Source organism: Leuciscus leuciscus (genome assembly GCF_965113295.1).
Source record: "Leuciscus leuciscus genome assembly, chromosome: 11".
Lineage (NCBI taxonomy): Eukaryota > Metazoa > Chordata > Actinopteri > Cypriniformes > Leuciscidae > Leuciscus > Leuciscus leuciscus.
The window spans coordinates 5,376,225-5,520,403 of NC_138735.1; the positions used below are offsets into that span (position 1 = coordinate 5,376,225).

At 37.4% G+C, this 144,179-nt stretch overlaps 4 protein-coding genes, 2 long non-coding RNA genes and 1 pseudogene across 7 annotated transcripts; 2 read left to right on the forward strand and 5 right to left on the reverse strand.

Moving 5' to 3' along the window:
* Positions 1-17,189: 17,189 nt before the first annotated feature.
* Positions 17,190-100,050, forward strand: LOC309508803 (uncharacterized protein). The gene is given in 16 exon segments (XM_082183274.1): positions 17,190-17,272; positions 17,678-17,768; positions 19,499-19,612; positions 20,929-21,036; positions 21,122-22,078; positions 22,080-22,916; positions 24,081-24,254; positions 50,229-50,345; positions 50,532-50,645; positions 51,652-51,759; positions 51,937-53,727; positions 55,542-55,715; positions 65,438-65,609; positions 66,146-66,205; positions 91,635-91,803; positions 99,088-100,050. Coding segments are annotated over 16 exon segments (4,992 nt in total). The 5' UTR covers positions 17,190-17,271; the 3' UTR covers positions 99,093-100,050.
* Positions 39,085-42,497, reverse strand: LOC309509608. Its single transcript, XR_014209927.1, has 5 exons — positions 42,164-42,497; positions 41,354-41,448; positions 41,222-41,270; positions 40,983-41,101; positions 39,085-40,343 (listed from the first exon to the last, which is right to left on the reverse strand). It is a non-coding gene; the product is annotated as an uncharacterized lncRNA (long non-coding RNA).
* LOC309509593 (protein adenylyltransferase SelO-like) lies at positions 99,222-106,147 on the reverse strand. Its single transcript, XM_082184408.1, has 4 exons — positions 105,680-106,147; positions 105,337-105,393; positions 105,087-105,185; positions 99,222-102,203 (listed from the first exon to the last, which is right to left on the reverse strand). The coding sequence occupies exons 1-4, from the start codon at positions 105,700-105,702 to the stop codon at positions 102,011-102,013; spliced, it is 372 nt and encodes a 123-aa protein (XP_082040534.1). The 5' UTR covers positions 105,703-106,147; the 3' UTR covers positions 99,222-102,010.
* A 2,475-nt stretch (positions 106,148-108,622) lies between these two features.
* Positions 108,623-109,572, forward strand: LOC309509587 (annotated as a pseudogene). The gene has a single exon. The product of its transcript is annotated as an uncharacterized misc_RNA (transcript).
* Positions 109,417-111,846, reverse strand: LOC309509595 (protein adenylyltransferase SelO-like). The gene is made up of 8 exons (XM_082184410.1): positions 111,751-111,846; positions 111,629-111,673; positions 111,466-111,547; positions 111,170-111,262; positions 110,999-111,078; positions 110,874-110,917; positions 110,145-110,224; positions 109,417-109,965 (listed from the first exon to the last, which is right to left on the reverse strand). Exons 4-8 carry the CDS (start codon positions 111,257-111,259, stop codon positions 109,843-109,845), a joined length of 417 nt encoding a protein of 138 aa, XP_082040536.1. The 5' UTR covers positions 111,260-111,262; positions 111,466-111,547; positions 111,629-111,673; positions 111,751-111,846; the 3' UTR covers positions 109,417-109,842.
* LOC309509586 (protein adenylyltransferase SelO-like) lies at positions 111,554-115,648 on the reverse strand. The gene is made up of 7 exons (XM_082184396.1): positions 114,405-115,648; positions 114,209-114,327; positions 113,049-113,177; positions 112,897-112,961; positions 112,553-112,609; positions 112,288-112,386; positions 111,554-111,880 (listed from the first exon to the last, which is right to left on the reverse strand). Exons 1-7 carry the CDS (start codon positions 114,586-114,588, stop codon positions 111,859-111,861), a joined length of 675 nt encoding a protein of 224 aa, XP_082040522.1. The 5' UTR covers positions 114,589-115,648; the 3' UTR covers positions 111,554-111,858.
* A 21,213-nt stretch (positions 115,649-136,861) lies between these two features.
* On the reverse strand, positions 136,862-139,305 carry LOC309509612. The gene is made up of 2 exons (XR_014209933.1): positions 137,288-139,305; positions 136,862-136,989 (listed from the first exon to the last, which is right to left on the reverse strand). It is a non-coding gene; the product is annotated as an uncharacterized lncRNA (long non-coding RNA).
* Between the last annotated feature and the right edge of the window lie 4,874 nt (positions 139,306-144,179).

The following is a 144,179-nucleotide window of genomic DNA, read 5'->3' on the forward strand; positions in this document are numbered from 1 at the left end:
CTGCTTCGCCCTCGTCCCGTGAGCCTGACCTGTGGACACAGAAACAGAAAACTCAGAAGACAGAGATGGTAAATATCCAGGACGATCCTGGCTCTGTGTCTGGGTCGGGTCTGGCAGCGGCAGAGGTGGACAGTAACAAAGTACATTTATTTGAGTACTGTACTTAAGTACACTTTTTGAGTATCTGTACTTTACTTGAGTAAGTTACTGTTTTTTCTGGAAACATTTTACTTTAACTTCACTACATTTGAAAGACAAGTATCATACTTTTTACTCCACTAACGTTACATTTCTGTAGAAAGTAGTTGGATTCTGACATCAATCTGACTTTCATTTTCAATGTTGGGTTTGGTCTTTTAAATGCTCATTTTGTCATTGTTTTGGAGCACACTAGCTTATAACAGTGGCTGACATATTCATCCTAAAAGCCAAAAATCTTTAAATAGGGCACTATTTGAGGGAACAGCCCGAAACTATTGTGGACGTTATTGAGAGCACTTATTCAATCTCACATTCAATCCCACTACAGGAACTGTGTTCTAGAAATAAATGATATATTGATATGAGGGTGGGTAGGTAGGCAGGCATAGATTCAGAGGCATAAGGTACTGTAAGTATTACAAACAATAATAAAACAATGCATTGACATTTACTTTTTACTTTTGATACTTAAGTACTTTTAAAAACAAGTAACGTTACTTCTGTACTTTTACTCAAGTAAAAATCAGTCTTTTCAACTTTTACTTGTAACTGAGTAATATTTGACCAGAAGTATCTGTAACTTACTTTGTCCATCTCTGGGCAGCGGATCCTGATCACGGTCATCAGAATCGGGCCTCCAAACCTCCCGACCAGCCGTCTGCCAGAAAGCAGCTCTCCTGGATCTGGAGTGCTCTAAGGATGGAATATTTCACATATCACATAACGTTAGTTTAATCATAATCAATAATCAATGTCTGTGGTCAATTACAGATTTGTACTTCAGTTAAGTTGCTCAAATTCAATTCAAGTTTATTTCACATGCAATGAATCAAATAAATGGGATCAAATGGGATCAGTCAGTCATTGTACAACACACCATAAAAAATTAATAAAAAATTAAAGCACTCACTTCCTCTTCCACCCATCATTCGATTACGAGCCATCGACAACCTGCAAGAAAATCAGAACAAAATACAAGACAAGACAATACAATAGAAATATCCTCTTAAACTAAATAGAGTTACTCCCCTGAAAAAAATATCAAACAAGCTAACGTTACTTCTAAAATAGGAAAATAACTATCAAATAAAAGTATTATCAGATGACGCTTTCAAAAAGTATATATCCTCCGATGTCCTTCAAGAATATAGGTCTCCTCTCAGCAATCCAGAAAAGCTTCAAAGTATCGAGTTTCGGCCAGAAAATTCTCCGCAAAAGTCAGTCTGTTAATTCGCCTCGTCTCTCAACCAACAGACAGCGGTCGATCGTTGAGCAGAGAGATACATGCAGATCGCAGAATTCATAAAACGCGTCGCCATAGCAACTAACATTCAAATCATAACATGCACGCACCACAGCGACCGGTTCGAGTGTAAATATATATGCAGTCAGAATTCATAACCTACATAGCAACTAAAATTCGAACCACGCATGCACGCGCACATTACTCAATTTATTAAATAATTGCAACCTTAATGTTGACGTTTTCTTTAATATGATTTTCATTCTTTCAGACCAGTTTTATTATTAAAACCCGTGGAAAATGCGCGCAAAAAGGCACAAGAGAGAATAAATCGGACATCATATAAATTAATAATTAAATTGGCCCTTTTCCGCATATATATCAAGGCCAATCAGCTTTCAATATCACTAATACACCATCCAACCGGTTAGTAGTAGTGGTGAAGAAATCCAAATTATTTTTGAATTCTCTATTAAAATTGTTCACAATTGCTACCCAGTTGAGTTAACTATAAACGTGCTAAATTTGCTCTGCAAGTGAACGTCGTCTTGTGGTGCCATCTTATATATTTTTTTAATAATATTTATTATCAATGTCAGTGGTCTGGTCACTTCAAATTGTTACGTTGGTTTCACTTTGTTTTGGTCCATTTAAAAAACAGCCTAAGCGAATGTTATATTTGTTTATTTTTCTGATTCATCACATTACAATAAAATCAACTGTATTTAGATGGGAAAATGATTCTCCTCTGTTTCATTTCATTAGCCTCCAGACTTGCTTAAAAAAAACAAAAAAAACAGAACCATTAAAGCTATTTTTGTGACAGTAACGTCATATAATATATAATATTATAATATTGAAAGTATTGATTTTAGAAATATATCTTATTACGTATGGTATACAATATACATAACATATTGTGCTTTTTATTTATTTAGTTAAATTACAAACATTTCAAGTAGCCTACAATGCAACAAAAAACTAAATGAATACAAGGCACTGTAAATACAATTCAAAATGTATAAACCAAAGAATAACAACAACAACTAAAGTATAAATGTACATAATAATAATAAAATAAAAAATAAATAATAAATACAGAAATTAAAGTTTATAATATCAGGGCAGTTATATGTATTTGAAAAGCTTTAAAATTTGTATTGTTTTTATAAGCTTTTTGTTTTGTGATCTCATGTTTAAAAGATGAGATCAGTGTTATAAAAGGTAATATAGGAGGGTTTCTTTTGAGTTATTTTTGTCTTATGGATATAAAACTTCGCCAAAATAATTAAAAGATTAATGATATAATTTTGTTTTTCAGAAAAAGAATTCACAAATCTAATGACTACTAGTCATTGACTAGGCAATTTTAAATATTAATATTGCACATATTAATTCCATTGGCTGGTCCAGCAACCAATCGCATTGCATCTCGCGTGGGCCGAGGTTCCGTATCTGCTTTACTTTTCGAAATGGATGATCCCCATGGAGGGAGAACCTGGATTTGTAAAGTTGGGACGGTTGTTTTATTCTCAACGATATGAAAAGTGTTGCCACTCCCATTTATTGCACATGTTCCCCCGAAATTATATTGCACGACGCGTAAATATGCAGGCAAACGCGGTTGCCTACTATATCAGTCGAGCCAATAGTGCGGCAAGATACTGAAATAGGATTATTATTAACCAATCAGATGTAGCTTATTTAGAACAGCTGTTACACATATGATTCAGCTGTCGGACACGAGCAGCAGTTGCGGCGGCAGCAAATTGACCATCGCCAAGGACATTATTTCTGTGATTGTAAGTATTCATTTAATTAGAATGTGATATCTATTTAAAATGTTTGTTTTGTACGCTGTGTTGTTAAGCGTCTCGTTAGTGTCGTTTTAACCCTTGTATGGTGTTCGGGTCTGTAGGACCCGGTTTCATTTTTTATCAAGAGAAAAATTATACGATTAATTATTTTTTCAAACTCAGACTCATTGGCCTTGGCGCATTTTCTGTGTAGAATATATATCTGAACACATTTTCAATGACCACACACCCACACACACACACACACACACACACACACACACACACACACACACACACACACACACACACACACAGACACCCACACCCACACCCACACACACACACACACACAGGCTGTCCGGCTAGACCCGGGGCTAATAAAAGTGTGGAAATTGTAGGTCCTGTGTACCTTTACTCTGTCCTCCTCCTGTCAGAGCATATTGTTATTGTGTGTGTGTGTGTGTGTGTGTGTGTGACGTGTGTGTGAGACGTGTGACGTGTGTGTTCTTGTATATGGTTTATGAGGACACAAATGTGTATAATGACATGGGTATTACAACGTAAACATGGTTTATGAGGACATATGTGTCCTTCTAAACCAAACGGCTTAAAAAACATACTAAATCTGTGATTGGTAGGTTTAGGGGTAGGGTTAGTGTAGGGGGATAGATTATACAGTTTGTACATTAGAAAAACCATTACGCCTATGGAGAGTCCTCATAAACCACATATCTGTGTGTGTGTGTGTGTGTGTGTGTGTGTGTGTGTGTGTGTGTGTGTGTGAGATTGTAAGTGTGAGTGCAAGAGTGAGTTCTGTGTTTCTTAAAGGGATACTCCACCGAAAAATGAAAATTCTGTCATCATATACTCACCCTCATGTTGTTTCAAACCTGTATGAATTTCTTTCTTCTGCTGAACAGAAAGGAAGATATCTAGAAGAATGTGAGTAACCAGACAGTTTTAGATACCATTGACTTCCATAGTAGGAAAAAAATTACCGGAGAGCTAAGAGCTCAAGTTAGAACTGCATGTAATAGAAACAAAATTATAAGTATAACTATCAAACATAATATTTTGGTTATTTAACTTTAAAATATATATTTTATTGGATATATTTTATTGTATTTTGGTTAACTGGCCGGTATTTTGAGATCGCAATAGACGTGTGAAGGACTATAATGCGTTAAGAGCTCGCTCAAGTACTGGGGAGCTAAACCATTTAGTGCTTAACATAACCCATAACATTACTATAGTAGAAGTTTGGGGACTAAACACATAAATAGAAACCTCAGTGGAGATAGGGAAAAAACGGCATTGCCCGACGAGGAGGCTGAGATATAGAGTTTTACTTATATTTTCACTCTCATAATAACCGGCTGGCCAGTAATATTTAACTTAGGAACAGCACTAGATAAAACCTCCTTTTAAAAGCTCCTCTTTATTCAACAGAGTTATGAGCTGACTTGTTTATTTATTTATTGAAAATTCATAAACATCTGCTTTATTCTTTATATTTTTAATTGTTTTGTTCTCTTAACAAAAACACTAACGATACCAATTCCTCGGAACTGGAAATCGCAGCATGAGTGCCTCATCCCGGGGAGGAGAAACCGCAGAGCGTTTAAAGGCAGAGATAGGGCGGGGCCCGTCTCAAACCCCGCTGTTCGATCCATTTGCGATCCCCAAGATGCGCGTCGACGCCGTGCCTCGGCAGCAGCGGGACCCGCGCCTCGGGGAGCGCGCACCGAACCGTCCTCCTCGAAGAATGGCCGGCGGGAGCGGAGCGTCCTCACGGACAGCTCCTCGCAATGCTCACAGTCAGCCCCCTCGAGAACTGACTGTTGGCATGCTCCACTCTCAAACAAGCAACACAAAGCTGAAAGGGTTCTCCCCACCCGTGATATAACGTGGGCAGGGAAAAACACAAGGCTTGCTTGCTCTCTTTTGCCATAATATATATAAATATATATATATATATATATATATTGGTACTCGATGCAGAGCCAAATGGGAGGAGCTAGAGCTCCAGCTCCTCCCCTCGCTGGAGCTCCAGCTTCACCCCGCTGGATTTAGTGGGCGGGGCCGCGCATGCGCAGGTTAACTTTCTCGCTATCAAAGAGTTACGTCACGATCTGATTTTTTTTCCTGGAATGGGATCAAATATGGACTTTTAATGTAAAATAAAAAAGTTGAATATTTGATAGATAATATTATACTGTTTGTTAAATTCTATATCCACAAATGTCGTTTCACAAAATCTCTTCCAAATGTGAATGCATTAAAAAATGACTTTTCTTTATTTTGTAAATCCTTAAAGAAAATTTATACAGTCCCTGCTATTAAATTCTTCTTACTTGTATTAGAATATCAGTTTATATAAACCCCTATGTTAGGGAATTTGAATTGTTCTTAAGTTTGCTTATTTATTTTTTAGAATATTGCAATCAGTATTTACTCATCAAATGTTCTCTCCTGAATCGTATGGTAAATTAACTTATTTATAACTGTCTTAATTTATGTTTCAAGAACAATAGTTATTGCACATAGAGTAAGTCGAGACTTTCTTGTTTTACAGCAGAGAAGGAAGACCAGTCCTATATCAACGCAAGCTAATCGAATAAGTCCTTTGTTTCGGGTGAGGAAGGAACATCTGGTGCCCAAAGAAGACAGAAAGGTGCGCGAGTCCATTGGTATGTCTTGTATTGAAACAATGCTGTAATATGTAGTACATAATTTGATCACAGTAAATTTGAAATCCGGAAATCAACACCAATAGAGTTAATTTCAACACTTTGAAAGTGTATATATGGGAACCACCCACAAAGTGTTAGTTCAACACTTTCAAAAGTGTTGCCTCTCGCAACACCGACACAGTGTAACAATATGAACACTAAGAGAGTAAAATTTTAACACCAATGCAGAGAACAACAACACTGTTACAGAGCTGGGTGCAGCTTTGTAGCAAACACTGGCAGAGTTAAAATTCTACACTGTTCTGGTGTTGACCTAACACTTTAAAAAAATGGAAATGACAATCTTCTCAACCTTATAGGAGTCAAATTTTACACCATCCTGGTGTTGATGGAACACCTATTTACAAATAAAAAACAACACTAAAGGAGTTACCAGTTTTTCTTATTAGGGTTTTGCATTACCTACTTTAAAGAACTGTAAAATAAACTAACAATTATTTAATCTGAAAAGAATAAATTCACTTTGAAATAAACACATCACTCTGTATTACTCTTTCAAAACTTTATTCCAGCACAGAGCACCAATAAATCTAGCCAGTACTTTAAATTACATGAATAATTTTTTTAATTTTTAAAAAATTTTTTTTTTTTACAAAACGATGTAAAATAGACTGTCATTTCCATAGGACATTTGTAAATCAAACGGCTTGTGGTAAAACAATTCGTCAGGTTTTTTGAGCACAAGACTGTTCTCTTGTGCAAAAACACTGAAAGCATGAAGATGTTCAACAAACTCTGATTCCATACATGATGCCAAAAAAAAAATTCCATCCATAATAAAAATGTTAACAATTTTTCCAAAGACAGGTGCATCATCAACCAAGTCTAAGCACACAACAAGACCACTACGATACTCCGTACCATGACACTTAACCCACGGTGTGACCGTTAATTCACTTGAGAGATCAATGTGGAGCTGCTCAGAAATAAAATCACCGTTTTCAAGGTCGGACAACAATTCTTTTGAAACAGGGCCAGACTCAATACCTTTGATAGTACAGTGCTCCCAGTGATAGGCAATGGCTAGCTGGTGTTTTTTGGCAAGTGGTTTGGTCAGGTTTTTGAATTTTTTTTTGTGATTTTTCTTAAAAAACCTGTGTTTTGCTTCATACCTCATAGTCCATACATGAATTAATGGGCCAATTTGCCTGATGTATTCAGGGTAGTGAATCATAAGGTGGTGCTTTGGAATCAGATTCCTAGAAGGGTACAACTCCTTGAACAATCGATGATGCTCCACTATCAGATGCTTCAAAAATATTGTCATTCCTTCAGAGATGCAAGGAGAAAATATAATGTTAAAGGACAAGTTCGGTATTTTACACTTAAAGCCCTGTTTACAGATCGTATCTGATGAAATAGAACGGTTAAGATTAAAATTTGGACACATGCTCCTGTCCCGAGAATTTTAGGTTTATTTCGCTTTTGTGGACCTATTTTGCCAAACGCGTCACACCCGTGATTCTTCCGTTGAGAGCTTGAATAATAGACACTCCAGCCCAGTTGGTGGCGATAATGCACCTTTGCCAATTGCAAGCAAACCACGGGCATTTCATTGAATACACAGAAGAAGCAGAAGAAGAAGCGGCGGAGTAATACCGTAAAGGTGCTGCGGTCTCACAGCACGTCCTATTAAGTCAATGGAGTTGGACAAAAACTACGATAAAACCTGTTGGAATGCATCTTTTTTTGAGGGAATATATCAGTGAACACCCCTGACCACTCGGTGAGTTTCACGTCTTTGTAAACGAAAGTTTAATGTGTTTTTAGGACGGAATCTTCCAGTGCACATAGACAACCATTGTGGGGGTGGGGGGTGAAGCGAAATAAACCTAAAATTTTCGGGACAGCAGCATGTGTCCAAATTTTAATCTTAACCGTTCTATTTCATCAGATACGATCTGTAAACAGGGCTTTAAGTGTAAAATACCGAACTTGTCCTTTAACAATATGTTGGTAAGATTGATGATACTATTATTAAATTGTTTGTCTTGTAACAAGGTATTATTAAGTTTCCAATAGCCCCTCATTCTCGGGTTATCATTGATGTCACTCAATTTTATTGCAACTAATTTATGATCTGATAAGGGGGCAGTGACATGAGAAACATCTTTTACATATTTAAGGATAGAAGATGAAATTAGAAAAAAGTCAATCCTAGATCTAAGAGTTAAACTTCTATTGGACCAGGTAAAATCTTTTGTAGAAGGATTAAAGAACCGCCATGCATCAGTAAGAGAGAGATCGGAGCACAGGGAAAAAATTAGATCATTATTCATCCTGCTATCAAGTCTAGGGGGGGTATCTATCCAGGTGATCGTCCATACATTCATTAAAATCTCCCCCCAAAATAAAATAAACATTATTATATTTTTTGTGTAACTTTTTAAGCTTGTCCACTAGATGAGAGAACATTACTCTATTGGATGCACGAGAGTTGTCCATATACACAACAAGCTATAAAGGTGGCGTTATCTTGTTTAATTACAGCACAAACCCATCTGCCTTCATCAGAACATAGTTTCTAATACAGTCCCTTTAAATCTATGTAACATTATAGCAGTCCCAGCCGAGTGGCTGCTGCCATGGCTAAAGAAAATTGAGCTTGCCTTCTTGCCCTCCTCCCTTGCCTTCTTCACAAGAGGCCACAGCTTATCCCGCGCTGCTCTATCTTCAGGAGACAGCGGCTCCGAGAGACGCAGTTTATTGTCAGTTAGAAACTTGCTACCTTTAGCAGCACTCCAAATGATGTCACGAATGCGGCGCTGTGAGAAGAGAATTATGATCGATCTGGTCTTTCCATCCGTCCGCTTCGGACCAAGACGATGAACGACATCGACACTGTCCTGTAGCCCGTCTCCGACTCCAGGAACAATCTTCCCTAAGATGTTGAGGACCACACTTCGGACATCCTCATTGTCTTTTTCCGCAACGCCGTGCAACTTTAGAAACCATCGCCAACTGTAACGTCTACACTCCTGTACACTTGCTTTCAGTGATTTGTTTTCCTTTCTCAGAGCGTGGACCTCAGATTCCATATGATCGAGAGCCTCTTTATGCACGCCAACATCCAAAATAAGCTGTTGTACCGTCGCTGTTAGACTTTTGACTTGTTTGGAAGTTGCCTCGGTGGTAGTTTCAATCGCCGAAATCTTCTGGAACGTTTTGTCTAATTTAGAATCAAGCTCACGAATAGCCGCCAAGACATTCTCATTCCCGTTTCCACTAACGTTAGATTCTGCGCGTTTAGTTTTTTTAGCAGCTGGCCTCTGAGGAGTATCCGAGAGGGATGTGACAACAACCTCATTGTTGAAATTTGGACATGTGTCAAACCACTGTGATTCGGTATCTTTCTTAAGTTTAAATCCAGCACTACTCGAGGCTGATGCTGAATTCTCAAATTGATCAGTTGAGCCAGATGCGTCGGAAGACATGGTGTCAAGCCAAACTTGTTTAACTTTCTTCTTGCCTCTTTTTCCCCATGCATAAAGATGTCAAATCAGAATCATATAACGTTTTCACGTATTTTTTCACGTTATCACCAGTCCGATTAATAGGTTATATCACCACTTCACCTTTATTTCCCTGAAGAGCAAAGAAACACTACCACCTACACCGCCGCCATCTTGGCCTCACAAATCTATATTAAATAAAGCAGCACCATTAAAAGCTTCAACCGCCATCTTCTATTGCATCAGCTGCAATACAGCCTTGCACTACAGCGTCCCAATGGTTAAACCGCGTTATTGCAGGCGTTATTAGTTGAAAATATCTGTCGACAATATCTGTTTTGACGTTTATCGATAATGTCGACTACATTTTTCAGCCCTAGGGAGATGAGTGAAGAGCTGTGCCTTATTTCTAACGTTACCTATATTTCACGACGAGTGTTCCACACAGTGTTAGAGCGAACACTAACAAATATTACTGGATTTCGTTCCTTAAAAGGCAACTGAGAGCTTTAATTCACTACAAAATTTTAAATTAATTGCGTTTGACACCCATATTTGGCAGAAAATAATACCACGCAGATCAATCATTTCACAACATGATAAACTTAACGTTACCACAGTTCAGAACCACGACTATCACAGAACCACGGTCAACGAAAGAATATTCAAATTAAAATCATAACAATTAGTTTTAGTCCAGTGATCTTCCTGATAGGCCAATTTAACGTTACTGGTAGAACACTCTAGAAATTCAACTGTTCACCTTGTAAAATGGCCTGTGCTTCGCGCGCGCAAAACTTTAGGCTTTGTCGAGTGTGCTCAGAAAGAAAATGCCTGTGAACGTGCATAAAAACAATTACAGTGCGCGAGACGTGATGATAGACAAAACTAAGCTTAATCGAGGCTTTACTACCTTTACATCATTTATAAAGTGGCATGACATTGGCAAAAATCAAAATACAGAAATCAGACGTCAGAGCTCGTTGGCTGTCTAATGTTAATTATTCATTATTACAGTGATTTGTGATCGAATAATAGATTAAACTAATAAACTGTATACATTAAAATCAATTTACAGTCTGATTTATCTGTATTACTATCAAGTTAAAGTATTAGACTTACCCCACGCTTGACTCTTCCACAAGTAAAATGGCGTTCGCATGTGGTCTGGACTCTGGTTCAGTCAAAACGACGGTTGCACGTAAACGGAGGTGTGGCTTGGTTAACTCTAAAAGAGAGTTATGTTTGCAACAACGCAAAATGACACCAACTCTTATTTAAAACGGACACTTCTGGTGTTAAACCCAATCTGTTTAGTGTTGATTCAACACTTTATTTTAACACTTTATTGTAACACTGGAAAATCAACACCGGTCAATTTACTGTGATGTTGACAATTTTACATTGTACAGGTTATCACTTGGTTTTTGACCAAGTGAAGCTCTTGAAACAATTCACAGAAGAGTATGTTGTCTGGAAAGAAATCAAGCATCACTGGCAAAGGCTCAAAAGAGACCATGCCTTTCTTAAAAATCTTTTAAAATAGGTTGCTGTTGATATAACTGTTTTTGTTCAGTACTTCGCTTATTATGTGCTGCAATATTATATATATATAATACTTCAATGTGTATATTATATAATGTACTGACTGCTGCTTTGTAAATTTATGTAAGGAACAGGCAACTCTGGCCCTTTGCATTCTACTTTTTGAGGTTAATTAAGAGTTAACCTCCAACCCTAATCGAGCACATCTGAAAATTTGAACCAAAGTCTTCAGGTTTACTTCTAGACAATAGGCAGGAGGGTTTGAGGTTGGAGCTAAATCTGCAGGACAGTGGACGCTGAGGGCCAGAGTAAACCATCACTGCTTTAAATAACGCAGAACATAAGCTGAACCGACTGTCCATTAAACAACTTCATTTGAATGGTTCAGAAGAACTCGAACATGATAGAGACGTACAGGGAAGAGCAAGAAACCAGTTTAGCTGTGATAATGAATCATTATTTTCCAACACAATATCAAATCTGTTTTCTGTAGGTGACTGAATATGATTCTCTGGCACTCGTTTGGTGGCTTCAGCAGCTGTGAATGGATTCATATGATGTTAACGTATTTTTGAAGACACATTTTTATTTATCTTGAATCTCATTTTTCTTTATGCTACTTTATCAACTTTATGCTTTGTCCTCCAATAAAGTGTTGTTTAATAAAGTATGGTGACTATTGTGTATTGAAAGTGGTGTTTGGTACAGTAAATATACATTTTTATTTGAGAAATTTTAATTTCTTATTTCTTTAGTTTAATTAATTTAAAAATAACTACATATAATTAATAACTTATAAATAACTACATATAATTAAAAATAATAATAATTACAACTGGCCTGTTGGAGTATGCTTTTACTTCTACAAAAAGGGCAGATTAGGTACCTAGTCTTATTATTTTTTATTTCATAAATTAATCAGATGATTTAGATTAATTCACAAATAACACACACGTAAATGCGGTGGACAGAAAAGTTGTGTCGGACTACTGGTTGGTAAACCATAAGAGAGATGGCATTTAAATGTTTGTGTTAGTCCTTTAGGTATAGCCTTAATCAGTAAATTGAATTCTTTGAAGGGCACTGGGAAGCAATAGCGGGACAGAAATTGGTCATAAGTCAAAATTGAACCAGAACAGTCAAATAAGGAAATAATATCATGAATACCTTTTTCAAACCATCTAGGGTAAAATATAGATTTCTTATTAATTGTGATCAATTCATTATTCCAAATAATCATTTTATGAGGTGAAAAATTGTGGATGAAACAGAGTTTCCAGGCAAGCAAACATTGCTGATGAAAATTAGATAATACAACAGGCATATTTGGAGCAATTTGACACTTAAGCACAAAGGAAAGGCCTCCTAATTGGTTGAAAATGTGATTAGGAATGAAGAACCATAGGGAGTTGCACATACTAATACATCTTTTAATCCAACTAACCCTAAATGTGTTAATGGTATCAGTGAAATCCAGAAAATCTAAACCACCATTCGCCCTACATCCTGTAAGCACTTCCTTTTTGAGCTTATGAGGTTTGTTTTTCCAAATAAAGTCTAGAAATATTTTGTTGATCTGTTTTATTGTTTTATCATTAATAAATAATGAAAGTGATGGGTAAACAAAATGAGAAATTCCATCAGCTTTAGATAACAAAATTCTGCCAAACATACTGAGGTCACGTTGTAACCATGAATTCAGAATACTTTTAGTTTTAATTATTTTCTCTGTAAAATTTAATTGTTGTCTATTTTTATAATCTTTAGTAATTTGAATACCCAAATATTTAACCGTATGTTTTACTGGTATATTGTTTATGCTGGTGTCACTACACTTTTTTTAAGGGTAATAATTCACATTTGGCTACATTTAATCTCAAACCCGAGGCATTAGAAAATTGCTCAATAATATTTAGGCCACGAGCTAGTTGGTTTTTATCGTGCAAAAACAAGATAGTGTCGTCTGCCAATTGTGAGATTTTAATTTCCTTGTCAAAAATTGTTAATCCTTTTAAGTCAAGATCATGTTTTATACCCAAAGCTAGTAATTCTGTTACCAATAAAAACAGGAAGGGTGAAATAGGACATCCTTGCCTTATGCCTCGTTCAATACTAAATCGTTGAGTTGTGTTATGATTAACTATAATAGAGCTATTAATATCTTTATAGAGCATCTCGACTATATTAATAAAGAGTAGGCCAAATCCAAATAGTTTAAGAGATTGAAATAAAAATGTATGTTCGATAGTATCGAAGGCCTTATAGAAGTCCAGAAATAATATGAGGGCCTCAGATTGTACAGCATCTCCATAATCTAACAAATCAAGAACCAGTCTTATATTATTTGTTATATGTCGGTTTTTAATAAATCCTGATTGCGTTTCTGATACAATTTTGTCAAGGCCAATTTTTAACCTTCTGGCATAAACTAAAGCTAAAATTTTGTAATCAATTGGTAATAATGAAATTGGACGCCAATTGTCAATAAGTAAAGTATCTTTTCCTGGTTTAGGGATCAGTGATATCACTCCTTGTTTCATAGTAGATGTCATTTCTTTTTGTCTAATGCATTCATTAAACATACAAAATAGTGGACCCTCTAAGTATTCCCAAAAATGTGAATAAAATTCTACAGATAGCCCATCGATGCCGGGACTCTTTCCTTTCTTCATTGAATGAAGAGCATCTTTTAAGTCACTAGTACTTATTTTAGAGTCGCAGGCCTCCTTATAAAATGTATCAATGATTGGTATGTGTTCCTTTATTTTTTCGATGTAATGGATACTTGCATTCTGATCAAATTTAGAGCTATATAATTTTTCATAAAACTTAGTAATGTGTTCTGAGATTAGGCTAGAGTCTGTACAGATTGTACCATTTATATTTAAAGATGAAAACGTTTTCCTTTGTCCATTTCTTTTCTCTAATGAAAAGAAATAATTTGAGTTTTTCTCTCCTCTAACCATTTGGCTCTTGAACGCACAAAAGCTCCTTTCGCTAAATCTGTATAAAGTTCGTCAAGTTTTAGACTAATTTTTTTAATATCTAATTTTTCTTCCTCTGTATTATTCTCTTTGGTTAGCAAGTCAAGTTTTTGTAGGAGATCAGTCTCTGACTGATTTCTGTTAGCTTTAATCATTTTGCATCTCTTAATAGCAATATGTCTGGTTTTATACTTGAAAAATTCCCATTTTTCTTTGTACCCTTCAGTGCAGCCAGAAAATATATTCTTTATAAGTTCCTTGATTGAGTCATTAAACTCTACGTCATTTAATAAGGCATTGTTTATTTTCCAATACCCCCTTAATGTTGGTGTATTTTGCTGGTTTCCCAGCTTGATAGATATTAATTTGTGATCCGATAACGGTGCTACTGAATGTAAAACATCTTGAACAAAATGCAAAGCAGATTGTGAAATTAAAAACATGTCTATTCTTGATTTAAGAGTTAAATTATTATTGGACCATGTAAAATCTATAGACTCTGGGTTGAAAAAACGCCAAGTATCTATTAATGACAAATCTGATCCCAAAGACAAAATTAGGTTATTCGTAATGGATCTTGGATCCAACTTAGAAGGAAATCTATCAACACACGTGTCAATACACTCATTGAAATCACCTCCCAAAATGACATATGAATCTTTATATTTGCCATTAAGATGTTTAACATTACTAGATATTTGGCCAAAAAGAATTTTGTTGGATTGACTTGAATTATAACCATAAATATTGCCTAAGACAAAAGTTGCATTTCCCTGTTTGATAACCATTAATATCCATCTTCCTTCAGATGATCTGATCAGCTCCAATACTTCTCCTTTAAATTTATGCAAAAGTATTGCAACACCTGCTGAGTGACTGTTCCCATGAGAATAATGTATAGTATTCCCCCACTGTGATTTCCAAAATTTAGCTTCTGTTTCAGTTGAGTGTGTTTCTTGGAGCATTACAATATCTGCCTCACTTCTTTTATAAAATAAAAATAAGGCTTTTCTTTTCACATTTTCACGTATTCCTCTCACATTAAAAGATACAATAGACAAAGAATTAAACATAAAACTCAAATGATTACAGGAAATATATAACCGCTCAAGGAACTCTCAAAACTCACCTACAAAAGAGAGGTGGATAACAACAAATATGTCACAACACAATGTGTGATTCAAAACTGACAATCATTGTCCAGTATTTTAATTAACTCAAAAAGAGATTTTCTGCAATTGTTTTGTCATAACTAAATAAGAAGCAAATATCAGGTTTAGGCCAAACTGTTGCCTGTGCCTGATTTAACACCTGCTAATTACCTAAAAACATAAAGATTGTTGTTGGTCATTAGCCTGTGGTCTAAGTAGACTCTATATTTATTAATTTTTAATCAACAAAATATCCCAAATTGGCCTAATTTGTGATCAATATATGCAAAATTACATGTGCACAAAGCACAATACTGTTATGTCTGACAGTATATCTGTTCAGTGAAGAAAAAAAAAGACCATGCATTTAAAGAGTTTAAAAATTATAACTGTAAAGCCAGTAGCAAGGTAGTTTACCTTCTAATAAATCTGTCACACCACACAATGTGTGATGGAAAGTAGTCCATTAACTATGCTCCATTAGTTCTGACTCAAAGAAAAAAAAAAAGGTTTTTTTTCTTTTTTTTCTCTCTTTTCCTTCTCTAAATTTCAACAAAAAAAAAAAAAAAAAAAATTCTAAAATGGACCAACCTTTGTAGTCAATATTTAAGACAGCTAATAGAGGTACAGAACATGTTAGGTAGCCTTTTTCTTGTTAATTACTGTACAAATAATTCACCAATAAATAAATAAATAAAATAAATATTAATGTTTATAGAGAGCTAGCAAGGTTGTTTCACTTCACAACAGACCTATCATAACAACAAAAGTGTGGTGCAAAAACGACCATTATCCTATTGACTCAATGAAAAAGTTTTTTTTTTTTTCTTCCTTTTTTCCCTTTTCCTTTTTTTAATCCAACAAAATTAAGGCACAAGGGAAGACAAATTAACTGGTTCACCTCAGACATCTGCGTAGTTGAATTTCTTCCCATCTATGAGGGCATATGAATCTTTGAAAGAAGCTCTCTTGCCTTCCTCTCTAGCCTTTTTAACGAGCGGCCACAGTTTTTCACGCGCTGCTCTGTCCTCCGGTGGTACGGGCTCCGTGATGGTCAAGTTATTGTCTTTAAGAAATTTGCATCTCCTGACCGCCTGCCAAACAGCATCTCGCACTCGTCGTAAGGAGAACATGATGATGATGGATCGGGTTTTCCCTGTTTTTGGCCCAAGTCGATGTACGATGTCCACTCCAGCATCTAAATTAACAGGTGCGTCAGGCGCAACTTTTTTCAGAACTCCAATGACCTTCGATCTCACATTTTCTCCGTCTTCCTCTTTAAGGCCACGGATCTTCAGGAAAGACTTCCAACCGTAGCGTCGTGATTCATCCAAGGCTGCTTTAAGTTCGATATTGCCCTGCCGCAACTCTTTAACTTCGTTTTGCAAGCGACACAACTCTCTCTTGTTTTCGCCAACATCAGACACTAGTTGCTTAACTGTTATAGAAAGGCTTTCGATTTCCCTTGAAGTAGCTTGGGTGGTCTTTTCAATTAAAGATACCTTTTGAAATGTAGCATCATGCTTGAGGGAAAGTTTACGAATTGCAACCAAAATGTCTGTACTTTTATTTAAATCTGTGTCAGTCTCAGATTCACGCTTGGACTTTTTAGCCAGCGGTTTCTCAGGAGTATCTGGGATGGGAACTAAAGTAGCATCTTTTTCCAGCGTAGGAGAGGAGTCAAACCAAACTTTATCTTCACCCTCAGAAGAGGCCATAGCAACTGAGCTATCAATCTCAGTAGCACTTTGCATCTTCGTTCTTTTCACAGCTTTACCTTTAGTTTTCTTGCCCATATATCCGTTGTAGATCAATCCTGCTTCTATATGGTTGGTCACACATGCGAACGAACAAAAGTTATGCGCTATTAGTGTTGTTTTTTCCACTTCACTTGACGAGCTGTATCTCACACGTCTAACTCCTCCGACGCCATCTTGGCCCCCATTTGGCTCTGCATCGAGCACCATCTCACCCGCCTATTACGTCTCGTCTTTCCATTGGACTGGTTATACACGTGCTTCACGACGCAAACACGCAGGGCGTTCCCACCGTGTCTCGACGCAGCTCGAGTTTCCTTGAAAGGGAAGTTGATGTTTCGCCATGTAATCAGACAGTCGATTCCTAAGTTCCGATACAAAATATTAGTAAGTATTTCACAGAAACTTTTATAAAACCGTAGACAGGAATGTGTGTACTAGCTACTTGATGGAAAAGATGGAGGAGTTTGTGAATCGGTTGGATATCTAGACTAAATTTGGATCAAGGGGACTTTTTATGTCTTGAGGCCCTTTACAGGTGACGTCCACATTAATACTTTTTTTCTGAAAGGACGTGTTTGACATTTTTCATCCTGTAGTAAAGGAACGGGGTTTCTTTTGTGTATCGTGCTGTAAGTTAGGCTATGTGATGATTTTTCAAATTACCTTTTTGAGTGAACGCATCGATGTCATTATCTATTTACCTCCAACTCTCATGATCAGATCAATGATAAAGGTGTTTAATTAAGTTTAATTACTTTAGTTTTGTGTTTGTTCGTCATTTACATCCAGTGTCAGTGGAGATCAGACTGTTTCAACTGTTCAGTTTCATCATGGATGACAGACAAACATCCAGAGTTGAAGATTTTTCTCCAGTTTGCAGGTACTTTAAATTAATACATTAAATAACCCTTTATAGACCCATAATAAAAGAGATGTCTGTTTTAAATGAATTTCTTGAAAACAATGTCTAAACCCTCCTCAAGTGCTTTTCATCCAAACAGTATGAAGATCTTGCATATGATGATTATCATCAAAAACGAATTAAATCTGTTCTGTTATAGTTCAGTTCTGCAGGAGAGATCAGAACCAGCGCCCAGCTGTGTGTCTTTGAGGAGTGACTGGTCTATGGGTCATCCAATAAATTTTAAGAATGACGATACACAGACTGATCTCAGGTAGGCTATAACATTTCTTAAAGACATGATTAACATTTTAATATTATGGTGTTTTATATTTTGTATTTATGATATTCATAATAGACATTGTCTTCACCTGATGCAAGAGAGACATATCTATGAGTGTTCCAATTTCATGGCTTGGAATCAGATAAATAGCATTTTATTGAAAGAGATGCTTATATTATTTGAAACACCCAGCTTTTGTGGTCATTTTAAATGGACTGCAGTCCTTTTTGTTGGTGCCTGGGCGATGTGGAATTGCAGATAATGTGCAGCAGTGCTGCTGTGGCCTTACATGTATATTCAGAGCTCAAAAAAATACCCTATTCTATATTCTGACCTCAAACCCATTATAACCTTCTCCAAAATGACTCCTCCAAAAATGACCAACAGATGGTATCAATGTAATACAATTAAAGGGGTCATATGACGGTTCTAAAAATAACATTATTTGGTGTAATGCAATGTGTTTATGCGGTTTTAGGTTAAAAAACAAACATACTCATTATTCTACACATACTGTACATTATTGTTGCTTCTCTATGCCCCGCCTTTCTGAAATGCGTTGATTTTTACAAAGCTCGTCGTTCTGAAAAGCGCGGCGTGCTCTGATTGGCCAGCTAGCCAGTACATTGTGATTGGTCCAATAACCTTAAAGGGGTGGTATAATGCTCTTTTCACAAGATGTAAAATAAATCTTTGATGTCCCCAGTGTGTGTATGTGAAGTTTTAGCTCAAAATACCCCACAGATATTTTATATCCTTTTACCTCACACAGACATGCACTGAAAATGTCAATGTTTATGTTCAAACCAGAGTCAGACAATAATGGAGAGACTCAAGAAGTGACAACATGTAGAATGCAACAGTACATTTCTGAATGGCTAGTTGATGAATTTAGGTAGCTTATGTTATCTTCTATTCATTGATTTGCATTTTTTTAAGGACTTCATCTTCAACATTACACACTAACTAAAGTTAAAAAAGTGAAATCATAATCAACCACCCCTTCAAGCGTGTGACGGAAATGTCTCGCCCCTTACCATATTTGGAACATCAGCTCCAGAAGCAATAATGGCAGGTGATCATGTCAGAACTACCTTATCAATTCGAGCCCGATTCTGATCCGGAAAATGCAGATGTCCAAGATGAGCGATCATCTTTGCATGGCAGCGCTGGCGGCAACAATAATACAGTGAGAACAAAAGTTACGACATTGTTTCTACTCAGACAATTCATGGGACCATATCATCTGAACATATTTCCAAATGAAATAACCTTTTATAGGCCCATAATAAAAGAGATGTCTGTTTTAAATGAATTTCTTGAAAACAATGTCTAAACCCTCCTCAAGTGCTTTTCATCCAAACAGTATGAAGATCTTGCATATGATGATTATCATCAAAAACTAATTAAATCTGTTCTGTTATAGTTCAGTTCAGCAGGAGAGATCAGAACCAGCGCCCAGCTGTGTGTCTTTGAGGAGTGACGGCTCTATGGGTCATCCAATCAATTTTAAGAATGACGATACACAGACTGATCTCAGGTAGGCTATAACATTTCTTAAAGACATTTAAATATTTGAATGAAAGAGATTTTTGAATAGTCAGTAGCAAATTCTTAAAATATAAAAAAAAACATACTTACGTGTGTGAGTCAGAAGCGCCAGAATGTACAAGCAAATATGGAATTGCCCCACTTTTTAGAATCAGCTTTGTGCACAGCCTGCCTTGTACTCTCGCAGGGTCTGGAAACAGTCCTCTGAAAATTGCGCATCACACAGTCGAATATTTTAGTTGTACTGTTCTGGAACAGTTGTAAATAAAGTTTAAGCATTGTTTTCTAATTGTGTCCTCTTTTGGAAGGCCAAACTCATTTAGTTTGGCTTTCGCAGCGAAAAACACAGTGTCTCCACGACATGGCGGCGCTGGTGGCAACAATAATACAGCGAGAACAAAAGTTACGCCTTCTTTCTTTGCGTATACATTTATTTATGAAACTCTGCCCCCACTCTCTGACCTAGATTTGTTGGGGCGTGTTTGAAAGAAGAGTTTTAGGAAGACGTGGCTGAGCCTTTATAACTTTTATAAAGAATATCTCTTAAGGTTTTACACTTTGAGCTTTGTAACTCTGCAGATCTTATACTTGCACTAACAGCTACATAACACACTAAAGAAAAAGGAAAACAAGAAATCGCATCATATGACCTTTAAACTTTATGAAATTAATCCTGTTGTTGATAGAAAACATTGTTTCTACTCTGATAATCACTGGGACCAAATCATCTGCACATATTGCCAAATAGGCACAAGGTTTTGTTATCAGTTGAAGATCCTCCTTTATGCCTCTTATGACAGAGTCCACGATCTTTAAAGCAGATTTTAAAGGAATGCGATGGTTTTAACTCTTCTAGGACTCTGTTTTTATTCTGTTGATTCGTATTAATAGATTTTTTTTTTATTAAGTGAGGCTGAATTAGTTTAAAAACATTTGTAAATTTAGTTTTTAGTTTATTTCTCTTTTTATATTTTGCTACTTTTATTCTCACCATTAAAATAGCTCTGACAACTGACATGTTAAATTATAACCAATCAATCAATAATATATTATTTTAATATAATATTTACAATATATAAAAAGCTTTCTCAAGCTAACACAAAGTTTGTCTTGACAAACAGTTTTTTTTTTTATAGTTTTTGTTTTTAGTATTATTACAGTGGTGGCCTTGAGCAGTTGATTTATTAATAAGTGCATTTACTTATTATCTGTTTTAGGAGGGTGACAGTGAATTATTAAGGTAATATAAAACAAATCCACCAATATCACAGTGTCTGATTCTTGATTCTCTTCATGATGTTTAAGGTCAATCCCACCACAAAGATCAGCAGTAACAAAACCCGCCTGTAAGAAGAATGACCAATCTATGAATCAACTACAGGACTTTAATGAAAGCAGGGATGCTGGTGTCAGGTAAAGTAAACAAACAGGTAAACAAATACAACATTTTACTCTATATATTTAACTTATGTAATACCATGTTATTTAAATTTTACAGCCATGAAGTCCTCAACACATTTAGATCAAATCTGATGAAGAAGTTTAAGTGTCTGAATGAGGGAACAGCAAAGCAGGGAAACCCAACACTCCTGAATGAGATCTACACAGAGCTCTACATCACAGAGGGTGACAGTGGAGAGATCTGTAATGAACATGAGGTGAGACAGATTGAGACACAATCCAGGAGAGCAGCAACAGAGGACAAACCCATCAAATGCAATGACATCTTTAAACCTTTACCTGGACAAAACAAACCCATCACAACTGTGCTGACAAAGGGAGTCGCTGGCATTGGAAAAACAGTCTCTGTGCAGAAGTTCATCCTAGACTGGGCTGAAGGCAAAGAGAATCAGGACGTCCAGCTCATATTTCCACTACCTTTTCGAGAGATCAATCTGATGAAGGGCGAAACATTCAGTCTTTCAGATCTTCTTCATGTGTTTTTCCATGAAACAAAAGAAATGGAAATATCCAGTGACAAATATAAAGTGTTGTTCATCTTTGATGGTCTGGATGAGTGTCGTCTTCCCTTACATTTTCAAAGGAATGAGACTCTACGAGATGTAAACAAAAAGAAATCAGTGGACGTACTGCTGACGAACCTCATTGCGGGGAATCTGCTTCCCTCTGCTCTGATCTGGATCACCTCTAGACCAGCAGCAGCCGATCTCGTCCCCTCTGAGTGTGTCCATCGAGTGACAGAGGTACGAGGCTTCAATGAGCCACAGAAGGAGGAATACTTCAGGAAGAGAATCAGTGATCAGAGTCTGGCCAATACAATCATCTCACACCTGAAGTCATCAAGGAGCCTCTACATCATGTGCCACATCCCAGTGTTCTGCTGGATCTCAGCCACTGTTCTAGAGAAGATGTTGAGTGAAGCAGAGAGTGGAGAGATTCCCAAGACTCTCACTCAAATGTACACACACTTCCTGATCCTTCAGTCCAACATAAAATGAGAAGGACTATGAGAAGAACCTGACAGATGAAGACATGATCCTCAAACTGGGGAAAGTGGCTTTTCAGCAGCTTGTGAAAGGCAATGTGATCTTCTATGAGAAAGACCTGAGAGAGTGTGGCATTGATGTGACAGAAGCATCAGTGTACTCAGGATTGTGCACTCAGATCTTCAGAGAGGAGTCAGGCCTGTATCAGGCGAAAGTCTTCTGCTTTGTTCACCTGAGTGTTCAGGAACATCTAGCAGCTTTATATGTGCACCTCTGCTTCACAAACAACAACAGAAATGTATTCGACATAGTCTCTATAACAGGTGTGTTGTTTATGTTTAAGGACTGGTTTAAACTCAATTTATCAGAATATGTTTCATTTTCTGAGCTCCATGAGAGAGCCGTGAATGAGGCTCTACAGAGTAAAAATGGGCATCTGGACCTTTTCCTGCGCTTCCTTCTGGGTTTGTCAGTGGAGTCTCATCAGATTCTCCTTCAGGGACTAATGACACTGAGAAGAAGGAGGTCTGACAGCAATGAGAAAACAGTTGAGTACATCAAGGAGAAGATCAGGACCATTGACTCTCCAGAGAAATCCATCAATCTGTTCCACTGTCTGAATGAACTGGGTGACCAGTCACTAGTGGAGGAAATACAACAGTATCTGAAATCTGGAACAATAAGTGAAGCCAGACTCTCTTCATCTCAGTGGTCAGCTGTAGTTTTTGTGTTGTTGACATCAGAGAAGAGTCTGGAGAAGTTTGATATTAATACATTTGTTGGAGAAAACAATAAAGCTGAAAAACTGAAGGTTCTTCAGAAGCTGCTGCCCGTGATTAAAGTTCAGTAAGTATCAGTGAAAACTATCACTTTACTGTTAAAACAAAAGAAAATCAAAAGCTAATAAATCTAAGAAACATACGAACATTTATTGTATCAGTAATAGGAGCAATATGGCAGCATACTTGATTTGATTGTTTTTCTGATTTTTTTATCTGAATTCATCTATTTTATTGATGGGAATAATGACGGGGAGATGTGATTGGGAAACAATACAAGCTGACTCAAACTTGTGTTAAAGCACCTGACAGCCAATGTCTTCAACATGAGGATTCATTTAAAACAAACCAGTTTAATGTTACAAATAAATTAGTACTTAAACCGTTGATATGGATTTGATCCACGTTAAAAGTTAATTATTTATTGTTGCAAATTTGACAATGAAACTTGACAACTTAGATAAGGTTTTCATTAACATTTTAAGTATTACATTTTAAACAGACTAACAAAGCCCAACTCTTATAATAGAGGTAAACAACATCAACTGGATAGAGCCAAAGACTGGACTAAAAAGGCAAAGGTCAAAATCTATAAATATGACATCATAATATATATAATAAAGCATGTATAATATGACATAATAAAGCACAAAATATTATTTTAAAAAAGGCTATCGTGGTTGAGATATCAGTTGATGGTAGTAAAATTCATGTCATGGGAATAATTTCAGGGGAATAATTTGTCTTCATTACACGCTAGACAAAGATAGTGATTTATCACTGATCCAGTAATATAAAGTACTGGCAACAACAGACAAAAAATTGTATATTCATATAGCATGTTTATTGGTTATTCACCTGCAAGGGAGGCCAAGAATTCTAGCCCAATAATGCAGTCTTACATTTAGAGCAAAGCATGGAGTTAGTTGGTTTAATTTTATGTTGTATATGTCGTGTCTGTTCAGAATCTTGTTCTTTTGCACACTGAGAGTTTGTTATCCTGAGTCCATGTCCCATTTGTCTTTTATTCACACTTAACTCTCTCCAATTGTAATCTGTGACACCATTACCTCAAGGTTCCTGAGTAATTTTGAGACAATGCCATCCATTGGTGACCAAGTGCAGTGTTTTCTTTACTCAATCTACAAATTGTCTATTTTTTCTCAATTTTCTATTGCTTTTTGTTTTCAGTTCATAGTGTTTACCAAGTATGATTTTCATCTCTCTACAGTTTGAGTGATTGTGGAGTCACAGAGAAAGATTGTTCTGCTCTGACTTCAGCTCTGATATCAAACCCCTCACAACTGAGAGAACTGGATCTGAATAATAGAAAACTGCGAAATCCGGGTGTGAAGCTTCTCTCTGTTGTACTGAAGGAGCCTGACTGTAAACTGGAGAAACTCTGGTAAGATCATCTATGGTATATCATAGTCAGACATGTTATTGTCTTCTGTAAGACTAAATCAGGGTTCCACAAATCTGGCACTGGAGGGCCGCTGCCTTACTGAGTTTAGCTCAAACCCTGATAAAACTCTCCTTCCTGTAACTCTGAAGACATGGATTAGCTTGTTCAGGCGTCTTTAATTGGGGTTGGAGATAAACTCTGCAGGACAGCGGCACTTCAAAACCGGATTTGAGGAACCCTGGACTAAATGCTCTGATGTAAATTTTAGGGCTACACTGCAGAAAATAAATTTCTTTCTCAGTATTTTTGTTTTCTTTTCTTTTTTGTATTCTTAATTGAAGATAAATTTACTTGAGAAGCAAAATAACTTAAAATGTTAAGTCTTGTATACTGAAAAATTGCTTATGTATCTTGATTTAAGAATTTTTAGATATTAGATATTTAGACTACGTCTGGATCGGATTCAGAACGATGATCAAAACACAGATGGAGTAGATCAAGTCCAACAACACCCCCAAAGCTTCACAGTCCTATACCTCGTCCTGCGTCGACATTTCATTAAGTAACATTAGGCAGTTTTGATTTTACATATGCGTCTGCTGACATACGTGACCCGTTCTGGCAAAATGAGTCGCAATGAGCAAATGTTCATGACTGAGCTACACCTGTTTGAATTTAATAGTCTAAGTCAATTTTGAGAAAAATCGAGTTAAAGTTTTCTGAAGGTTCCAAAACAAAATCATCTACCAACCATACCTTAAAATCTCGGGTAATAACACCAAATTTGGCACACACCACCGAGTCAAAACCAAATATTTATAGGAACAATATATATTCAACTTTTTTCCCCCATGGTACCACAATTGTTTGATTAAAATTAATGAAAAAGACAGCCTATATATTCAGACCTACTGTACTGCACGGGTCTAATATAATGTTACACATCAGATGTTTTTCCCCAACAGTTAACCAAACGTTCACTTAAGACATAGCAGATTATGTTTGCTTGAATACTCGCCAAGACAGATATTTTGAAACACTGTAATTCTGTGTAGGTATAAGAGTATATCGGGATCACGCGCTGTCTGAGGCGTCTTTGAGGCACGCTTCGGATGTGTCAGTCAATGTGAGTAAAATCATTTTGTTTAAATCAGTATGAGTTTGAAAATCACATTTCATTGGTTCAGACTCATGCCATCGAGAATTCGCTATTAATATTCACAAAGTTGGATTGCTACGTTTTAAAACAATACCAAACTTGTGCTGAGGGAAAGCACAGTCGTCGAGAAGCGAGCAGAGAAAACTGAATTTTTCATGGACAAAGGAAAACATACAAATAAAGATACTTTTAAATGTTTAATTGGTATTTTGACCCTTGGGGTCACTAGATGAGGGCTTAATGAACTCATTTTTGTGAACACCTCAAATTCGACCATTTTGCCTGTAGCTCAGAATGATCCTGTACGCATTGACTCATTTTGCCAGCACGGGTCACATATGATATTGCATGTTTCTGCTTCTTCTTCGCCTGTGTTTTTATCAGGAGATTTAATACTTTTTCAAAAGTGAAAGATCTCAAACTAAACCGCCTTCAGTGATACATGTGTTAAATAGTTGTTGTTAAGTGTTAGCTTATTATATTTATGTTGAAATTTTATGGATTTAATTTTTACATTTTCCATAATCTGCCTGTAAATGTTTGTATCTCCCAGGATACGTTTCCCCTTTGGGAGTATAAATTAATTGGAAAAAAGAATGTTTGTTTGGCAATGCGTGTTACAACATTTTAATAACAATTTTAAAACATGTATTCTCTCATAACTTTAAACATTCTTTGTAAAATTCGGTCGAACAATGCCTGTTTATGAATATATTAGCCTACTGTATCATATTTAATATGCAAATTTCTAGGGCCTATGAATGATCAATATGACCAAAACTTTGCTGAGAAACATCGTGTACACAGTCTTCTTCATGCCTTCTGTCCTCTGATTGATAGTTTATACTTAAAAAACAAAAACAAAATTCAAGTAAAGTCCTTTTGCTCAGAAAGTTTTTATTTTTATAAATGTAAATGTAAGAAACATTTATTAGACTGAAGCAACTGGGGTTTATTGATTATTAATAAACCATTTTTATGTTAAAAATTGCATATATGATCCATAAAAGCCGTGTATGTGTGTAATGTGATACTCAACAAAAAACAGATGCTAACTTGTATATGCATGCATGTGTGTTTTTTTGTTGAGTATCATATTTATACATCGCTTTTATGGCTCATACTGTCAGAAACACAGGGTTAGGACTAGTGTGAAAACTTGAACACAGTCAAAAGGTGAACCCAAATGCAGAAAACCAGATGACAGTTCTGGGAAATATCTTCAAATCTTGTATTTGATGAAAAGGAACGTCCAAACTTTCCTAGGATAAATCCAAAAAGTAAACTCCAAAAAACTTCCACAAATAGATTGACAACAGTTCCAAAAAGTAAATCCAAAAAGTCCACAAAGTAAATCCAGAAGGAATTTGAAAAAAAGTTCACAAAAAGATCTGTGAGTACTCCAAAATTTCAAAGAGCAAAAGTCAATTAAACAAAACAAAGGAACCATACCAGGTACACAAATTAGATTTAGATAACTCCAAAAGAGGCACAGCAAGAGAATGACCTAGACTTGGTCATAGCACTGGAAACACTGAGCAAAGTACTCAGGAGAAGGGTGACTTAAATACACAAACAGGGAACAAGGCACAGGAGACATAATGACAGAGACTGAAATCCAACAAGAGACACAATGAACATATATAATCTATGTGGCCAAACATAAGTCTAAAACCTTGACACCGGTGTTGTGCCTGAACGCGTTCATTGAACGATAGATAGTTCATGAACTCGTTCATATTTTGGGCGAACGTGAACTGAACGTACTCTGTTACTGCCTGATGAACGTTACTGTGAACTCGTTCATTCTGGTGTCTGTGAACGGCACGCTCTCTCAGTTTAACTTCGTTCAAAAGGGTGCAAGATTTCTATAGAAATGTATTTGTCCCGTTCGGAACCTCCGTTGTCCCGTTTATTGACGCTGATCTAACCACTGATGTATGACTGAATCTGATACAACAGCAACACTTGATCACGACACCGGTCATCATCCAATCACAGTCCACACTCACGCGCATCAGACCCAGAGATCAGACCATACGAATAACAAACTCTAAATTGAGAATTAATTATTATTTTGGGACAAATCATTGTTTGATTTGCGCACAGAATCCTCCGCTGTCTGGTCGCTTCGATCCGGACTCGCGCTAACGGCAAATCCCTTTCACTGTCCGACTGGGTTTTGATTTCGGCAAATCAGTTTTAACGAATTCAAACAACGTGATTATTGTGAGTCCAACATACATCCAGCCACGCAAGAAAGCATCAAATCGTCCTGAGGGAATAATATACTGATGTGATTTGCTGACCAAGAAACATTTATACATTAATTATTATTAATGTAAAAAAAAATAAAGAAAAAAAAATCAGGATTCTTTGATAAATAAAAGGTTCAAAGTAAATTTATCAGAAATAAAAAAACGTAGCATTATAAATGTACTTGCTGAATAAAAGTAGGCAATTCATTTCTTTAAAAGTAGTGTATAATTACAAAAGCTTTCTATTTCAGATAAATGCTATTATTTTGAACTATGGTTTGTGTGTAATATGACTTTAATCAAAACAAATGTGTTGTCTGAAAACCTTTTAAACGCATACGAACCTGAAATGACATATAGGCCTACTGTGTTATGTTGGCCTAGCCTATAGCCTACAAATATTTTTGAGTGTCCCTCATTTTCCTGTAAAGAACCATGCACGATTGTCCCGCATTTGTTTAGTTGGCAACCCTACCCTCAATGCTATGTAAAACCTGGTTGGATAAGGATTTTAAAATTGGATATGAAGATGAAATCTGACGCATAGTTTCAGTGTTAAAACTGATAACATAATTGCTGTCTGTGGTTTTATATGGGCTGTGGCAATAATTTTGAAAAATAATAGTTTGCAGCAACATATGGAAAAAAAGAACTGAACTAGTTCATTTTTTGGAACTGTGAACTTTAGTTCAAAATTTTGAAGTTTGAACTATGAACTGAACTAGTTCATTTAAAAAATTGTTAACTGAACTTTGAACTAGTTCATGTAGAAAGTGAACTTTCCCAACACTGCCTGACACATATATGCAATTCAATGCAAATCAATAATAATTAAGAGATGGAAAATGTTCCCCAAAAGCCTGTTGTGTCATATTTGACATTTATATTAACATGAAAAAATGTCAAAAGAATTACATTTTTAACATTAACAAATGGTGAATAATCAATAAACCCAGTTTCTTCAGTCCAGTAAATGTTTCTTACATTAATTTATAAAAATCATGAATCATTAATAAATCATTTCTCAGCAAAAAATACTTTATTTGATAAAAAAAAAAAGTATAAACTATCAATCAGAGGACAGAAGGCATGAAGTAGATTGTGTGCAAGAGCAAAACAGAGGCAGAAGGTAGCATTAGGAAGACAGAAACAATCACTGCATATCCAGTAAATGTTATGTAACACCTCATGGTATGTTCAATGTCAGCAACAGTGTTGTCATAATTCTGAAGACACTGGGGTAAGATTGTCTCTCTGATTGTCACACATGTCTTTGTCCTCAGTAAGAATTTTAGGACTAAAATTAGCTTGTAAAATGTTCTGTAAACACTGAATCTCAGCACAGAAATCACAGGTGTACACAAATGTCTAATCTCATGATCTGGTATTAGTGTTCATTTTTACATTCTTTTTAAAATATATCCTTTCAATTTAGTGAGTATTTCATTATATTCATTATGTCCAATCATTTTAATAATCTGTAATTATTAAATTATTATTATTTAATAATTTAATAACAATAATCTGATCCTATAGTTCCCCCGGCACTGCACTGTTGAAGTTTCTGCTTTGAACGGCTCTTTCCGTGGCTACAAAAAAACAATTCTTCAAAGTAGCTTTTCAAACACTACTAATGTACTAATATGAAAGATAATTAGCAAAAGAAATGTAATAACTTCATGCTGATCTTCATTATCTTATATGCAGGGAAAACACCTGAACTTCTGCGGAGCAGTAATGAATAAAGTAACATGGTCAGCGTGGACTGGTGAGATTAGTTTGCTCTGTCCATTCGGTTTCGCTAGCAAACACGTCCTCCCTGCGATGTCGAGTCGGTCACACAGCTCGGTCCATTGAGCCGCACCGATGATGTCAGCACGGCACGAGCTCTGTAACACCGCTCCGTTTCGTCCCACTGTTGGTGTGTTTGGCTTCCCATACAACTCGTTACAACTAACAGACATTGCTTAAAAGAGTTTGTGAGACGCGCCAAATTAAACAGAAGTGCGGACACACAACTTCCTTTTCAAGGGAAATTAGCCATCATCAACTACCGAAATCTCTTCTTAAGTAATGCGTATGAATGAATTTCACCAAGGTTGATCAATGTTTTTCGTTTCACTAGTGTTGAGGCTTTTCAATAATTGTTTCCTATACGGCCCTTCATACTGGAGATCTCATATTTGTCTCCTCCAAAGTTTCAGACAAGAATGAACATTGATCTAGTTCATTTGTACAGTATGGTGCACTGGCAGAATAGTTTTGTATAATTAGTGTAGAAATATGTGAAATGCTTATAAATCATTAAATGTTTAAGTTTTATAGACCCCATTATTACACATTTTTCAAGTGTTCAGACATATATTGTTATCCATTTAATATGAAGAGACAATTGTATTAGTCTTTTTCATTATAATATATATTATAACATTTCTAAAGACACTTATTTACTGTTGTGGTAATAAACACTAATGTGTTAAACTGCAAGCATGAAGTTTAAGGCAACGCAAATAATAGAAATAAATGATAAACATGAAAATGGTCTTGATATAAAAGCTTCAGGTCAGGGGCATTCAGTCCGTATACTGTACGCTGTGAATGCTCTGCAGACCCAAGCCATTTAAGAGAATGAGTTTGTGGACTCGCAAATTAATATTAACACTATAAATATGACTATAAATTCCCTTGTCGTTTGAGGTGTAAAATAAAGCTTACATAATACAATTATGGTAATACTGTACATATGTTACTGTCCGTCATTTATATGTACATTTCTGAAATACATAACTTGGACACAGTCACCTCTGATAACAGATCACTCTAAATTGTAATGTAGATGTGCATTTTCTGTAAAGCTGCTTTGAAACAATATGTATTGTGAAAAGCACTATACAAATAAAATGTGAAATTAATGGAAAAGTTATGGAGGGTTTTGGGTAAGTGTATCCACAACGCTGGCGTTATTATGCATCATCATCATTGTTTCGCGTTCTACGGATGCATATGGGTAGCAATATTGAATTTGAAATGTAATATGTAAAATGGCAATGCATTTCTGTATTTAAATTTACGTTTTCCATTACATTTGTGCAACGTTTGGTGCAAAATTAAAATTAAAATTCAATTATATTATTTACATTTGCCATTTCATACACTAGTTTTAATATGTAAATTGAATACATATTTTAACATATTTTAAGTTTGCAGTGGCTTCATAAATTAATGAAAAATATATAAAAAAACAAAGTACACCTGATGCACATTTCTTTGTTCTTCATTTTCTAGAACTAGTTTAAGAACCTTGCTGTATTTATATGTAATTAATTAAGAGAAAGTACACCGCCATCTTATTCTGACGAAAAGTGACTTGAACGCACTGCCGTAAACACGACTTCCCAAGAGGACTTATAGACGATGACGTCACCAGGGGGGCCAACTTCACACAGTGATTGACAGGGTGGGAGGGGGAGGGGGAGGAGGAGGAGGGGGAGGGGGAGGAGGAGGAGGAGGGGGCGGGGCCAACTTCACACAGTGATTGACAGGGTGGGAGGGTGGCTGACTTGAAGCAGTGCATGCCGGTTAGAAATTCTGTCCGACTTGATAAAGTGCCGACGCCATGTGACTGTGACGTATGCCATCAAAGTACCGCGAGAGCGATTCGAGAGTAGCCGGAGAACTCAGCCAGCGCAGCTTCTCAAGAGCGGCTGCACGAGCTCTGATGACGACACAGCTGTTCCACGATTGGCCGGATTCACCGCATGACAACGATCACGTGTGTTTCGTGTTTACTCGAACACCTTTAGTTCCTCTAAAGCTCACAAATCAGTAAACACTCTTTTCATGTAGTTGCGATGTTATATTGTGTCATGTTTATCAAATTAAAACTGATTAAAAAACGTAGACTCCACTTCATTGATAGAAGTTTATGTTGAACTTTATTCTTGTTCAAACAGACGCTGTATGAAGCAGTACATAAAGTATTGAATGAAAATGTCTCTGAAACATCTGTGTATTATTTGGCAAATATTGAATTTATTTCACTTCAGCTGTGGTAAAGTATGCAGACACCACGTGAGCGGTCACTACGGGAACCAGAAAGTGTCCGACTTCACGTGTCCATTTGCAGCTCCTCCCCGCCTGCACTCGACTACTCTCAAGAAGTCCTCTCTGCAGCCTGTAGCACGATGACGTATAGCTGGATCAGATCCAACACGTACTGGACGCTGTTACGCGCATGCGCGGTGGTGTGTGTTTGGTGACGTCATATATGCATGCGCACTAGAAGAGAGTTGATCAGTGATGTGATCAGTTTGTATTTTAAACTTAAATTCTGTTTTTTTATTTTATTTTTTTATGTGTGTACATGTCCTGCAAACACTGAACAGCAAATTAAGAGGAACCTTATGTACAGATCACTGTGGGAAAATTTGCCATTAAAGAAGGAACTCTTACCAGACAAAATATCTTTAAGCATTTTTTTTCTTTCTTTTTTTTTGACATCTGACAAGATTTCTTTTCTTGATGCTGTTATTATTTTTGCATTTTCTCTTGAATGTGTACTGGTATGTTAAGTTGTTTACAGACCATATTTTATTGTAGCTTTAGGATTAAAATTACAGAGACAATTACTTCCACTCAACAGCAAATATGTCCTGAATAAAATAAAATGGCTTAATTTTAAAATGTTCTGTATACACGCATTAAAAAAAATAATAATACTTGCGGTGACCACATGCTATTAATCCATCAAATTTAGGTTTAAAATCATGTGATTTAAAATGTTGTAAAATGAACTATTTTGCATGTATGTAGAGAGAAACTAGGATAACTTAAGCATCACATTTATGTAAATAATTATTCATCAATAATTACTTATTACTATTTATCAGTACTACTACTACACAGGTTAGAACATCATCTCAATACAATATTGAGCATACTAATACCCTCAAAATTAATGGGTTAAAATTTTGTTTCAAAAAACCTTCTTTGTGGAATTTTATTCCTAATTAAATTTTTGACCGACTTGGGGGTCTTTCTTTTTTTTACTAATGTGTGATTATAAAATTGACAAATTGCCAGTGAAACTTTCTGCCTTTCATGCTCAAGCTTTATTGGCTTGGAAACTGATCTACAAGCACAACTTCTCTCTGCACCGTTTTCTTATTTGGAATAACCGTTGTATTTTGTATAAACACAAAAGTATTTTTTTAAAAGCTGGTTTGAAAAGGGTATTGTTTTAGTTTGTCATTTGTTTAACTCTCAAGGATACGAGTTTCTTCTGCACTTTAATTTTCCTGACTCCCAAGGAATTTGCTTGGGGCCAACTTCACACAGTGATTGACAGGGAGGGAGGGGGCGGGGCCAACTTCACACAGTGATTGACAGGGAGGGAGGGGGCGGGGCCAACTTCACACAGTGATTGACAGGGAGGGAGGGGAGGGGGCGGGGCCAACTTCACACAGTGATTGACAGGGAGGGAGGGAGGGGGCGGGGCCAACTTCACACAGTGATTGACAGGGAGGGAGGGAGGGGGCGGGGCCAACTTCACACAGTGATTGACAGGGAGGGAGGGGGCGGGGCCAACTTCACGCAGTGATTGACAGGGAGGGGGCGGGGCCAACTTCACACAGTCATTGACAGGGAGGGAGGGAGGGGGCGGGGCCAACTTCACGCAGTGATTGACAGGGAGGGAGGGAGGGAGGGGGCGGGGCCAACTTCACACAGTGATTGACAGGGAGGGAGGGGGCGGGGCCAACTTCACGCAGTGATTGACAGGGAGGGAGAGGGAGGGGGCGGGGCCAACTTCACGCAGTGATTGACGGCGGAATGCATTTTCAATTTGCACATTGAATTTTGCTTCATTCATTGCGGGACATTTAATGAAAATGCAATCGCAAGTGTCTTAACTGTGGGTGTAAATGCAATTAAGAAAAATAACATTTGAATGATCATTTTGCTACATTATTTGTTTGAACATGTTAAACAGTGACTTTTTATCTCACACACACACACACACACACACACAAAGAAATTAACTGGTAAGACTGCAACAGCAAACTTTGAGAATATGCGAAATAAAATCAATAAATTAAAAAATACAAAAGAGACTCTCTCGCTCAAATGCACACGCACACACACTCTCTCTCTCTCTCTCTCTCTCTCTCTCTCTCTCTCTGTCTCTCTCACACACACACACACGCACACACACTCTCTCTCTCTCTCTCTCTCTCTCTCTCTCTCTCTCTCACACACACACACACACACACACACACGCACACACACACAAATAATAATTGTTTGGTCTTATTTTAGCCTAATAGGTGTTCCTGATATCTGCTGCATATGCAACAATACATAAATTACAGTTTTTATGTACATAGTTAAAATAATATTTATTATTATAATAAAAATGTTATTCCTGTTTTTTAACCTACAGTTTGATAATGATTGTTTGCTGTTGTTATTTTATTGTTTTTGCTGTTAGATCATAATTGCTGTTCCCTTCTGAAGTTTTATTACCATTTATAGAATTAAACTGAATAAAATACCAATTAATTGCAAAATGTCTGTATAAAGTGTTTTGAATTATCACTATCCATCCCTTATTTTGTTAGATTATTTTAATTATCAAATACTGATTAACAAAAATGCTTGCATTGTGTTCCTTTTCTAACCAAACATTATTGTTTGATTGTAATCATAATGCAAAACCTGATACTTATGTAACAAAAATATCTAAACCTTTAAAAAAATTGTCTTTTAGAATGTCTAAATATATATCTAAATAAATTTTAAAAAACTAATAAAATGGAGAAATCATGTCTATAAAAAACAATGGGAATCAAAAAGCCTCTCTATGTATTTATATAGTGAGCAACAGTACAGCCTACAGGCGGTTACACGACATTACACAAGTTTTTACTTTTTAACGCCACTGGATGACGCTTTTCTCACTTCAAAAAATGGATTTTAAAGGCCTGCACTAATGTGACATGTTGCATTTATTGAAAAATAATAATAATACAAATAAAAATATGAATTCTAATGGAACAAAATGCTCCAAATTTTTTTTAGTAGCTCCATAGAAACCGTTCTAAATTCGAAATAATAATAAAAAAATATTATTGAACAAAAATATATTACATTGGTTTTCCTGAAAAAAAAAATGCAAAAAAAAAAAGACATTTTAAGGCTTCGGTCACTTTTGACTGTGAAGGAGCCAAGTGTGACCCCTAAACGAAGAGGACCAGAGGGATTTACAGTAAATCCAAAATTCTTTTTAAAATACAGAAAACAATGCACTGAAAAAGTGTGTTGGATTTAAATGATTGAATCATGCACATCAGTTCCACATGAACCAATTAAGTTCAACAAAGATAATTTGTTCACATAATGTCAACATCGTGGAATCAAGTCATTTCCAAGTAATCCAATGAAGAAGTTTTAAAGTGATTTTAATATGGTTCCCTAACTGGATTAATTCATTCAATTTCTTATATTTGTGTCACATGACTGAGTTATAAGATTGTATTAGATTGCTACGAAACTATTAATTAGCAATAGCATATATTAGCATGCTAAATGCTAAGCATGAAATCTAATTGTAATATAAGTAATAAACATATTAGAAAAAAATATTATTTTAAATGGCCATTAATGGATCATTATTGGACAAATATTTAGAAACAAAAATATCTTCAAAATATTAAATTAATATTATTGAACTAAAATATAGTACATTTAATTGATAAAGTTACACTTCAGGTGTTATTAATGTTATCTCTTTATCACTCCATAGTTACAGCACTGCATGGTATTTGTCCCTCAGTTTCTCCTGAAGTTCATGGAGAACCGGCATCCTTTATAAAGCAGTGTAGAATATAGAGGCATTGCTTGTCACTACATTCAAATCACATCACACATTGCAATCTTTAATAAAATGGTCATTTTACACACTGTTTACACAGCGTCATTGTTCTCTACAGGTTGAAATATTGTGGAGTCACAGATGAAGTTTGTTTGAGGAAGATCTTGCATTCGTTTGAGAGTGCTTATATTTAAATTTGACTTTGTGATGTTTTTTACCCATGTTTTAATTTTTTTACAAAAAATGATTTGTGATCAAACATTAATTGACGGACCCCCTGCAGTACGGCTGCGGACCCTTGTGTTAAACTGATCTGATCTGAACTGAGAGAGTGAAGCTCTGAGATCAAACCCCTCACACCTGAGAGATCTGTATCTGTCTGAGAATAAACTAGGAGATTCAGTTCATCTGCTCTCTGCTGTACTGGAGGATCCTCACTGTAAACTGGAGACACTGTGGTAAGATCATATATGACTCACACATGAAACACAATGTAAAGTCTCCTATATTTGAAATGTTCAGCCTTTTTCTGCTGCTGTGTTATTGAGCTTATTGAACTGTAAGTGATTTGTAAGCTCACGCTAAATCGGCCCAAAGTCCGGCATCCGACCAGCGCGGAAGGTCTTAACGTGTTACTGTCCTTTTCTCGAGGCAAAGTATTTTTTGATTAAATGCAATACATCTGAATATGTATTCTCTGGTTATTTCATCTGACTCCATGAATGAAAAGGTTTTAATGATATCTGTGGATCATTAATTGTGAGCGAATGTTTGACTATTCCTTTTAACTCTTTAAAGGGATAGTTCACTTTGAAATTAATTTTTGGTATGTTTTAGCTTACCTCAAGGGCATCCAAGATGTAGGTGTCTTTTTTTCCGCAGTAGTTTCAATTTTGATATTTTTAGGTCAAACCGTTCTTGTCTGTCAGTCATATAATGCAGGTCTATGGTCACGGTCTCAAAACACAAGCACAGAGTCCAAATTAAAACAATTCCCCGTCGTCCAAATTAAACAATTCCCCATCGTAAGTACACATTGATGGCCTAAGACACGAAACGAGCGGTTTGTGTGAGAAAACGAACAGTATTTATATCGTTTTTACCTCTTATACGCAGACATGTCCGAGTGATCTGATCTGTCGTGTACGCAGAGTCGCAGACTGGTGCATAGATATATACACTAGATGTCGCCTTAAAGACATTCGTTCCAATGAACTGCCGTAGACAAGGCGACATCTAGTGTTTATATGTCTATGCACCAGTGTGAGTCTATCTGGAAATATACAGTCTATCTGGAAATATACTGTTCCATGTTACTCTGATCCGCTTTTTCCCACATACATCTGGCAAACATCAAATTACACTGGAGTTTACCATGCCCGTATTTTGCCGGATTTGAGTCTTTTCATGCAGTGATAGTGGCTCTTAAAGGGGAAATGCACAATAAATAATAAAGTGGCATAGCTATATATAGCCTAGACATTTTTTCCCAAGCGCCACCTACTGACAGAAAGTGAATTTGCGTTTTCATTCAGTCCGTCTGCTGTTTTTGTTTTGTGCAGGTGTCTTCTAGCATAATTTCACAAAACAAAAGTCAGACCATTTTGTTTTTGCTTTAAATCTTGAAATTATACAATCTAATTTAAATTTAAAAAAATAATTATCATGCTACATGTGTGTAGCCTCTTTGTTTGCATCATGATTACATTTCAAATGGCTGGTGACAGATGTTATAGAGCAAATAAACAACAAATACATTTGCTTAAAGGAAAAAAGGTCAGCTATTGGAATTGGCCAATTTGCTTGAAAAAAATTGGAATCCACAATAGAAAATCATAATCGGGCCACCCTTATAAAAAATATTAAATAAAACATTATTAACAGTCTTTTCACAGTTTTATTTTTCTAGTTTTATTAATTTGTAGTTTGTTTGGTTAATATTAATGTAGGTTTATTGTCAGGCTCTGGTTGAGCTCAGCTTGGGAGCTCAAGTTGAGATTTCTTACCTCAAGGCGACTCTCAGGCCCGACGGACTGGCCAAATCCAGCTATTGAGCTGTGGAGGTACACAACATCATGCATCATGTTACCTTATTATTCCCTAATTGATCTGTCTTCATCTTCCTACTCTTGTAAGTGTACCAAGTGGATGTACGTTTCTGAACTTTTTGTACTGTACATTCATTGGTACATTTCAAATATTGGTCACACTTTAGAATAAGACCCTATTAGTTAATGTCAATGCATACATAGGCCTATGAATCTTTGTTACAGAAAATAAAATACAACAGTTCCACAACGAGGCAAGGCAGCGAATGATCCATCTGTTGTATTCTTCATTTCACAGGAAACGAAGGACACTTTTGGAGGCTGCATGTGAAGGAGGCTTAGAATTGGATCAGCCTTCGTCGTGCCACGGTGACTCAGTCGGATGCAGCATCTGAATTGGGAAGCAGCAATGGATCCTTCACGATTTACACTTTTAAACGCAAGTACTGGGTTTCAGCTTACTCAAATATCTAATGATATGAATATTAAAGTCCGGCCTTCGAAGGATGCAGCCTTTGAATTGGGACGCAGCCCCAGAGTCGGGGTCGACTCCAGCACAGGAATCTACTCTCATACTGACTCTGTGTCTGTGTCCGAAATCTATCACTTGTTTACTGATTCTCTAATCCCTATATAGTGCATGGCAGTTGAGTGCCTATGAAAGTTAGATAAGCAAGGAGTGAAAGAAATGAAGCGAGGAATGCGGACACTGACGTATTACACCTTGTCAAAGTGCTGTCGCAGAAACTTTGCCACATACATTTATCCTACATGTAGCTTACTTTAAAAATAGATAAAAGTCATATTGGCTTTAGTTTGTAATTATACATTCCTCCGTGCCAGCTTTAGTTTAACTGATGTTATATTAATGAATGAGGGAGTGTATGTGGTTTTAACTGTAGTCGGAGTCTACTCCAAAAAACCTGTATTGAACAGCACTAGTTCTACGCACATGTCCGGGAAACTCATGAATATTAATATGAGCTCTGCCCACTGAAACAGAACATTTCAGAAATAAAAATCTCATAACACCAGTCGACGTTATTTTCCATGTCGGTTCACAGTTTAAAGCTGCAGTCCGTAACTTTTTGGGGTTAAAAATTATCCAAAATAATTTTTTGAGCAAGTACATAACCAGCCAGTGTTCAAAACTGCTTGCCTTAGCTCGATTCAAAACGGTAAGCTTGTAATAATGTTTTTAATCCCAGTGGCACTGGTGGATTTCTGTGGGAAATTCAAGCACGTCTTTGCGTCATTACATCACATCTGTACACATGAAGAAGAGTCTCGGCTATATTGCGTGAGGATGTTGGAGGCAGAGATTTATAGCCTTTTCTCACAGCACTTGATATAATTAAACTTATCCGTTTGATGGCGGATCCAGAAAGGTTCAAACGACAAACGACAAACGGTAACTGGAGATTCACCCGTTGTAAAATGGACTTCGGACTTCGGAGTGGCTACAGAAAAAAAGAGACTGCACCCGGCCCACACTCAAAAAAAAAATTCATTGGATGAACATGATTTTATCATGCCACCTATATTCCATCTAAACAAACCAAGTTAAGTCAACCAACCTTTATCATATTATTTGAACACAAAATAGATGTGTTGGTTAAACATGATATTAACATTTCCATTAAACTAATTTTAATCTTTTTTGAGTTACATGTTCATTCTTAGTTAATTTAGTGAGATTACTTTGAGTGTACAAAAAACACACAGAAAACATGCAAACAATTTAAAATTTTATTTTTTTTAATTGGGCTTTAACATGCACCAGTTAAGTCTGAACTGCTTTCTTCACTTTAAGTATCCCATTCATCTGAGTGTTTGTAACAGGATGTATAAGAAACATTTAGCTAACAAAATCTTGGCTCTTGAGAAAACTGATCCCCAAGCAACGCTTGCAGGACTTTAACGCCCCTTTTTTCTTAACACTTCTAAAAATTAAGCAATTTTAACACTTTCCTTTTTGGGAATTTGTAAGGTAAACCATGGCCTGATACAGAAAAATGTTACATTTGAAAATAAACATGAATTTAACATAAACAATTGTGAGTAACAATTTGAGCTGTAAAATAATAATAAAAAAAGATTGTCTGATGAAATACTGGTGTATATATAAAACATAAAAATAAATAAATACATACCTTAAATAAATAAAAACCTTACAGCAGCTTGCTGTGATGAAATCACAAGAAAATTATTTTGATAATTCTAAATTACCAGTGTAGCTTATGTTCCTTCACATCTTAAAAATTAAGCCATTTTAATAATACCCATTTTGGGAATTTGTAAGTGTAAACCTTGGCCTTGACACACACACACAAAAAAAGTAAAATTTGAACAAACATGAATTTATAGCAAGTGTGTAACAACTGCTCCAGTCAGTTGTCCCTTTGGTAAAACACTGTTGTAGTCTCAGTCCATCTTTTTCAAGCTCACTTACTCCAAAACCTTGTTTTTGAGGAACTGTGCCTTGGATGACAACATCTGTCCATTTAGATTTAGAAAGATCTTCTGCAAGACTTCAAAAGTGCATTTGAGCTCTGGTGGGTAGCTCAGGTTCAAACAGTATATCAGTCCAAATAACAGAGCACAAGCCTGACTATTCAAGTCACTGAGCACTTCCACACCTTCAAGGACACCAATGTCTGCTGGGTCATCGTTAGGCAGCGCTCCCTCCTTCAGTGAGACATACACTCCTATCACAGTTTGCTCCATGGTACTTTGTGACTCAAATTCTGAATCCTGTGGGATAAGAGCACAAGCAAAAATTAGCTCAAATATTTATTACAAGAAATGCACACTTAAACACTCACTGGCCACTTTATTAGGTAAACCTGTAAAGTAAACTTCAATCCAATACAGGAGCTCTGCTGTGAATCCTACATTTACAAGGTTATAATTATTCAGTTTTTAAGATGAAACTGTCAGAAAGGTGATAATTCTACTGTTTATTATTGAGGTCACAGTGGGTGCTGGAGTATAATGTGGTGCATTATATTATAAGATTGTAATAATTTATTTGGCCACCATATTTAAAATAAATTAGGTGGCTAAAACATTAGAACCACTTTGGAATATAATGCACTGCAATAAAACAAAAGCATACATGTACAGTTTCTGATGTCATTTTTTTAAAAGCAAATTAGGCCCCTTGAGAGCTCAACCGATTTGAATAAAAAAATATTTGTTTTCGTGCATCAACCAATTCACATAAGAACTGTGTACCATCAGTTTCCTATAAATAAACAATTTGTCCAGCTCAGTTATTTGACACAGTTATGTGTTCTCTCAAGTCACATGTTTGTTGTAGCAAATAGGGGAAAACACGGCCCAAGTACAGATTCAATGGGCTTTTAAAACTGTATTTTCTTATCAACTCACCAAATATGCCTTCACTAGTTTTTCAGGGTCTTCATTCAAGTAGGTGCACAGAGACTTGATGACACAGGCTCTTCGGGTATGTATAGGGTCATTCAGTGGCGGCACAGCTTAAGAGTACTCTGTGGGAAGAAAATGCATTGAGAATGACTATTAAATATACAAAATTTAAATATACACAAACATAATGATTGTCGTTTCCAAAACAATGGTGTAGTTTATAATGCTTAAGCAATTTGTACCTACAACTCTCCTTTGTAACACACTGCCTGCACTGCCACATACACGTCACTGAAAGAGAAAGAAAAGGAAAGGTCAGTAATCAAGGATAGTTAGTTATACATTATATGTGAGTGTTAAGAAAAACTACTTACATGTAATTAAGGTGAGGTTCACACCAGAAGAGCATGGGGACAGCTTTATATTGTGATGTATTTCATCTTTTGTATGAAGAAAAGAATCATTTTCGCTGTAAAAAAAGTAAAGAAAAAAAGTGTATAAGACTGACTTCAAAAAATGGGCCAAAGAAAATACCACTACTGGCTGCTGTTACTAAATATAAAGTTTTAAGTATATTCCATAAATAAAACATGTATACCTATTCAATCATAACTTTAACTGCCATTTATTAGGACACTTCAAATATGGTCGACTGCATCATAGATTTTACTTGACAATTTTTGCACACTGTAATCAATAAGCTGGGTAGCATTAAGTAACATGTTTGAAAAGACAGAAATGGCTAGATACAGAACGTTTAAATTAATATTTTGCTGATGTACATACATGAAGGCCAGGCCAACATAAAAATGGCACATTACGCTAACGTTAACGTTAGCTAACGTTGCATTAACTTAACGTACAAACAGAAAAAAACCGGGAAAAAAACGGGTGTATGATGTTTTCGACTCTGACGTCTGCATTCAATTTATCTCCTGTTTTACCCTCCCATTGTTGGGGTAGAGTTATATTTGCTGAAAATCAGCGAAAAAATTGCTAGAGTTGCCATATTCCCCTTTAACGTTAAGGTGAAACTCGTATCGACAAAGACACAGAATTGAACCCAACACATGTGCTTCAAGTCTGGGAAAATAAGCCTGCTTAGAAACATCGCAACAGTGTCTAATAACTTAGTTTTATCCCACAGTAATAATTACAAATAGGTACATATATCAGGTACTTACCCTCAATATCAAGGATGCAGAACGATTAGACCGCTCACAAAACGTCAGGAATTTCAGCCTTCTCCACAGTACATTTGAGCCCGGCCGCGTGTCCCCGAACTTCCCGCCGCAGTACTGAGCATGCGCAGTGTGACTCACCAGAGAGAATTGTTGATATGAAGCGCCTCAATCTCATTGAATCAACAAGTGCAGATCTAATTCATTCAATTATTTCTTAATTTAGTTCCAACTAACAAGAATGAATCATTTAACACAAGTAAACTCGTTATATTCTTATTAATCAGACATATTTTTATTTAGCAAATCAAGCAAGTGGCTAGTTGAGTTTTTTGAGTGCATGCGAAAACAAGGATAAATATCGGAAGGGCATTAAATGTAGTCACGCAATGCTGATGTTGTTAACATTAACAATTTGAGAACAAAGTATAATTTGCACGGTTTGGCGTGATATGATAAGCGATCGTTAGATTTTATCAGCGCGATTTACTGCAATGCTTTTTTCCCCTTAGTTGGTCAGAACAAAACTGGATGTTACTTTCTTGTTCAGATACATTTTCCGAAACTGAAATTTCTTATGTTGGTCATACTTCCAAAAAGTAGTATCTGTGATTGCGAATGACAGTATCCACACCGGCGGCGACTGACAGCCACACATTCTCCTCAAAACATTGGATTCATCAGCGCTGTGCCGTGCCGAGGCAAAACCCACGCAAAGTTGATCATTCTGCGAATAACTGCAATTGCAGATTTCGAACAGAGATGGCGACAAAGAGGAAAAACTACGGACTGCAGCTTTAACTGTAATGTTAATATTTAAATAGGTGTTTCTGTCAGTTCACAGTTACGATAACTTTAGCAAGTGTGTTTCTGTATGTTCACAGTTTAGCTATAACGTTAGCATTTCGTTAGTGTTTCTGGCTCTCTGACATTAGAGAATGTGCTAAATAGTTCTTATAAAGGTCATAAAACTCTTATTAATTTCCTGAATATAACAGTTACATGATTATACAAAATAATCAAATATAGGTAATTTATTAAATTTTTTTACATTTTCCCTTGATATTAACGCCTCACACTCCATTCCAGTAGGTGTCAGGATATGCACCATTAGCTGGTTTACCAACAAAGAAGTGTTTCAGGCGGTTAAAGGGATGGTTCGGAGTAAAATCAACCTAGGGTCCTTTACACCATGACCTCGAGCCAAACACCCCCCCAGAAGCTTTTTTTCCCTTGGTTGAATATTATTAAAGTTAGAGCTTATTTAGAGAAATCAGCCGGATGGCGTAGTGCAAGCGCTAATGGATCCTATGATGTATCTCGTAAATTACCCCACTAATAATGCTCAGAATTGTACCAAACTTATACACTAGTTATAAACTTATACAACATACACTCCAAATAAAAATAAATATGTGAACTAATGATTTTAAGTAAAGACTACTAATGTAAACTTGATTTGTCTACTGCATCCACTTAATGTGTTATGCTTGATCTCTTTAGTTTCACCTTGTGTAAAAACTTAAGTGGTTTAAGGCATCCTTATGCATTGCTTTCTGCCAGGACTTTTACGTGCTTTTCCCAAACCACTGAAGTGACGTCGACGTCCGGGTTAGCAGTAGCAAGACCCCTTCTCGGGGGGTGTTTGGCTCGAGATCATGGTGCAAAGGACCCTAGGTTGATTTTACTCCGAACCATCCCTTTAACAGTAGCATGTTGCTTTTAGTGAACGCTAGTTTGTCACTGATATGTTTTTTGTAAAAATTCATAATTTTGTTTCTTATGTTTATTTGTTCCATTTATAGTAATAACCTAACGAACTTTTAAGTAAATTAACAGCAAATGTTCATTTTTAAGGTGAACTATCCCTTTTTCCATTTATAATGGAACCTGATAAGTTTCTATCTCTCCATTGAAAAAGTCAATTTAACCAAAACTTTAAAGATCCAAAACGGTCTTAAAGGCGTCGTAAAATGAATCGAGCTGTTTAATCCAAATCACTTTATATGATGAACAGATTTACTTCTATATATCTAAAGAAAAAAAACGACACACATTCATAGAGCACATCACGTATGTAACACAGAAAACATGCGTGAGGAATGAGAACCAATGGGTTTTTTTCTGGTGTGTGATGCATGAACAAGCTTCTGTGTTTACCATAAATGATGTGCTTTAACCTATTAACTGTCACCCCCCTTTTTTTTTGAGTAGACAGGAAAATGCACATTTTGAACTTAAATGGTTGTGATTAAAGAATGCTTTGGAGTATAGACGTACAATTGGTCTTGTTTTAAAGAAGACATTTGGCAGATTTTTGTAGAAGTTAAATAAATTAAGAAAGTGAAACAGAAAAAAAGTTATAGAAGTTTGAGTTTATGGAAATGTACAATGTAAAACATTTTATTATTCATATTTTATATAAAATATATATTTTTAAAACCTGGGCGACTCTAAAACTGCAAAAAAAAAAATCAAAGTAAAGAATCTGAACAAGTTGTTTTTCAAAATGTAGGTTGATATCTCAAAAAATTAGCTTTCAGTAAGATTTTGTTTGGGCGCAGTACCACATTTTTTTACTAGGTGACAACCAGACTCCCTTTCTGCCCATATAAGGGCGCCTCCATTTCCATATGTGGTTTGAGTGATCTGAACCATTATTTCCACAATTTTAATACAATTTATGAAGTAGACATTCTATTCAGAAGTAATATGGGAAGTTTCTACCATTCTTTCATGATTTTTCATGTTCATTGCTATTTCAAAATAAAGGTCTGAACACACCTTAGGAATATGAAAATATTCTTGTTGCAAATTGATAAATTACGGCTCCTCTGTAATTTATTTTGAAAATCAGTCACCAAATATGAAAACTAGAGATTGTAAACTTTCAAATGATATATAGTTTGTCAAGATTAGTTTAGGTTTAGTATAGGATATTACTGTTTTAAATATGTAATGGCTTTGGGCCCACGATCATTGTGATGACGGAATTGTTATTTTTGGGTAGACTATCTCTTTAATATACTCCAGCAGTCATAACCAGTTCACACATTCCCTCATGTGTTTGATTGTCTCATGACTAGACTCTATTGCTTAACATTATTGATGGTTATTTAATGAGAAATGTCATGATTGTGCTCTTATGTTAGGACTCTAATGACGATGACTCATTCTGCCATCTGGACATTAGAATCCTCCTCATTGAGCATGAAGGTGTTGTGCTCTCGTCTTCTCTCCGTCTCAATCAAGCGTCATTGAACATCATCATTGAGGAAGAAGTTATGATGGACAACATTGAAACCGTGCTAAAAGCTATGTGCATTCTGATTGGACTTGCAAGCAGTTTCAATTCTTATTTTTACTTATCTTTTGGTTGACAAGTTTATTACATTGAAGTGTTTCCTGTTGTTTTGTTTTGTTTTTGTCGTCAACAATTAATAAAAAAAACATTGGAACATTGAAATGAATGGTTTAATTTTCTTCCCTTCCAATTTATGTGACAGAATGCATTTATTACAATAAATCTCAAAATAGTATAAGACATTACATAAATATAACATTTGTGTAACATAAAATAGTTATTTTATACAACGTACACTCCAAATAAAAATAAATATGTGAACTAATGATTTTAAGTAAAGACTACTAATGTAAACTTGATTTGTCTACTGCATCCACTTAATGTGTTATGCTTGATCTCTAGTTTCACCTTGTGTAAAAACTTAAATGGTTTAAGACAACAGGTTTCCGTGCAATTTTCTAGTAAAGTCAAGTAATTCGGGTTAAGAGTGGGATATAGATGCATGCATCTGACGTGACTTTGTCCATTGTTGTAATCAGAAATAGGAAGAAACCAAACACGGCACACAATGCTTTTTTAAACAAACAAACAAAAAAATTATTTGGGCTAAAGACAATTTCAAAAGAAAGTATGTAATAAAGCATCAGTTGTACATAAAAAAGTATAATGATTAAATTATACTTAATTTTACACTATTGGTTCTTTTCGGTCTCTATCCTCTGTGAGTTCATGGAGTTATGGAGTGTTTGAGAATAGGTTTGTTAAATATATGGACAGACGATAGGTTTAGAATACTTAGAGATAATGAATTATGTTTTCCTTCGAGAAACCTATAGAAATAGAAAATATTATAATGAATGGGATGTGGTGGGAGAACAATTTGCTTTTAGTCATGGAACAAACACCAGTGCCAGTTTTATTTTATTTGTTGAAGAAATATAAAAAGGTCTTTAAATGTATTGATAACAGAGTTTGGGGTAAACATGTAGGTCCTATTTGAAACTATACACACACAAAAAAAATTGTGTATAGAAGAAGACTGGAGCTAAACAAGAAGGATCCTTCCTCATGGTCAATGTTGTGAGGTCTAGTCAAGTCAAGTATATTTGTATAGCGCTTTTCACAATACAGATTGTATCAAAGCAGCTTCACAGTATTAAATTAAAATAATACAACAAAGTTTGTTTCAAGAGGAATTTATTGATTGATAAAATTAAATTAAATATCCCCAAAATATCCCCAACTGAGCAAGCCAAATGCAACATTATATAGTTAAGTTTATTTAGTGAATGTGAAGAAGAGGATGAATGTAGAAGTGATTTAGAGTTGCCTGTCGGTACACGATCCGTTCCACCTGCACGATCCGTTTCACGCATGCGCGTAATTACGTAGTAGAAAACGTCACGGTTTTCCTACACTATCGGAACCACGCATGCGATGGCACAACTTGCGGCATTTTTGTGTAACGTTATCCCCCATTTAGCATGTTATGTTTTGAGGTTAATTTTTAATTAGTCAGATGTTAGATAATTATAGCCTATACTTTTTAAATAGTGTGTATCCTTATTAAAGTAAATTAGAAACAAAACACCTGCAAGTGTACACTTAGAAGAGTAAAAATGACAGAAGGCTACGTTAATTCAACTTTATTAAAACTGCATATGGCAATCAATTTGCACTTCCAAAAGTCATACATTTGTGGAAAAAAACGAAATAAACGAATATACAAATTTATTTTAAGTATAATAAAATAAAACATAAAAAGCAAAGGCAGATCAGAACATTTAATGAACAAAACCGGGTTCTGTACATGGCAGACAGGGGTCGAAAGCCGGGCGATAAAGGTCGGTAAATGGAATCAGTCAGGATACATCCACAAATCCAGAGGAGCAAAGAAACTAAATAGCAGAAAAATCAAAGGAAAAACTAAACAGGTGTGCAAGCGGTTACCAAAAAAAAATTTTCTCAGTGAGTTTCCAAAAAAGGAAAAAACATTAACGTACAACAAGTCTATGCGCTTAAGTCGCTGTCTGTTTGGTTTCCATGGTGACGCGTCATTGCTTGTTACGTGACACACACACCGCAGCCACAACAGCGCTGAATGAATGATGATCTGCTTTTATGTCATTTTTCCTTTTTTACATTTGTTAGCTATGGCATGAAATATCTGGTATTCCGACTGTCAAATATATGCAACGCAATATATACTGTATAGCAAAAAGTATTGCAAGAAAAAGGCAAAATGCGATTTTTTTAAATACTCGACTGGCCGGATTAAACAGCCCAACGTCAATGTTGTTTACAGAAGACAATAAGGAACATAATATGCATTTCTTTTTTTAAAATAATATGCATGGAACAGATCGTGCAGTGTCGTAAATCTTCGCAAAACAGAATTATCATTTGCGCATGTGCGTTTTCTACTGCGTCTACTACGCATGCGTGAAACGGATCGTGCAGGTGGAACGGATCCTGTACCGACATTGCCTATTAAATAAGAAGAAAGTAGTGCTAGATAGATTCTATTTAAGTGAGATGTGGAATAATAGGCTAATGAACGCTTAAATGTTTTATTACTGACTGATATAGACAGGGGACCTGATCTGCACGCCTGTCTCGCACACCCGCTTTCACTACACAGCGCACACCGCCCTCTACTGAATCAGAATCAGAATCAGAATCAGAAAGAGCTTTATTGCCAAGTATGCTTGCGCATACGAGGAATTTGTCTTGGTGACAGTAGCTTCCAGTACACATACAATATAAAGTGACAAGACAAGTGACAAGTAACATAGGTATAAATAAAAAAATAGAAAAAATAAAAATAAAATAAAAATAAAAGATTATAAATATATATAAAGTTATAAGGTGCTATAATGAAATGTCTGAGGGAAGTATTGCACATGTTTGTTCCACAGTAGGGGAACATTAAGTGTTCATGAGGTAGATGGCCTGGGGAAAGAAACTTTTCCGGTGTCTGGTTGTTTTTGTGCTCGGTGCTCTGTAGCGTCGACCAGACGGTAACAGTTCAAACAGAAAGTGTGCTGGGTGTGACGGGTCCAGAGTGATTTGGCGAGCCCTTTTACTCACTCTGGATGAGTGCAGTACTTTGAGTGTGGGAAGGGTAGTGCCAGTGATTCGCTCAGCAGTCCGAACTATCCGCTGTAGTCTACGGAGGTCGGTTTTGGTAGCAGAGCCGAACCAGACGGTGATGGAAGTGCAGAGGATGGACTGGATGACAGCTGAGTAGAACTGTACGAGCAGCTCCTGTGGCAGGTTGAATTTCCTCAGCTGACGCAGGAAGTACAGTCTCTGTTGGGCTTTCTTCACAATAGAGTCTATGTGAGTGTCCCACTTCAGATCCTGAGAGATGGTGGTGCCCAGGAACCTGAATGACTCTACTGCAGTCACAGTGCTGTCCATGATGGTGAGTGATCAGGGAGTGCAGGGGGGTTTCTCCTGAAGTCCACGATCATCTCCACTGTTTTGAGCGTGTTCAGCTCCAGGTTGTTATAACTGCACCAAAGAGCCAGCTGCTCCACCTCCTGTCTGTACGCAGACTCGTCACCGTTCCGGATGAGTCCGATAACAGTAGTGTCGTCCGCAAACTTCAGGAGCTTGACAGAGGTGTCTTTAGAGGTGCAGTCATTTGTGTACAGGGAGAAGAGCAGTGGTGAGAGAACACATCCCTGTGGAGCACCGGTGCTGATGGTGCGGCTGTCGGACGTGATTTTGCCCATTCTGACTAGCTGTTGTCTGTCTGTCAGAAAGCTGGTGATCCATTGACAGATGGAGCTAGGGACAGAGAGCTGGGTCAGTTTGGTCTGGAGCAGTGATGGGACGATGGTGTTGAAGGCAGAACTAAAGTCCACGAACAGAATCCTTGCATAGGTCCCTGGTTTGTCCAGATGTTGTAGGGTGTAATGCAGTCCCATATTGACCACATCATCCACAGACCGGTTTGCTCTGTAGGCAAACTGCAGGGGGTCCAGCAAGGGTCCAGTGATGTCCTTCAGATATGCTAACACCAGTCTTTCGAATGACTTCATGGCCACAGATGTTAAGGCAACAGGTCTGTAGTCATTGAGTCCTGTGATCTTTGGTTTCTTCGGGATTGGGATGATGGTGGAGCGTTTAAAGCAGAAAGGGACTTTGCACTGCTCCAGTGATCTGTTGAAGATCAGTGAGAAGACTGGTACCGGCGAACACAGGTATGAATAATCTGCTGTGGCTCCTACAAATGCATTAATAATCCGTGTAATAAATATGTTTGTTTTGAGTTTGTCAGCACACAAAACTGACTGGAGTTATTAACTGTAAACCTTACTGGTGATTAAACTCAAGTCATTTGCCAATAAGGGCAACCATTAAAACACTAACTTACTAACCAACATTACAGTGACTTCAGAAGTTTAATCACGTGTCCCTTTCGTCACAGATAATAGCGAAAGTAAAAGAAAGCTGATGTTTCGCCATTTTAATAAAATAGTCGATTCCTTTCTTATGTGTAGCTAGCCTACTCGATGGAACAGATGGAGGAGTTTGTGAATCGGTTGGCTATGTAGATACATTTTGATAAAGGTTAGTCGTGCACTCGAGGTGACTTCCACATTAATATTTTCTCTGAAAGGAAATGAACGAGGTTTATTTTGTGTATCGTGTATATGATGATTTTTCAAAAGATCTCTATCTATTTATTTCTCCAACTCTCGCGATCTAGTCAGATAAATTATAAAGATGTTTAACAATGTTTAATTACATTAGTTTTGTGTTTGTTTGTCATTTCCACCCAGAGTCAGTGGAGATCAGACTGTTACTGTTCAGCTTTATCATGGATGACAGACAAACATCCAGAGATGAAGATTTTTCTAAAGGATGCAGGTATGAATAAACACATTAAATAACCTTTTATATAATAAAAAAAAAATGTCTCCTGAAGAAAATAATGTGACATTAATTTTTTTTATATACATTATTTTAAAGGAAATTTCTTGAAAACAATGTAAACCCTCCTCGAGTGCTTTTCATTAAAACGTTTTGTTTTTACGTTTCGTTGTTCTGTTATAGTTCAGTTCAGCAGGAGAGATCAGAACCAGCGCCCAGCTGTGTGTCTTTGAGGAGTGACAGGTCTATGAGTCTTCCAATATATTTTAAGAATGACAATACACAGACTGATCTCAGGTAGCTATAACATTTTTATTAATACATGATTGGCATTTTTATATTATGGTGTTTTTGTATTTTGCGTTTATGATATTCACACTAGACATTGTTGTCTTCACCTGATGCGAGAGAGACATATCTACAAAGTGTTAAATTTTTTTGGGTTGGACTCAGATATAGCATTTTATTGAATGAGATGCTTATATTATTTTAAACACCCAGCTTTTGTGTACATTTTAAATGGACTGTAGTCCTTTTTGTTGGTACCTGTGCGTTGTGGAACTCCAGGTAATGTGCAGCAGTGCTGCTGTGGAGGCCTTATATTCAGAGCTCAAATAATGCCCTATATATTCTGACCTCAAACCCATCATAACCTCCTCCAAAATGAGTCCTCCAAAAATTACCAACAAATGGTATCAATGTAATACAATTAAACTTAATGAAATGAATCATGTTGTTGGTAGAAAACATTGTTTCTACTCATATAATCACTGGGACCATATCATCTGCACATATTGCCAAATAGGCACAAGGTTTTGTTATCAGTTGAAGATCCTCCTTTATGCCTCTTATGACAGAGTCCACTATCTTTAAAGCAGATTTTAAGGAAATGCGATGGTTTTAACTATTTTAGGACTCTGTTGATTCTTATGAAAAGAATAGTGAGGCCGATTTAGTTAAAAAAACTTTTGTAATTGTAGTTTTTTGTTTATTTCTCTTTTTATATTTTGCTACTGGTACTTTTATTCTCACCATTAAAATATCTCTGACAACTGGCATGAAGTTAAATTATAAGCAATCAATAAACAATGTATTATTTTAATTTAATATGTACAATATTTAATACAACATATTGTCAAACTTATAGTTTTTGTTTTTAGTATTATTACAGTTGTGCCCTTTAGGAGTTGATTTATTAATGTGCATTTGAATTAGTTGAAACTGTTAGAATTATTCAGGTGATGTAAAATAAATCCACCAATATCACAGTGTCTGATTCTTGATTCTCTTCATGATGTTTAAGGTCAATCCCACCACAAAGATCAGCAGTAACAAAACCCGTCTGTAAGAAGAATGACCAATCTATGAATCAACTACAGGACTTTAATGAAAGCAGGGATGCTGGTGTCAGGTAAAGTGTGGAATTTTAGATTGAGATCAAAATTAATACACATTAATAATGAACACATTTCCTAAATATTATGATATGTTCTTGGTCATGATACAGAGAATAAATAAGACATTTTACTCTATATATTTATCTCTATATTTAACTTAATACATGTAACATGGAATTTGAATTTTGCAGCCATGAAGTCCTCAACACATTTAGATCAAATCTTATGAAGAAGTTTAAGCGTCTGAATGAGGGAACAGCAAAGCAGGGAAACCCAACACTCCTGAATGAGATCTACACAGAGCTCTACATCACAGAGGGTGACAGTGGAGAGATCTGTAATGAACATGAGGTGAGACAGATTGAGACACAATCCAGGAGAGCAGCAACAGAGGACAAACCCATCAAATGCAATGACATCTTTAAACCTTTACCTGGACAAAACAAACCCATCACAACTGTGCTGACAAAGGGAGTCGCTGGCATTGGAAAAACAGTCTCTGTGCAGAAGTTCATCCTAGACTGGGCTGAAGGCAAAGTGAATCAGGACGTCCAGCTCATATTTCCACTACCTTTCAGAGAGATCAATCTGATGAAGGGTGAAACATTCAGCCTTTCAGATCTTCTTCATGTGTTTTTTCCTGAAACAAAAGAAATGGAAATATCCAGTGACAAATATAAAGTGTTGTTCATCTTTGATGGTCTGGATGAGTGTCGTCTTCCCTTACATTTTCAAAGGAATGAGACTCTACGAGATGTAAACAAAAAGAAATCAGTGGACGTACTGCTGACGAACCTCATTGCGGGGAATCTGCTTCCCTCTGCTCTGATCTGGATCACCTCTAGACCAGCAGCAGCCGATCTCGTCCCCTCTGAGTGTGTCCATCGAGTGACAGAGGTACGAGGCTTCAATGAGCCACAGAAGGAGGAATACTTCAGGAAGAGGATCAGTGATCAGAGTCTGGCCAATACAATCATCTCACACCTGAAGTCATCAAGGAGCCTCTACATCATGTGCCACATCCCAGTGTTCTGCTGGATCTCAGCCACTGTTCTAGAGAAGATGTTGAGTGAAGCAGAGAGTGGAGAGATTCCCAAGACTCTCACTCAAATGTACACACACTTCCTGATCCTTCAGTCCAACATAAAACATGAGAAGGACTATGAGAAGAACCTGACAGATGAAGACATGATCCTCAAACTGGGGAAAGTGGCTTTTCAGCAGCTTGTGAAAGGCAATGTGATCTTCTATGAGAAAGACCTGAGAGAGTGTGGCATTGATGTGACAGAAGCATCAGTGTACTCAGGATTGTGCACTCAGATCTTCAGAGAGGAGTCAGGCCTGTATCAGGCGAAAGTCTTCTGCTTTGTTCATCTGAGTGTTCAGGAACATCTAGCAGCTTTATATGTGCATCTCTGCTTCACAAACAACAACAGGAATGTATTTGACCCAGTCTCTAAACCAGGTTTGTTGTCTATGTTTAAGAACTGGTCTAAACTCGATTTACCAGAATATGTTTCATTTTCTGAGCTCCATGAGAGAGCCATGAATGAGGCTCTACAGAGTAAAAATGGACATCTGGACCTTTTCCTGCGCTTCCTTCTGGGTTTGTCAGTGGAGTCTCACCAGATTCAGGGACTAATGACACTGAGAAGAAGGAGGTCTGACAGCAATGAGAAAACAGTTGAGTACATCAAGGAGAAGATCAGGACCATTGACTCTCCAGAGAAATCCATCAATCTGTTCCACTGTCTGAATGAACTGGGTGACCAGTCACTAGTGGAGGAAATACAACAGTATCTGAAATCTGGAACAATAAGTGAAGCCAGACTCTCTTCATCTCAGTGGTCAGCTGTAGTTTTTGTGTTGTTGACATCAGAGAAGAGTCTGGAGAAGTTTGATATTAATACATTTGTTGGAGAAAACAATAAAGCTGAAAAACTGAAGGTTCTTCAGAAGCTGCTGCCCGTGATTAAAGTTCAGTAAGTATCAGTGAAAACTATCACTTTACTGTTAAAACAAAAGAAAATCAAAAGCTAATAAATCTAAGAAACATACGAACATTTATTGTATCAGTAATAGGAGCAATATGGCAGCATACTTGTTTTTATTTCTGATTTTTTAAAATTTGAATTGATCTATTTTATTGATGGGAATAATGACGGGGAGATGTGATTGGGAAACAATACAAGCTGACTCAAACTTGTGTTAAAGCACCTGACAGCCAATGTCTTCAACATGAGGATTCATTTAAAATAAACAAGTTTAATGTTACAAATGAATTAGTACTTAAACCATTTATATGGATTTGATCCACGTTAAAAGTTAATTCTTTATTGTTGCAAATTTGACAATGAAACTTGACTACTTAGTTGAGGTTTTCATTAAAGGGTTAGTTCATCCAAAAATGAAAATTATGTAATTAATGACTCACCCGCATGTCATTCCAAGCCCGTAAGACCTCCGTTCATCTTCGGAACAGTTTAAGATATTTTAGATTTAGTCCGAGAGCTTTCTGTCTCTCCATTGAAAATGTATGTACGGTATACTGTCCATGTCCAGAAAGGTATTAAAAACATCATCAAAGTAGTCCATTTGACATCAGTGGGTTAGTTAGAAGTTTGACCACACACATGACCAGCGTCGGCCAATAGTGAGCTTACGTGTGACGTATAACACAGAAGCGCTACGCTGTTACACTACGTGAACTAACTCGAGGCCCAGAGAGAAGGAAATTAATAGTGGAATAAAGTCGTTTTTTTTTGTTTTTTTTTGCACAAAAAGTATTTTCGATGCTTCAAAAACTTCTAACTAACCCACTGATGCCCCATGGACTACTTTGATGATGTTTTTATTACCTTTCTGGACATGGACAGTATACCGTACATACATTTTCAATGGAGGGACAGAAAGCTCTCGGACTAAATCTAAAATATCTTAAACTGTGTTCCGAAGATGAACGGAGGTCTTACGGGCTTGGAACGACATGAGGGTGAGTCATTAATGACATAATTTTCCTTTTTGGGTGAACTAATCCTTTAACATTTTAAGTATTACATTTTAAACAGACAAACAAAGCCCAACTCTTATAATAGAGGTAAACAACATCAACTGGATAGAGCCAAAGACTGGACTAAAAAGGCAAAGGTCAAAATCTATAAATATGACATCATAATATATATAATAAAGCATGTATAATATGACATAATAAAGCACAAATGTTATTTTAAAAAAAAGGCTATCATGGTTGAGATATCAGTTGATGGTTGTAAAATTCTTGTCATGGGAATCATTTTTCTTAATTATATGCTAGACAAAGAGAGTGATTTATCACTGATCCAGTTTTATAAAGTAGTTTTCCTGGCAACAACGGACAAAAAATAAAATATTCATATAGCATGTTTATTGGTTATTCATCTGCAAGGGAGGCCAATAATTCTAGCCCAAGAATGCGGTCTTACATTTAGAGCAAAGCGTGGAGTTAGTTGGTTTAATTTTATGTTGTATATGTCGTGTCTGTTCAGAATCTTGTTCTTTTGCACACTGAGAGTTTGTTATCCTGAGTCCACACCATGTCCCATTTGTCTTTTATTCACACTTAACTCTCTCCAATTGTAATCTGTGACACCATTACCTCAAGGTTCCTGAGTAATTTTGAGACAATGCCATCCATTGGTGACCAAGTGCAGTGTTTTCTTTACTCAATCTACAAATTGTCTATTTTTTCTCAATTTTCTATTGCTTTTTGTTTTCAGTTCATAGTGTTTACCAAGTATGATTTTCATCTCTCCTACAGTTTGAGTGATTGTGGAGTCACAGAGAAAGATTCTGCTGCTCTGACTTCAGTTCTGATATCAAACCCCTCACAACTGAGAGAACTGAATCTGAATAATAGAAACCTACGAGATCCGGGTGTGAAGCTTCTCTCTGTTGTACTGGAGGATCCTGACTGTAAACTGGAGAAACTCTGGTAAGATCATCTACAGTATATCATAGTCAGACATGTTAATGTCTTCTGTAAGACTAAATCAGGGTTCCACAAATCTGGCACTGGAGGGCCACTGCCTTACTGAGTTACTTACCTTACTAAACTCTGCAGGACAGCGGCACTTCAAAACCGGATTTGAGGAACCCTGGACTAAATGCTTTGATGTAAATTTTAGGACTACCCCGCAGAAAATACATTTCTTTCTCCGTATTTTTGTCTTCTTTTCTTTTTTGTATTCTTAATTTAAGATAAATTTAGCACAATAACTTAAAATGTTAAGTCTTGTATACTGAAAAATTGCTTATGTATCTTGATTTAAGAATTTTTAGATATTAGATATTCAGACTACGTCTGGATCGGATTCAGAAGTTCAAGTCCAACAACACCCCCAAAGCTTCACAGTCCTATACCTCGTCCTGCGTCGACATTTCATCAAGTAACATTAGGCAGTTTTGATTTTACATATGCGTCTGCTGACATACGTGACCCGTTCTGGCAAAATGAGTCGCAATGAGCAAATGTTCATGACTGAGCTACACCTGTTTGACTTTAATTGTCAAAGTCAATTTTGAACGTTTAAACGTTTTCTGAAGGTTCAAAACAAAATCATCTACCAACCATACCTTAAAATCTCTGGTAATAACACCAAATTTTTTTTTTTTTTCCCATGGTACCACAATTGTTTGATTAACATTAATGAAAAAGACAGCCTATATATTCAGACCTACTGTACTGCATGGGTCTAATATAATGTTACACATCAGATGTTTTTCCCCAACAGTTAACCAAACGTTCACTTAACACATAGCAGATTATGTTTGCTTGAATACTCGCCAAGACAGATATTTTGAAACACTGTAATTCTGTGTAGGTATAAGAGTTTATCGGGATCACGCGCTGTCTGAGGCGTCTTTGAGGCACGCTTCGGATGTGTCAGTCAGTGTGGGTAAAATCATTTTGTTTAAATCAGTATGAGTTTGAAAATCACATTTCATTGGTTCTAGAGGTGGGAATTGGCAAAAAATTGACAATCCGATAGTTTTGTGATATTTGGACCTTATTACAGAACGTAATTATATGAACGCGTCACCACCGCATTTGCACCAAAAACATGGATATTTTATTTTAGAGAATAATTACACAACCTATTCGATATTCTATAATTCATTAATTAAATAAACTAATCGAATATTCAAAAATCGTGACTCATCCCTGCATGTAATCTCTTGTTTTTTCCCCTCAAATCTTCAGTCACGTCTCGATTTTCTAAGGGGATTATAAACGTTTCTTCCTTGGTTCGCTTTTAATTAGGCCTATTATATTCAGATTCTTTACTGTGGTAAAGTAGAAAAACGTTGTTGGACAGATAGCCTACATTTTTACTTGCACGTCAGATTCATTTTAACACAGTTTTTGTTTGTTATTAGACATGCAAGGCGCGTCAAGTTTATTTGTAAAGTGCGTTTCACACGCGCGGGTGATTTTTAGTCTCGCTCTCTCTGGAAACGCAATTTAGGTCACAAATAGGTCAAAAATGAAAGTCATATTGACGTCAAAGTGTCGATGTCAATTTGATGTCAAGATTTTGACCTCTGCTGATGTCATTTTGCCAAACAAAAAGGTGAAATGCATGGCCGTACACTTATTACACGCTTCACGAACCAGATTTACTTTATTTAATTTCCGCTTTAAAGAAATCATATTTTGTATTTTAAAGACACCATGATGGTGGTTAGCGTTTGCTTTAGTTGGGCTCTTGACCCTTGACTTTTTAATATAAAAATGTCTCTGGCTGCTATAATTGTGTGTTTATAAAGCACAATTGTTGTAGCAAAAAAAGCCATGAGAAAATGAGATCAGGTGATGTTGGCTGTTTATTGATGATGATGACGATATCATCATGTAATTGCCTGAATCCCTGATCTTATTCTGGGTCTAATGTTTTGATCATATTGGACTTGTGGTTTTAATATTGTTTTATAATAGAAGCCATTTAATTTTACAGCATGAGAGTAATGTTGTTTATCAAATAATGTAAAGGATTTTTAAAGCATTAAACTTTTTCCTCTACATCATTACTTAGCCATCAGTGTATGACTCTCAACAATGGTGACAGTCAATGAAATGCTTCATGCTGCAGTGCATGCTGGGTACCACCAATCAAAACTCACCCTTATCTCCCAGCATGCATTGCGGCTTTAAAGGGATACTTCACCGTTTTTTCATATTAAACTATGTTATTCCCTTAACTAAGACGAGTTGATACATACCTCTATCGTCTCAGTGCGTGCACTAAATCCCTCTGTCTTGCGGCGAAACTTTGTTAGCCCAGTTCATTTAATATGGGCCAAGCAGAGAAGATACCAAACACCTCCACGTTTTCCCTATTTAAATACAGTTACTCGCGAAGTGTAACTCGACCTAGGACGGTGACACAAAACAAAACGTTGCGCTTTTCTAAGCGTGTAAAATGGATAACTATTTTGTATGGCGGAATACCATAGCAAGTGCTTGTAAGCACTTCGACTTGGCGCAGTAATATCTTCACTCGTGAAAAATCCTCTCACCGGCCCCCGCTCCCTCTAGTGAAGATATTACTGCGCCAAGTCGAAGTGCTTACAAGCACTTGCTATGGTATTCCGCCATACAAAATAGTTATCCATTTTACACGTTTAGAAAAGCGCAACGTTTTGTTTTGTGTCACCGTCCTAGGTCGAGTTACACTTCGCGAGTAACTGTATTTAAATAGGGAAAACGTGGAGGTGTTTGGTATCTTCTCTGCTTGGCCCATATTAAATGAACTGGGCTAACAAAGTTTCGCCGCAAAACAGAGGGATTTAGTGCACGCACTGAGACGATAGAGGTATGTATCAACTCGTCTTAGTTAAGGGAATAACATAGTTTAATATGAAAAAACGGTGAAGTATCCCTTTAACAAATTATGCAGCTGGATTTTTTATAGCTTGTTTTATGCTCAGAGTTGATCTGATTATCTGGATATTTTGTTTGAATGTCACCATTGTTGAGATTCATATGCTGTTTCTTGATGTCTGTGTGCGTCTAAGTAATGCCATAGATGAAAGGTTTTTGTGTACTAAATAGTTTTTAAAAACCAAGTATATTATTTGATAAACAACACTGCTAGACATGACTTCTTTTGCCATTAATGATTATGAATAAAACAGTTTTAAAATCACAAGTCCTATATAATCATAGCATTAGACATTGAATAAGATCAGGGATTCAGGCAATTACATGATGATATCGTCATCATCATCAATAAACAGCCAACATCACCTGATCTCATTTTCTCATGGCTTTTTTTGCTACAACAATTGTGCTTTATAAACACACAATTATAGCAGCCATAGACATTTTTATATTAAAGGTCCCATATTATGCAACATTCACTTTTGCATGCTGTTTGGACATAAATGTGTGTTGGCAGTGCGTGTACAGAACCACCCAATAGTGATAAAAATCCACTCACTCCTTTTTTATTAATCCCCATAAATCATCAGCAGTGTCTCCCAACGACCTGTTTTCAGAATGCTGTTTTAGTGACGTCACTACAGCACAGGCCCCGCCCACGAGTGTTGACAGACACTGCCGTTTGAACATAGACCCGCCCTGATCGAGTTCACAGCTGCTGCACTGACGAGAATGTCTCCCAAGCGTTGTAAGTGTTGTGTGGCTGGATGTATTAATCCACATAGCTCTCTCTCTATTTACTCCCGAAATCTGAGGCAGCCGCTGAAGACGAGGTGGAATTATTTAGTTTTTTAAAGAAAATGCTCCCTCAACTCTACTGAAATTTGTTTATGTACTTGCGTACTTCTTATAACTTACTGTGTTTACTCAGCTCTTACGGTGATTTTCTGAAGTAAAACTGACGCTTCATCTTTTGTGTTATGTACAATAAACTTTATTAAACTCATCAGTATATGTTTGATCATCATTCGGACCTGGTCCGAAACAGCAGACTTGTAGGCTATTAATAGTGGATACATACAAGCAGATGACAAATACGTTATAACCGTAATACCTGTTCCATCTCTATTCAGCACTCTGACTCTGTAGGCATTATTGTCCAACTCCGGGTCGAAATGAACACCGTTACTGAGAGTTTCTGATATTATTATCATCATTCCGTGAGATGAAATTGTCCTGAGACTGAGCGCGAGCTCATGAAGCTCCGCCCCCTGTGTCGTGCAGCAGCAGCTTATTTGCATTTAAAGGGCACACACTAAAACAGCGTGTTTTTCTGAGCCCCAAAAAATGACAATTTAAACATGCTGTAAAAAATGATCTGTTGGGTATTTTGAGCTAAAACTTCACATACACACTCTGGGGACATCAGAGACTTATTTTACATCTTGTCAAAAGGGGCATAATAGGGGACCTTTAAAAAGTCAAGCGTCAAGAGCCCAACTAAAGCAAACGCTAACCACCATCATGGTGACTTTAAAATGCAAAATATGATTTCATCAAACCGGAAATTAAATAAAGTAAATCTGGTTAGTTTTAAGTGAAGCGTGTAATAAGTGTACGGCCATGCATTTCACCTTTTTGTTTGGCAAAATGACATCAGCAGAGGTCAAAATCTTGACATCAAATTGACATCGACACTTTGACGTCAATATGACTTTCATTTTTGACCTATTTCGTGACGTCATTTTGACATCAATGTTGATGTCATATTGATGTTAAATTGACGTCAAGGTGCCCGCTGGGTTGTGGAAGATTAAATTCGCTTTTCATACCTTATACAACAAGTAGCCTAGAAAACATGAAGATATCAGAAAATAGATTGATGGTCTCTGACTCTTTCCTCCTCGTGTCCCACATCCCTCTCAAAGCGCAGAACTGTAGGCTTCATGTGGAATCACGCGTCTTTGTGTGGAAGTAGGACGTTTTTTTTTTATTTTTTTTTTATAGATTTAACTTTATATTATTTAAGTTTCCAATATTTACTGATATTTATTTCAATGCTTTACAGGCTTTGTGTTGCTTCTTTGACGGAATTGCTCAAATTAACACTTTTTTGCTCGAATAAACCATAGACTGTAAAAAATATGGACAAAGCGTCTGTGACGTCACCCATAGACTTTCTGAAGAACGGGTTTGGAGCTGTTTATGGGGGGTATGGGCGGCGCCATCTTGGAAAATCTCGGGAAATCCTAACCCCGCCCACCTTCTGGCCTATCCATATATGGGTAAAAGGGCGGGCTTTGTGTGAGACTGGAACGATGTCATTTTCGCGTGAAGAAAGCAAAATAAACAACAATGGATGACATACAGCAGATCTTGTTCTTGCTTCCCGGCGTGTTTGTCACAAGAAGCCAAGCGCCGACATTAGGCGTTTCTCGATAGCAAGTACACAAAGTTCGGATTGCCAAGTTAATTGCCAAGTCCGACTCAGGAGAATGACTCCCGAGGACGCGAGTCCGGTTTATGGGATCAAATTCCCGCCAAATATATAGCGGTCACGTATAAAACAATAATAAGCGTGAATCAAAATTTTTAAAACACATGTAAAAATATATTGCACAAACTGAAAAAAAAGAATGCAAAATGATCAGAATAGCAAACAACGTGGTCATGGATCAAAATATAATAAGCGTGAATCAAGAAATAACAAGCATGAATAAAAACTTTAAACACATTAAAAGTTATTTTGCAGAAAACTTAAACTTATGGTCATGCTTTCTTAAAAAGTATGTTTTCCTTGGTTTTATTACTGTGTACTTTGTGCTTTCTTGCATTTTCTGCTCATATTTTACTCTTTTGTACGCTTGTGCTGTTTTTCTCTTCGCTCTTCTTTCTATGTTCTGCGCTTGCTTTCCCAAATGTTGCAGTTCGAGTTTCATGTAAATTAGGGCAGGCTTAAGTGTCACCATTGGTCCACTAGTTCTAGATTGACAGCTACTCCTCTAGCCAATCAATCGAAGAGGGGAGTTGACGTCACACCAATGCGACTCGTGGCTACTGATGCTTATGTAGGAGTACAAGCTGTTTTTGTTTGTACAATTTCTTCAATTCTATTATAATATACTAAAATGTTATTTTTCTAATACTTTTATATACTGTTCAATTTCTTATTTGTGCTTTATGTGCATTTATTAAATTAATTATTTTCGCTTGGCATACCAGCGTGATTACGTCACCGCACACTTCAGTGGGTGGTGCGCGCCCGTGATGCACTTCATTCTGAGTAAATATAACAACAAAGAAGCACTGCTGCGCTCTCTTTTATTTCATTTTTCTTTAATCCTTACTCTTTTCAGGAGTGCTGCACTTACTTATACAGGGGAAGACGGCAGTTCAATTTAACTTTACAAAGACTTTCAAGCAGTAAAGCTATCTGAACTCTGGACATAAATAATTAAATTCATCTTTTTTGAGATACATGAGAATGTTAATGTGCACACTGGTAATTGGTGTTAAACAATATTACTTGGCTCATGATGTCATGCTAAGGCTGCTGTAAGTAAAACATCCTGCAGTTATGAAACGCTGATTGTCACACATGTCTTTGTCCTCAGTAAGACGAATCATTTGATGTAAATTTTAGGACTAAAATTAGCTTGTAAAAGTTTCTGTAAACACTGAATCTCAGCACAGAAATCACAGGTGTACACAAATGTCTAATCTCATGATCTGGTACCAGTGTTCATTTAAAAAAAAAATCCTTTAAATTTGATCAATATTTCTTTATATTCAATAATTTTAGTCTGTTTCACTCTGACTACAATGACATTCCTGTTCCCCCATGTTATTCAACAGTGTTTTCCCCAATGATGTTCCTGTATAATAATTCAGTGGTTCTCAGCCCTGATCCTGGAGTTTCACCAGCACTGCACAGTTTTAGATGTCTCTCTAATCAAACACAGCTGACTCAACTCATCAGCTCGTTAGTAAAGACTCCAAGATCTCAGGTGTGTTTGTCAGAGAAGAGAGACATCCAAAATGTGCAGTGATGGGGTTCTCCTGGGTGGTTTCTCAGATCTAAGAACGGACTTGTGTTCTTGCGGAGAAAGAATGTACGTGCCCGAATGAATAGTTCAGTATTATGTATGATTTTGATGCACAGAAGCAGGAAACGTAAATCATGTGTCTATCTCGTTAATCTAAATCTGGAGCGCCCAAAACTGTTCCTGGAGATCTACCTATCAGCAGAGTTCAGATCCAACACACTAAACCAGCTCATTAAGCTCTTCAGGAGCACTTCAGAATGACAGTGAGTGGTGTTTGTTACAGCAGTGTTTCCCACTGTTTCTGTGTCCTGTTGCATGAAGCCAGTTTCAGTTGCTCCCCTTGTAAATTTGAGATTATTTTGAGCAAACTCTATTTTTTCGGGCTCGAGAAGGTGGATTGGTTTTTAGCGGGTTCGATCACCATGGTAACTTGCGCTGGAGGATGACCTTGAATAAAATGAATGTATTCTGTGTTCGAGATCACAAACCAAAACCAGCCATTTAAGTGAAATTACTGAACTTAAATATACAAGCTTGATAAAAATGATCATTTTAGAAGAAAATTTCAGATGGCACTTAGAGGCTTTTGCATCTGAACTCTTCAATTATTCTCTTAATTTAAAATTAACCCTAAAAGGGGCGATGTATCCTGAGATAAGCAGGGAAAGTGTTGGTTTAATTTCTCAGTTTTCATGTTGAAATGGTGTTTGTTGTGAATATTTAGATCTGGTGACTTCATTCATACATTCTCTGTTTAGCTCATGGACAGCATTTAGCATTTTGAGCAAACTCTGTTTTTTCGGGCTCAAGAAGGTGGATTGGTTTTTAGCGGGTTCGATCACCATGGTAACTTGCGCTGCAGGATGACCTTGAATAAAATGAATGTATTCTGTGTTCGAGATCACAAACCAAAACTGGACCAATCAGCTGTGAGTAAAGTGACATGTATCTGATGCAATAAAGCCACTCCCCCTGTATCTCTCACTCCAAATTAAAGCAGTTTAGAGTGAAATAATTGTATGTTTATATTAAATGAATTGTAATTATTTATAATTCATATAGTATATTCATATAATTGAAGAGTTCAGATGCAAAAGCCTCTAAGTGCCATCTGAAATTTTCTTCTAGAATGATCATTTTTATCAAGCTTGTATATTTAAGTTCAGTAATTTCACTTAAATGACAATTAATAGGTAATTTTCAATGCCATTTAAGTGAAATTACTGAACTTAAATATACGAGCTTGATAAAAATGATCATTCTAGAAGAAAATTTCAGATGGCACTTAGAGGCTTTTGCATCTGAACTCTTCAATTATTCTCTTAATTTAAAATTAACCCTAAAAGGGGCGATGTATCCTGAGATAAGCAGGGAAAGTGTTGGTTTAATTTCTCAGTTTTCATGTTGAAAGGGTGTTTGTTGTGAATATTTAGATCTGGTGACTTCATTCATACATTCTCTGTTTAGCTCATGGACAGCATTTAAAAACACAATCTTCTTCATACCTTCTGTCCTCTGATTAATTGTTTTTATTTTATTTTAATTTTTTTTTAAGTAAGGTCCTTTTGCTCAGAAAATCTTTAATTATGTTTATAAAGTAAATGTAAGAAATATTTACTATAAAGCAACTGGGGTTTATTGATTATTAATACACCATTTTTTTATGTAAAAAATTGCATATATGATCCAGAAAAGCTGTTTGTGTGTGTGTGTGTGTGTGTGTGTGTGTGTGTGTGTGTGTGTGTGTGTGTGTGTGTGTAATCTGATACTCAACAAAAAACAGATACAAACTTGTATATGCATGCATATGTGTTTTTTTTTGTTGAGTATCAAATTTATACGTCGCTTTTATGGCTCATATGCAATTCAGTGCAAATCAATGATAATTAAGAGATGGAAAATGTTCCCCAAAAGCCTATTGCGTCATATTTGACATTTATATTAACATGAAAAAATGTCAGAAGAATTCATTTTTTTAACATTAACAAATGGTGGATTAATAATCAATAAACCCAGTTGCTTCAGTCCAGTGAATGTTTCTTACATTAATTTATAATAATCATGAATCATTAATCATTTCTCAGCAAAAAATACTTTATTTTATTTTTATTTTATTTTTTGTATAAACTATCAATCAGAGGACAGAAGGCATGAAGTAGATTGTGTGCAAGAGCAAAACAGAGAGGCAGAAGGTAGCATTAGGAAGACAGAAACAATCACTGCATATCCAGTAAAACCTCATGTTATGTTCACTGTCAGCAACAGTGTTGTCATAATTATCAATTTAGGTTAGACCATATTGATTTCACTTTATTTTAATGGTCCCTTGAACACATTCTGTTGACTATCAGTACAGTTGCACATGTCTACTAACTCCCATTGGAGTGTTAATAGATTTATTAGTAGACTAGTAGGGTTAGGGTTAGAATAAGTTGGCATGTAGTTACAAAGTTACTTATAGTCAGTAGTTAACCTACCATACTCTTGTGTGCTTTCATCTTCACGATGAGTTTGTCACAGAGAAGAGGTGTAGTTGTGTTTGAGCTCATTTAGAACGGTTGGATTTATGAAGAACATGTGTTGAAAGCTTTTTGAATTTCTTTATTTTTTTATGACTGATAAATCTCCAATTGAAATTTAGACATATTTAATAGTCTGTGTAGAATTGTGGCTTGTACGTGTTGATCTGAACTGAGAGAGTGAAGAGTGTGTCATTGTTCTCTACAGGTTGAGTGATTGTGGAGTCACAGATGAAGGTTGTTCTGCTCTGGCTTCAGCTCTGAGATCAAACCCCTCACACCTGAGAGATCTGGATCTGTGGGGGAATAAACTAGGAGATTCAGTTCATCTGCTCTCTGCTGTACTGGAGGATCCTCACTGTAAACTGAAGACACTGGGGTAAGTTTGTCTCTCTGATTGTCACACATGTCTTTGTCCTCAGTAAGACGAATCATTTGATGTACATTTTAGGACTAAAATTAGCTTGTTCTGTAAACACTAAATCTCAGCACAGAAATCACAGGTGTACACAAATGTCTAATCTCATGATCTGGTATTAGTGTTCATTTTTACATTCTTTTTAAAATATATCCTTTACATTTTTTCAGTATTTCATTATATTCATTATGTTCAATAATTTTAGTCTGTTTCACTCTGACTACAATGACAACTCTTTTCCCCCACGTTTACTCAACAGTGTTTTCCCTAATGATGTTTCTGTGTAATAATAGTGTTTCCCAACCCTGATCCTATAGTTCCCCCGGCACTGCACAGTCCTTGATCATTGAAGTTTCTGCTTTGAACGGCTCTTTCCGTGGCTACAAAAATACAATTATTCAAAGTAGCTTTTCAAAAACTACTAATGTACTAATATGAAAGATAATAAGCAAAAGAAATGTAATAACTTCATGCTGATCTTCATTATCTTATATGCAGGGAAAACACCTGAACTTCTGCGGAGCAGTAATGAATAAAGTAACATGGTCAGCGGCGCTGGTGAGATTAGTTTGCGCTGTCCATTCGGTTTCGCTAGCAAACACGTCCTCCCTGCGATGTCGAGTCAGTCACACAGCTCGGTCCATTGAGCCGCACCGATGATGTCAGCACGGCATGAGCTCTGTAACACCGCTCCGTTTCGTCCCACTGTTGGTGTGTTTGGCTTCCCATACAACTCGTTACAACTAACAGACATTGCTTAAAAGAGTTTGTGAGACGCACCAAATTAAACAGAAGTGCGGACACACAACTTCCTTTTCAAGGGAAATTAGCCATCATCAACTACCGAAATCTTCTTATTTCAGTAATGCGTATGAATGAATTTCACCAAGGTTGATCAATGTTTCTTGTTTCACTAGTGTTGAGGCTTTTCAATAATTGTTGCCTAATGGCCCTTCATACTGGCAATCTCATAGTTGTCTCCTCTAAAGTTTAGAAGAAATCTCAGCAACATCACACACTGTGCTCAGATTTCTCTCTGTAGAAACTCGGGATCGCTCACATTTGTCTATTTTGAAGTTTAGAAGTGATCTCAACAACATCACACACTGTGCTCAGAGTTTTTCCCTAAACTAAAGACCCTGGTGGTCTCATATTTGTCTCCTCCAAAGTTTCAGACAAGAATGAACATTGATCTAGTTTATTTGTACAGTATGGTGCACTGGCAGAATAGTTTTGTATAATTAGTGTAGAAATATGTGAAATGCTTATAAATCATTAAATGTTTAAGTTTTATAGACCCCATTATTACACATTTTTCAAGTGTCCAGACATATATTGTTATCCATTTAATATGAAGAGACAATTTTATTAGTCTTTTTCATTATAAAATATATAATAAGTAAGTAAGTAAAATGTATTTATACAGCGCCTTTCACAGACTAGGTCACAAAGCGCTTTACAATAGACAATAAAACATAATAAAGAACAAAATAAAATAAAATAAAATAAAACCGATACAATTTTCAGTATATAAAAGGACAGAGATTACCCAAAAGCTAACCTGAACAAATTAGTCTTCACTTGTCCCCTAAAACTGTCCACATTCTCAGCAAACCTAATACTGGTTGGCAAAGCATTCCATAGTCTGGGTGCCATAGCGGCGAAGGCTCTATCCCCACCTGTCTTTAAACGAGTGCGTAGCGTAGATAGCAGATTATTAGACCTGAGAGACCGGAGAGGGGTATGAAGATGAATTATGTCAGCAAGATAAGCAGGGGCCTGACCATGTAAAGCCCTATAGGTTATGGTTACAATTTTGAATTGGATCCTGTAAATTACAGGAAGCCAGTGAAGGGAGCAAAGTATCGGGGTGATATGGGTGCGCCTATTTGATCTAGAGAGTAACCTAGCAGCAGAATTTGGAATAGATTGCAGTCGATGAAGAACAGATTTGTTAAGTGAGGAGAAAAGTGAGTTACAAGTATACGTATACTGTACGCTGTGAATGCTCTGCAGACCCAAGCCATTTAAGAGAATGAGTTTGTGGACTCGCAAATTAATATTAACACTATAAATATGACTATAAATTTCCTTGTCGTTTGAGGTGTAAAATAAAGCTTACATAATAAAATTATGGTAATACTGTACATATGTTACTGTCCGTCATTTATTTATTTGCCATTCGACTTTTTTTTCCAAATAAGTGCCAAATTTTTCCAAATTTTAATATTTTATTAATAAATAAAATAAAATTAATACATTATTAGCTAACTGTGTGATTTGTGTATGTACATTTCTGAAATGCATAACTTGGACACAGTCACCTCTGATAACAGATCACTCTAAATTGTAATGTAGATGTGCATTTTCTGTAAAGCTGCTTTGAAACAATATGTATTGTGAAAAGCACTATACAAATAAATGTGGACCAGCGGGCAGCATACTACACTGCATGAAAATTGGGATTTCCGACCCCGTAAACGGCCGTAAATCTCCCTAATTTTCGGCAGTTAACGACAATTTACAGCCTGTGAACGTCGCGTTCGTCTGTGCCGAATATTGTCGGAAACGAACCATGACGTATGCAGAGCGCTCGCGCCGGAGGTGTGAATGGCTCTAATTACCATATGAATAGCAGCTCCCGCCAGAGAAAGGCTTGAATTTCCTCACTCACTATTGGTTGAACCCACGTGGTTTAAACAAGAAAAATCACTCGTGATTGGTTGGCAGATCTGTTACTATTGGTCACCCTCGCTCATTATAAATTCAAAAAATTATAATATTCATATAAATAATATATAAATTATTTTTTTATATTCATACATTTTTAATATTTATATAAATTATGATATATAAATTATTTTTTTATATTCATAATATGCTATTCTGTGGTATATTCATGTCATTGTTAACCTATGGACTACACTATTATTACCATCAAGGACATGAATTTATAAAGGAAAGGAAAATTTGCCAGGGACATGCTGTTTATTCAAAGAAAGAGCTTTATTAGCACAAACACAAAACAATATACACCAATGTACAAAGCATAGATCATCTGCACACACAACAAATTGGAAGCTCAGTGTCTGTTTTCATCTTCGGAGCTGTAGGTGACTAGCGGCGTTCTCTCTGAATTCGATCCACTTTGAAAACGTCTGTGGTGCGTTGCCCTGTATTTAGGAGTCGCCTCTAATCTCGACTGCAGCGTAGCACAGAGCTCTGTGAGCTCCTGGCTGGTGGTTGAACTTCATCGGACATCAGATCTATGGTGGCGCACTTCCAAATGCCCACGTCATCCTCACCTAGCACACCGTCTCGCTTCTAGCAGCTGTAAAAACAACCAATACAGACAATCAGTACTGTGATGCACTGTGTATGGACACAAAACATCTATTAATGCACGTGAAAAATAGTCACATTGACTAAAAATCTTACCCTCTTTCTTCTCGCTCGACTCCGAGCTGAACTCTTCACAGCTTCGGCCTGCAATGCCAGATCTGGTTGTTTGTACCTGACTCCGAGCTGAACTCTTCACAGCTTCGGCCTGCAATGCCAGATCTGGTTGTTTGTACCTGAAGTTCCTGCGTACTGTCTCGTAGTACGTCTTACAGGCAGCTGGAAAACAATTAAATGAGAGTGATATGAATAAAAACAACACAAGTCACAGTAAAATGAAACAAGGAGAAAATAGTAAAAGTTACTTACAATGTCGTCATGATCAGCGTCATGAAAATCTGGACTTGCAGACATAGCTCTGAGTAAATGTGAGGTTACGCCCTCGTTATGAGGCGAGGTTACTCTATGGAAACAAAATGTATGATTAAGATCGGTATCTATAACGGATCTATTTTCTTATACAAGAGAATTAAAGCATATTCTTTGAATCTTACCTTTAAAATGTTTGTAAGTTTTTATGAAAGTAAAAAAAATAAAAGAATGTAAGATTCTTTTGTTTTTTACCTTGCTCCAGTTCGTAGCGCCCACAATTTGTCTCAGAGTTGTGAAGATGGCATACTGCTTCCTGTAAATTACAGGATTATTTACAATTATTAAACAAATAATAGCCATCACTCCCATGACCTCTTGCTTTATGATGAAATCATGAAAAACAGAATATTCTTACATTTCACAAGGCCTGACAAAATACAAAAGTGACCGATGAGATGAATACTTACTGGGTGTCAGCAGGTCTTTGCTCAGAGGTGCGCTAGCATCTTAAGGGCGAAAAAAACAAAGAATATTCAAAAATGTACAATTATTGAAATCAAACAAAAAGGTACGAATTTCCACACTCTGCTCTTCTAAGCAAGACTGTCTGAAACATGTTATTAAGCCAATAAAATAAACTGTTACCAAACTTGATTCTCAAGCAGTAAGTAAAGACCAATTTATAGTTATGCGTCGACCTCCCGCTGTAGCTACAGAGTAGGCTGTGTACATAGCGTACCCTTTAGCACACCCTGACGTGCACCCCACCCAAAATGTAACAATGCGTAAATTTTACGTGGACGGAAGCGCTGTGATTGGTCTAGAACGCCTCCCTCGGGTTTCACAGGCTTCTTTCTGCATGTGTAATTGTGCGTCAACAGGGACAACAATGCAGAAGTATAATTGAAACAGTGTAGCCTATAGCGTAGAGGCTCGGGCTTCGGTCTGATGCAAAAGTATAAATCAGCCTTAAAGGATTAGTTCACCTCAATGAAAATTTCCTGATAATTTACTCACACTGAGTGACAAGATATCCATGTCTGTCTTTCCTCAGTGGAAAAGAAATTAAGTTTAAGGAAAACATTTCCATATTTTTAATGGCAACCAAAGATCTCAATGTTCCAAGACGGTTCAAATGTCCGTCTCAATGCAGCTTCAGAGTCTCTACACAATCCCAGTCGAGAAATCAGCTTCTTATCTAGCAAAACCATCTGTCATTTTATAAAATTATATATACACATTTATGTATTTTTTAAACAATTGTTTGTCTTGTGCTAGTCTGCTGGCATTACAGACATTTGAACCTTCTTTGAACATTGGGATTGTTGGTTGCCATTAAAGTCCAATCTCTGTAGAAAAATACTGAAATGTTATTCCTCAAAACTAAATTTATTTTCCACTGAAAAAAGAAATAAAGGTTGGGGCAACAGATAAAGTGAATACTCACTGGAAATTTCCTTGCGCTGAAATCTGGCTGCACATTTCTCCGGGTCAGAGAAGGCTTCCACAAGACATTCAAAGTTTGACTTAGAGTCTGAAACACATGAGTCAGCCAGTAAGTACGGTCATGTTGCCTATACTAAATTAATAATGAAATACTGGAGTCATTACTACGCTTAATTAAGAGTGAGAAGAACCTACTCATCTTGAATGGACCAAAAAAAGCGGATGTTTTAGTTTCATCTTTCCATAGAACGTTTGTAAAAGTAACTGACACTACTGGAACTTCAAACAGGCAGAGGGACGACCAGACTCTGACCATAGAACGCTGCCCGTTTGAAGGTCCAGTAGTGTCAGTTACTTTTACAAACGTTCTATGGAAAGATGAAACTAAAACATCCGCTTTTTTTGGTCCATTCAAGATGAGTAGGTTCTTCTCACTCTTAATTAAGCGGCTTGAATAACTCTGACCAGCACTGTATATATTTAAAATAGATTATTCACAAGCAGTAAAAAACTACTTGTCTTGAATGGAGTGTGACTTTGTGCAGAGCAATGTTTTGTGCAGGGGGAAAAGTACTTACCAGGAGTGGACATTTCACTGCCAGGACGCTCCACTTGGCTAGACATGGCACAATCTTTATTAGATAAAACACATGAATAAGCCTGTGACTTATGTTGTACACAACACAATATTATGTTTAAGTTGTCATCAGTACTCACCAGTATTGTGCAACATGCTGGTGTCCTCAATGGGCTGCAGCTTCCTTCGTACATTATTGAAGGGGGTATATATCTTGACGCTTATACAGAGGTAACGTAAAATAAAATATATATAGTTAAAGAATTACATTTTTAAACTGCAATAATAAATTAAGAGAAAACGATCACCCCTGATATTCTCATCCGAATCCAATAATACTGCAAAATAAAAATAAAATCAATCATTTGTATAAAATTTCAGGCCCAATTTGTATCAACCGATTTTATATTTCAAATGTATAAAATATCTGAGAATGAGAATACCATTAACCATTTCTAACAGAACCCTCCGATTTTTTTGTTGTTTTTTTTTGTTAGTGTGCTTCCTCGTAACGTTAAGTTAACTTTAGATCTAATCACCTCATCGTCCTTCTCCTCTGCCTGGTAACGTTGTTACGTTAGGTGTCACATTCACGACGCACATTTATAAATTAGACAATTCACCTTTAAACCCCGTAGCAAGCTGCTATATGGACAAGCTAACTTAGTTAGCAAAGAGCTAAGTTAGCCAGTCAGACTCAGAACTCTATGCCATGCTGCTATCGGTTTACGTGCAGTTTAGTATCCCAAATTGACATATTCTCTCGTGTACAGCTAAAATAACATGGAAACTGAACATGAACCATGAGCAGCAAGCTAACTTTAAAAAAAAAAAAGCGCCAAAAGCTAACGAGAAGTTGTTTACAGAGAGTGCGCGCGCGCGACCGGCTCTCAAGCTGCTATATGGACAAGCTAACTTAGTTAGCAAAGAGCTAAGTTAGCCAGTCAGACTCAGAACTCTATGCCATGCTGCTATCGGTTTACGTGCAGTTTAGTATCCCAAATTGACATATTCTCTCGTGTACAACTAAAATAACATGGAAACTGAACATGAACCATGAGCAGCAAGCTAACTTAAAAAAAAAAAAAAAAGCGGCAAAAGCTAACGAGAAGTTGTTTACACAGAGAGTGCGCGCGCGCGACCGGCTCTCTCTCTCTCTCTCTGGTCGTTCTTTTAGTTAAAACATGCGCCCTGTCACAAACGCAGCCGTTCATCTACATTACTCACCGATCAAATAAGACTTTGGCGGGACAAAAATTCACTTTGGCAGGCGCTAAAACAAGTTCAATGCAGGAAAATTCATGCGTGAGTTTCCAGTAGACTCGCACGGTAGCCAGGCAAATGGCGAACTCAGCTGTTGTTGACGCTGTGTGTGTCATGGTGTGTGTGCTTCAAGATTATGACGCAAGTGCTAAGATTCCGATTGGCCAAGAGAAAAAGTGCTAAGATTCCGATTGGCCCAGAAAAAAAGTGCTAAGATTCCGATTGGCCCAGAGAAATGTAAATTATAAGATTTATCCAATAATGTTTCGCAATTCTAGCCTGCATGGCAGTTTACTGTGAGAAACAATACAGAAAATACAGGAATATATAATTGTTTGTGTTTTGTTAGCTTAAGTTTCAGTGTGGATTGTTTGTGTAACCTTTAGACATTAATGAAGATAATTTAATATTTTGTCTAAATCATGCAGAAAACCATCTATCTTTGGATAAAAGCGTCTGACAAATGGATAAATGTAAAATAATATATATTGCCACTGTACACTGTAAGTCCAGATGTTCCTTCATGAACAACAGCCTTTTAAAGTGGATTTTAATGTGGTTATTCAATTTGTCCCATTTTGTCTGTTTAATAATACTGCTATGACAAAAAGGCCAGTGAAAATTTCTGCAACATGTTGTGCATTGCTCCAATAGTGGTAGCGCTATTCAAACTCCACTGGCTACCTGTCACATTCAGGATTGATTTGAAAATTTTACTATTTGTGTATAAAGCTCTTAACAAACCGGCCCCCCAATATCTGACCAATCTCCTCTGCCCGTACACTCCATCTCGTACTTTGAGATCCAGTGATCACTGTCTTCTTATCGTGCCCAGATCCAGACTTAAAAAACGAGGCGACTGCACTTTTGCGACTGCAGGCCCAAAACTTTGGAACAGTCTACCCCTCTATATCAGACTAGCTCCCTCAATTTCCATCTTCAAAACATCCTTGAAAACTTATTTATTTTCTCTTGCTTTTAATACCCCTTGACTATGATACAACTATTGGCTTTTATTTTTTAATATTTTTTTTTATTGTCCTGTTTCTGCCCTGCATTTTATCTATTGCCCTGTACAGCACTTTGGTCAGCCTTGGCTGTTTTTAATTGTGCGTTATAAATAAATATTGTATTGTATTTTTTTATTTATTAAGTTAATACCTTTTAGTCACCTGGGATAAAACTCCCCCTGCTACCCTCATTTGCATTTGTAAAGCTCACAGCAGTCTCATTTACATGTTAAAGCATTAGAGGGAGGGGGGTCACGGTCAATTTCCGACAGTTTGCAGTAGACATGTGCCGGTATTCGGTAATGCGATAAATCGCGGTAATGAATATGCACGATATTGTTATCGCGGGCACTTCAAAATACCGTGAAAAATAATAGATCCGAATTTAGATTTTTAGAACGCGCATTAGCTTATTTTCCATCAACCGCTTAAACAAACTGCGCAAAACACGTGCGCATTCTGATGTAAACAATCGCCACGTGTATAAGCATGCGGCCGGTGCGCACTTCTAGTCTAATGTAAACAGTCCTCACATGGAGAAGCAGCATGGCGGAAGGAGGAACGCCGCCGCCGATCTATCCGGATCCATCCCGCTTCTAAAAGCAGAGCTGCCAACTCGACGCATTCAGCGCGAGACTCCTCATACGCTCACGCCACACATCCGTTTTCTCACGCAGAGAAAAATCGCGGAGCAAAGAGGACACGAAGACCGTCAAACAAGACAGAGCAGGTTACTTTTGATATGAAACAGGAGAACAATTGTGTCACAGAACGTTACATTTAAACTATTTAATGACCAGCAGCATGTTAGATGACTAAAACATATAGATAAAGAGGAGTATTTTGCTGAATATGTGCACTGCACTTTACATATTTATTATATTTTTACTTGTGTCATTACATAATTGTTATTATAATGAAAACCACATTATATTTGATTTAATTAGTTATTTGTAACCTTTAAAAATACCAGCTGATAGGGTTCTATATGGTTACATAGCATTATGTGAGATATTTTTTTTCATGAGAAAAAAATAACGTGGGCTATCTACTGTAGCCTTCCTAATATTTATCCAAAATAAGTCAATATTGAATCAAGATTTAAATCAAATCCCAAGTATTGAATTGAAATCGTTAAATTTGTGTTAAGCAATACAAACAGTAGCCTACCAGTCATTGTACCATGTAATCATTGTAACATGTTGTCACTAAACTTAATAAAATTCAGTTTAGTTACCAAATGTTTTGACAATCACAATTACACCTTGTGATGCAAGATTTATTTTATTTTTTACATCCCCCCCAAATCCATCTGTTTCTCATGTGCAATTCAAATACCGTTATAATACCGTATACCGTGATAAAAGATCACTCAATTAATCGCAGCATGAAAATGTGATACCGGCACATGCCTAGTTTGCAGTGTTGCCTGTAAATTGCCGTTTGCAGTCGTAAACCTGAACTTCCACGACAATCTGCAGCGCCGGTAACTGTCGAAAATCCCACTTTTCATGCAGTGCTAGAGGCACGCAGCTCGCAAGTGGTTTTCTCTAGAATACACTGTTCTCCTGTTATTGCAGCGTTGTATTTTAGTCAAGGTAAGGCCATCTTCGATTCTCTTTTTATTTTCTCATTTTAACTTCACATAATTCTGTATTTCAGTTAGACGCATTGGCACTTTAGAGAAATAGCCGCGAGTGAAACAAATTTAAATTTTTATAGCAATCTAATTTGCACGTAACTTAAGCCCTTGCTCCTAGCACTTTCGATTTGACACATTTGCGCGTTATTGACTTAATTGGCCGAACGAAACAGCTGTACTCACTCAAGCGGTGAGAGCATTATCTGTATATCTGTGTAATTTGCACGCTGTCGCGGAAGCGTCAGCGGAAGCGTTCAGCCTCCTCTTGTGAAGACCGACTCGGGTAAAGACCAGCGACTCTACCTGCGCGACTCCACCGAGCAAGGACACCAGAAAGGCACTTGCGTATCTCCTCTTCCCCTTTTTCTTCCCTCTACTTATCTTATTGTTCACCTTCATCAACATGTGCTTTCAATACATTCCTGTTATCTCTCGGCAACGTCCTTTCATCACGCGCAATAGGCAGCGCAATACTGCCAATCTGCGTCCCATCCTCACATCCTCACTTACTCCTCTCTCTCTTTCCGTGGGTCTATGGAATTGTCAGTCAGCAGTCAATAAAGCTGACTTCATTCCAGCCTTTGCATCTCATTCTACTCTTAGTATCTTGGGCCTGACTGAGACCTGGATTCGTCCAGAAGACTCAGCAACCCCTGCTGCTCTCTCTAGCAATTTCTCCTTCTCCCACTCCCCTCGCCAGTCTGGGAGAGGTGGGGGTACAGGGCTTCTCGTTTCTAACAATTGCAAATACTCCGCGCTCTCTTCTCTATGCAACAACAACTCATTTGAATATCATGCTATTACACTTACAACTCCCATTAAGATCCATTTTGTAGTCATTTATCGCCCCCCAGGTCAGCTGGGTAACTTTGTAGATGAGCTGGATGTGCTGCTGTCCACTTTCCCTGAGGACGGCACCCCACTTCTAGTCTTCGGTGACTTCAACATTCATCTCGAAAAGCCACATGCAACAGACTTCACCTCTCTCCTAGCCTCTTTCGATCTCAAACGACTCATCACCGCAGGTACTCACAAATCAGGCAACCAACTGGACCTGGTTTACACACGCAACTGCACCACAGACAACATCTTGGTGAGACCTCTCCACGTTTCAGATCATTTCCTCATTACTTTCAGTCTACAACTCTCTACCCCTGCACCACCACCCCCACCACCAGTCACTTTCAGACGAAACCTGCGCTCACTTTCCCCCTCCCATCTTTCCTCTGCCGTGTCATCCTCTCTTCCCCCACCCTCACAATTCTCATCTCTGGATGTGAATACCGCAACGGACACCTTATGCTCCACTCTAATCTCTTCTCTAGACATTATCTGCCCTCTCTCCTCCAGGCCAGCACGCGCTACTCCCTCTAACCCCTGGTTATCTGAGGTTCTTCGGGAACACCGGACCGAACTCAGGGCAGCAGAGAGGAAATGGCACAAATCAAAAGACACATCTGACCTGAGTATGTATCAATCTCTCCTCTCTTCCTTTTCTGTTGATGTTCATGCTGCAAAATCTTCATACTTCCACAACAAGATCAACAGCTCCTCCAACACACGATTACTCTTCAAGACATTCAACTCTCTCCTCTGTCCACCTCCACCACCACCCGCCTCCTCCTTAACTGCTGACGATTTTGCGAACTTCTTCACCAACAAAACAACAGCTATCAGCAGTCAGTTCTCAGCTCCACACACACAGGAACCCAGACCGACCCCTTCCATAGCCAATATCCCTCTGTCCTCCTTTTCTTCGCTAACCAAGGAAGAAGTATCTACACTTCTCCTCTCCAGTCACCCTACCACCTGCCCTCTTGACCCCATCCCCTCACACCTTCTACAAGCCATCTCTCCCACACTTCTACCATCACTCACACACATCATCAACTCATCCCTCCATACTGGCACCTTCCCTACAGCATTCAAGCAGGCTCGGGTTACTCCACTGCTCAAAAAACCAACGCTAAACACATCATTTGTAGAGAATTACAGACCTATCTCTCTCCTACCATTCATTGCGAAGACACTTGAAAGAGCTGTCTTCAACCAACTAACATCCTTCTTGTCTCTAAACAACCAGCTGGATGTCAACCAATCTGGCTTCAAGAAAGGGCATTCAACTGAGACTGCATTACTGTCAGTCACAGAAGCCCTACGGATCGCAAAAGCTGCTTCCAAATCTTCAGTCCTCATTCTCCTGGATCTGTCTGGGGTTAGTCTGGGGTTAGTGAAGTCGTCTCTACAGCACGACTTCACCATCCAGCTAGAGTCATCATTAATCACCCCATCAAGATCGGTCAGAAATCTTGGAGTAACGTTTGATGACCAGCTGACCTTCACTGATCACATTTCAAAGACAGCTCGATCCTGCAGGTTTGCACTGCACAACATCAGGAAGATCAGGCCTTTCCTAACTGAGCATGCAACGCAACTTATCGTCCAGGCCCTGGTCATCTCTAGGCTCGACTACTGCAATGCTCTTCTGGCTGGACTTCCAGCATGTGCAACCAAACCCCTACAGATGATCCAGAATGCTGCAGCTCGTCTTGTCTTCAACGAGCCCAAGAGGGCCCACGTCACCCCTCTGTTCATCTCTCTGCACTGGCTACCTCTAGCTGCTCGCATCAAGTTCAAGGCACTGACGCTTGCTTACAGATCTATCACAGGCTCAGCTCCCTCCTACTTTCACTCACTCCTACGAGTCTACATCCCTACCAGACACCTACGATCGGTCAACGAGCGACGTCTCGTGGTTCCATCACAGAAAGCCACAAAATCACTTTCCAGAACATTCTCATTCACAGTTCCATGCTGGTGGAACGCTCTCCCCACCCTCATCCGGAATGCAGAATCCCTGACAACATTCAAAAGACAGCTGAAAACCAATCTCTTCCGTGAGCACTTAACCTTATAGAAAAAAAAAAAAAGAAAAAAAATCCTTTCCCTTTGAAACATCACTTATCAGGCTTATGCTACTCTGAATAATACCTGAACTTCGTATTTTGAGCACTTCTTGCGTTGTTGTTGTTTTTGCCTCTTTATGATGACTCGCTGAATTTTTGTCCTAATTTTTAAGTCGCTTTGGATAAAGGCGTCTGCTAAATGACTAAATGTAAATGTAAATGTAAATGTGAAATTAATTGAAAAGTTATGGAGGGTTTTGGGTAAGTGTATCCACAACGCTGGCGTTATTATGCATCATCATCATTGTTTCGCGTTCTATGGAAGCATATGGGTAGCAATATTCAATTTGAAATGTAATATGCAAAATGGCAATGCATTTCTGTATTTCAATTTACGTTTTCCATTACATATGTGCAACGTTTGGTGCAAAATTAAAATTAAAATGATATTATATTATTTACATTTGCCATTTCATACACTAGTTTTAATATGTAAATTGAATACATTGTTTTACGGTGTGTACTTTACTCTTAACACCTTTTACCTATTTATTTATTATTCTCAGGTAAGGTAAAGAAAGTCAAATCTGACCTAAACCGTAAGCGTTCAAAAGGTACTTACAATTTGGTCAGAAGACTCCTCTGTGGTATGTTCTCATTAATAGTCTTCCAGCATCATAAGTCTCAGTAGGCAGATTTTGTAATCAATTACATTTCTTTTAATTGGTTACTTTTCTTTTTATAATAAACAAAAATATAAAAGGCGAATACAACTTAATCGTTTAAGTATAAAATACAATAGTCATGTTTTGAAACAAAGGTGTAGTAAGCTCTGGGCTTCTTCTCTTCTGCTTGGGGTTTCTTGTCCTCAGCTCTGGGCTTCTAGGCGTCGGGGGCTCTGGCGTATCAGTATCCCAAGAGGCAGTCCGTTCATCAGTCTTTTATACTCCTTGTTTACAACTGGCATTTGGTTGACACTCCTCCAAAGTTTCCCAGATCCTTCTCCAGTCAGGTGCAAGCGGTCCACCTCTTCATGTCCTTGAACTACAGTAAACTCAGCTAAGATGGCTGAGTTCATTTAAACATTTAAAGAGTCTAGCGCACACACATAATCGCAATTTTCTGCTCCTCTTAACAGAGGTTGGCACAGTCACATATACAACCAATTACTGTACATCTATGCCAAAACAATATAAGCCATCTTTTACAAACAAAATAAATAACAACATTGAATGCAATGCATTACACTGGCTAAATATGTGTAACAAAAAGGCATCTATAATAAATAAGGAGGCAGGTAATTGCATTTTCTTGATATTATACAACACCCCCTTCATGCAATTATCCTGACTCTTTATCCTTCCTTCTCATAATTGTAGCACAGACTTTGTTCACTTCATCAAACTTTACCAATAACATAGACATTTGTCCATCATTCTTAAATAGATTGGTTTGTTACAGTTCATGCAATATTTCACCCAGTTTTGTTTTCTGGTTCCCATAACAGAAATAATCTATTATATTTCTTTTGTAATTGTATTAAAATTATTTATTTATCAAGGGGCAAAACTTTGTGCTCTGCTTGTTTATCATGTATTAGGCCAATTTGGATCTCAACAAAAATCCAGTACTTCAAGCACCCGGTCCCCCCTTAGAGCCGCTGACATCTCCTAGGGTCTTTAGGGCACAAAGTTAGTATCTCTGGGGTATGATGGGTTTTCTTGCCCAAACTACTAGTTTAAACATCCCCCTTGGTTTGTACCAGTCTTGAAATTTATTCAATGTTCAAACAGTGCACAAGGTTTCTTTTTTTATTATTGCTTGAAACGTCCAGTTCCAAACCTCTTGGTCAAATATTGTCATGCAACTCATTTTCTCATTCAAATATCTTTCACTAAATCCATAATTTCTTAAGCATTAACAGATTCTCAGATATCATAATTGTACCATCAAATATAAAAAAAAACCTTGTGTAGTAATTGTTGCATAAACATATCACATCCTACAATTATTTATCTGGTTAATTATGGTTACATTTCATACATTTACTATAATCAGAATAATCCAGTTATTAAACCTTTGTATCCAGAGTAATTCTTCTAATGTTTCCCTTAATATCTGAGAACACTATATATTCAAACATAAATTATATAAGTCAATAAATCAATTTGTTCCTTGTTATACATATGGTTCCCATTGTAAAGTTTGCAAACAATCTCTTAAGTTAATAATGTCCATCTTTAAACATTTTATATTTTAAATTAAATGTACAAGTTCATCTTTTAACATGCCCTACGGTCACAAGAGTTTCTTCTTCAATTAGCATAGCATATATTTTAATTTCCTTAATATATTATATACATTCAAAGTCCACTGAAGCCAATGAATTCTTTAATTCATAAAGATTTAAAAATATTTCAAAAGCAAAAACAACAACATTATTTTCAGTAAGTTCTTACTATAAATTATCTTTACATCCCCATTATAAGGTTCACACTTTGTTACATCAGTATTTGGTGGCATCACACACATTTTAAATCCTCAAAAATTAACCCAATAATTAAATCATCTTATCAGGAGTTCTTACCCTAAACGTCTCCTTAGTTAAATCTAAGGTATAATCTTTTCTAACCCCAGATTTGTTTGTTACTATAGTATAATACATTTTCACATAATACAATTAAATTATTCTTTATTCATTTACAATAATATATTTCGTTTTCTTAAATCATGTATTTATCAGTCAGTAAAAACCATAAACACAACTGGCATTATAGATGACATAAAATTATTACATTTTATGTTTACAATATCAAACACCCACTTCATAATAGTCCTTTTAGTTCTACGGTTCTTATTTTATTTATTTATTATAAATCATTAAAATAATAAAGTAATAATATTTACCAGGATTTCCCAAAAGGTTTAACTGACCCCAGCTAAGGTCTCAGTGCTGGTGGATGCAGAGCGGCCGTTTCTTACTATTACAGTCTATCTTGTTGTATAGTCTATTTGACTGAATAAGAGGCATATACAAACTATATACTGTAGGACTTCTTCTGCTATTTCCACCCCCTTCTTTGAAAGGGTTCCAGATTCAGTCAAGGCCATTTGGTGCTCTTGCATGGATCATAATGAGAGCTTGTTTGTCCTCATCTGCTCTCTTGCTGTTCTCAAACACTTCCATGATAAGCCTGCATCCAGGAGTGTCAATCAGGTCAACATTACAATATGTCTACTAGCACCTATTATTCATAATGAGCTAATTTTCAATTATTCATTTCTTTTTGTTTGTTATGGAAACATACTAAATTAACTTTAAGTTGTTTTCTCAACTCTTCTACAAGTTGATTGACCATTCTTGTCCAGTTTCTCTCCCAATTTTTCTAGTCTTTCTAGTCTTCTTTCTGCATATTAGAATGCTTTAATATAACAGATACTGCAATATTTTCCATAATCCTAATCTATTTTATGTGACTCTCATTAAATATTATTGGCCTACATGCTCCATATGCTATCATATTCGTGATTTAATATCACTCTTCGTTTCTGCTGCCAAGTACGTGCACACATTTTTTTCCCCTCTAAAAAGAAATACTGTCTATTTTCATTTTTAATTTTATCATGATATTTAGGATGATGTTTAAAAATAACCTATGTTTTATATCATTTTTCATTTCTCACTCTTACTACAAGTAGGAGGTATTAGCCTCCATGTATTTTATCTTATATTACCATTATCTCTTGGTTATTTTTCCTTCTAGCCAATGCTAGAATATTCTTCAATATTCTTCACATTATTTAATAGTTTTCAAAATATTAGTTTCATTATCACCAAATAAGTCTCCATAACTGTATTAAGACTTTTAGGATTTGCTTCTATGCCATTTTCTAAATTACATTCTTACACAATTCATATTTAATTTGTCCATGAATGTTCTTCTTAAACGTTGCTAAGACTGACTATACTGTTGCAGTGTTTACAGATGTCTTTCCATTTTCCCCAAATATTCCAGTTCTAACCAAATGTATACTTTTCTCTCTTATCGTCAAAATCTTAATTTCCTGTAATGTTCCTTTAGGGTAGATTCACCTTACAGTGAATAATCTCCGTTTACCTTCCTATTAAATATTTCTATCAGGACATTCACTTTAAACCATCTTGTTCTTTTCGTTTGTAATACTAATATCATTGGGGGTTTTTCTCCAATTTTTTACCCTAATTTACTTCACCTATATTCTAGTGCTTTATACGGTGGATTCATCAGGCAAGATTATGCAGATATGAGAATCCCATAATTTCAGTAGTTCCATAATGCAATATTCAAATGTTCTTCCTTTATGTACTATTAAATATATTTTTCCACTTTCTATATTTTATGCTTGTAGATTTTCCACATTAGCTTTATAGTTCAACTTCCTGCTTTCTTTTGCTCCCAAAAAGCTTTAGTTCACTTAAATCGCTTGTACAGTTAGGCTACAATAAAATAAAAAAAATTCCAAATTGCTGCTACATCCATAATAATTTAAACAATCAATAATTATCATTTACCCACAGCAATTGATTTATATTAGCAGGATTTTTCTATATTTCAGCATTATTATTCCTCTTTTTGGACTATTTACTTTAATTGTTTTTGATAAGTAAATTCCAAAGTATCACTCTACCCACATTAAAAACTTTTAATATTTTACTGTTTTGTTAATCTTGTGCCAGCTCTTTCTCTTGGCACAGGCAATCGAGGTGCTTTGCTGGTGGTCTTGTTCAGTATTTCCTTGAAGACCAGCCTGTTGTGCTGAGTGAACCTCTGTTAGCAGGCTCTCCTCCTTCCAGAAGTTCACTGGCACACAGGATCACCTCTGCCTTTCAATCATGTATTTGGGACTTTTTTCTTTTCTTTTTTTTTCTTTTTAAACCACATTCCCCCTTTTTGGGAGATTTTTTATTGTGATACATTCTTACGCTATATTGTAAATAGCGTTTCCATTAACCATTTCTCACTTTGGTTGGAATATTTCCTTCTTCAAAGCAATATTTTAGGCTCTCTAGTTTTCTCCCAAGTCTCCTGGGACAAAACCAGCAGCCACTTGCTTTCTACGTCATTTGTATTTATCTCAATACATTATGACCATATTTACGACGCTAGAAATACTCAGCTGTTTCCAAGTCTGATTTCTTTGTACACCTTTGTTCCGTACTTTTGCCTTAAATGGTTAATACACCAAAGGTCCATGCCCCAAATTCTATGCCTATTGCCTACCATATATACACCAGCAAATTACTTTGGTTAATGTCTTTCAAACATTCATCGCATTTAGTCCACAGCAACCCTGTTACATAAACAGTCCTATGCATCCATCCATGTGCTCGCTGATAGTCACTGGGTCATTCATTATTACTTTGAGGATAACTCATCCTACATTCCTGGCAGACAACAACACACTAGGTTCTCTCATTGTTTGTTGACAATCTTCTTTTTCAATTCATCATTAAATTAACCTCAATCCTGTTAATACCTCTCTAGTTATCTCTAACTTAAGAAGCTTTTCTTCATCTTAATCATACTTTTATTGTTAATTTCAATTTCATTTGTAACCTTGTTTTTTATAGCAAGGATCAAATTCCTTTTAAATCAGAGGAAATGTTCTAATAACTCCAAGTTTCTTAATCAACTATCCTCACGTTTATTATTATTTTTACATCTGTAAATGACTAATCTATTTAATCCATGTAAGCTTATTCAGACATTTCTGACAGTCACTCTGTATGCAGTACAGTTTGTTAAATAGCTATGAAAAATATTAATTTCATTTAACACATCTTGCCTGCAACTTTTATTAGTAGGCTATTAACAGCTGTTCCTGCATTTTGATTACTCTGCTGCATATCTTAATACTTTATATCAAAACTAATTTCAATTAATCAATATTCAAACATGGTCTTTGTTCTAAATATCCTAAAACTATGTGGTCAGTCTAAAGCAGTCACTATCCTCTTCCACTGTAGTAATAATTATACATTTACTTTTGTTATGTACATTATTATTTTATCATTATATTTTTTTTTTTTTTTTTTTTTTTTTTTGACAATCCATCCACTTTTTCTCTCTCTATTTTTCTTCCGGCTTCTCCCGTTATAGGGGTCACCACAGTGGATCATCCACATATCTGTTTGGCACTGGGGTTAACAACAAATTCCTTTCCTTGTGCGACCCAGCATTGAGAGTGCACTCATGCAACAGCAGGCGCTAGGACTTCCTAAAAATCCATCAACTACTATAATATGTAACCCACTTAATTACTTTAATATCTTATTTCTTGTTCACTATATTTAACATCCATATTTGACTTTTAAATAACTCCATTATAATTGTTGCATATCTTTAACATATGCAATAGTATTATATCTTTAACTTAAACAATAGTAATATTATAATGTCTGTCCCCATGTAGGAATATGTATCTTGTTATCAGTTAAAACTTCAAAGATTAAATTCTCACTAAGGTGTTAAATTTGGTCCAATATCTATTATATATTATACATTCTGTTTCCGTTTCTCTACTTTTCTCTAAGTCAAGCTAGCTTATCAGCTGTATTAATATCATATCACTGTGTTTTCTTTAAAATTGTCTGGTTGGACTAAAAGGTTCAGAAAAAGGCTTAGTCTATATAAGAGGTTAAGTCCCCCCAACATTTTTTAAAGCTTTAGAGCTAAATCAGTTAGTTTACCTGGCGGTCTATTTTCCCGTTTCTCAAAACAGTTTAAATCAAACCCTGTTTCTCCATGTATTGCTGGGTTTGTCTGGTAAAACTCCTGTTGAGTGACCTTGAGCTACTCCCCTGAGCTCTGTGTGCTAGGCTGTACCAGGAGAAACATTACTCCCCCTAACATGCTGCTTTCTCTAACTTCAAACTCAAATCTTCAGTCTTCAGTGCACATAGTTTTACAAACAATTGTACGTTTTTAAGAAACCTTTTTCCTTTTTTATGACTTTTTATCTGGCTATTAATAGTTGTTACAACATAATATATCAATCGTGCTTTTATTATAATGTTTTGCTTTTATTTTTATTTTTTATTTTTCTTCCTCACTGCAATGTTTCCACATTTGAGGCTCTCTAACTGTAGTTGTTTGTCAGATGAATCATATCTTTTGACCTCGTCAGAAATTCCAACTTGGAATATCTTTTGCACAGAACTGCTAAACTTTTTTCTCAGAAGCAAGGTATGTTTTTATTATTATTTTATTTTATTAATTGATATAATATTTTATCAATATCAATATTCAAATGCCCTAATGTTTTTCTCTCATTAGTCTAGTTATAATTGCACTAGATACTTAAGGTAAAGTTACTGACAATACAGCAGCAGTGAAGCAACACTTTAGTGACTTAAATCTCTTCTTAAAACATTTTATTTCAGGTTTTACTTGATTTTCCATTTTATTTGTTTATATTTGTATTTAAAATGTGTAGTTTTCACTCTTGTGTTTGCCTGTAAAGCGCTTTGAGAAAGCAACTTTTAAAGGTGCTATATAAACTAAATGTATTATTATTAATACTTGGGTAAAGCTGGTTTTATATTCACACATTCGGCACAAACTACAACACATTTGTTTGTTATTTTTCCTCTATATAACTCAACGTCTTTCACATGGCTGCTTTAATTGCACTAACATTTCAGCTTATTCCCGTTTAGTTTAATCAAATTTTTTTTCTTTTTTTTTCTTTTCTAATATGTAATGCTTCATCATTTGCTAGCAAAAACATGCTTTAATGTAACCCATGTATTTTATGCGTAAACCACTTCAAATTACAAAACCTAAAACTCTTAACCTCAAACTCGTTAAACATTAATAATCTTTTGTATATATACTTATTAAATCCTCAAACTTGACTTCCTAGGCAATTGTTTAACACAACTTCTACAGCTTTTAAACAGTTTTTGCTTTATTGAGTCCTCAATCAAATTATTCATTCTAAATTTCACTGTCCAGGGTGTTTCCTTAGTTATCTTGAGCGGCTGGAATGGTAGGTATTTCGACTCCTTTAAAACCTTCTGCCATTAGTATAATAGTATTAAAAATGTATATATATATAGCCTATATATACATAAAAACAGCTTTGCCTTCTTTCACAACTTCTTCAATTGGTATAGACCTCTCTTATCTAAACGTATTTATTAGATACATTTTCCATCTATTATTCTTAGTTTCTCAGATGTTAATAAAACATCTATCAGCTTTTTTCCTCCGGTCCAAAACATTGTATCTTGTCGCTAACTTAAACATTCCATTTAATAATACTCTTTGAATTCACTATTTTCAACAGCTCTCCTAATCTAAGAAGTTTACAATATAAGTTTTTGTATAAATTTCTGTATAAAAACCATACTTCATGTATAGTTATAATTAACTTTTTACTAATTATAGCTCATCCTTCTTGCTTATCTGTTGGTCCGACTGTTTGTACAGTATTTTATTTTATTTTTGTCTAAACTGTAATATTTATTCTTATTTCTTTTATAATATTTTCTTATATTTAAAGCACTTTGAATTACCATTGTGTATGAAATGTGCTATATAAATAAGCTTGCTTTGCCTTGCCTTATCTTATTTTAATAAATTAATTAACAATTTCTTGCTGCTAGCCCTTAATTACAAATTATATTTTCTTACCTTAGAGTAGCAAAGTTTTCTTGTAGAAAACCCGTTATAGTTCAGTCTCAGTCACATCTCCATTTTTTTACATTTATCAGCGTACCAAGCCCTGTTCTAAGTTATTGAAGTATTTATTTTCTCTGCTGTAGACATTATTTAAAATTTTGTTCAAGACTAAAGTAGCCTATAAGATATTAAATATTCTATTTATGTTTGTTTGTTTGCCCACTTATGTAATTTACATACTTTGTATTATTCATATTATTTAGTTATTACTATCTTTTCATTTTTTTTTACCTATATCTCTCTCAGTAATCGGTCATTATATTTGTCTTTATATCTAAGACAGATACACGTTTGTCTTGTAGTGAAATCTCGGCTCACCTATATGCGTTTTCTAATGCTTTAACCTCCTGTCAGCATAGGCACTATATGGTTATGTAATTTTTTATTTTTTTTAACTCCTACCTGTTTACTTATGTTTGCAGTATGACTTGACATGATTTATAAGTCTAATATTCCTGCTTATAAACTATTCTTCATTGAATTTTGGGTTAAAAGTCAGACTAGCATATTCAAAGTCCCAGTGTCTTTTTCCATCTCTTCTTCTGGACTCTGAAACTTCTCTTTACCAATATTAACACTCTTGTCTTTTGAAGTTCTTACTTGACTTCTTACTTCTAAGTCTTACGGTACCTAAGTCTCGCTTCAGAAACAATTTTTTTGTTTTTAATGACACTATTACTTGTTCTAAGTTTGTCACTATTGTAATTAAACCCTCAGTAAATGGGTTCCCATTATAGACTGGCTGTCTTTATATCTCTGTAAGTAAAATTTCAATAGGCACAATTTTTTATTTATTCTTTTATTATAATTTTTATTGTTTTCCTCTTAAAAGCATCCTACTTCATTTCTTTCTATCAGCATATTTGTATTTAGTCCTCTGTATTTACTACATTAACCTCTGACTAATCATTCAATATTAAAATTATATACTAGCTACATTTAACAAAATATTATTTGATTTCCTGCTTTCACTTTCGGTGTTGTGTATCAGAGGTATTGGAGTTCTCTGAACCCTCTAACTCACCCTGACTCTGTTGTAAAACTCTCATACGGAGGCGTGGACGGCCGAAAGAGTCCTTGCGGGACATCTTTTCCCGTTTCTAAAGTTGTTACTCTTTGCATTGTTAACAAGTTTATTGTTAATAGTTTATCTCCCATTTCCTTCATTGTCTGTTATGTGTAATTATATTCCTTCAATTACCATTTTTACTCCATCATAAACTATTAGTTAACTTTATATTAAAATAAAGTTTACCTGACTTATTTTGTAGTCAGTGCCTCCCTTAAGTTTCCATAAATGATCGTTTTACAGGTCTTTCAGCCTCTAGCGTTCTGAAGTACGAGCTCTTCTCTGTAATACAGTGTGGGAGACGATCTGGCACGCTCTACTGTTGGCTTTTCGAGTCTGAGCTATGTTCACAGACTCTGTCTCTTTAACCGGTACACCTATTTTACAATAAAATCATCCTGGCTGTTCCAGGACCAATAATTATACTTTCATTACACTTTTAATTTTAATTTTAATATGCCAGATAACATCCCATTTTTCCCAACACATATTGTTACAGATTATAAGTCCTACTTTTAGCCTGCATATTTCCACTTCATAAAACTGTCTTCTGACAATGTTAGGTACTTTTCTTCTGTTTGTTTAAAGATATTAATATCAACTTGATATATAGCCTGTCTATCCAAGTCCGGTGGTTTAAATTCGTTTTAGCACTCTATCATTCGTAATATGTAGAAACAAATTTCTTAGCTGTTTATTAACAGTCATTAATCATTATTAACCATTATTCCTTGTCTAGAAGTCTTATTCTGTAATGTTATTACATGTACACATTTTTCCACTTCATGTTAGACCTACCTCAGTCTTTAAGTTTTAACCATTTTGGTCTATCTCTATAGAGAAGCCTCGTTCCATTTTCTAGAACCGTTGTGTCTGCCTGGAAGGCTAGTTTTCATTTTAATACATGAGAATCTCCTCATGTTAAATATCTACATTGCTGGATTTCACTGCTTGCCCTGTCATAAGCGAAGCGTCCTCCACTAACAGGTCTTATCTTTTAGCCAGTCTCTGCCTCTTACTGTCTGAGGCTAGCCGTTTGAGACTTTCTGTCTCTCCTTTTTCACGGCTTTCTCAATCTTTACGGCTCTCTCGCTCATAAAGTTATTTGTTCTACGCGCGTTCAACCCTTTCTGGGCTGTCTATAAATAATCTCTGTTCAACCCTTTCTGGGATTTTCCTTTAAATAATCTTTTCTAGATTATTACTTTCTGGCTAAATTTCTCTTAGTCGACTTTTGTTTTAACCCTTCTGGGTTTTATTGTTATTACATTACTCTTTGCCCTTTCTGGGTATGCATTATAGCATTAATTTTTCCGCTCTCACGGAATTTTATTTTTATATTAATCTTTGCCCTTTCTGGGCTTTATTATAACAGTAATATTCTCCCTTTCCGGGTCTGTATTTTTAAATACTATCTTTTCCAGAAGTTTCTCTTAGACGTCTTTTATTTTAACCCTTTCTGGGTTGTTCCTTTAAATAATCTTTTCTAGATTATTAACATTTTTTGGGGTCTTACAAAAAGACCCTTTTAGTTGGTAATTTACTTGCTTTCAAAGTTCGTAACTCCTATACTCAAGCGTACGAGTGCAGAAGCGAATGGGCAAGCATTGCTCGATCGACCGTGGCCAGGGGTCGATGGATCAATGCCCCTAAAACGTTGGGCGCCATGTTTTACGGTGTGTACTTTACTCTTAACACCTTTTACCTATTTATTTATTATTCTCAGGTAAGGTAAAGAAAGTCAAATCTGACCTAAACCGTAAGCATTCAAAAGGTACTTACAATTTGGTCAGAAGACTCCTCTGTGGTATGTTCTCATTAAAAGTCTTCCAGCATCATAAATCTAAGTCTCAGTAGGCAGATTTTGTAATCAATTAAATTTATTTTAATTGGTTACTTTTCTTTTTATAATAAACAAAAATATAAAAGGCGAATACAACTTAATCGTTTAAGTATAAAATACAATAGTCATGTGTTGAAACAAAGGTGTAGTAAGCTCTGGGCTTCTTCTCTTCTGCTTGGGGTTTCTTGTCCTCAGCTCTGGGCTTCTAGGCGTCGGGGGCTCTGGCGTATCAGTATCCCAAGAGGCAGTCCGTTCATCAGTCTTTTATACTCCTTGTTTACAACAAGCGTTAGGTTGACACTCCTCCAAAGTTTCCCAGATCCTTCTCCAGGCAGGTGCAAGCGGTCCACCTCTTCATGTCCTTGAACTCCAGTAAACTCAACTACAATGGCTGAGTTCATTTAAAGTTGTAGGAGTCCTCTAGCGCACACACATAATCGCACTTTTCTGCTCCTCTCAACATGGGTTAGCACAGTCACATATACACACATATAACCATTTACTGTACATCTATGCCAAAACAATATAAGCCATCTTTTACAAACAAATTAAATAACAACATTGAATGCAACGCATTATATCCAATACATTGGCTAAATATGTGTAGCAAAAAGGCATCTATAATAAATAAGGAGGCAGGTAATTGCATTTTCTTGATATTATACAACAATATATATATATATATATATATAAATATATATAAGTTGATTGGATTGGATTTTTTGCTGCCGCATCCTTCTCACCTTTTTTACCCCTGACCAGTTTTCATGCCTGCCAACAATAAGAAATACATGAGGCTGAAGATCTCTCTCTCTCTCTCAGCCTCACGGGCGAATCTGAGGTACAGAAAAAGGCCTCGAATTCCCTGCTGCATTTCATTAAATAGCCAGGACCTCTTTCACTTGGAAATATCTTTTAACAATGGAAATTTGCATTCAGAGGTTACACCTTTGGGTGTAGGGAGACCATTTGTCTAGAGGCCAACCCCTCCTAGTGTGCTAGTTATCCATAAACTCTCAAAAACCTTATTACCTTTTGTTTTACTTATTTGGAAACGAGACATTTGTACCAGTCGCACTGTGACATTTTAAATGATACCAAACATGAAAAATACTCTGTGATAATCATTCACATTAAACTATACATTTTCTTGGGTGATTTACATGTGGTCTCAGCATGAGAGAGGGGGAGTGAGGAAGAGGAGGAGAGATGTGTTCTGAGGTGTGACTTTGCCTCACAAATGCTGAGTTCAAATGGTAATTTCCAGAGAGGTCCTTTGTCCTCTCAGGGTCTGGGTGCTCCCCAAACAGACTGTCCGGCATTTCCTAATTGATCAATTCTTACAGATTGAACACATGAGCTGCTCTTCAGGAACATGATTCTGCAGGACTGAGTCACTGAAATACACACTGTCACATCACAATCAACACTTCAGTCTCTTGATTTTAAACCGACTCGATCTCAACACATTCAGAACTGAGAAATGAAGAACATGCTGGATTTATTCTTGCAGTTCATCACGTTCATCTTTCTGCAGGGACTGTTTTTAAAATATTCTTTACACGATTAAAACAAATAATTACTCCATACGTACTGTATTAGTACAGATCTAAAGACTAGATGTTTAATAATCATGTTTTGAGCTCTTTGACATTTTAGATCTCAGTCCAATGATCCATCAAAACATTTTATTTGTGCTTTAAGTTTGTATTTTCTCTTTAATAATGGATTCACTGCCAAACTGATCTGAACTGAGAGAGTGAAGAGTGTGTCATTGTTCTCTACAGGTTGTGGGGTTGTGGAGTCACAGATGAAGGTTGTTCTGCTCTGGCTTCAGCTCTGAGATCAAACCCCTCACACCTGAGAGATCTGGATCTGACTGGGAATAAACTAGGAGAATCAGCCGTGAAGCTTCTCTCTGATCTGAAGAATGATCCACATTATAAACTGGAGACACTATATTGTAAGTAGATTATTTACTACAGATTACAAAATACAGTCATTTGTAACATATTTTGTTAGATTACACAAGCTTTGTAACCTAATCTAAATAATTTAGAATACTTTGGAATACTAATAAGGTTTGTAACACAAAGGGTCCACCAAACATAGGACTTGGTTTTCCCCTGCATATTATTTTAATAACATCAGTTCCCTTTCGTGGTCACTCCGAGTTACGTCGGATGACGACGATTGGGGTTTCGCTTAGAAGCCTATCACCTTCGAGTATATAAAACGAGCCAATGGCAATGAAATGCCATGGGTCTGCGGAATTTGCATAGCGTAACTCCGCCCGCCGCAGGGGGTATAAAAGGAAGTACGCTGGCACAATGCAGATATGTTTTCGCTTCGGAGCCAAGAGTTTTCTTCACTCCTACAAGCTATTCTGTATCATCTTCACTCTACGAGACGAGCGGCTCTTCAGTGTGTTGGTGTGACGGCGTGTTCCAGCGAGATCGCATTGCCTGCTGCTGATCTGTGCAGTGATCTGCCGACAGTGTGTGTTTCTCCCTGGGCGCTTCAGCACTCTGCTGAGCTTTTCCTCTCTCTAAAAGAGCTGCACGCGGCACGTCTTTTTCAAGACGGCTCGCCCGTGTATTTACTGGATGTGGGCGCGTGATTCATCTGCCTAACGGTCACGTTGGTGAGTCACGTTTTCTCTGCGGGAACGTGACCATCGCGATGTTTATAGATCGAGACTCAATGATCCCCGTGTGGGTAGAGTCCCCTCTGCCACACCCCAATCTATCTCTTCCTCGAGAGGGGATACTTTGGCTGGTGGCCAGGGTGATCTGAGGGTTACAGTGTGGCATAATACCGACGAGCATTCCTCGGGCCACGCCCCCCTCCACATCGCAAACCGTGGGGCTTCCGTGTGTACCTGGTTCTTCTTAGGGACCTAGTGTTTTCATTCGGGGCTCCAGCAGGTGGTGTCATGTCACTCACAGCATCACAAGGCGGGCTTGATTCCTCTGGAAATGAGGATTCGACTGCGTTGCCTCCCTCTGGAGTGTCAGCGTTAGTCGAGTCAGATCCAGAGCTGATGGCCATGCTTTCCCGGGCAGCTGAAAGCATCGGCTGGAGTGGCGCCGCCCTCCCCCTGAGCGCTGTAGGCTTCCCGGATGTGCATCAGGACGCTTCCGGCCCGCGGGCGTCCTCCGCCTTCGCTGCACTCGATCGCGTGGCGATCATGGGCTGTATGTTCTCTGTCACTATCGTGGCACAGGCATGCAGTGCTGTGTGTCGCCTTCGCCTTCGAGGCAGTGCTGACTCGGGAGTTCTGTCGGAACCGGCCGCAGTGGAACGCTAGTCCTTCCCTGGCCAACACTGACAGAACGCGGAAACTCGACCACGCCCCCTTGCTGGGACGCTATGCCTCCCATGCCCGGCTTGGTCGTTCCGCCGCGCACACTACTGACCTCGCTCTCGGGCGACATCGGTACCTGCGTGATCCTGGGTCAGGTGGTGTCCACTAGAGTGGTCCAGACATGGGCTCAGCCAGGTTGATGTGAGGGGGTCTGAGAATTCATTTTCTCAGCTCCCTCATGTCCCAGGCTGGGCTCCTCGGCGGTGTGGTTGAGGACTGTACCCTACAGTTTTTGACCCCCCCCCCCCAGAAGCAGACTGAGGCCTTCTGCACCGACGGTCATCCGTCCGTGCGGTCTCCTTAGTCTGCTTCCCGCCGAGGCCACCTCCATGCGGCTCCTCCCCTCGGGCCTTCACTGGCCCTGAGCAGGAGGAGGTCGCAGGAGGTCGGCGCTGCCCGTCTCCGCCCCTTAGACTGCCACGCCAGCCTAAGCAGCACTCTTAAAAAGCCCCGCGGCCCGCTAAACGCCAGGCTAAGCGGCGCTCCTGAGACGGGCAGCTCAGGATTGGCTTTCTTTTCTCTACAGGAGGTGGTAGCAGGGCCACTCCTTCCCCCGGTGGAGGGCCGGGGGAGAATCTTTTGTTCTCCACTCCCCGCTGCTCGTCCCACGACGGGCAGCACCCTAATGTGGTTAAAGAAAGAATCGAAATTCCCAATCCTGAGCCTACAGAGTCAGAGGGCCGCAGTGCGCGCCACCCTCGGGTCCCGCCACTGCCGCCCTCCTCTGTCCCAGAGGTCTGGGATGACAGCACGCGCCGCCCATGGGCCACGCTCCTCTCATCCCCCTCTGTCGCCAGACCCCTGCCAGAGCACGCCCCCGTGGGACGCGCGCCCTCCCCTGGCCTCCTCTGGCAGGACGCGGTTAATGACCGTGCCCCCGCACAGGGCCGCGATGCCACCCTCGCCGGTGCCGGTCATTCCGCCTCGCTGCCCCACCGACGGTACGTCTGTGGTTCGTATGACCCCGCTGGTGCACTTTCTGGAGGCCTGGCTAGAGCTTCCCAGACTGTCCCGCTGGGTCGCGAGAACCATCAGGCTCGGCTACGCGATTCAGTTCGCGCGATCTCCTCCCCGCTTCAGCGGAGTCCGCTTCACTATGGTCGGTGGCAATGCCCCTGTCATGAGAGCGGAGGTCGTCACCCTGCTGGCGAAGGGTGCGATCGAGATTGTCCCTCCAGCCGAAATGAAGTCCGGCTTCTACAGCCCTTACTTCATTGTACCCAAGAAGTCCGGTGGGTTACGGCCAATCCTCGACCTGCGCGTCTTGAACCGCTCCCTTCACAGGCTGCCGTTCAAGATGCTAACGGCCAAACACATCCTCCAGTGTGTGCGGCCGCAGGATTGGTTTGCAGCGATCGACCTGAAGGACGCCTACTTCCATGTCTCCATTTTACCTCGACACAGACCGTTTCTACGGTTTGCTTTCGAGGGGCAGGCATACCAGTACGCGGTTCTCCCTTTCGGGCTAGCCCTGTCTCCTCGCGTCTTTACGAAGGTCGTCGAGGCAGCCCTTGTTCCCCTTCGGGAACACGGGGTTCGCATCCTGAACTATCTCGACGACTGGCTTATCCTAGCTCACTCTCGAGACCAGGTTTGCGAACACAGGGACCTAGTGCTCCGGCACCTAGTCCGTCTGGGCCTTCGGGTCAACTGGGAGAAGAGCAAACTCTGCCCCGTGCAGAGGATCTCTTTTCTCGGTATGGAGATCGACTCGGTCGCCATGTGCGCGCAGCTTACGAGCGAGCGCGCGCAGTCACTGCTGACTTGTCTTCGTCAGTTCGAGGACAAGAGTGCGGTTCCACTGAAACTTTTTCAGAGGCTCCTGGGGCATATGGCATCCGCAGCCGCAGTAACTCCGCTGGGATTGCTTCATATGAGACCGCTTCAGCTTTGGCTTCGCGATCGAGTCCCGAGGTGGGCATGGCAACACGGCACGCTCCGAGTCCCAGTGACTCCAGCCTGCCGTCAGACCTTCACCCCGTGGGCGAACCTCAATTTTCTACGGGCCGGAGTGCCCTTAGAACGAGTTTCCCGGCATGTTGTTGTGTCAACAGATGCCTCCAACACGGGCTGGGGCGCCATGTGCAATGGTCATGCTGCCGCGGGCTCCTGGACAGGACCCCAGCGCCTTTGGCATGTCAATTGCCTCGAGTTGCTGGCTGTACGTCTCGCCCTGCACCGCTTCCATGCGCTGCTCAGGGGCCAGCACGTACTAGTCCGATCAGACAATACCGCAACAGTAGCGTACATCAACCACCAGGGTGGTCTACGCTCCCGCCGTATGTCGCAACTCGCTCGCCACCTCCTCATATGGAGTCAGAAGCATCTGAGGTCGCTTCGAGCCATTTATATCCCGGGACACCTGAACCAGGCGGCCGACGAGCTGTCTCGAGTTCGGCCTCTCGCTGGAGAATGGCGACTCCATCCCCAGACGGCCCAGCTGATTTGGGATCAGTTCGGCGACGCACAGGTAGACCTGTTTGCCTCCCACGACTCGTCCCATTGCGACCTGTTTTACTCCCTGACCGAGGGCACGCTCGGCACGGATGCACTGGCGCACAGCTGGCCGCGGGGCCTACGCAAGTATGCGTTTCCCCCAGTGAGCCTTCTTGCGCAGACCTTGCGCAAGATCAGGGAGGACGAGGAGCGGGTCATTTTGGTTGCCCCGTATTGGCCCAACCGGACCTGGTTCTCCGAACTAGTACTCCTCGCGACAGCACCTCCCTGGCCAATTCCTCTGAGGAAGGACCTCCTTTCTCAGGGACGGGGCACCTTATGGCACCCTCGTCCCGATCTTTGGAACCTCCATGTGTGGCTCCTGGACGGGACGAGGCAGGTTTGAGTACCCTACCACCTGCGGTGGTGGCTACCATCACTTCCGCTAGAGCATCGTCCACGAGACATGCCTATGCGTTGAAGTGGAACCTCTTCGTCAGCTGGTGTTCTTCTAAACATCAAGAACCCACGAAATGCCCGATCAGTGTCGTGCTTTCCTTCCTGCAAGATGGGTTGGAGCGAAGGCTGTCTCCCTCCACCCTGAAAGTGTATGTTGCCGCCATTGCCGCACATCACGAAGCAGTTGATGGTAAGTCTCTGGGAAGGCACGACCTGATCGTCAGGTTCCTGAGGGGAGCGAGGAGACTAAATCCTCCTCGTCCTCCCTTCGTACCCTCTTGGGACCTCTCAGTGGTTCTAACTGCCCTGCAGAGTGCTCCATTTGAGCCTTTACATTCAGTGGAGCTTAAGTTCCTGTCAATGAAGACAGCGCTCCTGGTTGCATTGGCCTCCATCAAGAGGGTAGGGGACCTGCAGGCATTTTCGGTTGACGAAGCGTGCCTGGAATTCGGGCCGGCTAACTCTCACGTGATCCTGAGACCCCGGCTTGGATACGTGCCCAAGGTTCCTACCACACCCTTTCGAGACCAGGTAGTGAACCTGCAAGCGCTGCCCTTGGAGGAGGCAGACCCAGCCTTGGCACTGCTCTGTCCAGTACGCGCCCTCCGTGCTTACGTAGACAGAACGCGGTGTTTCAGGACCTCAGACCAGCTCTTTGTCTGTCATGGTGGGAAACTGAAGGGAAAGGCTCTCTCAAAGCAAAGGTTATCCCACTGGATAGTGGATACCATTGCTTTGGCATACCAGCAGCAAGGTCGTCCGTGCCCCCTTGGTGTGAAAGCCCACTCCACACGTAGTGTGGCTTCCTCTTGGGCTCTAGCGCATGGCGCCTCGCTAACAGACATTTGTAGAGCTGCAGGCTGGGCGACACCCAACACATTCGCGAGATTCTATAATCTCCGAGTAGAGCCAGTTTCTTCTCATGTACTCGCTTCAACCAGCCGGTGCTAGATTCTGCTCAGGTGTCTTCGCTTGCTCGCCATTCCTCTCCACGGACGGGATACGTGCGATATTTCTCTCAGGTGAGTCTGATAAGCTCTGAGTTTCCTCCAGCACTGGTTACGTCAACGCCTGAGTTATGCCAATCTGCCATAACGCAGCTTTTGCGCTTGACTAGGTGCCTCCATGTGCATGGTTCCCCCTCTGGGCGACCCCCACATGTGTATTCCACTGTAAGTCTCCTTGTGAGCGTGTGTCTTTCCCTTGGCAAGCCACCTTGCCACCCCTGGGGTTTAAAATTCCACCTGCGGCTGGACACCCCAGTGATTTTCCATATGCAGCCCTCTGGGTCATATGTGTATTCTAAGTCCCCCCCATCAATGGCTGGGCTTAATTGCATATTTCTCTCTGGAGATATGCTTCCCAGTGTACCTTGGTATCCCTGTGTTAAGTAGGACTCCTTCGTTCGTGCTAGTCTCACAACAGGGAGCTCAGACTTACGCAGGGCACTGGAAGACAGCCGAGGTGGCGTGATTAGACTGGAACCCCAATCGTCGTCATCCGACGTAACTCGGAGTGACCACGAAAGGGAACGTCTCGGTTACGGATGTAACCCTCGTTCCCTGAGTGGGAACGGAGACGTTACGTCTTCCTGCCACTTCCGCTGTACCGCTGAAAAACGCCTGGGGCTAGTCTCGGCTCCTCAGCGAAGACATATCTGCATTGTGCCAGCGTACTTCCTTTTATACTCCCTGCGGCGGGCGGAGTTACGCTATGCAAATTCCGCAGACCCATGGCATTTCATTGCCATTGGCTCGTTTTATATACTCGAAGGTGATAGGCTTCTAAGCGAAACCCCAATCGTCGTCATCCGACGTAACGTCTCCGTTCCCACTCAGGGAACGAGGGTTACATCCGTAACCGAGACGTTTTACACAGTATTTCTTGAAGAAAATTTTTTTTGTTTTGTTTTTAGTAAACATTTAGTTTAATATTTTAGTAAAATATTTGTTATATATATATATATATATATATATATATATATATATATATATATATATATATATATATATATATATATTTTTTTTTTTTTTTTTTTTTTTTGATGCAACACAATGCATTAAAAGCTGGGGTGTGTAAACTTTTTAAATTGCATGAACAGGATAAATTGTAATTATTTTGTCTTCTGTGAAATCGGGAAGTATTCGCTTCTGAAGGGCAGTACTGGATGAAAAAAAAAAGATGATCTTTAAACAAAATGTACATATCATCATAATCCTGTTTAAAGTTTACACCCCCTGCTCTTAATACATCGTTTCCTCCTTGAGCATCAGTAAATGTTTTTACCTTTTGTAATAGTTGTGTACGAGTCACTCAATTGTCCTTAATGTAAAAATATGGATCTCAAAACCATACAGTCATTGTTGGAAAGGTGTCAAATATGCAGAAGATTCTGGAAAACCTAAAAATGTGCAAAACCTGGAGGATTTTTCTGGAGAACAGCGAGTTTAACTGCTCAGTTATTTAGATCCTGTAATAAACATTATTTGTTCTCATCATTCTGAGAACACACACAGTCTCTATGGAATGGACTACATATGCCGTATTATCATTTAATCAGTTAGTACATAGATGTTGTCCGACAGGAGGTCCGCTCTGACTCTCGGCTGAAGGACATTGTCACAGAAGAATCTAGATCACTCCCAGAAAAGATTAATTAATTGAGAGAGTAGTTTCTGTTCATCACATCATTCATATAATGCGAATAATCGACTGAACCTTTCGTTTCCACGACGGTAAGTGGGAAGTGTTCCTGACACGATGATCTGTTCACAATGGTCTTGATCAGGATCTTCCTCATCTTGTCGTTCACCCGCGTGCAGAACAACAGCTCTGATGTTCTCCTCACCTTTATATCTCTGGCTGTAATATTAATGTACTCTGTATGTATCTCTGCCTGTGTTTGTTCTGAAATGAATCTACTGATGTGATGTGACCGCAGTAATGTCTCATACTCCATATGTGACTCTGTGTGTTTAATTGTAGTTTAAGGATCAGCTGATGGTGAATAAGGAGCCGCTACAGAGACCGAAGACACAGAGACCGAAGACACAGAGACCGAAGACACAGAGACTGTGACATTACTATTTTATTTATTTTTTCTGTATGTGCAGCTGCAAGTTTTTTTGTTTGTTTGTTGTTGTTTTTTTACTTTTGGTTCAGATCCAAAGACAGTTTGAAAAAGCATGAAACCTTAATACATTTTCTTTGTGTACAGGAATGCACCCTTATGTCTCTTATGAACTGGTTATACATTTATCAATGGTGAAGTTGCTCGGAAGTCATCATCTAAGAAATTCTTCTTGAACTGAAAATTTGTTTGGTTACTTAAATATTTAAACTTTCATGATGGTTTCACATTGCGACATTGTTTTTCTTTAACCTATTCTACACTTGTAAGTTTCACTCTCGGTCCCATCACCGATCAGTAAAAAAAAAAAAAAAAACTGTTTTTTGTACAGTGTATTTACATAATAATTTGAATGTAATAAGATAACGTTCATTTTGGATGAAGACTTATTTAGCCTGCACAAAATGATCATATTCATCTGAAATGATGGGTCAATCTGATGATCATCATGTTCACAAGAAAGCAAACAGAAGACAGAGCATAAAAGATTATTGAATTTACAGTTTGCTTGTTTTTGTGTGTAACATGATGTTTATTCATTTATTCTTATTATAGAAGGTATAATATCTCACCACTGTAATAGAGGAAATGCAAACTGTCAAAAGTAGCTCTCATTTGTCCACTGGCCAAAGTGTTTTAAAGACACAGCTGTGCAGTGTTGAGCTCACTGCTGTCCTGGGACACTGAAACCATTGTGGAACATTACCTTGAATATGTGCAGGAAGAGCTTCTCTGATCTGATCAAACTCTGTTTCTGTGCAAATCAATCCATGCATTATAACTGTAACCATAATAATACCAGGCATGTGTGACAGTGAGTATCTGTTGTCTCATTTCACTGGCCAGCTCTGTGTAATTCTCTCTGCAGTGGCTCTGAGCTCCAGTCCAGGGCTGCGTTTCCCAGAAGCTTTGTGAAGTTGATCGTGAAGACCATTTGCCACCAATGTCCTCTGCGATCAACTTATCTCACAATGCTTTGGGAAACGCAGCCCAGGTTTTTCTCTCAGATACCCAGACATTGGCCTATTGTGAGAGGAGATTTCTTTGTACCGCATATATCCAGAGTCTTTATTGCGCAACCACAAACTCTAAAATACAAATCTGGCAATCCCCATTCCCCAGGTTTAACAGTTTCATTTTCAATACTCTCTACCCAGGCTCTGGGCAGACTTGTCTTAATATTTTCACACATCGAGTCCACTTTTGACATTTCGATTACATCATCCCACTCCGAAACACAATCATATAAGGCTCTATTAGGTAAGAACCCTCTTACATCATATGCTATATCCTTAACTTGTCTCACTCCTGCTTTCATATACAATTTGTCATAAAACACTCTCTCTTTCATTCTAATATTTGGATATAAAAATATCGGTTGTTTTAAAACTTGATTTACATTTTCACACTCATACTGTATATTTCCTATGACCTCTGCCCACACACTTAGCACTTCCTGATAAAACAGCGGCATTTTGTCATACATCGGCTTTTTCAATCCCATAAAAAGCTCTTCTTCCCCACATCCACTACATTTGTCCAGCACATCCTTCGTATAACCTTTCCATCCATACTCCACTTTATCACATAAATACTTTTTCATCGTTTTTACCCTTATGGCCTTCTTTTTAACTTCTAAGTCAATCAATCCTAATCCTCCTTCTTTATAACTTGCAATTAATGTTTCCTTGCTATTTTAACTCCTTTCCCTCCCCACATAAAATCATTTTTATCTCAGTCATCTCGTTAATTACTCATTGTGGTAAATCGACTGCACCTATAATGTAGTTGCATTTGGAGAGCAACAGAGAGTTCACAACCATAACTTTACCTCTTAACATTAGTTCTCTTAATTTCCAGAATTGGATTACTTGTTTTATTTTATTTAAAATCCCCGTCCATGTGGCATTCCTTGCATCCTTCGCATTTTCTCCAAATTGAACTCCTAAAATATTAACATAGTCTATTGTAGTTCTATTGTAGTTTTAAAAGGTATGTCGCACCCTCTCAAGTCCACACCTCCTATACTCATTATTTCAGATTTTTCCATGTTTATTTTTGCCCCCGATGCTTTCCCATACATTTCTATGTGCTTCATTACCTTTTTTATGCTTTCTACATCCTTAATCGTAAATGTTGTATCATCCGCATATTGGTGTATTACACTCTCACCACTGTTTGGTATTTGGATACCCTTTATCTTTTTGTCTGCTCTAACCATTATTGGTTCAACCGAGATTATATAGTAAGGCAGACATCGGACATCCTTGTCTCACTGACCATTCAAGTGGAAATGGGTCTGTCAAAACCCCATTTACTTTAACACAACTTTCCGCTTTACTGTATAGCAGATTTATCCATTCCAGCATTCTATTCCCGAAACCAAATTTCTTCATTGTTTGCTCCAAGTAATCATGTTCCACTCTATCAAAAGCCTTATTTAAATCTATACATAAAATTATTCCACCTTCTCGATCCTCCCCCATGCTGCCCACAACATCTCTTATTGTGCAAATTGTGTCCTTTATGTCTCTTCCTGGGATGCTATAAGCTTGGTTTGGCGCTATTATGGTCCCTATGACCTTTTTGAGTCTATTTGCAAAAATTTGGGCTAAAATTTTATATTCTGTATTTAATAGGCTTAGAGGCCTGTAGTTTAGGGGGGTTAGGCCACCTCTGGCCAATTAGCGAACAGTGTATGATTATGATTCAGGTCCGAAGTCAGATTAGTTTGGAACAATCAGAATATTTCCAGTTCAATCTGGTTGAAGATCGGAGTTACGCCGGTATGGAGATAAGTTTGTTGAGGATCAGTGCCGATGGCTGTCGTGTCGATGAGGCATTACAGGAGAGTTGACACAATCTCTGCTGACACTTCAGGGATGCGTTGTGGTCGTGTCTAGGCGCAGGTCCTCCATCTGATCTGGATTTTTGTGGAGCCTCCATCATCGTGCCTGACCTTGAGGGCATTCTGTATATGAAGGAGGATGGCAAGAAATCTAGGAAACAGCGCTACTTCCTACTTCGGGCCTCTGGATTGTATTACTCACCCAAAGGCAAGACAAAGGTCAGCTCAGGCAACCCAGACAGTAAAACATACAATGCATTTTGAGTTCAGGCAAATCCTCGCTTATTAAGCTCAATGTACATCAGTTTGCTTTTTGATTGAATACTTAATCACAACAGATCTAAATAATAACCGGCTTTGTGAAAATGTCTAGAAATTACATTTCAGTGCATTATGGGGTTCTCTCTCCATCAGGCATCACGGGACCTTGTGTGCTTGGTGCAGTTTGACAATGTGAACGTCTACTACTGCAAAGAATACAGAAACAAATACAAAGCACCAACAGACCACAGAAACATACAGTGGTACAAGGATCAATAAAGTAAAACATGAAAACAGCCCACCCTTGTGAAAATATAGTGCACTTAATTGTATTGAATGTGCTCTTGTAGTGTACTTTACATCTTAAAAATACATATTTTTTAAAAACTGTACTTGCTGGTAATATAATATTAGCATATGGCCAAGATGGCGCCAGCATGTTGCACGGCAAGCCATCGTGTTCACCGTACTTTCGCAATTATTTGTTGCTTACATGTTAATAATGTCCATGTTCTCATGCATAACCTCAGCTGTGCTGATGTATGATCGCTCAACACTCTTGGACATTCATGCCTCAATCAACTATATGGATCATCATTATATCGGCAGTGGACATAATTCTTCTTTTTTCAAACATCTGACGTCCATACCAATGGAGATATCTCGCTTGCATTGTGGATCGCATTCTAGAAAGGAGCGCCACAAAAGATGAGGAAAGCACAGTGGACGTTTAGCAAAGAACGCCAGGGACGCCCGGGCGGCCCATGGAAACTACACGCTTCTACAGACTTGGATCTTGCCACTGCATCCGGAACAGTCTGCGCCAGGATTTTGGCCTCTCTTGTTGAAAACGCTTAAACGAGTCGATGAATGGACTATCGTTATCTAAAGGAACTAAAGTACTCACCATTAACACAAGCACAGCCTCTGGATCATGTCACGGTCAAAGCTGCAAAACGTGAGGTCAGTACTTATTCTCTGTCCGAGTTGCTGCCTCCGAAGTACAATATTTTAAATACACCAAGATCCACCGGTCGAGGTGGGGGCGTGGCCACACTCTTCAAGGACAGTTTTAAATGTACCTTACTACAAGTAGTGAAATATCCAAGCTTTGAACTGCAAACGGTTAAGCTGGAACTGACTTGTCCCATTTACTGTGCACTTATTTACCATCCTCCTAAATACAATAAGGATTTTATGGCGGACTTCTCAGACTTTCTTTCTCTTATTGTTCCAACCACTGACAATCTTCTAATCATAGGGGATTTTCATATTCATGTATGTTGCCCATCTAACTCACTACAAACTTTGTAGTACAAAGCAGTTCTCTGAACTTGTTGACTCTTTTAATTTAAAACAGTCCGTTTGTGATGCCACACACAGGCATGGTCACACTCTTGATCTAATTTTATCTCTGGGTGTGTCTCTTAGTGGTGTGACTATAGAAGACAATTGTATATCTGACCATAGATCTGTATTTTTTACTTTTGATCTGCCTGTTGCCACACCAAAAGACCAATCTGTTGATTATTATTTTAGACCTGTAAATGAGGTGACAACAAATCTTTTTTGCTGAAGCATGCAGCCCTATCTCTTCTATCATTGAGGCTTCTGGACCCTGTTTAGATATGGAAGAATTAACTGATATTTTTAATTCTCTATGCTCAAACATCATAAATGAAGTTGCTCCGCTCAGGCTTAAAAGGCCGAAACTTAGATCTCAGCCTTTGCTTAATAATGAAACGCGTGCCCTTAGAAAGGCCTGCAGGAAAGCTGAACGCAGAGAGACAAACTGCAGGTTTCCTATGAAATGCTAAAAGACACGCTCAGCCGTTACCAGCATGCAGCTAAAGCAGCAAGAACTAAATATCTTTCAGACCTAAGAAGTAGAACAGCGCACTGCCCAAGAGTTCTGTTTGGCACAATAAACACTGTGCTAAACCCGACTATTCCATCTTTATCAGAATCTACACTATATACCTGTGAGGATTTCTTGAACTTTTTTGTTAGAAAGATTGAACTAATAAGAGAAAGAATTGTACCCTCTAATATTGTTCTAGAAACTCCCATGCCATGTTCTTCTTTACTGGATCACGTTGATGTTGTCTCTCTTCCAGCACTAGCAGATATAGTCAAGCATTTGAAACTGTCATCTACTCCTCTGGATCCTATTCCACCCCGGCTCTTTAAAGATGTGTTTGCAAAACATAGGCCCTGGTATACTATCTATTGTGAATAGCTCATTATCAAATGGTGTTGTTCCACCCTCAAACAAGCAGTGGTTACTCCCCAAATCAAAAAGCATGGCCTTGATTATACTGATCTGAATAATTTTCACCCAATTTCAAAACTACCATTTATATCTAAAATATTAGAGGTCGTGTTACTTCAAATTAAGTCAGTTTTAAGTGAGAATGTTATTTTGGAAAATTTCCAATCTGGATTTAGAGCTAGGCACAGTACAGAGACTGCTCTGGTAAAAGTGCTAAATGACCTCCTAATAGCAACTGATTCTGGGCTGGCAGCTGTTTTAATTACATTGGATCTCAGTGCCGCATTTGACACTGTTGATCATTCGATTCTTTTAGACCGGTTGGAGTGTGAGGTTTTCATTCGTGGAAGAGCGCTAACATGGTTCCATTCATATTTATAGGACAGAACATTCTCTGTTAAATTTGCAAGTGTGTGTGTGTGTGTGTGTGTGTGTGTGTGTGTGTGTGTGTGTGTGTGTGTGTGTGTGTGTACCTGAGGGCTCTGCTGGTAGGAACTCCCAGAAAGTGCATGGCTTCACTGCACAGGAACTCCCTCACAGAGGAGCGAATCACAGCCCGTCCATCACCAGACCTGCACACAAAACATCATGTACAGTAAACAGCATAACCATTACACTCCTGCCAGACAGAGAATCACATGTAAGATCATTTACAACTAAATACATCTCAGAATAACTTAAAAAGCATATCAAAAATATTGAGCAGCAGAAACTGATATTCACCTTGAGTACGGTGTCTTTCCTGAGCCTTTCAACTGGACTTCCCATCTTTCACCCTTTCTGGATTAAAAGAGAGATTGTATACCGCTCTAACGGTTAACACTTGTCAGTTCTAAACTGAGAGATGTCATTGTTCAGACGCATGTTTAAGCATTAAACGAGAATTAGATAAAAAATGACAGAATCATCTATTTGCTGAAAAACCAATAAGTATAGATCAAACTTTCCATTCTTTAATCTTAAACAACATTATGGGAAAGTTGACATGCATTACAACAGAAAAGTCACATCTGACAATAACAACTGATGATTTGTGTTGAACGCTGATGGAAAAGGATGATTTTACCTGTTTGTGTATTCACCCAACATATGTGCTCTTCCATCCCCCAGCTGTCCGGCCCAATAACCAAACTATAATAATAATAACACATGGTTGACATGTTTGCTCTGGTTGTCTTACGCCATCGCTGTCGGGTTTGAAGTGACGGTCAGTTTTACCTGATGGCCCCCGTATCTGTGTGCCAGTGGAACAGAGCCAGGAAACAGTTTCCCACCACTGACACAACGGACAAACTCTTCATTCTGAATCACAGACTCATTCAGATCCAAAATATTCCTCAACACATCCTGAAATACACAAAAGAGCCTGAATATATGCAGAAACAACATTTACACAAAAGTACTGTGGTGGTACCATGGTCCAGTTTTGTTTTAAAGCAGTTTTCTCAGACTGTGATCCTCAGACCACTGGTGGTTCTGTAAAGAGTCCAAGTGGCCCACGAGTTCATTAGCTGATTAAAAGCTTTATGACTGAATCAATTTCGTTTTCATCATCCCACTCCGAAACACAATCATATAAGGCTCTATTAGGTAAGAACCCTCTTACATCATATGCTATATCCTTAACTTGTCTCACTCCTGCTTTCATATACAATTTGTCATAAAACACTCTCTCTTTCATTCTAAAATTTGGATATAAAAATATCGGTTGTTTTAAAACTTGATTTATATTTTCACACTCATACTGTATATTTCTGTATATGACCTCTGCCCACTTAGCACTTCCTGATAAAACAGCGGCATTTTGTCATACATCGGCTTTTTCAATCCCATAAAAAGCCCTTCTTCCCCACATCCACTACATTTGTCCAGCACATCCTTCATATAACCTTTCCATCCATACTCCACTTTATCACATAAATACTGTTTCATCGTTTTTACCCTTATGGCCTTCTTTTTAACTTCTAAGTCAATCAATCCTAATCCTCCTTCTTTATAACTTGCAATTAATGTTTCCTTGCTATTTTAACTCCTTTCCCTCCCCACATAAAATCATTTGTTATCTCAGTCATCTCATTAAGAAAGCATGACAAATCATCAAGGGTGTTTCAGCCTATGATTAGGTTAGGGTGGGCTGTGTTTTATGTTTGTCAAGCAATTGGGAAATAAAACGCAAAAAATGCAATAAATGTAATACATGCACAATTAAACCCCGACTCCGACAGAAAAGGGACATACATTCTTTGTATGTATGAAATAATTCAAAATTATAAAGCAAAAGATTTTTGTGGTTCATTTTAGCAATATTTAGAGCTAATCCTAAAGTGTGGCATGAGGGGCACTGGCAATCAAATTGTGATTTTAGTGTGTCATCCACTGTCTCTGCTATGCAACTGCAGCTCAATAACATATGTAATCAAAACAATGCTAATATCACCAACTGTCCAATTTGAAGAAAAATGAATATTAGCAAAGCATGAACTAATACTGAAAACCCTAGTAAGTTGTTACCAAACCCTTTGTTGTTTTGAGAACAAAAAAACATTGATTAAAGATTCAACCCCTGAAAAATGAATGGTTCCACAAATCTGTAGAGAATGACAGGGAAACAATAGCGGATACAGCTAAATGAAGTGTTATTATCTTGGCCTTCTCAGGTGTGTATATCAGGTGTGTGTCATGTTCATATGGTCACTGTGATCTGCTTTCTTCATCCTCAAATTCAAAAAGAATCCCAATACATCAAGTATCTGTGTTGTGATGATGAGTTGACCATGACTCTGTGGGTGACTGGGATACGTATTGCAAAGGTGAGCAGAAACCAGGCCACACACCAAAAACCAAAATAGATAATGATTAATTATTGCATAAATGAGAGAAGACACTAAGTTGAACTTCATGCAGCAAATTAAATTATAAATTATAGTTTACAATGCAAAAACATACTGTAAATTGTAGCTGTATTATGTTGGATCCTATTGTGAGCTGTCTACTTTGTCAAAAAATGATAATAATGAAAACCTACCTTATTAACGGTCTTGTTTTGTCATGATTTTGTCATAGTATGGTAAGCAGTTATATGAAAACTACAAAGCCGCTGTGAGGAAAGCAGCCGGCACTGGAAGCTGGGCTAACCGCACTATCCAGGCCTCCTCCAGTGCATCCACACCCTCTCCTACACCTAAAGGTAGAGATAATGAGCTAAATAGATTGTTATAAAATGTATCATAGATCTTGATATATTAAAGGATTTTGATGACATTTTTGTGCTTATCTTTCAGCCAAAGCTGCGAATGGACACGCTCCTCAGCTTCCAAAGGACACCAAGGTACCTCTAAATCTATCAGTTGCCTTAGTAATGAAGAACACCATAATATAATACCATAAATAATATAAGTTCATGGACCATACTGAAGTGTGAACTATAATGTTTTCAGACACTTAACTGCATGTTAATTGCAATTAAACAAAATATAGTTTAAATTTATTAACACACTTAAGTACATAATTTTATAACATTTCATAATTACTTCTACTTTCAATGAAATATGAAGTTTACTGCCGAATGTACTGAGAAGCATTTATAGTAAACTAAAATATACATATATTATTTCTATTGAAACTTGACATGTTTTCAATATTTAATTACACATTTGTCATGATGAAGTTGCCAATTGGTAAATTAAAAATATATTAACATTAAATGTATTAACGAATAACACACTACAGTTGAAATTATAATCAAATTTGCATGTGCTCTAGTATGTTTGTCAATATCAAAATAAATGTACTGCAAAAGATTACTAAACCATAATTTAAAAAGTTTAACTGTTAATTTGTCATGATTGCAAAGTACACTTTTTAAAATTGCACTTAACTCTGTTAAGAAACAGTCATGAAAGTGCAGTGTCTTTAAATAAACATAGAGTGGCCTTTTATTTAATGAATATATTATCTGAAAATATATATTTTTAAATATACTTCAAAGATTTAAAGTATACTTCAAGAGCAGTAAAATTACGCACACTAATATTTTACGAAGGGTGACGGTTCCTTTAGAGTTGTTTTAATCCCCTTGTAATTTCATCATTTATCTGAAATGCTCCTGAATGCTACTTTTGGTTTGTTTTTGAAGGGTCCTGGCAACCAAACATCTTTCCCACCACCTCCGCCTTCAATGGAAACCCTGCCTCCTCCACCACCCGACCCCATGTTGCCTCCTCCTCCCCCTGCTCCTCCTGCCAGCACAACCAAAGTCAACAAGTTTCCTCCTCCACCTCGATTCCCACAATCCTCCTTCCCACCTCCACCCATGGATGACCTGCCTCCACCACCACCTCCTCCAGAAGATGCCGAGCTGCCCCCTGACTTTCTTCCTCCACCGCCTCCTAGTTTTGCACCTTACGGGGAGACTCGCTCCCCCCACCACCCCCAGACCCCATTACCTCCCTTCCACCTCCTCCTCCTCCTGGTCCCCAAAACTTTGCATCTGCAGGTGGAGCTCCACCACCACCACCTCCACCCCCGCCTCCACCCCCGCCTCCACCACCAGCTCCTGCACCGGCTGCCAACCCATCCGCCGGCTCTGTCAGAAAAATGCCTCCAGCTCCACCAAAGAGAACTACACCTCTACACACAGCGCCCCCAGGTGGCGAACTCATGTCAGAACTGATGACAGCAATGCTGAAAAAGCGCAGTCAACAATGATCTTGAAGACAGATAGAGCTAATTGACATGTTTTTGTAGTTGGACTGAGGAACTGACCGCCAAACAAGTTCTCGGCGTGACATACGGACACACATCTTTAATTATTTTGTTTAATATTCTTGCATTACACCACCAGACTAAAATATGTAAATACTTTGTACTTACGCACCTAATCAGATTATTTGTATTACAAATATGCTATATCATCATTGCTAATGGAATGTCATAATAAATAAGGTCTTGCAAAGTTAACTGTTTAACAGATTTTGACATGCCTAATTGTTAAACAGGAGTAAACGAGATGCATGATGCAAAGATTTTTGCACTTTTGTAGAAATGCAGAAACAGCAATATTACAAAAGACATCCATGTCCATTGTCCATATATAACGTGCATATGTACATATATAACTTCGAACATGACTCATCCTCCAATCAGATCATCCATTAGGAAGTGTGATTACAATGTCATAAACAATATTTTTGGTTCAAATGATGCTGAAATTTGCGATTTTTTCCTGAGTTAGGAAGAACAGCTGACCCTCAACTGCTGAGCCCAGGATGGAGGTTTACTGGCATATCCGGCTCTCTCAGCCTCTTCCTGCTCCATAAATGGCTCCATTAAAGTCTTCTGCAACAGTGTCACCTAGAAATACATCAAACATACTGTCAACAAGCCATAATGGTCTGTCTGAAGATGTTACATTGTATGTATAATTGTCAAGTCTTCATTTCACAGTAATATATTAAAGCAAACACTCTAAGATATATGATAAGCATGATCATGACAGCATATTAGTTTGACATCACATGTAATAATAATACCTCTGAAAAGTCATTTTTCTCTGCTTTTCTGATAGCAGATTCAGCCATCCAGTTCCTCAACACATACCGTGGGTTTACTCCTGAACAATAGAAAAATTACTAATAACATTAAATACAACATAACACATCGTAAAAAAACACACACTACCGTTTAAACATTTACGGTCAGTAAGGCTTTTAAAAAAAAAAGAAATTAATAATATTATTCAGCAAGGATGCATAAAAAGGGACAATAAAGACATTTATAATATTACAAAAGATTCAAATAAACGCTGTTCTTTTGAACTTTATATTAATCAAAACATGTATCAGGGTTTCCTCAGAAATATTAAGCAGCTCAACTGTTTTCAAATGTTTCTTGAGCAGCAAATCATCATATTAGAATGATTTCTGAAGGATCATGTGACACTGAAGACTGGAGAAATGATCACAGGAATAAATTACATTCAGCTGAACAAATATATTAATTACACAAATACTGTATATTCAAATAGAATAATTTATTTTATATTGTAATAATATCTCATAGTATAATAATATATTATAGTAATACAAAATGACTGTTTTTATTGTATTTTTGATTAAATAAATGCAGCCTTGGTGAGCATAAGAAACTTCTTTCAAAAACAAATCTTACCAATCCTGAACATTTCAGCGGTAGTGTTACTGTAACAATATATAAACACATAATATATAACACTGCATCATATAACATATACAAAAACACACCTTGCATTCTGTGCTGTCGTTCTTCATCTGAGTCACTCATTATCCTGTAGAAGACGATTAACACATCAAGTGATGTTCATTTTTAATCCTCTAAAGAGTTCGAGTTTACATTACAGCAACATTACCTTGACAGACGCTGTAAATACAGCTGAACCCAGTCTCTGAAATGCTTGTGTGATGAGAGGTCTGAAAGAGCCCACAAAGACTGTCAAGAGAGACACAGTCACAGTTAATGGACTGAAATCATGATTATGGATATTGCGGCTGCTGTGGGAGTGAATGGAGAGGAAACGTACCGGAGCAAAGGATCCCTTCTGAAGCCGGGACAGGGTCACTTCACTCAGCTGTCTGAAAGTCATAGTGAAGTCTGCTCCAGTGTCCTCCATTAGCTCAACACATCACACATCATACAACATTATATGGGTCATTCTCAGGAAATGCTGCCATTTGTGTGATCTACTACTGATACCATACTGGACTTCACTATTTCTGACAGTTTGGCTGTTAAATATATAATTAAAATAAAAAAAAATGAATTAATGAATTAATTATAGTACAATCAGAGAAAAAAAACAATCCAGCTAATATTTACCTTTAGAAGAAATGCAATCACATATGAATCCTTTTCTTCATTTCCCAGAAAGCCCAACTTTGCTTTGAACAGCTCATGAAATCTACAACAGAAACAGTAAAGTGAGATCAGGAACGACTCAGAGAGGAATACAGTGATCTATATTGTCTAATGACAGGCTCACCTTTGATGGTAGATTTGTGGATACTCTCTCAATATTTGCTGAGATCTGAAGTAAATGAATTGACACGAATCACCCTTATTTATTCCAGACCAATACCAACAGAAAATAAAAGGATCTCTTACTGTGAAAGCTGATCTGAGGTCAGCAGTGGTTTCAGAGCTTCTAGAAGTTTCTGTAGATTGAACAGGCCAACATTAGCCTGAGCTCCTATACTGTACCGGCCCTCGTCATCAGACGTGTTGGGGACAAAATCTATACAGAGGAAACAATGCTGGAGCAATAACACACATTTAACAATAAAATTATTATATGTAATTATTATGGCTGTCTGTTTCACTTTAACTTATTAGAATATAATGAAGTAAAATAAAACAAGTAATGGATTAAAAAAAGTATGCAATTAATCATGACTCTCAACCCATGTATATATACTGTAAGTATATACAAAATTTATAGTAGATCTAAAGTAGCTTACTATTCATACAATGTTCCTCCACTTTTGCAGTATTGTATATATGTGTGTGTGTGTGTGTGTGTGTGTGTGTGTGTGTGTGTGTGTGTGTGTGTGTGTGTGTGTGTGTGTGTGTGTGTGTGTGTGTGTGTGTGTGTGTGTGTGTGTGTGTGTGTGTGTGTGTGTGTGTGTGTGTGTGTGTGTGTACCTGAGGGCTCTGCTGGTAGGAACTCCCAGAAAGTGCATGGCTTCACTGCACAGGAACTCCCTCACAGAGGAGCGAATCACAGCCCGTCCATCACCAGACCTGCACACAAAACATCATGTACAGTAAACCGCATAACCATTACACTCCTGCCAGACAGAGAATCACACACTATGAGTCATAATGTAAGATCATTTACAACTAAATATATCTCTGAATTACTTAAAAAGCATATCAAAAATATTGAGCAGCAGAAACTGATATTCACCTTGAGTACGGTGTCTTTCCTGAGCCTTTCAACTGGACTTCCCATCTTTCACCTTTTCTGGATAAAAGAGAGATTGTATACCGCTCTAACGGTTAACACTTGTCAGTTCTAAACTGAGAGATGTCATTGTTCAGACGCATGTTTAAGCATTAAGTGAGAATTAGATTTAAAAAATGCCAGAATCATCTATTTGCTGAAAAACCAGTAAGTATAGATCACACTTTCCATTCTTTAATCTTAAACAACATTATGGGAAAGTTGACATGCATTACAACAGAAAAGTCACATCTGACAATAACAACTGATGATTTGTGTTGAACGCTGATGGAAAAGGATGATTTTACCTGTTTGTGTATTCACCCAACAAATGTGCTCTTCCATCCCCCAGCTGTCCGGCCCAATAACCAAACTATAATAATAATAACACATGGTTGACATGTTTGCTCTGGTTGTCTTACGCCATCGCTGTCGGGTTTGAAGTGACGGTCAGTTTTACCTGATGGCCCCCGTATCTGTGTGCCAGTGGAACAGAGCCAGAAAACAGTTTCCCACCACTGACACAACGGACAAACTCTTCATTCTGAATCACAGACTCATTCAGATCCAAAATATTCCTCAACACATCCTGAAATACACAAAAGAGCCTGAATATATGCAGAAACAACATTTACACAAAAGTACTGTGGTGGTACCATGGTCCAGTTTTGTTTTAAAGCAGTTTTCTCAGACTGTGATCCTCAGACCACTGGTGGTTCTGTAAAGAGTCCAAGTGGCCCACGAGTTCATTAGCTGATAAAAGCTTTATGACTGAATAAATAAATAAAAGTATAACTGAAAAAAAAAAAAAAAAAAGAATTAACTCAATACAATAAATGAACTGTTTGTGACTAAATAAATGTATGATAAAGTGTTTCTATTGGTATGTAAGTGTTTGGTCCAATTTTGAAGCTAGCATTATATAATATCTATATATATAATAGAGTATAATAGCTAAAAAATAATTTGCCCACAACCTAAAGTAGACATTTATTTGAGGAGTTGGGTGGTTCAAATTTATTTATTTTTTTAAGTGATCTGCTTCACCCTTGTAAAAAATAAGTGTTAAAAATAAAAATGGAAAACTATGTTTCTTTTAAAAAAGTTATTGCAGATAATACAAAATTAATGAAATAAAAAGCCACTTAACGAGTATACTTTCATGACCGTTTCTTAACAAACTATAATAAATGTTCATTTAATTTCAGTTAACATGATGCAATTAAGTGTCCGAAACATTATATTCAGTTTGCACCAAAGTATATTCTTTTAAAGTAGCCTATATTATTTTCATATAATTTCTCTTTTTAAAAGTATGATGAAGTGTACTTCTTTGTAACAACAGCCTGAATAAGTTCAAAATTATGCTGACGACGACAATGTTATTGGTGGTGATGATGATGATTAATTTATTACTATTTTAAAATGTGGACAAGAAAAATGATAAAGAATGGGTGGGTGTGACCAAACTTTTGACTGGTGGTTAGATGGCACTAGCTCCATTGTATTTTTCTGTTTCATAAATTACATATACACAGTTACTGCAACAATATCCCCAGGTTTGACTGCAGTGAAGCACAAGTTCTCTGTAAATGATGATGAGTGGATGGGTTTATTGACCTGTGACACAGCAGCCAGTGTCAGGGGCTCTTTCAGAGGAGAGGGCTGAGACTCTGAAAACACACTTCTCTTCACAGTACGAATAACATTACCATCAACCTCATCAAGAGGCAGAGCATCTGTAAAACACACAGAAGTGATTAAAACATATCAACGTGTGAAATATACAATGTTGGCACTCATATCTGTATCTTACCTAGTAGTTTATGTGATAATGCCAGTAGTATTTCTCCACAGTGTTTCACATTGCTATAAAAGTGACTCTTATCGAACTCTCTTTCATTACAACTTTCATTCTCACAGAATTCTTGTTCGTCCCTAAATGTAGCGATGGCGACGGCCGATAAAAATAAAAATAACGTGAAACCATGTTTTGTCATTACATCAAACTCACAGGCATATTTTTTTAACTATATATGTCCTGTACTTCCTTACATCACGTAACTAGAGGAAAACATCAGAACTGTCACACAAACAATCCTTCAATGTTCCACCAGAGGGCGCTCATCGGCTCAAAAACCCGAATGCTCCATTTATGCAATATTCGGGACTTTTTTGTCTTTTTGGAAATGTATGCGCGTTATAAACCATAACCGATTAAATCTATTAATTGTATGGGTTTAGAAGCTGTCGTACTTTCTCACTATAATGATTAAATAAGCGTCTCTAGCCAATGATCAGAGACAACTGTGATTGGTCAACCTCCAATCTGTACTGTAACAAGTAACAAGTAACAGGTACCATGTGTATGGAAGCTTATGGGTAGCAATATTCAATTTGAAATGCAATATGTAAAATGGCAATGCATTTCTGTATTTAAATTTAAATTTCCCCATACATTTGTGCAACGTTTGGTGCAAAATGAAAATGAAAATTCAATTATATAATTTACATTTGCCATTTCATACAATAGTTTTAATATGTAAATTGAATACATATTTTAACACTTTATAAGTTGCAAAATTTAAATAAAAATGTATTACAGAAATGATTAGATATGTTTAACATGTTCATGCAAAAACTGTGGCAAAATTGTAATTTAAATTAAATTTTTTCTTCATTGCATTTACACTCACATTTAAGACACTTGCGATTTCCAAGCGCCACCTACTGACAGAAAGTGAATTTGCGTTTTCATTCAGTCCGTCTGCTGTTTTTGTTTTGTGCAGGTGTCTTCTAGCATAATTTCACAAAACAAAAGTCAGACCATTTTGTTTTTGCTTTAAATCTTGAAATTATACAATCTAATTTAAATAAAAAATAAATTATCATGCTACATGTGTGTAGCCTCTTTGTTTGCATCATGATTACATTTCAAATGGCTGGCAACAGATGTTATAGAGCAAATAAACAACAAATAAATTTGCTTAAAGGAAAAAATCGGCTATCGGAATTGGCCAATTTGCTTGAAAAAAATTGTTATCAGCAATAGAAAATCATAATCGGGCCACCCTAATAATAAAAAAAAAAAGAAATAAAACATTATTAACAGTCTTTTCACTGTTTTCACAGTTTTATTTTTCTAGTTTTATTAATTTGTAGTTTGTATGGTTAATATTAATGTAGGCTTATTGTCAGCGCACTAAGGTTTAAAAAAGGTCATTGGTATTATCAATGCTTATTGAGTCAATGTTTATTTTCTGTCACCCTCCAGAATGTCTGTTGCAAGCCAACCGTACAGCCGACCTGCTTTCACCCGGCTCATCTGAGTGGACAACCGCACAAACCGCCGCACAAAAACATGAAGTGTCCACAGATAAAGTTAAGATTGGGTCTTTCTAAACGACCACCATCAGTGCCCTCACTAATGTTGAGAGAACCTTTATGGCTCCAGTGGACGGCGACACTCAACTGTTTGAAACGGGTGTGGTTCATATTATTAAAAATTACATATTGTCCATGAAATCTGCATGTACTTTTCTTGGTCCTGCATCCAAAAAATGCAAAACTGCTCCCTTTGAGTTGCCAGAGGAGGTAGAAAGCAGAAATGGCAAAAACAGTATATATCTCCCTGAAAGGACAAATTGAAAAAGTGAGTAAATTCATCTATCTATCCTCTCAAAAATAGTATAAATTTAAGATAATCTCAGTCATAATTTTTATAGCTTTTGCATGAATAAGTGAAAGGTGACTACGGCTTTTAATACATACAGGTTGAATTATGATAATGTTTTGTGTAAAGACACATTTTATTCAGATTCACTGCCAATGTTGCACCCACTCCCTACTGCTCCAACACTCAACAATGGGCAAGCAATTCAAAGCTGCACACTACAGCCGTAACAACACATTTAAGCGTAACAACACACTTAAGCTTAACATACACCAACAAGAGCAACACTCCAAGTCTGGTAACACAACAGTCTCAGGCCACATTTACACATAGCCGGGTATTTAGAGAAACGAATATTTCTCCCCCTCCGTTTTCAAAAATAACATCGTGCACGCAATATCGTTTTCAAAAAAAGTTGTCGTTTACATCAACCCGCATAAATACAAAGGGGCGGCAGTGTAAGGAGAAGGATAAAGCCATGCAAGCCAATCAGAATCCTCAAAATCGACAACGACGAATAGCACGAGCGACTTCCTGTTCCTTTCAAAACAATAGACATGGCGCGAGGTTCGTTCGTGTGGACAGACAGCGAAGCAAATGCAAACAGGCCAAAAGCGTTTTCACAAAAGTAAAAATGAGTACCACTTTAACAGCATCCATGATCAAATAGTAGCCAAACAAACTCATAGACAGTATGGAACAAACTCTGAACATAGGGCGCTCACATGACGTAAGCATTTTCTGGCGCATAATGTGACGTTTGAGAACCTAAAACCCCGTTTCTCCCAGTTGACACGGCAACACATAACCGGCGTTTTCAGAAATCTCCACTTTGGCCGGAGTTTTTAGAAATAATCGTTCTCTGGGATAAAAACTGCGTTTTCGTGTAAATGACAGGCCAAAACGCAGGGAAATATCTGCGTTTTCCCATCGTGTAAACGGTGCCTCAGGCTCTTGGGAGAAGAAACCTCTCCCAGTCCCAGTCCCAGTCCCAGTCCCAGTCCCAGTCCCAGTCCCAGTCCCAGTCCCAGTCCCAGTCCCAGTCCCAGTCCCAGTCTCTCTCTCTCTCTCTCTCTCCCCCCCGGCTCTGCTTAAATACTGGATCCTCTTGCCATTGATGAGGAACAGCTGGTAGGTCCCATCACCTAGATTAGGACAGGGAGGAGCACAAGAAATTGGACAAAAACAAAACAAAAAAAAAACCTTTTAATATATGTCCAAATAGAAACAGTTATTTAAAATGGTAATAATATATCACAATACTGTAGTTTATAGCCTAGGCTACTATATTTTAATCAAATAAATGCAGGCTGGGGGAGCAGCGCAAGAGACTTATTTCATAAACATTAAAAAAATCCACCTGACACACACACACAAGTTTCAAGTTTTGAAAAATACAACAACAAACAGTAATATTGTAAAGTATAATAACAATTGAATTTATAATTAGCCTATATAGGATTATGTAATGGTTCACAAAATTCACGGTTCAATCACTGTCTGTTGTTGCATTGAGACTCTGGTAGGGCTTTATTTTGAAATTCTCGTCAGCAAAATAGAGGGAAAACAAACAATATTGACAATATTGTTTATAAAATGTTACTCACCATGTTCATTTATGGTAAATCTGACTGTTCCGTTGCGTTCGCACCACATACTTGATAATCGTGCTGTAAACATTGCCTACGCCAATAGCAGGCGCTTATAATCGTGACGTGCGCCAATGGCAGCTGCAAAGGAGAAGCAATATGGGAAATACCGACTGTTTTAAGGAATAAACGCAGAATTTTTGGTTCTTGTCGTGTTTAACACAATCTACACTCGATCGCGCGAGGATATCCATCGTGAAAAATCGCAGCTTGAATTTTTTTTTAGTTACCATCGAAGTGAAAGACAGGTCCTTTCTGTGCTATAAATACAACGTACAACAAAACTACAACTCCCAGCAGGCCGTTGGGTCCATTGGCTGCGCGCGCACACACACTCAATAAATCAATCAATGACACTTACCCATTAGAAAACGCAAATGCATACGTCCTGGGACGGTAACACCAGTCAAATTAAATCATTCAAGGAAAATACATCTTTGCAGTGCATACACAGAAGTGCCAATAATATATTTTCACTGCATTTACAATTGCAGAAATAAAGCTATGAGATCGTTATTACAATTAGAAATCAGAAAAAAAAAAAAAAAAAAAAAAACTTTTTTTTTTATATATGTCCAAATAGAAACTGTTATTTAAAATGGTAATAATACATCACAATACTGTAGTTTATAGCCTAGGCTACTATATTTTAATCAAATAAATGCAGGCTGGGGGAGCAGTGCAAGAGACTTATTTCAAAAACATTAAAAAAATCCACCTGACACACACACACACACACAAGTTTCAAGTTTTGAAAAATACAACAACAAACAGTACTTTTGAACGGTACAGTTGGTTTCATTACAACATTTACACTACATTTATTCATTTAACATAACCTTTATTGACTTAGAAAATGAAGAAAATGACAGGCTAATTAATATGTTATATGAATTTGTGTTTCAATATGTGGCATCGTCAGGTTTTCATACCTCAAATTAAAACCCAGTGATGTCTAATGGTAACAAAATAAAAACGAAACTAAGATTATGCCCTGTATCATGAAGAAAACATAGGTTTATTTTGTGTTACATGACACCTATTGGTGTTGCCTATATGAACAGTGCTAATTCAGGTTAAGAATACACTGTGACAGAGGCAAAACAATTTATTAAAATAATAATAACAACAATAACAATAATGATTATGACGACGCATGCAAAACAGAGAGAAAAGACTCAATTCTATTCGAATAATTACACAATACCACTGTTACGTTCCCAATTCATTTTCTAGGGGCAAAAGGGAAAGTAGCTTTAAAGCAAAAATGAACAGCGACAAAGAAAAGTTAACCTATCTGAGTCCCAGCACACAATACACAAAGTAAGATTTCCAATACATTTATTTACAATAAGTGATAAATACAGTGCAAAAAGAATCCTAAACAAACAGCTCCAAAAGAAAAAGAAATGAAGCCTGTTCTTCAGGAGCAGGTAAAGCCAAAACAAACAAAAGATCTCACTACCCGGTAGAAGGAACACCTAATTGACCTACAACAATCAACACAAATAAACAACAGAACTCTTACCTTACTTCCTAACTAACAAAAAACAGGAGAAAATTTGAAAAGAAAAATGGCACCCACTCCCTACTGCTCCAACACTCAACAATGGGCAAGCAATTCAAAGCTGCACACTACAGCCGTAACAACACATTTAAGCGTAACAACACACTTAAGCTTAACATACACCAACAAGAGCAACACTCCAAGTCTGGTAACACAACAGTCTCAGGCCACATTTACACATAGCCGGGTATTTAGAGAAACGAATATTTCTCCCCCTCCGTTTTCAAAAATAACATCGTGCACGCAATATCGTTTTCAAAAAAAGTTGTCGTTTACATCAACCCGCATAAATACAAAGGGGCGGCAGTGTAAGGAGAAGGATAAAGCCATGCAAGCCAATCAGAATCCTCAAAATCGACAACGACGAATAGCACGAGCGACTTCCTGTTCCTTTCAAAACAATAGACATGGCGCGAGGTTCATTCGTGTGGACAGACAGCGAAGCAAATGCAAACAGGCCAAAAGCGTTTTCACAAAAGTAAAAATGTGTACCACTTTAACAGCATCCATGATCAAATAGTAGCCAAACAAACTCATAGACAGTATGGAACAAACTCTGAACATAGGGCGCTCACATGACGTAAGCATTTTCTGGCGCATAATGTGACGTTTGAGAACCTAAAACCCCGTTTCTCCCAGTTGACACGGCAACACATAACCGGCGTTTTCAGAAATCTCCACTTTGGCCGGAGTTTTTAGAAATAATCGTTCTCTGGGATAAAAACTGTGTTTTCGTGTAAATGACAGGCCAAAACGCAGGGAAATATCTGCGTTTTCCCATCGTGTAAACGGTGCCTCAGGCTCTTGGGAGAAGAAACCTCTCCCAGTCCCAGTCCCAGTCCCAGTCCCAGTCCCAGTCCCAGTCCCAGTCCCAGTCCCAGTCCCAGTCCCAGTCCCAGTCTCTCTCTCTCTCTCTCTCCCCCCCGGCTCTGCTTAAATACTGGATCCTCTTGCCATTGATGAGGAACAGCTGGTAGGTCCCATCACCTAGATTAGGACAGGGAGGAGCACAAGAAATTGGACAAAAAAAACACAAAAAAAAACCTTTTAATATATGTCCAAATAGAAACTGTTATTTAAAATGGTAATAATATATCACAATACTGTAGTTTATAGCCTAGGCTACTATATTTTAATCAAATAAATGCAGGCTGGGGGAGCAGCGCAAGAGACTTATTTCAAAAACATTAAAAAAATCCACCTGACACACACACACAAGTTTCAAGTTTTGAAAAATACAACAACAAACAGTAATATTGTAAAGTATAATAACAATTGAATTTATAATTAGCCTATATAGGATTATGTAATGGTTCACAAAATTCACGGTTCAATCACTGTCTGTTGTTGCATTGAGACTCTGGTAGGGCTTTATTTGGAAATTCTCGTCAGCAAAATAGAGGGAAAACAAACAATATTGACAATATTGTTTATAAAATGTTACTCACCATGTTCATTTATGGTAAATCTGACTGTTCCGTTGCGTTCGCACCACATACTTGATAATCGTGCTGTAAACATTGCCTACGCCAATAGCAGGCGCTTATAATCGTGACGTGCGCCAATGGCAGCTGCAAAGGAGAAGCAATATGGGAAATACCGACTGTTTTAAGGAATAAACGCAGAATTTTTGGTTCTTGTCGTGTTTAACACAATCTACACTCGATCGCGCGAGGATATCCATCGTGAAAAATCGCAGCTTGAATTTTTTTTTAGTTACCATCGAAGTGAAAGACAGGTCCTTTCTGTGGTATAAATACAACGTACAACAAAACTACAACTCCCAGCAGGCCGTTGGGTCCATTGGCTGCGCGCGCACACACACTCAATAAATCAATGAATGACACTTAAGCCTGGCTCACACTACAGGATTTTTAAAATCCTAACCGATTTTGAAATCTGGTTGCAGCACACACTCAAGGAGAATCTTTGCAGATTTTCTTCCCTCAAATCTTAAAACATGCTCACATTACAATATTTGAAAATAGTGGCGCATCACACACTACAAGATATTCTTAAGATTATCTTGCCAGATTTAGCACCTCACGTGACGCGATCTCACGGGGAAGCGCATGTAAACAAAATGGATAGTGCGTCGCGGCAACTTGCTGTATTAATACTTATTCTTTGTAGCAATAAAAAACAAAAGAAAATCAAACGAGCGTGGACGAGAAAATGGTTGGGAAGACGGGATCAGCATGGATTGTCTGTTCTTCAACGAGAACTAGAGGTACGATTTTTAACTGTTTTAAAATGTTTACAGTAGCCTAGTGCGCTAGCAAGGGATAGATTGTTTACAGTTGTTTGGCAACATGTTACCATTAGTTTATAGCGCTAACGTACTGCACACTGTTACAGTGTAGAACTGTGTTTTAGTAAAATTTAAATCAAATAGGTGTTAGAAGCAGAAGCAGGAATGTAGCAACACAACAGGTCTGGTCAGCAGGAATGTGTAGTAGCTGTAACAATGGTGATCAGCAAGTAACGTTAATTTGTTGCCTTCTCGTGCAAGATGCAGACATGTAACATTAAATCGGTTGGATTGCTCCGTCTCTCAATTTCAATTTCTCTCAGATTTTGTTACTGTATCGTACTGATATGTTTTATTTTTTCAGTTGATATTATGGACTCTATACATGACACTGTACATGTTTAAAGGAATCTTAAACGATAAACGTTGAAAAGCTAACATTAACATTAATTTCAGAGCATTAACTACACTAAATGTAATTGAATAGGCTAAAAATTATTATACAAACAGATTGTTAACAATGTGAGTAGGAACCAAAAGCAAAATCTCTGCTGTTTAATGATAGAAGCTCAAGACAGTTCAAAATAACTAATGATGGTTCACATCAAGTGCATGTAGCGCTAGTTATACATGATTTTGAAGTTTTGTTTTGAGTTTTTGCTAGTGTCACTCAAATGTGGAAAATATTTATACTTATTAAGGGTTAAGTTCATTAAAAGTGTGTATTTTTTTTTTTGTATAGTTGGAAGACAGATCAGGTTTCAAAGAGCTGCTACGGGTGACATCAGATGAATTTGAAATCCTGCTAGGGAGAGTAGAACCACTGATCACCAGGCAGGACACCAAGATGAGGCGGGCAATTACAGCCAGGGAGAGGCTCTCCTTGACCCTCAGATTCTTGGCCACAGGTTTGTATTTACAAATGTACAGGTTTGTCTCTTGTGTTTCCAGTTTACAGTAATTAGGGCCCAAGCACTGAAAGCACCTGTGTTGAACTATATTGGCCACCACACTCAGTCAACATGATGTCAATTAACATTGAGAAGGCTAAATTGTGCTTGGATATTGGATATCTCAAATGGTGTTGTTATGGAGTGAGATTAAATTAATGATAAAACAGGGAAACAGGAAAACATACAAATAGCTTTGACAGTCTACTTACATTTACCATTTTAAACCTGTGATATTTTCAACTATTGAAATTATTTATGAAATGAATGCACTATATTTTAATTAAATAATATGTGTTTTTCTGTTGAAGGTGAAACCTACAAATCATTGAGTTTCCAGTACCGAATTGGGGCCACTACTGTATCTGATATAGTGAAGGACACATGTGCGGCACTACATCAGGTCTTGAAAGATGATTTTCTAAAGGTTAGAATTTCCTAATATTTTTATTATTAGTATCACAATAACAAACATTATGACATACAGTATTTACAAATATGAAGACAACTAACATATTTCGAAAATGACAAACTGAAAGAGGAGAAAACACAAACATAACAATGTATAGATGTGGTGGGCATAAGGTTTAACTTCACTGAATTTAGAAATTCTGTATAGGTGGGGTTGAGATTCAATAGTTAATCTATTAAATCAGGTGAGGATAAATCTCTCACCTTGTAAATAAATCTATCATTCTGCTCTTATTTTTGCAGACACCAAAATCAGAGGACGAATGGCGAGCAATTGCCAAGAACTTTGAAGAAAAATGGCAATTTCCACATTGTCTGGGTGCCCTTGATGGCAAGCACATCTACATTCAGCCACCAGCCCACAGTGGGAGCACGTGGCACAATTATAAGAACAGATTTTCTGTTCTTATGATGGCAGCTGTGGATGCGAATTATAAGTTTATTTATATCAGTGTTGGCACTCAGGGCAGGGTTTCAGATGCTGGGCTCTTTGCCAATTCTGACCTGAGGAAAGCGCTGGACAAGGGGCTCCTAAATGTTCCTCCTCCAGAAGAGCTTCCTAGGTCAGATGTTTTGCTGCCCTATATGCTTGTGGGGGATGAGGCTTACCCACTAAGAACAGATCTGATGAAGCCCTACCCTTTCAGGCAGCTGGACCACAACCAAAGGGTCTACAACTACCGACTCTCACGGGCACGCAGAGTTGTAGAAAATGCCTTTGGCATTCTCGCCAATAGGTTTCGAGTTTTCCGCTCTACCATCCTTCTTCATCCAGACAGTGTTACAAAGATCACCCTGGCTTCAGCATGCCTCCACAACTTCCTTTGTGAGCGCCGTTCTGAGGCCTACATGCCACCAGCACTGGCAGACTGGGAGGATGCAGACCACAGAGTCAACGAAGGAGCATGGAGGAGAGATGGTCTGGGGGCCATGCAGAATCTGCAAGCTGGAAGGGCACGAAACCCCACCCTCACTGCTAAGCAGCAACGTGATGTCCTGAAGGATTATTTTACGTCACCTGCTGGCCAGGTGCCATGGCAAGAAGACTACGTTTAGAGAATTGATAAACATAAGCGTTAGCTGGGTGTAGCACAGCAATGTACATAGTTAGAAGATTACATCATTTATATTTTTGTGGTATTTAAAATATTGTAATTATTTAAAAACAAATTATAATGTACATAGCTAGATTACATTTATATTTTTGTGGTATTTAAAATATTGCAATTATTATAAAACAAATTATAATTTTAACTCACAGCATGTCTATTTGCTATTATTAAAATAAAGACAGTATTCATGATCACATTTCAGTTCTTTATTCAATTATTTTCAACATACAAAAGTATTAAACTGCCAACGTAACATTTTAAAATATTAATTCATTCATAAAACTTTCAAAAGCTTTCATTTTGAACTACACATCTATTACAGTAACCTCAAATGCCATAGTCATACATTTCAGGTGTTAAAGGGATAGTTCACCCAAAAATGAATATTTTGTCATAAACACGTTTGGAACAACATGAGGGTGAGTAAGTAATGACAAAATATTCATTTTTGGGTGAACTATCCCTTTAATGAAGTTTTGTGCATGTGTGATGAACTTTGTGTATATCGTACTGCATATTTTATCTGCAACTACTCATCCAAATCTTCTAACAACCTAAAATAGTTTTGAGGCTGAGCAGGACCCTGAGGAGGCAGGAGCTGATGGTAGTGTTGATGTTGTGGCTGTGTGTATAAAGGGGTTGAGGAGAGCATTTGTGTAGGTGAGTATGTAGCTGGTGGAATGTGTGAGGATGGTGATGGAGTGGACTGGTCAGCTTCCTGGGCCTCAAACAAAATATTCATTATTTTTTTCTTTGCCCTGGTCTGTATGCTTACATTTTTTATCAATTTAAGTTCCACAGCAACTTGATGTCCAAAGGAACTGTAAGGATCTGGAGTGGCAAGAACTGAAGTAACTTGCTGTAACAAATTAAGTTTCTGTCGCTCAATAGAATCTGCATCCCCTTTGCGACGTTTCGATCCCGATTTGGGAGTGGGAAAAGAGGTGGTGAGTTCTTCACCCCTTTGTTGGGTAGAGGGATGTGGTGCTGTGGTTAATGAGATAAAAATTAAAGTATGAGAAATCACATTATTATTACAGCACAGAAGCGAATCCATTTAGAAGTAAACATTTCAGAGCATATAGTAGAATATTTATAAATGATTAAATATCTCCATAACATGTAAAAGAATAATAATATGTAAAGAATAACTAATAAAATAAATAATTTGAATAAAGACATTATCATAAACATTGATCATTTTGGATACACCAGTTATGAAAATGTCACTGCTTGATCTGTTTTGTGCAAACTTTAAAATAGGACATCTGGCTGGCATCCTGAATGACAAAACAACTAATCTGTTATCACTTTTTCAGCATTTTATTAGTCTTTACATTTACAAGTGTTATTTTACCTGGTGCCTCGGATGTATTTATAATGTCCTCATCGCTGGTGGGGTCATCCATGTCCTGCCCGTCAATCAAGTCTTTGACAGATTGATCAAGCTGAAAAACAATTTTATGTCAGTGCAAGAATTTAAAGGATTAGGATTAAGGATTAGTTCACCCTAAATGAAAATTTCCTGATAATTAATATCTAATTATGCAAATATCTATATTACTTAAGCACACAATATGCCTGTCCGTAATACTGCTCTGCTTACACTGGTCTCACTGGGGCGTTGGGCAACATGTTTTTTGAGGAACTCCAAATTCCTCAACAGCCAAGCCTGCTTATGAGTGAGCCCTTTCTCCCCACTCCCACTTGGTTTAGGTTTGAGAAGCTTGGTGTATTGTGTCCGTAATGTTGTTGCTCTTGTTTTCACCTCCTCCACTGAAAATATACACTGACACTGACATACACTGTGTTTCCTCTCTAAATTCAACTGAACTAATATCATTAAATATTAGTAATATTATTCAAACAAACTAACTGTGCAATTCATCTTTTGTTAGACATGAATGTAGCAGATGATCATTGACCTAGATCTAATGTTTACATTTGCTAGCTAGTGCGCTAGCAACTTTTTACACTCACCCGGTACGTTCAAATCTGAAGCGATCTCTCCCCAGCTCTTCTCTTTGTCGCTCCGGTTGTGGTATTCTTTTGAGGAGACATTAAATAGACACTCATACTGTTGCCACATCTCCACCATCCGTTCTTCCATCTCCGTTGTCCACCGGACCCGTACAGCTGCTTTCGCGGTTGACATTTTCAAAACTTCCTTCAAAACTTCCGTCACTTCCGTCTCGTTGTAGACCTGTCTCTCATTGGCTATTGTGGAAGTACTGACGTAATCATAGTTTTACGCCCGATTTATAATCCTAGATATCAAACATGTTTGATATTATCGGGGCGGCCCCGATGTGTCTGCGAGCAGATCGGGAGGTGCAAGATTCGATCTGTGAACGCCTCACATTACCAGATAATCTGCGCCGAACATCGGAACCGATCGAGGTCCTCGACAAGATTTTTTCTCAGATTCTCGGGAGGGGGTAAATCGGCCTAAAACTCCTGTAGTGTGAGCCAGGCATTACCCATTAGAAAACGCAAATGCATACGTCCTGGGACGGTAACACCAGTCAAATTAAATCATTCAAGGAAAATACATCTTTGCAGTGCATACACAGAAGTGCCAATAATATATTTTCACTGCATTTACAATTGCAGAAATAAAGCTATGAGATCGTTATTACAATTAGAAATCAGAAAAAAAAAAAAGAAAAAAAAAAATTTTTTTTTTTTTTATATATGTCCAAATAGAAACTGTTATTTAAAATGGTAATAATACATCACAATACTGTAGTTTATAGCCTAGGCTACTATATTTTAATCAAATAAATGCAGGCTGGGGGAGCAGTGCAAGAGACTTATTTCAAAAACATTAAAAAAATCCACCTGACACACACACACACAAGTTTCAAGTTTTGAAAAATACAACAACAAACAGTACTTTTGAACGGTACAGTTGGTTTCATTACAACATTTACACTACATTTATTCATTTAACATAACCTTTATTGACTTAGATAATGAAGAAAATGACAGGCTAATTAATATGTTATATGAATTTGTGTTTCAATATGTGGCATCGTCAGGTTTTCATACCTCAAATTAAAACCCAGTGATGTCTAATGGTAACAAAATAAAAACGAAACTAAGATTATGCCCTGTATCATGAAGAAAACATAGGTTTATTTTGTGTTACATGACACCTATTGGTGTTGCCTATATGAACAGTGCTAATTCAGGTTAAGAATACACTGTGACAGAGGCAAAACAATTTATTAAAATAATAATAACAACAATAACAATAATGATTATGACGACGCATGCAAAACAGAGAGAAAAGACTCAATTCTATTCGAATAATTACACAATACCACTGTTACGTTCCCAATTCATTTTCTAGGGGCAAAAGGGAAAGTAGCTTTAAAGCAAAAATGAACAGCGACAAAGAAAAGTTAACCTATCTGAGTCCCAGCACACAATACACAAAGTAAGATTTCCAATACATTTATTTACAATAAGTGATAAATACAGTGCAAAAAGAATCCTAAACAAACAGCTCCAAAAGAAAAAGAAATGAAGCCTGTTCTTCAGGAGCAGGTAAAGCCAAAACAAACAAAAGATCTCACTACCCGGTAGAAGGAACACCTAATTGACCTACAACAATCAACACAAATAAACAACAGAACTCTTACCTTACTTCCTAACTAACAAAAAACAGGAGAAAATGAGAAAAGAAAAATGGCACCCACTCCCTACTGCTCCAACACTCAACAATGGGCAAGCAATTCAAAGCTGCACACTACAGCTGTAACAACACATTTAAGCGTAACAACACACTTAAGCTTAACATACACCAACAAGAGCAACACTCCAAGTCTGGTAACACAACAGTCTCAGGCCACATTTACACATAGCCGGGTATTTAGAGAAACGAATATTTCTCCCCCTCCGTTTTCAAAAATAACATCGTGCACGCAATATCGTTTTCAAAAAAAGTTGTCGTTTACATCAACCCGCATAAATACAAAGGGGCGGCAGTGTAAGGAGAAGGATAAAGCCATGCAAGCCAATCAGAATCCTCAAAATCGACAACGACGAATAGCACGAGCGACTTCCTGTTCCTTTCAAAACAATAGACATGGCGCGAGGTTCGTTCGTGTGGACAGACAGCGAAGCAAATGCAAACAGGCCAAAAGCGTTTTCACAAAAGTAAAAATGAGTACCACTTTAACAGCATCCATGATCAAATAGTAGCCAAACAAACTCATAGACAGTATGGAACAAACTCTGAACATAGGGCGCTCACATGACGTAAGCATTTTCTGGCGCATAATGTGACGTTTGAGAACCTAAAACCCCGTTTCTCCCAGTTGACACGGCAACACATAACCGGCGTTTTCAGAAATCTCCACTTTGGCCGGAGTTTTTAGAAATAATCGTTCTCTGGGATAAAAACTGCGTTTTCGTGTAAATGACAGGCCAAAACGCAGGGAAATATCTGCGTTTTCCCATCGTGTAAACGGTGCCTCAGGCTCTTGGGAGAAGAAACCTCTCCCAGTCCCAGTCCCAGTCCCAGTCCCAGTCCCAGTCCCAGTCCCAGTCTCTCTCTCTCCCCCCCCGGCTCTGCTTAAATACTGGATCCTCTTGCCATTGATGAGGAACAGCTGGTAGGTCCCATCACCTAGATTAGGACAGGGAGGAGCACAAGAAATTGGACCAAAAAAACCAAAAAAAAAACCTTTTAATATATGTCCAAATAGAAACTGTTATTTAAAATGGTAATAATATATCACAATACTGTAGTTTATAGCCTAGGCTACTATATTTTAATCAAATAAATGCAGGCTGGGGGAGCAGTGCAAGAGACTTATTTCAAAAACATTTAAAAAATCCACCTGACACACACACACAAGTTTCAAGTTTTGAAAAATACAACAACAAACAGTAATATTGTAAAGTATAATAACAATTGAATTTATAATTAGCCTATATAGGATTATGTAATGGTTCACAAAATTCACGGTTCAATCACTGTCTGTTGTTGCATTGAGACTCTGGTAGGGCTTTATTTTGAAATTCTCGTCAGCAAAATAGAGGGAAAACAAACAATATTGACAATATTGTTTATAAAATGTTACTCACCATGTTCATTTATGGTAAATCTGACTGTTCCGTTGCGTTCGCACCACATACTTGATAATCGTGCTGTAAACATTGCCTACGCCAATAGCAGGCGCTTATAATCGTGACGTGCGCCAATGGCAGCTGCAAAGGAGAAGCAATATGGGAAATACCGACTGTTTTAAGGAATAAACGCAGAATTTTTGGTTCTTGTCGTGTTTAACACAATCTACACTCGATCGCGCGAGGATATCCATCGTGAAAAATCGCAGCTTGAATTTTTTTTTAGTTACCATCGAAGTGAAAGACAGGTCCTTTCTGTGCTATAAATACAATGTACAACAAAACTACAACTCCCAGCAGGCCGTTGGGTCCATTGGCTGCGCGCGCACACACACTCAATAAATCAATGAATGACACTTACCCATTAGAAAACGCAAATGCATACGTCCCGGTAACACCAGTCAAATTAAATCATTCAAGGAAAATACATCTTTGCAGTGCATACACAGAAGTGCCAATAATATATTTTCACTGCATTTACAATTGCAGAAATAAAGCTATGAGATCGTTATTACAATTAGAAATCAGAAAAAAAAAAAAAAAAATTTTTTTTTTTTTTTATATATGTCCAAATAGAAACTGTTATTTAAAATGGTAATAATACATCACAATACTGTAGTTTATAGCCTAGGCTACTATATTTTAATCAAATAAATGCAGGCTGGGGGAGCAGTGCAAGAGACTTATTTCAAAAACATTAAAAAAATCCACCTGACACACACACACACACACAAGTTTCAAGTTTTGAAAAATACAACAACAAACAGTACTTTTGAACGGTACAGTTGGTTTCATTACAACATTTACACTACATTTATTCATTTAACATAACCTTTATTGACTTAGAAAATGAAGAAAATGACAGGCTAATTAATATGTTATATGAATTTGTGTTTCAATATGTGGCATCGTCAGGTTTTCATACCTCAAATTAAAACCCAGTGATGTCTAATGGTAACAAAATAAAAACGAAACTAAGATTATGCCCTGTATCATGAAGAAAACATAGGTTTATTTTGTGTTACATGACACCTATTGGTGTTGCCTATATGAACAGTGCTAATTCAGGTTAAGAATACACTGTGACAGAGGCAAAACAATTTATTAAAATAATAATAACAACAATAACAATAATGATTATGACGACGCATGCAAAACAGAGAGAAAAGACTCAATTCTATTCGAATAATTACACAATACCACTGTTACGTTCCCAATTCATTTTCTAGGGGCAAAAGGGAAAGTAGCTTTAAAGCAAAAATGAACAGCGACAAAGAAAAGTTAACCTATCTGAGTCCCAGCACACAATACACAAAGTAAGATTTCCAATACATTTATTTACAATAAGTGATAAATACAGTGCAAAAAGAATCCTAAACAAACAGCTCCAAAAGAAAAAGAAATGAAGCCTGTTCTTCAGGAGCAGGTAAAGCCAAAACAAACAAAAGATCTCACTACCCGGTAGAAGGAACACCTAATTGACCTACAACAATCAACACAAATAAACAACAGAACTCTTACCTTACTTCCTAACTAACAAAAAACAGGAGAAAATTTGAAAAGAAAAATGGCATGAATAATGTCTAAGCACTAGTAGTTGTGTTCACTTGCAGTGCATTAGCAATCTTCCCATTGTGAAGTTGTACATGCTGGTATTCAGGATGATGCGAGTCGCTGATGCAGAGGTCTCCGTCAGGAACTCTGAGGTGTGGCCTCAAGGTCTTTAAGGTGTCCCTCTGACGAGATGAGGCTCTGGTTGAGCTGGCCAAATCCAGCTATAGATAGATTTACGATGACGTCACATTTCTCCCGCAACTCCTTACGGCGCCATCTTGTGTGTCAAGTGGGTCAAAGCATTTGTGTTACGGAGCATTATAATATCCTGAATCGGCATTATTCTGAACATGAAAATCATACGATTATTCTCCTTTTGGCTGGAGTTAATGTTCAGTGCTTCAACTTCCTACTCTTGCAAGTGTACCAAGTGGATATACATTTCTGAACTTTTTATACTTTACATTCATTGGTACATTTCAAATATTGGTCACACTTTAGAATAAGGCCCTATTAGTTAATGTCAATAGGCCTATGAATCTTTGTTACAGAAAATAAAATACAACAGTTCCACAACGAGGCAAGGCAGCGAATGATCCATCTGTTGTATTCTTCATTTCACAGGAAACGAAGGACACTTTTGGAGGCTGCATGTGAAGGAGGCTTAGAATTGGATCAGCCTTCGTCGTGCCACGGTGACTCAATCGGATGCAGCCTCTGAATTGGGAAGCAGCAATGGATCCTTCATGGCCTTACCTTCCCCAGAATTCATTGCGCACAATTGACGACAGGATTTCTTTGAGAGAAATTGCCGAATTACACTTTTAAATGCAAGTAATGCTTTTTTAAACAAACAAAACATTATTTTGGCTAAAGACATTTTCAAAAGAAAGTATGCAATAAAGCATCAGTTGTATAAAAAAAGTATAATGATTAAATTACACTTAATTTTACACTATTGGTTCTTTTCGGTCTCTATCCTCTGTGAGTTCATGGAGTAATGGAGTGTTTGAGAATAGGTTTGTTAAATACATGGACAGAGGATAGGTTTAGAATACTTAGATATAATGAATTATGTTTTCCTTCAAGAAACCTATATAAATAGAAAATATTATAGGGTAGACTGTGTACAGTTGAGACACCTTAAATAACTTGCGCGCGCAGCATGCACAAGTTGTGATTTTTGCTGTGCACATGCGTATTAGTGTCCTCTTTTATCCTGCAAAATCTGAAGACTGGACGCGTCTCCGATCAGAAGATATCTGCAAAAGTTTTTTTTCTAAGGTAAGGCTTGCATCGTTTTTTGCGCACTCAACTATGAATAACCTATTATCCTTCTGTGACTGTTAAACGTAACTGGTACCATTACAAACGTTATTCTGTGCCCTAAAAATTGGCATATTTCATGGTATTGAGTCATGCAAGCTCAATGCAAAATCTAGAGAAATGTGCGAAGTGGCCAGCGGGGGATAGTTGAGACACCGTACCCCAATAGAGTTATATTACAAAACACGCTGTTTATTTGTTCAGTGTTATGATAACAGGTTAAACGTCATAATTGGCCAGCATAGGACGCAATTAAAAATACAATTTCATATTTATTATATTTAAACTGTAATACAGGTACTGTATATTATTAATGAATATATTTTTCTAACATGCATGTTAAAGATAACCTAGCAAGTTGTCAAATAGACAAGGTGGTAAAATGATATCTGTTTGTTAAATATCTTGTTCATGTTTTATACATTTTAACGGTGCTAATTTACATCAAATTAATGAATTTAGAAAGGATGAACAAACAGACATGTTGCCCAATTGTTATTTTCTTCATTTCCCTCATTAGAAATGTCTCAACTGTACCATAGTACTGTCTCAACTGTCCCGTACATTGGTACAGTTGAGACAGAGTTGACACAAAAAGCACCTTATTTTTATTCGCTAATTGTGGAAAATATAAACTACTTATGGGTATTATTGATTGATAATATATTTGATTGATAATATATTAGTCTACAAGCTAATGTAATGTCATGTGGCATTTCATGTGAAAATTCAATTCTTTTCAGTATGTATTTTTGTGTGAAAAATCAAAACTCAAAAAGTGTCTCAACTGTACACAGTCTACCCTAATGAATGGGATGTGGTGGGAGAACAATTTGCTTTTAGTCATGGAACAAACAACAGTGCCCGTTTTATTTTATTTGTTGAAGAAATATAAAAAGGTCTTTATTGCTAACAGAGTTTGGGGTAAACATGTACTATTTGAAACTATACACACACAAATTGTGTATAGAAGAAGACTGGAGCTAAAAAAGAAAGGATCCTCATGGTCAATGTTGTGAGGTCTATATAGTTAAGTTTATTTAGTGAATGTGAAGAAGATGATGAGTGTAGAAGTGGTTTAGAGTTGCCTATTAAATAAGAAGAAAGTAGTGCTACATAGATTCTATTTAAGTGAGATGTGGAATAATAGGCTAATGAACGCTTAAATGTTTTATCACTGACTGATAAAGACAGCCTGATCTGCACGCCTGTCTCGCACACCCGCTTTCACTACACAGCGCACACCGCCCTCTGCTGAATAATGAATAATCTGCTGTGGCTCCTACAAATGCATTAATCCGTGTAATAAATATGTTTGTTTTGAGTTTATCAGCACACAAAACTGACTGGAGTTATTAACTGTAAACCTTACTGGTGATTAAACTCAAGTCATTTGCCAATAAGGGCAACCATTATACACTAACTTACTAACTAAGAGTGAAACTTCATTCTCTGCTATGATGTTGGTTAGTAAGTTAGTATATGTTATATGTTAGGTCAGCATATCTTCAGAAGGCCACCTTCAAAGTTCTACCACTGGACCATTAAGATATACGTTAGTGAAGTAGGCGGATATATTTATGTATTCGGACAAATTCTAGAGCTGACTTTATGTACAGGACTCGTTGCACAGTTGATTTTTTTTCCCTTTGAAATAAATAGCAAAAAGTCATAGCTGAGACTATGTGCATGATTATGCTGTATTATTCTACTTGATAAAAACGTATTGCAGCGAGATTATGCGTGCAATAGAACTAGAACAGCTACGTCCGTGTGACTGTTATTCATGCGCAATTGAGCATCCACATCAAAGAGCAGGGCCTCGCATTTCAAGTTCACACAGGGCCTCGCACCCCACCTGCGACGGCGCTGATTTCAAATACATAAATATTGACAATTTGTAGGCTGGCCTTTATGTATTTACTTATTAGGGTGGGGGTGCTGCTTTTGTATAAGAAACAAAATCAAGTCTATGAAACTCGTCAAAACTCTGCGAATCACAAGCGAATCGGTGGGTTTTGACATTGTTGATGCTTTCAATCGAGTTGCGTGTCCTCCTGGATGAACTTTCACCGATGATCCTTCAGTGACAAGCACTAAAACACTGTAACGAGATGAATAATTGTGATTTCATGACCAAATGTTTTGATGGAAATCACTTGACTTGGCAATCACAATCATGATCTGGATCAATGTGATCATTTGCATTTAATCATTTAACACATGCTTTTATCCAAAGCAACTTACAAGTGATGAACATCACAATGTTATCATAAAGTGACAACTGATTTTGATTTCTGAAGCTTGAATATGTTTATGGGCCAGAATCTAAACCAGAGCCCTGTGTGGAAAAACTCAAAATTGAGAGATATAAACTCGCAATTCTGACTTTTTTTCTCGCAATTGCGAGTTTAGGCTAGCCTATATCTCGCTTCTCGCAATTCTGAAATCTTTTCTCAGACGTGATACACTGTAAAATCTAATTAGTTGGACTTACTTAAAAAAAAGCATGCAAACCTATTGCCTTAAAAAAAAAAAAAAAAGTAAAGTGAAATAGGAATAGTATGTGGTACTGACAAATGCTTAGTTAGTATAGTTCACTTACACAAGAGTTCTAGTAATTAAACAAGAACTGTAGAGAGTGCTTGATAATTTACTTTAAATAAAATATAATTGTTACCATTGTTGTGTTTTGCATGCTGAATGTTGAAGTCTGTGTGACTCAAGTATGATCAATTGCAAGATTGTCACAAATATAGAGGGATTATATCAACACAATTAAAAGTTTCACAAGATGTGTAGGACATAAGTGTTAGCAACAAAATTACAAAAGATCATTAATTGACATGAAATATGTTATACATCATTCATTCATACATACATACATAACTTCTCTTCATTTGAAACCAAATAACTGATTTCTTGTTGCAATCACTGCATCAATGGGAAGATAATTAAAGTTCCAAGTGTCCAACCAAAGGGATCACTAATTGCCATAAAGGTGACTAAAAACATTTTAGGAAAATCAACATCAATTTATGAAGTCAGCTTATGTGATGTTCTCTCAAATAGTCACCTTCCTAAAATAATTGCCTAAGTCATTTTTTGACAAAAATGAATTTTTTTTTTTTTTTTTTCATAAGTCATCTTCTCATGATGCTGGCCACCTCTGGTAAAATCACCCACATCCTCAGTTGAACAGATCATGCAATTCTACCCCTGTAGTATAATGGCCTATGTCAAGAGTTTGACTTAGGCTGTTTTATTTTGCCTAAGTCAAAAGACAATGAGACTTAGGCAATTTTACAAGCTTTTCAAGATGGCAGTTGCATCAAGAAGAACGAAAATCTACTCGGCCTCTGAAGTTAGGTTCAATTTTTTGTGTTTTCTGAGAAACCTGCAAAAATGACTTGGGCAATTATTTTAGGAAGGTGATGAAATGTATCAGTTGTATTCAAATTTCATCATTCAAGATGACTTTGGGAAATGAGTGAATGCAAACAGAGTCCATTAAGTGAAAAGTCCATCTCACAATTCTGACTTTATAACATGCAATTACGACTTTATGTCAGTGTCACGCAATTCTGACTTTATAACACACAATTGCGACTATATCACAAAATTCTGACTTTAAAACTTGCAATTGCGACTTAATATCTCGTAATTCTATAAAAATAAAAAATAGAGATGAAAAAACAGAATTGCGAGATAAAAAGTCACAATTACCTTTTTTATTTTTTATTCTGTGGAGGAAACAAGCTTCCATAGGCTCCGTAGAATAGTTATTCTGGTGAAAAGAAAACAATACATTTAAAACAGTGCCATCTAGTGGCCATTAGTTCAAACAGGTAAGGTAGGCTACTGTAGGTGAAGGTAGGATTCCAATCCGTTTATTAAACTGGCCTGAACTGTCAATCTACAAGTTCTAAATGTAAACTGACATCCTGAGGTGACATTCAATTGTAACTGACATCATCCTCTACTGCAGTTTCCTGTGTTAACACCGTGACTGTGATGTTATGTTTATTGTACGGCTACAAACCACAAAGAGAGAGAGAGAGAGAGAGAGAGAGAGAGAGAAAATGATCCTAAGACAGTTTTTAAGCGAGTAAGTGAAATTATATTTGATAAGCAAACATAGAACTGCAAATACTCTAATTTGACATATTTTTGACTATGGAATGGTAAAATACTTGTCATAAATATGTATGTAAGAGCTCCTGAAAAAAATAAAACAAATTCCTTGTGTGTTTGCGCACACTTGGCGAATAAAGCTCATTCTGACTCTGATTTTGATTCAGTTATCTTTAAGCTGATCACATTCTCATTCTTTTTGCTTTCCAGGGTGAAATAAAGTTAGGTCATTTTATGATGAGACGTGAGGAATGGACACTGACGGAAGTTATTTATACACCACTGAATAATATTTGTTAAATCATAATTTCAAAATTCTTTATACACTTACAGTAACATGTTTTTGAACAAGTTATTGAATTTGCATTGAATATGTTAAAACAAATGATCTTCTTGTGATTATGTGGCATGCTAAAGCACCAATTTCTGACTAAACTTTAAACAACATTGGCTTGATGGATACATTTATTATCAATGTGTTTTCTATTTGTAATTTTTGATGAGATTACAAACAGTTAAAAAAAAGCAAATAGCAACATTTCTAAAGAAGTGCATATACAAACAAAGAAGTAAAACTATTTTCATGAGTTCACACTTACATTTGAGGGGGTAAAGTTTAATGCGTATTTGGCGTGCTCTCCGGAGGGAGGGCTCCGAGCTCGGAGTTCGGCCCGAACCCAGAGTACTCCCCCCGTATGTAAGTGTTTAGGACTAGAAGTGTGGAGAAGGGGTGGTGGGGGGATGCTGCAAAAACTGTCAATGGATTGAGGTGAGACTGCTGAGTGTATATATACCTCTTACCATTGATTGCTGAGTGCTCTCCACTTGTGTTAATTATCTGAACGTGCTCCTCCCGAACTTTGTTAATAAAACCTCTTTTGGATGCATTTGCTTGTGGGTGATGTCTAGGTAATGACTTTTGAACATCCTAAATGTTTTTAATGCCATATAGTTTAGTGACCATTAACCACATCTTGTTTTTCATAGTTGTCAGTCACACTGGACATTTATAACCACACATAGCGCTTTACCACAGTGAACCACTAATGTGAAATGTGCTGTTGTATCTGAGCTACAGACCACAGCCGGTCCAGAAAGTGTGTGATCATTTCAGAGAACAACAGATGGAAATTCTCACCACAAGACTGCAAATGAGTTTATATCTTCTTATTTGAATGCATGATGGTTGTTTGAAAGGGCATTAGAGTGGATTGGTTCAGTTAATCCAAATTTAATTAGTAAAAAAAAAAAAAAAAAAACAGTGTTGAAGGGGTCATGAACTGGATTATGTTATTATTTTATAATGTTTCCTGGGGTGACCCTATAATGTTAATATGATTTTTACATCAAAAATTGTCATAATTTCGAAATAAAAGGCATTTTTTCTAGCCTGGGCGGTTTTCAGTTTGGCCGATTGGAAATGGAGCGTTCTTTGATCGCATTCTGTATATAATTTAAACAGTTTAAAAAATATTATTTTCATCCTACTTAGAGAAACAATGTGAAGTTGATCTTTTAGTCACTGGCTTGATTTACTGATGCATAAACAGTATTGAACGATTTTGAGAGAAAGATAATCTGTCTGAACTTGAATAATTACACATCAAAAATCACTGATCACAGATCAGGCATTAGAATAAACATGGTTACTTACATGTGGCGTAACCCCCTCGAAAATTAGATGATTCATCTCAAGGGGTTAATCCTAATAAATTCATTTCTAATAATGTGTTCTCATTATGAGTTTGCTTTTAGATTTTTGTCCAGATCACAGATGAAAAAACCACAACAGCCAAACTCCTCATGAGGATCCTTTGTGTCTCCATTGTCACAGTCGATCTTCAACTTTCACTGCTTGTGTCTGAGAGATTATATTCAAGACTCTCACTAGCTCACCTTAAATAGTCAATAAAGCAGAGCTTAACCCTTGTGCTTTGTTGAAAACCCTGTAACACCTTTTGTGTACTCGGTCAAAAATGACCGGCCTTTTAAAAATTGCTTGTAAATCGTTTGTTATGCTATATTATCACCAAATATTGGATTCAATCTTTTTTATCAACTTGTCTGTCAATTGGCACAGGTTTTCTATTTCTTTTTGGAACTGATTGATCATAGGCCTATAGACCTCATCGATCTGAGCTCATGCACCTCAGCTTTTGAGTAATGAAAGCCTGATTTGTGGATAAATTTGTCAATATTCAACAAAATATGACAGAAGTGTGCTTTAATATTTAACTAGGAAGTTTATTTTGAAATGCTTTTATTTGTACAAAATGTAACAAAGTCACACTTGTGGAGTTCACGGTCAAAAATAAATTACAAAAAATTGCTTGTAAATCGCTCGTTATGCTATATCACCAAATATTGGATTCAATGTTTTTGACAACTTGTTTTATTTCAATTAGGACAGGTTTCATATTTGTTTTTGAAACTGATTGATTGTAGGCCTCATTGATCTGATGATAAGATAAAGTGATCTGTGAGAAAGAAAGCCTGTAATACTCAAAATAGTTTGTTTGTGTACATGTGTGTGTGTGTGTGTGTGTGTGTGTGTGTGTGTGTGTGTGTGTGTGTGTGTGTGTGTGTGTGTGTGTGTGTGTGTGTGTGTGTGTGTGTGTGTGTGTGTGTGCACGGTAGTGAGAGTGTGCATATCCATGCATGCACAGGTCCGAGGCCTCCGAGATCTTTGCAAGCACACATGCAATTATGTGAACATGAACATGATGCTCCTGAACACTAAATGTTTGAAAACATATATTGTCTGATGTATTTTCGATCTCACCATTCATTTTCGATGGATGTTCATTTTTGACCAATATAAGCTCAGATTAATGAGGCTTACAATCAGTCAGTTTAAAAAATAATCAAAACACCTTAAAAAAAAAACTAATTTAAAGAAGTTAAATTTGAAGAACAAGCTGACAAAAAGATTGAATCCAATTAAGATTTGGTGATAATATAGCATAATGAGAGATTCAAAAGGTACTTTTTGTAGGCTGACCGGGAGCACCACAAGTCTGACTTTTTGTTCCATTTGTACAAAATAAAAGCATTTCAAAACTAAATTCCTGGTAAAGCACACTAGTGTGATACAGTGTATACAGAAATTTTTTACATTTTATGCAATATTGCTAAAATTACACAAGAATAATGTTTTTTTTTGGTAAAAAAATTAGGTGCATAAGCTCAGATAAAGAGGTCTACAATCAATCAGATCTAAAAAAATAACATTAAAATAAAAAAACCTGTCCTAATTGAAATAAAACAAGTTGACAAAAAGATTGAATCCAATATTTGAATATACATTTCGAAGGGAGTGTAACGTTTTATTAACCTTTATATTAATCTTTATATTAATCTTTGCAAATCGCTTGCACGCTTCACGATGAATGCGGCTGTTTACACTCAGGGTACATTACGGCATGTTTTCTATGTACAACGTTCTCAATATAATTCATAATCCCACGTTTATAATGAACAACGCGTTATGGTTATTGTGTTATTGTGTTACAAACGGTGTGCGCACAGAGCAGAGGGGCGGGGTGAGCAAAGCTCATTATCATTTAAAGACACATGCACTTAAACGGCGTGCTGAAAACAGAGCTGTTTTTGACCAGGTAAAATTAGTGTTTTCTTACAATACTAATGAGAATTTTTAAATAAAGTATATTACAAACTTTTAATTTAGACCCTAAATAATCATATTAGCTTGTACAAAAATGGCATTATATGACCCCTTTAAGGCAAAAGTTAGAATGAAGGATAAACTGAAATTCACAGCATTTAAACATAACTTCTGCTCACGTATTTGAAGGCTACTACTGGGCCATTGAGGGTAAATGTCATATTTCCGAGTCCTTTTTGAGGTAAAAAAAAAAAAAGAGCCAGTCCCCATTGACTGTAATTGAATGGGAAAAAAGATAACAGCATACTATTATTTTGCAGATTATAAGAGAATTTTCGTTTTTGGGTGAAACATTTGTATGTAGTATACTAATTAATTGTGTTACAGTAATAGAAAGTTCGCCCTCTAGTGGAGAACAGCACCTAATGCACAGAGTAGGTTATGCAATTTATCAGCCAAAAAACTCTCAACCAGTGTTTATTTGGCTTAGCAAATAAACAAATGAAACATGTTATGGGATAGATTCACAAGCAAAGGCATAAACAGAAATAAACTTTTTTTTTTTTTTACTTTGCATAGGCTATACGCACACATCCCCAAACAAGACGTTAAAAAACAAAAAGGGTAATATTGGGAAGTTATATAGAATCCGTGTATCATTCGTTCAGTCGTTTTTTGAATTAATATTGAATATAGAAAAATGAGAAAACGACAGTAGCTATTCAATCCCCTGTTGAGCAACACATCCAAGTGATGTCGGGTGTCGCAGCCTGTTCGTTATTAAAATAAATCACAGTCAACCAAACATATAAAACGTTATTCTGCTTAATCGGTCTGTTGACATTCCAAACTAATTTCCCTTGCTGTGGAGATGCTGATTTACGTGTAGGCCTATTGGGACTCGAATGAAGTACGAAGACTTTTTTACATTATTAATTAGCATCCAAATGTTACATTGCAAATATGGATAGGCTAGGCCTACTGGACGAATAAGAGATGCCCGAAACCAACGTCTGCTCTGTACAGTTTCAGTTTCTCGATAAAATACGCATATTATGTTATTAATAGTGTTTATAATGTTAATGTTGTATTTTATTTACCGGTCTTTTACACTATTTATGAATATGCTTTTTTTACAACGATGTGACGCGCCCGTTTCCCTCTTAACATGACCCGGCGCGCCACGCACAAGCGCGCATCCTAGAGATATAAATGATAAAACATTTTAATAAAACACAAGGCCTACATCATAAAACTTCTCCAGTTGTTAGATAGGCTAGTCAGTCTGAATGACAGTTTATACGTTAACGTTAATATAGGCCAATTATATAGTCAATGCATTATTCTTTTCTTTTTGCATTAGTGTTAAAAATATTTAATTTACAACTAATTATATTGATTTAGGCCTATATCTTAATTTATAATATATATTTTTTTAATTACTGGGCGAGTGCGACAATGATAGGCTTAACAGCCGTCATTTATCCTGCCCATATAGCCAGCTGATGCAAATCGTAGGTGAATTTATATATACACAGAAGAAAGCCCTATCTAGGCTATTCCCCGGTACGGGTTGTGTCGAGACATTCGTTAGTCTGGTGGTTTGATGAGAAAAAAATTAAATGTAGGCTAGTTGCAATAAATACGTTAAGAATCCGCACAACGGAGGACTCTTATTCTGCTGTGCAGAACTGATGACGGAACAGTTTGATCTTCGGCTGACAAATCAGAGGAAAGGGGCGTTTAATTCCCGCCCACGTGTAGAAATCGAATATTCAAGCTGTTTATTCATTTTTCTAACTGAGAACGAAAAACGAGAAATCCAGCTGAATTCTTGTTTTTCGTTTTTTTGTAAAAAATGAAAAAACGAAAAAGGAACCGTTTTCTCATTTTTCTATATTCAATATTAATTCAAAAAACGACTGAACGAATGATACACGGATTCTATATAACTTCCCAATATTACCCTTTTTGTTTTTTAACGTCTTGTTTGGGGATGTGTGCGTACAGTAGCCTATGCAAAGTAAAAAAAAAAAAGAAGTTTATTTCTGTTTATGCCTTTGCTTGTGAATCTATCCCATAACATGTTTCATTTGTTTATTTGCTAAGCCAAATAAACACTGGTTGAGAGTTTTTTGGCTGATAAATTGCATAACCTACTCTGTGCATTAGGTGCTGTTCTCCACTAGAGGGCGAACTTTCTATTACTGTAACACAATTAATTAGTATACTACATACAAATGTTTCACCCAAAAACGAAAATTCTCTTATAATCTGCAAAATATTAGTATGCTGTTATCTTTTTTCCCATTCAATTACAGTCAATGGGGACTGGCTCTTTTTTTTTAACCTCAAAAAGGACTCGGAAGCAATAGTATCATTATAAGTGAGAAGAAGAGAGAAAGTAATTCTGATTCTTAATAACACGAGGATTTATATGTGAACCTGGACCACAAAACCAGTCACATGGGTCAATTTTTTTTTTAAATTGGGACAAAAAGGACAATAGGACAATATTTGTCTGAGATACAGCTATTTGAAAATCTGGAATCTGAGGGTGCAAAAAATCGAAACAAAATAAATGTTTTATATATTTACGGTAGGAAATTTACAAAATATCTTCATGGAACATGATCTTTACTTAATATCCTGATGATTTTTGGTATAAAAGAAAAATCCATAATTTTGACCCATATGTGTTGTTGGCTATTGCCACAAATATACCCGTGCGACTTGTGACTGGTTTTGTGATCCAGGGTCACATATTTCTTTAATGATCTAGCTTAAATATGATTAAATACAGTACAAACTGTTACAGAGAAAAGGCTGGATGTAAGTAAGCAGTGTCATTTTTCCACCAAAAGTGCATTTCAAATTTAAAGGAGATAAAACAAAGCAATTAAGTGAAACTTCTTTTAACTTTCACATAAGCTAAAGGGGTCTAATGGGACCTTGTTTGCCTAAATAAACATATATATTCTATTTGAATAAATTGATATAGCCTAGATAGATTTGCGGCATCTTTAGGCCTCCATTGGCTCAGTCCTCAATCTCCTTCAGACCTGAAGGAAAGATGATCATGTTATACGTTTTTTTAATTTTATTTTTTATCAATACACAAGCATCATATTAAGATGTCATATTAATATCCGATTGTTAAGTCTGACGTCACGCGTGACGTTTAGCCTTTTCCGGGTCCAAGCGCTCCTCTCGTCCAGAAATAACAATGGTGGAACCTGTACATTTATTTACGATCACGTCCTTCTTAGTGAGGCACCCTTGGCGGTCAAAAAGGGTTTAAATTCCTTTAACACCAACAGAGTGGTTAGTGTAGCTCATCACTCAGGTGGCATAATTAAGGGTAGAGTCCAGGCATCAATGAAAAAGAAGATTTACGAGGTTGAAGTGAGTTAGCTCGGGACACGGGACACAGCACTGCGGCATTGTAAAAACACTCAATAATAACCAAAACACTAGCGAAAGCGGTAGGTAGGTAGAGAGGACCTGGACTTTGGACCCGGAAAGAGTATTATCGGAGAGTGGTTACGTCACGACTTAACAACCGAATAGGCTCGTACCTTTCAGTCTGAGGTCTGAATTGAATCCAGCGCGCTGTTGGATCAGAGCAGTACTTGTCTTTCTCTGGGTTGACCAGTCACTACTGCAGCGTTAAACAGATTTCAACAAGATTTCAACGTCAAACAAACCAGACAACTCGTTTAAATAGTATTTTTCTACAAACTGTTAGCTAATAATTTTGTCAAGATGGCTACTGTAGTGGCACAGTCTCATTACATATTCGGATTGCGGACAGGAGTGAGGAATAATTTGTTGTATTTTGATGAGCAAACCATCATATTTCCGTGCGGAAACAACTGTGTGCGCTATAACATCAACCAATTTTACATTTTCAACTAGCAGAATAGTACAGAATCATATTAGCAAGGCTCCTCAGCTCCACTCCCGCCCCGCCTCTTTGCCTATTTTCTGTTATCCGGGAGTGACGCAAGGCCAAGATGGCGACGGCCGGCTCCGCCTACTTTAGGCTTCAAAAATGCTCTTCAGAAACCTACGGGTGACGTCACGGACACTACGTCCATATTTTTTTTACAGTCTATGGTTATCACACGCGCAACAACT

Coding starts and splice junctions, on each gene's coding strand:
- LOC309509593 (XM_082184408.1), bottom strand. CDS start 105,702: ATGTTGGGTGAATACACAAACAG. Junction 105,394..105,679: donor TTGGGTGAATACACAAACAG/GTAAAATCATCC, acceptor CTTTTAATCCAG/AAAGGGTGAAAGATGGGAAG. Junction 102,204..105,086: donor CCTACCAGCAGAGCCCTCAG/GTACACACACAC, acceptor CTTCATATACAG/AATGCCCTCAAGGTCAGGCA.
- LOC309509595 (XM_082184410.1), bottom strand. CDS start 111,259: ATGGAGGACACTGGAGCAGACTTCACTATGACTTTCAGACAGCTGAGT. Junction 110,918..110,998: donor TATTTACAGCGTCTGTCAAG/GTAATGTTGCTG, acceptor CGTCTTCTACAG/GATAATGAGTGACTCAGATG. Junction 109,966..110,144: donor AGAAAAATGACTTTTCAGAG/GTATTATTATTA, acceptor ATGTATTTCTAG/GTGACACTGTTGCAGAAGAC.
- LOC309509586 (XM_082184396.1), bottom strand. CDS start 114,588: ATGACAAAACATGGTTTCACGTTATTTTTATTTTTATCGGCCGTCGCC. Junction 112,387..112,552: donor GGAAAGACACCGTACTCAAG/GTGAATATCAGT, acceptor TTTTGTGTGCAG/GTCTGGTGATGGACGGGCTG. Junction 111,881..112,287: donor CCTACCAGCAGAGCCCTCAG/GTACACACACAC, acceptor TCCTCTGTATAG/ATTTTGTCCCCAACACGTCT.